The sequence below is a fragment of the Lepeophtheirus salmonis genome, chromosome 14 (genome assembly GCF_016086655.4).
Source record: "Lepeophtheirus salmonis chromosome 14, UVic_Lsal_1.4, whole genome shotgun sequence".
Classification (NCBI taxonomy): Eukaryota; Metazoa; Arthropoda; class Copepoda; order Siphonostomatoida; family Caligidae; genus Lepeophtheirus; species Lepeophtheirus salmonis.
In genome coordinates, this window is record NC_052144.2 from 25,953,655 (window position 1) to 26,079,761 (window position 126,107).

General features: G+C 29.6%; 1 protein-coding gene and 1 long non-coding RNA gene across 2 annotated transcripts; one reads left to right on the forward strand and one right to left on the reverse strand.

Annotated features, from left to right (window-relative positions):
- Nucleotides 1–2,649: 2,649 nt before the first annotated feature.
- On the reverse strand, nt 2,650–101,510 carry LOC121129548 (FMRFamide receptor). Its single transcript, XM_040725267.2, has 5 exons — nt 101,282–101,510; nt 28,101–28,392; nt 20,761–20,888; nt 9,137–9,405; nt 2,650–5,339 (listed from the first exon to the last, which is right to left on the reverse strand). Exons 2-5 carry the CDS (start codon nt 28,389–28,391, stop codon nt 4,672–4,674), a joined length of 1,356 nt encoding a protein of 451 aa, XP_040581201.1. The 5' UTR covers nt 28,392; nt 101,282–101,510; the 3' UTR covers nt 2,650–4,671.
- On the forward strand, nt 66,446–68,526 carry LOC121129549 (uncharacterized). The gene is made up of 2 exons (XR_005868447.2): nt 66,446–67,014; nt 67,987–68,526. It is a non-coding gene; the product is annotated as an uncharacterized lncRNA (long non-coding RNA).
- Nucleotides 101,511–126,107: the final 24,597 nt, after the last annotated feature.

Genomic DNA, 126,107 nt, shown 5'->3' on the forward strand with positions numbered 1-126,107 from the left:
TATTACATATATTTGATTATCTTGAAATCAATATTTTTATTCAATTTAATGGATAAAAAAAATAGAAAAAAGTATTATAATTAATCAACGTAAGGAAAGGATATCCTAATAATGAGTTCTAAGAGAATTGATAAAATACATTTCGCCAAACGAACATTTCGCCGAATGCCAATTTGCTGAATGGACATTTTGCCAATAGTCTACTCAGACTCACTGAGTATACCTTTTAATAAAACCGCTAGTATTATCATAAATGAGGAAAATTTATGAATAATTATTATTGGCCTATAACTGAGCTAGCAGGGGAGCGAATGATCCAAGCTCATTACTATAAAGAGGCCCACTTATTGGGTCATAATTTCAGTTAGGGTTTGAAGTTTAAAAAATAGCTTACAAAATTTTTATTTTAAATTTAAGTAAGTGAACTTCTTGTTTCAGGAAATTTAATCGCTTCTACATTTATAGTTATTGCATGTTCCTCTCTAAAACTGTTTTTTTAGAACAATGAATCCACTCTACTAATTCATATATATAGCCTGCCTGGATTTAAATTATGTATTGAAAGAGAAACAGGATAACATGCTACTGGAGGAAATTATACATTTCTTAAAGAGTCTTTCAGATACTCCATGTACGAACAGAAAGAGGTTTACTATAGCTTTGATGCAAAGTTTATCTGGAATCTTCATAGCTTTAAGGAGGATTTTTGAGCATATTTTGATCTCATCTATGACGGTTTTTAAAGGAGAGGATTAATGAATCAAGCTACATAGCTTTCAAGCTAATTTTAAGCTCTGTTTTTGGAATTAAGACAGGGCCATTTCTAGAGTATACACTTTATGGAATTGTATGACATAGTCATAATCGATTTTGATCATTTTTAGTCAGGGTGTTTATCTCAGCATGAAACTCTATGTCTGAATTTTTATAAATCTGGGTCGGGAGGGCTCGTTTGAGAGTCCTTCAAAGTTGAGTCCTTTTCAAGGTATCTTCGAACTTCAGTGAGACATAACTCCACTCTGATATACCTGATTTACGAAATGAGTGTTTCAAAATACTCACAAGATGTGTTGTGTTTAACTAGTACTTCCATTTAAAAAGTTATATCATTTTTATAACCCCGAATATAGCCTTCAAATATATAAATATTTGTGTCTGAAACAAATTTATTGTGATTATATCATTGCAGTTAGAGTTATTGATTGATATATATGAGATATTACAAAAATTTTCTTTTTTCTTTTTTTAATCAGAAGACTAGACATAGGGTAATATATCGGATTGAAATCAGAAAATTGATATATCTGGTAAAATATCCTATATCTGCATCATAACGGTCATCTTATAAGGATTAATAAACAGGGATTAAATTGATGAAACAGTAATATATAACTCAAATATTTTTTATTGAAATAAATTTGTCAGGATGAAGATCTGGTTCAAAACAATGCAAAACGGCAGAAAAATCTACAAGTATTTTAAATTTGTAATTAACTATGGAAATCAATGATAAAAGGGCCAGAAAAATCCACTATTTAATTGGCTAAATGATTACTATAGATACTACGCGATTTAACTTAGTGCAAAAACTGGGATTTTTTCCCTTTATCTTTAGAAAGTTCTTTATTGCATTTAATAATAGTAAAATAAAACTAATTAAATAGATAAAATAATGGAAATTTTTGTAATAAAAAAAACCAATATAGTATGTACATATTAGTTTAAAATTAATTTTTCCTTTTTATGACCTCATTATTCATGTTAAGAACACAAACTTTTATCAAATAGAAATCTTTGTACTTACTAATATGATATTTTTAAAGAATCAACAATTTGAAGGATATTATGGAAGAGAGAAATTGCTTTCCAAAGAATGAACTGGTGTAACTGGTGACGAATCATGGGTATACGTTTATGATATTGAAACTAAAGCCCAATCGTCCAAATAGTAGAGGAGAAAAACTTATAGCAAAAAATAGTCGAACATCCAAAATACTTCTAAATATTATGTCTGTCACAAACAAACTTAACATACTATATAGCTTTAAACAATAAATAAATGTTCTAATGTACTAACATAAAAATAAGAAATCTAGCATACCAAATATACGTTGCCTGCAAGATTTATAAAGCTAACTTATTGTTTGAACACTCTTCGTATATGAGCCAACCATGACTAAATTGACACTTGAGTACGTAGATGAACTCACTTTTTAAATAATTTTAATTTCAAATTATTTATAATCATAATTATGATTGACTGTGTTTTTTTTTTTTTTTTTGGTCATACCCTAATTAATAAAAAGTTAAATATTAAAAAAAGTAAATCATTTTGTTACTTGTTTGTGTAATTCCTTTCTAGATAAAAAAAATCCTAATCGGATCAAAAGATTGTATCAGAGTCTGAATCGGCGGAAATTTTGGTATCGGTACATCTCTACTCCAGAATTAAAAGTTATTATAATAATCGGTTTGTAAACTTTTTCGTAATCCTGCAAACAAACAGACAAACACAGCTTCCGTTCAACTTTATTGGCAGAAGTCATTAGGAAATGAGATTCGAACATAATATTTGACAGCATTATACATTCCGGGTACAAACTTTTATCCTAAGAATTTAAGTATAAATCCAATAATAACGAAATATTGTATGCTTAAAATTAACGGAATTATTTATTGAATAATTACAAACAGAAAAAACATTTAAATGTACTACGAAAAAGTTGTACAATGAAAGATATATGAATATTTTCTCACAACACAATGAACAGGACGAAAAGTTTTACTATAATAACTCATCATTCACAAAAAAAAAAAAAAATATACGTTACAAAATAATTACACAACGCTAAATTATATATTTGAATATTTAAAAAAAAATATTGATGTAAATTATTTATTCTTATAACACTGATCTAAAAAAAAAATATATATATATATATCTGGGACTGAATTTAAGAGTATTTTTAGACTAATATGATCTAATATTTTTTATATCACTCCACGTTTTTGCACTATAGGAATACCTATTTTCCATTTCTATGAATTTCAAGAAAAATGTATCCTTGTATTGAGGAGTGTAGCAAAAGACCCGGATTATTTAGTTTATTTTTAATTCAGTCTCCTAATAACTAAAAAAAATTATTTTCTTTGAACATCCATTATCTCTATATGATACGAAAATAAACAAAAAAAATAAAATTGTGTTTTAATATTGAAATTTACCTGGAATTAAGTTATTCATTGAAATTAATATAATAGATTGCTGAAACCTAGGAAAAGTGTTTCATTTTATGGTAAAAGGGAACTGTGTAAGTACTTCCATTGAGTTGGCCAATTCGACTATTGTACTTTTTTATGGAACTGTTAGCATAAGATTTAAGGGATGAGAAGCTTTTTATTCACACTTCCAAAATAAGCTTTAAATGTATTCTGTTACCCATATGAAATATGTAACTCTATACTAGTTGGCCATTCTGTAAAGCTTAAGGAACATTGTTCTAGAGAGTTTGCAATATTATGTTAACTGTTCAAGGGTGGTTAGTTGATGTTGAATTGAAAATTACTAACTTTATTTTCGGTCAGCAAAGAGGATCCAAAATACCCCTGTTTTTTAAGTTACTGGGAAAGTTGAGCATTGGGTGGAAAAGTAATGGCTTCAAGGACACACTTTGGCATCAGGAAATAAGAATACTATCAAGGATTCTCCAATAGATAGGAAAAACATTGTATTTTCTCTTTTCCAAATAAAACTTGCATTGATGAAGGGGTTTGTCAATGTTTTTGGTCCCAGTGGAGAATTCTTCAGTCATAAATTTTCAACTTTTCCTGGTCTCAATGTAGAAAAGAAAATGGTTTGAATCCAAATTTTATCACATAAATAAATGAGACAGCAGAAAGGGCTGAGTAGATAATTTTCTAGGGGAAAAAAAGTAGACAACAATGAAGAAATTGGGGAAGAGCTACTAATGATATCTTGAATTTAGAAGGAATACCTAGGTTCAATGTTTACATAGCCATTTGGACAATTTTGAGGAGAACCTTGAAGTTGGATATCAAAGAACAGCCAAGAAATAAAAAATCATATAGTTTATATTTCCTATTGAACTGCGGAAGAAAATTGTATATATGTAATTTTATATTTGATTTGTGTCACTACATTTGATTGTAATTCCTTGATTAAGAATTTACAAAATTTAGTAGAGAAAATTATGTACTTTTACATTGGAACCTTCAATGTGTAGGCTTATGAATAGTTTTCATATGAAATAGAAAAATGCCTCATCTCAAAATCCTGAGTTGATGGACAAAAACTGAGCTCCTATTCATAAACTAATAATTTGTGATAAAACCTTTTGCTAGAAATATCATTTTGACTCGTTTCATAAATCAAAGTCAACCAAGTGGGTGCTGAATTACATTTACAGTTGTAAGCAAGAGCATATATAATGAATATTTAATTTTACTTGAATTTGAACATTACTCAGAGTGCATAAAATTATTGGTTAAAAGACCATTATCAATATTTTTAAGAATTTGATTATTTCACTCATGTTATCCTCAACGGAGTAAAATACAATACAAAATCCAATCATTTTATTAATGAGTCTCCAGAGTGGGTATTTTTTCAAGATATTTTCATTCCAATACGAAGTATTAAACATTTGACAATTAGTCTCCTATGGTATTGTTTAAATCCGTTTTTCCATACATATTTCGATCATTCCTTTGTTTCTTCCTTCGAATTGTATCCAGCAGTGAATGAAATCGCCTTTTTTTTCTTTTCAATGCCTTAGCTTCAACCACAGAGCTTGTATTCTCAATATTGGACGCCTCTATCTCTGGTCCCCTTTGTCCCTCTTCCTCCAATTTGATAGCTGAAAGAGGAATGGAAACAAGAGGAGAATTTCTATTGATGAGAGGAAGAGAAGGAGGAACTTCCGCCCTGGAGGTTCCACTACGACAATAAGAACAAAATCTTGTAAGCACAGCTTTAAAGTGTTTCGAAGCAGAACAATAAATGAGAAAGTTGCCTGAGAAGCTAATCATTATCATGAGTGAGGAAAGAGACTCTGCGCACATTGTCCAAAGAGGTGGAACATACTCTCCCTTGTGCTGCATGCAGTCCAACGTATCTTTAATGAAGTGAAGTGCAAGAGCCGCAAGGAATACGCGGAGAGTGTGACAAATGACGTGCATAATGACGATTCCAATTAGGATTACAGCCAAATTAGTTTCACTGCTACTTAAACTGGTTCGTGGTTCTGAAGAGGAGGAATTGCCATGAGCCAGGCTATTTGATGCACGAATACGGCGGTGTAATTGAGTCTTTCGGATTCCTAAAATAACAAGGATAATTAGTGTTAGTGTTTGAAAGTATTTACAAAATATGATTTAAAGTTATATTTTAAATCCAAATATTTTTGACTGGACCACTACATTTTTAATGGGATTAATTAAAAAAAAAATCTGTTAAGGTTTTAAACCGTTCAGACACTATTTTTGACAATTATCAAATGTAGTTTAAAAATATACAAGTATCATCATTTTGGCTATTTTTAAATGGTGTCTACCGTTTCAAATTTTATTTACTATGAAAACTAACCTGTAATATTTGTATAATGTAGTGTTAATTTCTGAAATTTCCATTAAAAGTATATACATTATGTATCAAGTTTTCAGTAGTTTTTCTCCCTTTTTACACTTTGATTAAATTAATTTTGTTTTTCTTTGATTTAAAAAGAAGTAGTAGACATTTTATCCCTCGTATATTATACCAATAAAATGTCATCAATAGTTTCAAATTATATTGATAAAAAAATCTATTTTTTAAATAACCAATATCTGACCATCAATAATTGGATGAAGGTGAAACTCTACAAATTTATTTTTATAGTCTGTTTCCACAACAAAATGTATTAGTACAATAAAAATATTCTCTAAATTAGGTACTTAAATGGGTATTCATTGCGTATATACTAGGATTTATGTTTTAGAACATAAAAAAACATTTCCAAACTATGAAGTAAGGGATTCAAAATTTCCATATTATGAAGCAGGAACTATTAATAGAGAGCAGTTATAGAGAAAATTGAGCTTCCTTAGCATTTCGTTGTTGTAGTTTTTTGTTAACATTGAGTATAATTTACAACTTTGAAATTTTTTTAAAGAAGAATTATGTCTGAAAATACAATATTTTCTATCGTCTAGTTTAATTTATTTAAGTGACTTATTTTAAAAGTTCTGTGAATAAAATATAAATGCCAAAAAAGTTTTCATATGAGTATTGGTCCTGAACTAGGCCTTTTAGAAGAAACTATAAAAAAAAATAATTAATTATTTCCCATTAAAATGAACCATTAAAATTAACAAATAATGAAATTGAAGGCTTTATTTCTTTCATAACAAAACCCATAAAAGATGGTTTTAAAGGTAATTTAAATTGCATTTTCTCACAATTGGATCATGTCACATGAAACATTGATCAATATTTGAAATTAAATTACCGTTTTGCAGATAATTTTTATTTTTTTATGTAGGTTACTACTTTTTTATTAGTCGAAAGTAGGCTAAAACCAATTTATAGTGTAAATTTAGTCAATGACACAGATATGAGAGGGAACAAAAAATAATTATAGACTCGTGATCAACACGTCAAAGATTTGAAAATTATTTTTTTAGAAAATCTAAAATCTATTTCACTTTATTAGTATTTTTTGGTTCCAAAAAAATTGCTGTGGAGAAAATTGCCAGTGAAAAATTGCCATTCAGAAAATTGACATTGTGAAATTTCTAGTAGTTTACTAACAAACTCGGAATACCTCGGTCCAAAACTCATTTTGTGAAATGGCAGGGGCACCACATAGACAAAAAATGGACTCGAGTCCATGGGTATTCAAGACTACAGCAGGTACACCAAGCAAGTAAAAAACTACCGCCACCTCTTCATAAAACATTAAGGACACCTTCAAATACTTCAAAATGATCCTCCAGCTGTGTAAGCCTACGGTAGGGCCAGCATGTAGGTTAAAATCATCGGCACCGATTCACAAACATTTATGACCTCGCGAAATGCTTCAAAGTAAACTCTGGTATCCATGTCCATGGAATGATTTAGGCTACACCAAAGACACACTGCAGATTGAAAATCAACGCTGCTGCTTCACAAGGCATATATGCCCCTTCCAAAATAAACCTCTGACCCATGGGTTGATTAATACTACAACAAGGTCAATAAGCAGGTTATAAACCACCATCAATACTTCACAAAACAATTAAGCCCCTGCAAATACTTCAAAATAAACCCCTGGCCCATTTGTTGATTAATACTACGACAAGGCCACCAAACATGTTCAAAACCACCATCAATACTTCACGAAACATTTAGGTCTCCTCCAAATACTTCCAAATGAGTCCCAGGCCTACGGGTTCATAAAGGGTACGGCCAAAACACCAAGGGGTTAAGAACCATGGACCTGGGGTGCATTGTGAAGTTATTGGAGGGCCATAATTGCATTATAAAGCTGCTTTTGGAAAGGGTATATATATTTTATAAACTAGATGGGGTTGTTTTTAAGCTTTTTAGTGTATTTCCCGTAGCCATAATCAACCCCTAGTCCCGGGGTTTATTTTAAAGTATTCAGAGGGGTCTGAATGTTTTGTGAAGTGACAGCGGTGGTTTTTAACATGATTGGAGGCCCTGCCATTGAACAAAACAAGTTTTGGGCCGAGGTACTCTGATTTTGTTAGTAGATGATTGGTAATCTCCCCAATGTTAATTTCCCACTTTGACAATTTTCTCCTGAGCAATTTTCCCTATTGGTAATTTTCTCTAGGGCAATTTCCTGTGCATGGTATTTTTTTATAGATACAAATCCTTGTACTACTTATTATACAATTATAGATAAAATCTAACTATTCATTAAGATACTCTAATCTTTTTCGTAATGATAAAAAAAGAACAAAAAAACACAGACAAAAAAATTTATGTTTTTATAAACTGCAAAGTGCAAAACTCTTAGATAGAAGACACATAAAAAATAATAATTGAGAAAAACGGTTTTAAGAGAGCTTTATAAATAATTATATATATTTTCGTTTAAATATCCTACCACTAAACAAAAATTGATTTATTTGATCCATACATCGAAAATTGCTTGATTTTGAAAACAAAGAAACCTCTAAAAATTGAACTCGTGATTTTTTTTTTTTTTTTTTTTTTTTTTTTTTTTTTTTTACATATTTATCTAATAAGAGTTGTATAAATTATAACATAGAGCTTGTGCAAGACTTTTTGTAGTTTCAACGTGTAAACAGATTTCTTATTCATCTAAAGCTTTTATCAATATTAATTCATTCTTGAAAAGATTACAATTAAGTAAAAATTAGTAAGTACTGTATGTGCACATAAAAGACGAAAAGTAACAGAGAGAGTTTTCTAGGTAGTTATATGTGTAAATCTATGCTGAACTCAGAGTACAACTGAGGATCAAGATTTGCATAATTCTAATCTATATGTTCTTACTGGTACTAAGAATAGGCCCTGGGGAAAATGACCATGAAGGAAAATCGCACATAATTGGTTCAAACTTAATGATAAATAATATCACATTATAAATTCGCTAGATAGGATTGTTAAAAACCACATCCAATTCATCCAAGGAACCCCTCTAACACGACAAACTTGTTCAAATCCCTCGAGTTGGCTGGTGTTCCGTGGGTTGTGTGAAAACTATAATCCAATTTGAGTGCTTTTTTCAGATGATTTTTTTAAATAATTGTCCTCACTAAGCCTCTCTTTTAAATTTTGCTCATAAAAATTGAAAATTTCTATGATGTGTACCAGAAGATAAGATCTACCCGGTAAGAGTGTAGTAAAGTAAACTCCTTCACTTGTGTATTGAAAGTTTAGTTCGTATAGATATATTGATGTTTTTCTGGGTTGAATATTTATTTAATGCTTTTGGTCGAAATAAATCATCTCTATTATTTGCTGTATAATTTGAGATAAAAAAAACAAAATATCTTGATTTTTTTACATTACCATTTCCTCTCAATTCAATGAAGAAGCAAATAACAACTATCGAGTCTATAAACTCCTCCCCAACAAACGCAAAATGTAGTAATTTTTTTTTACCTAAAAATATAGACGTATTAAGAAAGATGAGTGCAGCCATTGGAAGGATCCCCGTTGTCAATGTAGGATGAAATATCTGACTAATTGTATAGTATAGCATAAATGTAGGATTGATCCGCATGTCTGAGACTTGAATTTCCGTTGAATTGTCTGTTGAATGTGCTTGATTTTCCATGAATTTGGGAATGTTTAAACATATTGAAACGATGCATACAGGAGTGACGTAGAGAGCTACACGCCTTGTACTTGTCATTGTAACATTCAAATTTCTGAAAAAGAAATGTGAAAAAGAATATGTTAGAAGTATTCATTTGTCTAGTTTTCAAGAGAGAGGGCCTTAGGACAAATATGGAGGGAAAAAATGTAATTAGTGACGGACAAAAATAAATTTTAATTAATAAATGTATAACATTTTTATTTAATTAGAGAGATTTCATAATGTATGTTTATGTAAAAAGATAATAATAATTATTATTTGATGAATAAAGTTTTTTCCAAGAAGTTGACTTGTCCTACTAAAGCTTTCCTACATAAATGCGTTGAACAATCCAATACTTTTGGGCATAAACCCCCCTATAAATAACCTAGCAACACCAATGCTAATTAGCCCCATGAACAAAACAACTGTTTTCAACATTATATACATGCTTAACCTTCCGTTAGTGAACTGGGATTTTATATGTACACCCCAAGATAAATGAAAATGGTTTTTATTCCTTGAAATCTACATTTTATGGCTAATAATTTTCAGTATGTTTCAGTATGTTCCTAAAACAATAAATATTCAACTCTTTATTTATTTTGATAACGCTTTGCTTATTTTTTATTTTATTTTATATTTAGCTATTTTCAATAGAGGCTTACTGAATTTAGTTAACTGTCCTAGAATCTTATTTTGTAGCTATTGATATATATAATACACGCAATCAAAGCAAAAACGGATGGCTCTTAGTTGATTCCTGAAATTCGCATAAAGTTATATATATCTTATGGAAATTTTTATAATAAATTAAAATTAATGTTCTTACTATAAAAAAATTAATACAAGAGTTTTACCATTTTAATTGATATTTACGAAAGCAAAATGCATATAATAGTTAAAACAAGGATACAAAATTGAAATGACGTCGTTATTATAACTAATGGTTGGACGATTCCAAAAAAATCCCTATTCCAATATTTTAAATATTAGTTAAAATACGCTATTTTGCTATACATTTCTAAGAATAACAACTGATAAAATAAATCGCCTTCGTTTATTTAATAAAAAATAATATTTACAAAAAATAGGTAAATGAAGACGATTTTTTTTGCCCGGCGAGCTTCTTCCATGGCGAATTTTCCCAGGGTGAGTAATCGTACTGTAAAGTTTCCAATGGTAAATTTTGCAAAGGCAAATTTTCCTAGATCTCTTTACAAAACATATCCCTCAATATCTACACCAATCGCATGTGTTTAGCCCTCTTTTTTTTCTTCTCGTTTAGTTTGTGTTCAATTTGTTTCTTTTCTGTTTTCGAGCATTTTTTATCATAAATTATTTTATTAGATAGTTTAATTCCCGTAATAAATGATAATACATCAGAATCGGAATCGAAAATTAAACATTACTTTCCCGATGACAATTACGGAAAAAACACCCGATTCTAAATTATCATTCCATCGATAATTACAAGAATGTCATAATTTATCATATTGTTAAATACGTGTCATTTTCGGGGTTTCTTTTCTTACTCAGTTCATTGGGGGTATAGGGGGTTCAAGTGCTTTATAAAAAAGATGTTCGCTATCGTAGGGTTTATATACTTTTTAATTGATCGACACATTCTCTCCAAATTATCCTTTCATTTTTGAACTATATAAATTGACACTACCTTTTACGATAACAAAAATAATGTCGATATTTTTTCGAGAGAAAAAAAGAAAAGGTGCTTGAGGGCTATTTAACGGATTTTCCAAAGCAAAAAATTAAACTTGCAAGAAAAATATTGTTTCCCAAAATGTCATAATTTTATAAAGTAAATATCAATTATTATTAATCAAAGAAAAACTAGTATTCTTCCATTTGGTGAATCCAGTTATATGATCAAACCTTGCGGATTGCACTGATTGCACGGATAGTAGTAGCTCCCAAAAATTTTAAATGTCACCCTTAAAATATGGTGTTAAACTATGTATGATCCCTACACCTCTCTTTGAGAGATGAATATAAAGTTTGGAGAGCATTTAATGCAAATAAATGACTTAAAGGCCATATCAACCCAAAAAAGCTCAACCCAGAGGCAAATAATATGAGTTATTTGACAATATTGATCTAATTAAGGATTTTCATTCCACATATATTGTAATATATAAGAAAAAATAAGAAATACAACAACAAAATAATTGTATATATTGTAAGATCAAAAATCAGCAATCGGTCTACTAATTGGAATCCCTTATATAGTATCAATTCTCTTTTTGGTGGTAAAATTACATAAAAATGAGACGCACAAATAAATTACATTACAGCCTGTGGATGTGTAAATAGATTTATAAGCGAATCAAGGTCTTATTGTGACGCATGTGTATTGAGCAAGACAGGTTTAATTTTTGACACAGCAAATTACAGATTATTCTCTGCGTTAAACTGCAAACTGTATTTATTTTAAATAAGGTTATATAGAAAAGGTCGTCTCACCTAAATAAGTTGATCCAAATGGAATAAATTAATCTAAAGCTGCTTTAACCAGTTGCAACAGGGGTTGCAGCCCTCCACTTTGGGAACCACTGCATTAGAGACCAGTGTTAATTTTTCTTTTATATATTTTTATGTCATTAAACAGGAAATCTATATTTTAAATTTTTTTTAAATCGCTTTTAATGGCAATAATTTTTCAACTATACGTACTTATTATTATTTAAAACTCATTTTTAAAAATGAATAAAATAAGTTTATAAAAAAATGGATGATAGTGATAAATGATTTATAGTATCGTTTTAAATATTTTGTTTTTGAAATTTTTGTAACTTGAAAAAATCCTATACATATGAATAAAAGTTAAAAGGGCTTTATAATTTAAGCAAAATTCAATTTTGCATTAAATAAAACACAGACCTTGAAAAATATATAATTTCCCCCCTTAATAAAGAGCTTTTGGAAATAAATGCGTTTATTCTTAATTTTAAGAACATAATACAGATTTAAAAGCATCTATAAATGGATGTAAATATGTTAGTGGAATTATTTTTTTGTTGAAATTTAATTCATATTTGGTGTAATTTGATCTTAAGCGTATTAATGATTAAAATAAATTTATATCAAAATAATATCTTTTATAATAAAGCTATATGGTAGATATATTGATGTAGTTAACAATTTATTTGTGCCATAAATCACTCGAGGTTGCAGCGTTGATGATTCAAAAATATTCCGGTGTAAGGAAATATATAAATTAAATGAGCTGTTTGAAACAATTATATTTTACATATAAAAAAAAGTATTTAAAATTGAGTCATTCATTGTTATTTTATACCCTATAAAGTTTGAATTTTGTTTGATATCAGTAAAAGATAAAATAATTCATAATCATAATTTATAAAGTAGTCCAAAACTCGTATTGTATATAGGTACCAAGAAATACATACAATGTTTATAGTTAGTCATCTGTTTTCAACCTAGAAAAATACCTTTTGTTGACATTTTTTAGACTTGAAATTTATTCACTTTTCCTAAATAGACCTCAAAATTAGAAAGAAACTAAAAAAATCGTTTTTATATAATTTCATTTTTACTAAATGAAATTACTTGTGTACAAAGATTTCTGAACGGTTATTATAATGATATTATATTAAAAATAATTTTATAAAATTATGAACCTATGTTGGAAACCCCAAAGGAATATTGATAATTATTCATGTAGAGATCAAATATAATTATTTTAGACAGAGAGTAACAGCAGGTTAGCTAAAAATACACACGATTTAAATCAATCTTTTAGCGACAATGATATTTGAAACATAATATGTATGTACATAAGCAAAATGATACCCAAAAGTAACTTGTAAAAAGATCCTTCAGGAAGATTTTGAGAATTTTACTAGTAAATTGTCCTATGACATTGTTTTAAATTCATCCTTTGGAGTAATTCATAGGACATATGCTTATTTTTCATTCTTATTACACCTCTGATCATCATCTTTTATGAGCACACACGAATGCTCAATCAGGTTTTGATTATAATTGAATCTATTTAGGAAAGCCTTTTTATTACTCAGGAAAGAAAATTCACTCTTCAGATTACCAATTACAAAAAAGCGGGCAACTTAAAAAATACTCACTATTTAAATGCTTTTTAGACGGATATACATAGAATCTTCTCACTATTTTTCACTTCTTCGGTATGATTTCCTTCTATTAATACGTAAGCGTTTTACCCATGTAAATATTTGCTTGCTATAAACTTGTTTTTAATTACTGAAAAAAGTCCTAATTAGAAACGACAAAGTTTTATGTCAAATAAAAACTTGGAATAGCATGCAGAGTTTTTTAATTATGATTAATTAAAAAAATTAGGTAGAGTGAAGTTTTGAAGAAAAATATTAACGCATGAAGTAGAAATATATAGGAATACAGATGCTTTACTCTTACTGATATGTATTATTTACATTTGTTGATTCTTTTTAATTTATTTTTGTATAAATTCTATATTATTTTCACATCCATGTTACTTTTCTGTATAAAAAGCAAAAGCTCTAAAATGTTTTATAAAATCAAATAGTATAAAAAAATACATATATGGTATATTACTTAAACTTTTTTAGCTTGATTTTTGATCTTGTTTATAAATAACTGAATCTTTTTGTCATATATAAAGTATTTTGATCATATTCCGAATTTTATTCTATATAACAGATTTTTGAAAACATGGTTAGATGTGGTTCCACTCCAAAGTTAAAATTTTAAAATACACTTTTAATTTATCTATTTCTACACATTTACTTGAGTTTGCATTTTCTTATACTTACTTTTTTAATTTGTGCATAACAGCAAAAATTATCTGTGATAATAAAAAAAAGCAAAAAACAAAACAAAAACTGTAAAATATATTTTTTCTAATTTAAATATCCTTCAATACATTTGAAGTACAATACAGTTTTAAAAATATTAAGTATAATATGACCACAACAAGAAGATGGAGAGGAAGGATGGCTCTGGAGAAATACATTGTTGCCTCCAACATCGTTATGGCGTCCCTGATCCGGTTCTCGGTGGATTAAAGACTCATGGCAACAATGTACATCGACATTTTCAATATCAACCTGCTTCCCTAGGCCAGGCAAATTTTCCCGAAGGCAATGTCATCTTTCAGTAAAATGGGGGCCTCGCTCAGACTCCAAAAATTACTCAGACCTTCTTAGCTAACAATATCGCTTTTTGGCACAAAAGAATGAGACCACCATACAGTCCGGATGTCAATCCCCTCGAATTTTCTTTCTGACTGCACATCAAAGGAGGGCCTGTAGCATCCGTCACCTGAACACTCAAGCCATAAAGGCCTCCGTCGACGAGGAGTGGGCTGGTATGGACAGGAACTTTATTTGCAATACTTGTCACTCTTTTCGCAAGAGGCTTGTCGCCCTCTGTGATACCAATTACAACAAAATAGAAAAAATAAATTTGGCATTGTCTTTGTATCAGAAAAAGATTAATAAAGAGTTTTTGAAAATATATAATTAAATAATGGTATGCAGGTTTTTTTCTTCCCAAGTGTGTAAGTTTCAAGTTTCCACCCTGTATATGGCTCTGATATTGAACTAAAGTGCAATTTTCAGCTTTGCAGAAACTGTAAATTCAACAGTTGTGCTTTAAGGAGATCTTTACAGGCAAAAAGTTTCTTAGTGGCACAAAGACTTTTGTGACGGAAGAATATTCTTTAAAGGAGATTGTGGAAAAAATCATACGACGAATGAAAACGTGACCGTTGCTAAGAAAATTAAACATTGACAATTATATTGCAGTAATAACGGATCTTTTTCGTTTCGTTAAAGAAGACTGCAAGTTTAGTGCAAGATGGGTTCCACGTTTTTTACAGCCAATTACAAAAAATTATCAAGATTATTAGACTTATTAGTATATTATAATAGTATTCAATATATTATAAATGAATTTGCAATGACATCTTCTTATCATAGTCTATATTCAATTGTACATTCTATATACATATATGCATAATAAAGATAACATGAAATACTTATTTCTAATACATAAGATCGTCTTGAATGGGATTTAGCATGTTTATTTACACGTATTACAAATGTAATACAACATATACTAATATTTCTTGAGGCAGATTGGTTCATTGTGCTTTTGCAAAGTTCAGCAGTTGGATATATCTAATGACGTAGTTAGCAAAATCCTATATAATGTTTTTACCTTTTTTCTCTCTCTGACTTTTATGAGAATTCATTGAGAGTTGCAATAGATATACTTAGAGTTGTAAAAAATATTTCCTGACGATTTGTAAAAAAAAAACAATCAAAATGTACGTGGTAACACAGACAATTTGCAAAATAATTAAGGGCACATTTTCTTTGGCCAGAAAGGCAAGTTGTCCTCCAACCACTTCGGGGCCTTTTTGGACGTTTGTGAAGGCCCACCATCCTGCTGGAACACCAAGTTCATGTCTGTGTAGTTAATCTGGACATATGGTGATAATGTAATCTCCGTTGGTTTCTTGCCAGTGTCCAAAAGTGATATTTTCTTGGCTTCTAAGACACTTAGGAAGATCTAGTTTTTTTGTTTATTTTTAATATTTGACCAGAAAATTTTACTGCATTCACAAAAAACTTGATTTATGTAGGAAAAGCAAAGTGTAAAGATTTTTTCGCCGAACCCGATAATACTCAAACAAATCATGAATGTTACTCTCCATCTTTTATCACAAAAAAACTTTATAAATAGACTTAACTTCCTCAAGAATGAAAGAGTGTTGATAACAGGGTTGGGATATTTTTTTGTTCAAATGACAACCACAAAATGTGTAGCGCTCATTTTAGGTTACATTTTTGATAAGTCTAAATATAACTACATGAAAAAACGAAAAATAAAGACATAGGACAAAGTTTAATTAACTCTTTTAAAGAAAAAATAAGCTCCATTTTGAAACTTCTTTCATACCACTTAGAGTGTGGAATTAAACTTTTTCAGATTATAATAAATCTCATTTTCCCTAAGTTGTCTATATCTCTTTCTCCCTCCAATTACAACGAATTAAGACATTACATGTGACAAAAAAGTCTGTCAGATAGATGATGATTGATCGTATGGAAATAATGGGGCCTATGTAATCGGAATGGGTTATTTTTTTACATTTCAAGTCGTAGAGATCAGCTGTAATTATGAAAAATAATAATATCGTAAGGCATTATCTTACAGAATGTTTCTAATTTTTAAATGAAAAAGGTATCCAACCTTTTTTCCTCTTTGAAACAAACTAAAAATGGCCTATAGCTATTCATATTACGTAACATTTATCCTCATTGCTGATTTCTAACAAACAAAGTAAATAAGCTTTCTTTTCCTGACCATTTACAATATTTTACTGTACACATCTCTCGTTCTGTATTAAAACATCACAAAAATAATATTATATTATTGCTACAAATACATCTACATATATTGTTACTTATCAATGTTATACATGTCGATATCACTGCTCAAACTTCCAAAAACTATTTAAATGTACCAAGACATCTGAAAATGAAATGCTTTCATGAATTACTTACAATTACAATTTCAAGAATCAAAAACTTTACACAAAACAACCTTTTAAATTATGAATATATATCAGTCATGTCGTTATCTTTATTGTACTACGCAACCTTTCTTCCAAAAAGAAACAGAAAAAAGGCCCGTAATTATGTGGTAGATAGCCAAATAAGTCAATCATACCAACTGCCACTTATATCTAATGTACTTCTAGACTATCACTGTCATATTATTTCTCAACCGTTTTTCAAATAAATTACATATTATTAAAATCTATATAGTATTTTATTCGATACTGTATTATAATATTGCTGAGTAATATTTGATTCAAAGAGTAGTTATGATTAGTTTACTTCCACGACAAAATAAGCAAAATTTCTACTTGGAAATAATAAAATGGCCAATATATATTATATAAACGACGAGGAATCAACAAGAAATTGTATTTCTGTTGTTTTGGAAACGGAGCATAATTATATAATAACTTATTACTTTGTGTATTTATCAAAAAGAATAAATAATGAAATAGCTGTGACGTATCAAGGGAATCGACAGCTGACAACAAAATACATATGGTATTTTTGTGTTAGCGAGGTGACTCCGTGCAGTATATCCTAAATGGCGAAATCAATATACAGAAAATAATTGCATTTTTGGTTTTTTAGCTAGTGAGATGACTGACATTGCAATGAGTCAACAAGAGAGGTGAACGGCTTTTTCCGCTTTTTTAAATATGTGCCACTTTAAACGAAGACTTTTTGCTGAATTGGCCATCTTCACTGGTTTGGTAAACAGAGGCTAATGCCGTTGAAGCGTTGTCTTCCACTCTACTATCTTGTTTTGTTTGTAGCAGTAATTTTAAAAAGGGTTTAAAAAATTTTAAAGCTGATATTATTATTAGTTCATTCTTGAGGAACGAACATTTAAGGTGAGAGTAACTAAGAGTGCGTTTGTTCAAAAAAATAATAATGAATAAACAAAAAACAGAGAGTAACTTAAGGATTTATTGAGAGTTTAGTGGCGTGTCTAGCCCCGTTAAAAAAGATTAAACAATGTAAACGTAAATTATTTTGTTAATTGTTTATAAACTTCATTTTTTTGCAAGACACTTGTCACCATTTTTGAGGAAAATAACGGCCAAATGGAATAAATTGATTTGACATTGGCTATGTATCAGAAAAAGATTAATATATATTTTTGTTAAATGTATAATTAAATAATGGAAGTCTATTTCCTTTTCTCTTTCCAAGTGGGGTTAGTTTTAAATTTCCAAACTGTAATTGCTTGCAATCATTTATTAAATTCTTCTTAGTGAAAAATATCAGTAAAAATAGTCAGGAACGTAGGACTGAAGTACTAAGATTATCGGTCCCTAGTACCGTTGAATGGTAAAAAAGAACTGAAAGAGTGGGGGTGAGACAGATTGGGCGATCAGTCCAAGGACTGATCCAATACTTATTGATAAGGAATTGGTATCGATACATTGTGTACATGACCGTTGTTTACTTATCTGTAGTTTGTTTACATACCCAGAATAGTGGCGCCACCTTACGTCATTGTTGTTTATAAGTATGTGGGTTGAATACTGTTTTGTTTAGTAAAACAATTTAGACATTTACTCAGCTTATTGAGATTGTATATACTAGAAAATTAATAAATTAGAGTTACTGAAGATGAAACTGGAGGAAAAGACTCGGCAAGGCTTAGAGATAATGAGAGGCAAAGGTCCATTTATGTTACTCCAAATCACAAAGTACCTTGATATCTTTTGGTCGGAAAACGATGGGATTAATAGTGAGATTTAAAAAAAGTTTGATCAACTATGAAGTGCCAAGAACTTGTGATTGGGAATGCAGGACTTGACTACATGACGAATTCATCAATTAGAATGAGTAAATTTTATGACAGAAGTTTTTAATAAAAACATTTTGTACGAGAGAGGAACGAACAATTCGATAATAACTGATGGCAGAAAACGATAAAAACATTTCTTCATGTTTATTGCGAGAAAGATCAAACTTCTAGGATTAATCCAATAGATGTGTTGAGAGAACAATATAGAGACATCCCAAAACTTTTATTTGAGTGTAAAACAATGAGTAATACAAATATTGGGCCACTTAATCATCTAGTTACATTACAAACTGTTGAACGACTACATCATTTAAATTTTGTAGCATTTAAGAAAAAAATGTTCCTTCCATACTGCACTAGTAAATCTCTGTTAAAATCCTAAAAATAGTTTTATAAATATAAGACATCGAGAAAATGGCCTTTTGTAAAATCATATTGACCCTTAATTAGTGAACTGGGATATTTTATATCCCTATATTTATACTCTAAATGCTTCTTATTTGTTCAAATCTACATTTTATTGCAGTATGCTCCCCAAACATTAAATCAGATTATGAATCATTCTTAATTTATGTAGATAATCTTCTATGAAGGACTTATTTGTATATTTAGCTATTACTAAACGAGGTTTAGTGTATTTGATGAACATTTTTACTTTGAAGTCGTTCTTTTCTTTTTCTTTTTGATTTCTTCAATTATTATTTATTTTTATTTTTTATTTTCTTCAATTTTGTGTTTTTATTATAAGAATAACAAAGTCAATCTCTGTAAAACACCAAACTCATATTAATAACATTATTTAAAAATAATGTATTTTGTGTTTTCTCAATATTTTATGTTGAATGAAGTATTTGAATAGTTTTAAATAATATTTACTAATGCAAAATGAATGGTATGGTTAAAAAAATTAAACAAAATTTAATTCAACCAATTATTATATTTGTTCAATTGATTATAATCTAATTAAATACTTTTTATTTTTTACCCAGTTCACTAATTACGTTATAAAAAGTTCATTAACTAAGGGATAACAACACGAGTTCGGGCTATAAACAATATGTAATTAATTATTCTTATACTAAAAACATTTGCTTAATTATATAAAATAAAAGCTACAATATTCGATTTTTGTTGCTGGAGTGAATAATATCCCAGTTAACTAACAGAAAGTTGAAAAAATGTGCATATAGTTTGAACTATTTTGCTTAAATCCTATTGCAATTAATAAACTATATTGATCTCCTCTCCTTGGATTAGTTGTGAGGAGTAGTATTGTATTTGTCTTTATTTATTCAGTCCAGTCCAATCTTAGAATTGGTCCTTGGGAATGGTACTCTCAGTACTAGAGTGACGTCATAAAGGACTGAACTTTATAAATTTTGGGACCAATATGCAGGACTGTAGTCTTCAGTTCTAAATTATGACTGACACAAAAGAAGTATGTAGTGCTGGAATCAAATCTAAAGAGAAGGGACATTTATATAAAAATGACCTATATTTTTGACACCCAAATAAAACAACTTTCCATTTGTGTGTGTGTGTGTTTTTTTTTATATTTATTTAAAGGAATTGTCAAGATAAGATTGGGCTAAGTGATTCCAATGCCTGCCATTGTTTGATGTAGAATAATAAGTCATATAAACAGGGGTGATATTATCTAGTGGTACACAATTTAGTTTTTTCAATCCGGAATGCCAATGTTTGTTCTACTCCTCACAGGAGACTCCAGTCTCTAGAGGCTTCCATCAAGAAGGAGTGGACCAAGATCTAGCCTGACTACATAGTCGAGGTCTGCAAGGAATTTAAAACTAGTATTGAGGCAGTTATTAGAGCTGAGTGCTCACATTTTAAATAAAAATCGTGCCAAGCACTATTTTCAGATGATTTTGTTAAAGAAATGGCGTCACATTTGAAAATTTCAAAATAATATAATTTGTACAAGAATAAGATCAAGCCAGTACGTCTATTGAATAAGAAATATATATATATAATTTATAATTACATTAGCGGATTTGGTACTTACCTATATAGAATTGGCTTACATACAGCCAAATATCTTTCCACCGTGATGGCCAATGTCATGTAAATGGATGCACAAAGTGTCACTGGGCTCATGGGATATAGAAAGTAGATGTACAGAAGAGAAAACACCTGGAAAAAGTCAAAAATTAAATTAATATAAATAATTAATGAATACCATATCATTGATTGTATGTCTTCAATTTATATAAATAATCATATTTTCACGAAACGATGAAGAATGTACTCATTAAGTAAATTAAAATGTTTTACATATTCAGAAGTAAGATAATCTATGTGTTGATTAGTAGACATCAGAACTTAACTATTTTATTTTTATAAGGATGAATCTTCCTGGATACTTCAGGAAAACTTCAATTTTTATCATTTTTTAATATCAGTCTCATTTAATTAGATTGGTTTTTGGATAGATGGAACTTTTAGTTCCTAAGTTAGTTTGATAGTTGAAAAGAGAAAATATGGGCTAGGAATCAACCCACAAAAACAATTCGTTAACTCTTCCATTTCTGAACAGAAGTTCAGTAATTTGAATGAATATTGTGTTTTGAAGTAGTATTATGTTTCACATATACGAAGATAGTCTGAAAATTTTCTAACCTAACAAAAATACAGGGCCGTCCATAGAAAACTGAACACTTAATAATTCAATTATAAATGAAGGATTGAATATAATTCATATTTCGATATTTTTTGAAGCATAAACAACTATTTACAAAGCAAAACAAACTTGAGCTCCCTAGCTTACGTACAAGTCCAGAAAATGGAACTTAAACGTGATGGGCAAATTTCCATTCGTGCACTTCAAGGAGTTCGGTCAATATTATCAGAAAAAGTCCAAAAACTTATTAGTATCTGGCACTGGTATTTAAATGTATTCGCAAGTTGGGCCATACAATAAGTCGGTTAAAAAGTAATTTCGTAACTAGGACACAGGCCTCTATTGTGTTCAAATTTGTACGACCAACCGCGTTGGTCATAGACAGGAACAGTTGGCAGTAACTTGGTGCCAGGTACGGAATGTAAGGTGGATCCATAATAACTTCCCATTATGCTCTCCTAGAGCTGGAGGTATGCCATCATAGATGTATGAGCCCTGACGTTTCCCTTATGATGCCTTGTTGCCTCCTATTCACTAATGCTGACCGCTTATTTTCGATTGCTAGCTTAAAACGGTCGAGTTGTTCACATTAGAGGACATAATTGAAAGGGGGAAATTGCTCAAACCACTGTTGTACAACAAGAACCAAAAGATTAGCGGCTCCGAATAAATAGAAAATGTTCTTGTTCGCTTTCGTTGCGTTTTTCCGTTTTTAGGTAGAAAAAATGTAAAAAAAAAGCGAATTTCTTCCTCTGTGATCCCCATACTTGACGTACAATAATTCAAGAATGAACTGGACAAGTGCAATAATGTCAAAAAGTGTTTGCATTATACACTCAGACCAATAGGAGCGCAAAATACGAAATTACTTTTTCCCCAACCTAATATATACCTTACCATTTTATTAGACAAATATTCTACCTACTAAAAAAAAAAGGAGAGGGAACTATAGATGCCTCTTGGCCTCTATAGTTCAGATGCCACTGGCCGTGGCTCAATTTTTTCATTATTGGACTTTTTTTAATACCAAAAATTGTTTAGAGCTAAACAGGAGTTAATTTGAATTCAACCAATCAACTTTAAGAACATTTTATAAGAGAAGTTATAAAAAAAAACAGTTGCCAAAAAAAGTATGGATAATAGATTATAGGGATATCACTGTAGAAATATTTTTTATTTTTCTTTAGCTATTCCCATCAATGGACACACTAAATTCTAAAGTAATAGTTACACAACATACAATTTCTTATTCTATATAGTCGAAAACAAATAGTTTTCATTATTTTTTTGCATTAGAACAAATATTATGTATACATATAAGTGCCCATAAGTTTTTTTTTGTCAAATATTTTCTCTTTTTCGAGGGGGGACAAAAAAAGTTTGTTGTGACTTTTAGAATGGTAGAGCTGGTTTCGAACAACTTTTTTTTCTGAATGATCATCTTCAACAGTCCATAAAAAATTGACACACATCCAAATAAAAAGAAAAAAGAATCCTTAATATGTCTGAAAAGCCTGCTTAATAGAAAAACATCGTATAGGTGTGTGTACCAATCTATTTTCCTTATTTAGATGTTTTATGACATGCATTTAATGTATTGGATAATAAAAAAACACTTTACAACATCCATATCACTTCTGACATTCATCCCTGTATGTAGTTCTTCGTCTTAGCCTCTTTCTTGAGACATGTCATATCAAATTATTTATAAAGAAATATAAATATATTTATTCGTTACTTTAAAATATGGGGTTTCACTCCACCATTATCCTATATATAAATAGAAAGCCCATTATTAATGGTCTAGGTTCGAATGATGTTTGAAGACACTGAATACAAGTGATGTGTGTGAATTATTAATTTCCTGTCCAAATTATTTATTTTAGAATATACTGATACAACCATTGGAACGGAAGTCCCATATATTCGGGACAAAGGGACTCAAAAATTAATAGTATGAAAGTGGACCTTATTCTCTTCTTCTACACTTCTATTTTCATCAAATAATCTTCTTGTTGATTACTGGATCTTGGGGTATAGCTCTTCCAAAGGATGGGAAAGGATATTTTTATTTGTTGACCAAACAATATTTCATTAGGTGATCTTACATAAGATTTCGGAGTTTTTCGAAATTCTAGAATTCCATATATAAATTCATCAAATCTATATTTCCCTCCACTTTTCACTAAGAAATTACTTATACACTTCATCAAACTCTCAGCGTACATATGATTTGGTGGATTATGGGGTGAAGAAGGTCCACACATTACTCTCTATACTTTCCAGAATGTCTGGAATTGAACCAAGGGTCTTAATCTGTTCTTATTTTTACTGAGATCCTAGTTTCAGAAAATATTGGAACTCTTTTGAATTCCTCGACGTAAGGATTCCAGATACCCATATACCAACAATTTTTTCCTCCCTACTAAAACAGATCTGCATACATCGTTTCTTCTGGTGAACTAAGTAATATTCTATACAATTTCTCATATAATAATCATTTCTTCAATATCTTACTTAATTTCTGACCAATACTCTCTTTTTGTCTTTTCTATACCTTGTTGTGAACTGTACAATCCTTGAATAACATGAACTTGTTTCCTTTTTGAAATTACCAGTGTATTACCATATAAAACGAGACAATTTTTTGTACTGAATATCTTGTAATATGATTGTTGTATTGAATCGTCCGCCAAATTATTTTCTCTATTCAACTTTTCAGCTTCCTTGGGATGAAACACCGGTCATTTTGATGACGCATCTGGTGGTTTATGGTATTTCCCCTTTTTCCACATCGTTTCAAATTGATACATTTATATTTTCAATTAAAATGTAATTTGTCTAGCGCTATCATGTATATGATGTAACTATAAGCGGTTACTTGTGCGTAAATACATTAAATAGAGTTAAGGATGCTAGTTATATATGTCATTTTTTTTACATTCAAACGTTAAATTATATTGTTTCAGCTATTGAGAGAAATCAAGAGCCACAATGAATGAATTTCCATTCTTCTTTGTGCTACTGACGTAATACATAACCCAATCCATTTATTATAGATGCATTTGTTTCATGTTTGGTTTGTAATCTTGGATCGGATCACTAGGATTGGTGATATATTAAAATGTCTTTAATTGCCTACAAAGGATTTTTGGTCCATACATTCTCTACTTTTGTCGATAAAAGTTCTCTCAGTGGATATAGCTACTTGACTCATTCTTGAATAGAATATGAATAAAATATTTTAATTTAGGTTGTGCAAATACAATTTGGGATGGATTTATTGTAATTTGGTTTACCCTACATCTTAATACAATTCTATGGACATTTTTAATATGTTATTCGAAAGTTTGTGTGATAAAGCGAGGAAGTTGTCTACAACACAATAAGTAATTGATAAACCTTCCATTGCCTCATTTCCACGAAAATAATTTGCGTCTTCCATTGTAATGAATCCCATCGGGGCTTTATTAAGGAAATATATATTCCACACTAGCTGTCATGAATCGAGTCATTTCTCTTGTATTTTTCCCCTGTTTCATGAGCCAATATCCTTGTTTTGCATCCAATGCTGTAAAAACTCAATGTTTGTTGAAGTATTTGATACTATGTCCCAAGGTAGTCTAATGGGATGTATATTCCTCTAAATTTGATCCTTCAATTTTTTTAGATCCATACATACTCTCACTTTTACATTAGGTTTGGATACAACTACAAGTGGATGGCGCCAATCTACTACTTTATCACAACTTTACAAATGGTTAATTCTTGCATTACGTATGACTAGTAATCTTCTGTAATGCTTATCTTCATTCGTAGCCCCTCCCTAATTTTCCATTCTTTCTTATCACAAAATAAAACATAACTGATAAGTCCCGGGATTAACCATAAAAACACTTTGTTTTTGTCCCAATTTGGTTTTATTCATCAATATAATCTCCATTCAGAGTAACGCCAGCGCCGCGTTTTTTGTTCTCGCTATTTCACTTTTTGATAATTCAAAACGATTATGTGTATTTTTTTATGTTTTCTATTGTTACCACTTCATTTGGACGTCAACTATGTTTTGCATCATTGGTGTCTCTAAGACAACGTTTGAAGTCAGCAAACCAACGTTTACTTGTTGTGTCTGCTGGAAGAGAGTACCCATTACATTTCTAAAGCTGAGATTGAACGGTATTTTTTCTCATCAAGTGTAAAGTTAAAAGACAAAATTATTTTTGATCCATTTTTTTATTTGAAGCAAAAGTAATGTCAAATAATCCACAATCTAAAAACAGATCGTCATTAAATTTTTATACTTATATTTTGAAGTAAATTTAATGGTAAAGTAATTCTTTACTTTCCAATAATATCTTCTCTTCTTCCTAGTTTTTCGCCATTTCCTTATTTAATCCAATCTTTCAACCAAACTCTAATCCTTCAACAGCAACATCTGCTCCAGTATTGAGAACTGTTATAATTATATTAACCATTTTTCTTTCACTAATTACAACTTCCTTCCTTTATATAATTTATTTCTAATTGAAGTAAATCGTTTATCATCTATTTTGAACTTGCAAACTCTTTTTCTTTAATACTGATTACACTTCTTCCATGATTGTTACCACTAGAGTATGAGTAATTAGCACTTTTTATTTTAATTCCTGTTGAGTTTGTTTATTATTCAAAGATCTAAAATGGTAAGATTAGAACTACATTCGAACCATACACTATTGTGTTATGTTTCTATAGTGATAATTAATCAAGAAGATTAATAAAAAACAAAAAAAAAATTTAAAGGAAGCACATTAATTTATATAATATAATATATAGGTATAGCCTATGAGTAATGCCTACTCAACATATTATCATTTTAAATTCTCTTAGAACCCCACAAAGTAGTATAAATCAGATCTACGATTTGAATTTCGATATATCAGTCCAAATCAGTCTGAAAAATTTCTTAAGACCAAAACAAAAAAATAGAAAATAGTTTCAAAACTAATCAATATATACTTTGATTGGTTCATATTTAAAATATAGATAGGATATTCTATGATTTAATAACATATTAAAAGCAAAAATCCATATCCATAAAGTGATAGAACTAATAGTTTAAGCAAATGTATAACGCTACACTGCTATCATTTCTATATTGAATTTGGTTTGTTTTTTTACAGAAATGTACACTGTAAAGCATAAAGTTGAGCTGAAACCGAATTTACTGATCCCTCAAAGATGTCTTGATACTAGACAGAAAAAATTGGGCCATTATAAGTGTAGTATTTAATAATCCAGCTCAATACATTCCTTATTTTTTGGCTCTATCTAAACATATATTTTTTTACATATTGAACTTAAACTTTAACTTCTCAATACTCAAATTCGGAAGAAAAAAAATCAATTTTAGTCTATAACACTTTTTAAAAATCCAAAAACCTAGATGCTGTGTTTTTGATTGATTTAACCTCGATCAATATAAAAATTATCTTTATAACCCCAAGTTTTTACTTTTGTTCCCTACATAAAGACACTTTTTATATGTACTTTCAATAAACCTTGATAGTTTATTGAAAACAGATAATAGTATTTTTGTAATCAACAAATCTTAACTAAATTAAAAAGAAGGCATAATTTTTTATTATCATGAAGTTGTAAGTATGTTTTTATTTTAAGACAAACTATGATTTTTATCATTGTGATCAAAAGTGAGGAATATACTAGACATGTTAGAAAAGGTTCTATTTTTTTGTACTTACTGGGTATTTTCATCGATTCCGAAAAAAATACCGAAATGATCAAAAAATATATTTTTTTTAAATATGCAAATATGTACATTACAACTATAATTTATGCTTTTTTCCGTTATTTTTTTTTTTTTTTTTTCAAGGCAAAGAATAACACTAAATCATGAAGAATTTGTAACTTTTTCTTTCCCTTCAAAAATACAGTTTAAAGACTATACAAGCAGAAATTTATGGCCATAAAGATCATTTTAATTTTTCTTGGCGTAATAACAATCAGAAACGCACTATTTCAATCGAAGGAAAAAAATAAAATTGATTTTTACGTATATACACTCGGATTTGAATTTGTTAATCAAGTTCAAAATCTATTTTCTTCTTCATAGAATAATTATATAATGATTTGGCTATATATTATCTAGTTTGTCAAAAACTTAAAAAAGTAGGTAATCTCTAAAAATATTCTACTTAAATCATGTTTTAGTAAGTGTATATTTGTAGTCCAAAGTATTTGTAAATTTCTTTGTGTTAATATTTGGGATACTAGTGCATTTACGAAGACAATATTTGAAAAATAAATCCTCTGCACTTTGGTCTTTTTCAATCGTTGATAATTTTATGGGGATATATTTTAATATATCTTTCTTTTTATTAGGGTATTCAAAAAGTATATCATCACTGAGTGTAGATTTAAAATAGATACAAGGTTATACATTTAAATAATTAATAGGAAGGAATTATTTTTAAATCTTGACCATAAGGAAATTCTTTATTTAATAGAATTTTTTTATACAATGTACCAACTCTATACTGAATTATTCATACAACATCTTTACAATATTTCCACAACAGTAAATATTTCTTTTTCTATGCTTTATTTATAAAAACTTTTGTATATATACATTATATATATATATTCTTTTGTATCATGTCCTTGAATATATGTATGAACGTAGTCACAAAAGTGGGCAAACAGTTTTAAAAATCAGACAACCTTACCTGATTTCCCACGAATATAGTAAATAAACGAAATGCATAAACCGGGATCGAAACAAGGATGAAGAGGAGATCAAAGATTGCAAGGGCAATAAGGAGCTGATTAAATGTGTGTTTCCGCATATCTTGCGTGGAAAGAACCACAATCGAAACAAGATTTGCCACGAGACCAATGATCCCAACCCCTGTAAAGAGAACCCCTTCGCACCACCATTGCCATGTGCTCCATACGTTGAAGTAATCTTCATCCATGGAGCCGCATCGCTCACTCACGTTGAAAAATGTATCATTCATGCTGTAAAATACATAATAAATTAATTTTATTATTGAGTTAGGTTATTTTTTTTATTCTTGAAAGGTTTATTTATATGATTTTTCTCTCAGAAAGGAATTACACTTCCTTTCTATTACTTGAGCAAATCTCATATTTTGATTAATTCATGGAATTATTTTCAATAATAAGTTATTTGCTATAACATATCTTTAAATATTTGCATTTTTGAAACATTATAATACCGATATAAATGTCCAAATGGGATTTTTGCTTGTACAAAAGTAGATATGCTCAGTAGGCCAGGATTTGTTTTTTTTCCCAACTATTTTCGAATTTTGATTACGGCTAGTTTGTAAAAGTTTAGGATTTGGTAAGACAATAACTTATGCATCATTTCATTTTCCTACGCTGTCTTCTTTAGGTAGCACATCCCGTTCAAAGTTTGAAGGAAAACAAAAGTTTTGTATTTCGTCAATAAAGATTAAAATACAACATTCATCTTTATTTTACATAAATTATCGATGATAGATATTGTTATAACTTATAAAAAAAGATTATTTGAGTGTTTAACTAAAGCTACCACCCTATGACTCGAAAAGAGAAAATAATATAACAAAATTGTGATCTTTCCTTTCTTAAAAAGTAAAAAAAATATACGCGCTCTACGCGGATCATCAAACTTTCCTAATTTTTTTTTTTTTTTTTTTTTTTTTCTCAATAAGACAGTTTGATACAAAATTATGCATATTTTTTATAGGTTTGATAAATTTGTATCAAAACTATTTCATGCAAAATAACCAGAAATGTATTTTAAGGCTATATATTTACTAAATAAAGAGTGTTTGTCTTTTTTAATAACTGCATTGAGATGTGCCACCGAAAGAAAACCTCGTTGTACAATGCGATTTTGCAAACATAATAATGTAGAGTGTTGCATTTTTTAGCTCCCCTTATTTTTGTTTTTTGTTTTGTTTTTGAAAAGTGACTATTCGTTTTCTAATTATTTTATTCCTGAGGAGTGAACTACCTTTTCTACTACATATAAACGATCATTGATAAATACAAAACTGGATTGAATGTTTGCCTCTGTTCATAACAGACGTAGACTGAGGATTTATTGCAGAGTTATACTTGTAAATATTTGTTAGACTCTGAGTAGAAATGTGGATTGACGTCAAATACATTTTTGCCAATGTAAATATTAAGCTGCTCTCATCCAAATCATTCTTTAAATTACCGTGTTAATTTCTGACTTTTTATTTATTAACTTTGGTCTAAATGCTACCGATTGGCACGAATAAGACTGTGATATATTCTATCTATTTAGAACTATTTATCTAATTATATGACCTTTTATTGTAAACCCTCCCAAGTGGGTTATTAATAAAATAGTGTACATAGAAACTCTACTTCATAAAAGAAATAAACAATTATTTACTAACATGCAATGCTTAAATAGAAAAGAATTACAGGATTGAGAGTATGTAGTTATAACTCTTTTCATGTAAAAAAAATAATGTTTGAATAGCTATATATTGAGGTGTATGAAATATGTCCTAGAAACCAGGAGCGGTATTTTCTAGTTTGGCAATATCAACAGGGTTTTATATTTGGAAAAGCATTTATAATAATAACTTAATTCTCAAGAAGGGAATGTATAAACTCATGACGTGTGTTTTTTTTTTGTCATGAAAAACTTAGGCTAACAAAGAGTGTTTTCCCGGAGTTAATAGTTAGGAGTAGAATTCAGAATTCATATTGGAGTAATTCCAGACTATATGTGTGGCGATAACATAAAAGAAAGTTGGAATTTTTTAGATGAAACAGAGAAAATTTCAATTTAAGTTTTTTACTTCAATGAAAAACCAAAGAGGAACTTTTAAAGAGTCAAATACAATAATAATCCACAGAAAAACGTTCCAATGAGTTATTAATATGAATGATAGTTGTTTAAATTTTTACATGGTCTTATTATATAAAAATTTAGTCAATTTGATTTTGCGGTATTTGAACTTTAAATGGAATTATTGATATCATCAATATAATCAATTTCAGTTGGTGATGCATGTTCTTAACTAGCTAATCTCTTTCTTCTTTTTGTTATTCTCACAACGTGAATATTTATACACTAGTGTTGGGTTTCGGTCTGGAAATCGTAGACGGTTTCATATAAAAATTTGGTTTATATCAGTCCAAAGGAAAAGTTCGGTCTAAATAGGCCCAAAGGAAAAATTCGGTCTACTTCTGTCTCAAAAGAATTAGTCTAGACCGTTTTTACAGATAAATTCTTTAAAACATGACATCATATGTTTTTTCAAGTACAATGACGTTATACGAAGTAAAGAAATAGCTTGGATTAATTTTGATCCGACCGTCTCTTATATGTATACAGTTTTTTTTCTCGAACTTATCGTATACTTTTTAGACATTTTTGAAAAAAATGAATGACAGTTTATCTAGAAAAAAAAATGGTCTCTCATAATATATTAGACCGAAAAAAATCGGTCCATAAATTGATACCAAAAATAAATCGGCCCATAAAGTTAGAGTGAATCAAAATCAGTCTACAAAGTGAGACAGAAAAAAATCGGTCCACGGTCTGAGACCGTGGTCTGTACCGAAAAATCTGTCAAAATTGGTATAGAAAAATCACGTAAGATCGAACCGAAAAAAAAAATTGGTGTTAGACCGAGTATTAGCACTATTATACACTCTTTTTTTTAAATAATTTCCACGTCATGAAGTCTCAGTATCTTTTATGTTCAGTGTTACCAAATAACCCATTTTTATGTGGTTCAGTTAACCTTAAAAACCACGGCTCCTACCACCTTTATTACTTTTTTGAAAAAATATAAATTATAGTACTCATATCAATGGATACGTTTATTATACTGTCGCAATATTGAGACAAAGTTTCCCAACTTGCGTTTATGCTATTGCCACACATATTTCCTTGCTAAATAGCATAATTTTTTAGTGTGTACATTTAAAGTTTCATTGAAAGAAAGAAAAAAAACATTTGTAATCTTTATCTTTCCAAAATAACATTCATTTATAAAGTTTAGCTTTATATTTATTTCAAGACTTATACTTACGATAAAGTATATGGGGAAGAGGGGATCAAACAAGTATTGTATAAACGTGAATCATGGCTCATCTGTACCTTTAGATACTAACACAATTACTTGTGTCTTCAACAATAAATACATAGCAATTTTTATCGTTCCATTTTGAGTTATATATTTATAATTAATAAGTCAGTTGATATTTATCATTTTTATTCTAATATTCTCAGAGTTCGGAGGTTTTGCCAAAGATAAAAGATTTGTTAAAATTATACACTTCCTTATAATTGCAGAACCTTCCGCTCCATTATTACTTCTTTCTCCGTTAACTTGGCTTTACGAATCGACCTTTTCAATTCTGTTGGGGATTACAGACTAGCACAGATCAAATCAGAAAACAACTAAACATGATCTCTTATAATCAGTCTCATAAAAAAATTCAAGATACAATTAAAAAACTAAAAAAAATGTGAGGAATATCATTAAAACGATTAGAATAACAATTATATATCAGAAACAAATATCTAATGACAAGTCGATACTGGGCGTTCAAAATAGGTTAAAATTTGGTGAGTAACTATCAACAGATGCTAGATAGATGTGACTAACTTTTATTTATGAATCCCGCCATCTTCATGTTGATGTCAGAAACTTTTCAGACCACCCTCGTTTATATATATATAAGGATACAAATTTTGCTACGATCCTTTTTAATTTCACCCAATTTTTTTGTGCGACAATAAAAAAATACTAAAAGTGTGCCAAATATTTAATCTCATCAATTAATAAAAAAAAATTACTTCCATGTCTAACTATAGCATAACATAAAATTTTCACTCTAATTAAGTTATTAAATATATATATGTGTGAGTACATAGATACATAAGTATAAATATATTTAAATTATTTTTTTTAATAATTAAATTTTAATATTAATTAATTTTCAGTTTGTGAGAGAGCAGAATCATAGCTTATTTCTATGCATATTTACTATTAAGTGATTATAACTATTCATAAGTTCTGTAAAAAAAATATTATATTTGTTTACTTAGGGTAAATAGGCAAAGTTTGAGAAAAAAAGAGAGGTCTATGGTAAGAACTAAGTGTTTCAATCTAATTATTCAAAACACAAGACAAAACGGCATGAACAATTAAAAAAAATAAGGAATCATACGAGAAATCCTTCATAATTTTTGTTTTCAAGGACTCTAAGACCATTATTTAATCAAGGCACCGAATATTCATATGTATAATTTTTATCATTTGAAGCATAAATAAAATAATACATATGGTGTTTTTTTTTTTTCAATCTACATCAGTTCTTTTGTAACTCTAGTAGCTTGTCATCAACACATCAGTTATCTTTAGAGGAAATTAAGCTGATTAGATTATTTCATCTCAATAGATCAAGGCACAGCTTTTTATCTTCTCTCAACTAGAAAAAAAATAGGAATAACTACATCAGAATGAGAAATAAAGCTTCTACACACTTACAACGGTTTGTGGAGCTATTTGGTTTATAAAATATCCAATCGTTAATCGCAGTCAATTTGATTTAGACAGTATGCCGTTTTTTTATACTATACCTATGTGAATGCATGAAATTGCGTCATTTGAAGTCCTTTAAGCGGTACATCTTTTTCTTAGCTACACTTCTTTGCTCATTGTACTTCTTTTTTTAAATGAGAACCCGATCTGTCAATAGTAGTTTTCCATCAAGCGTGTAAAATGTATTGACAGCTAAATGTTCCGTGCTATAATCGAACTTGTTGCTTCATTATGACATAATAGATGTATTTTTATGAGTTGACATAACAACATAAAAAATAATTTGGAACAATGAGTGAATAATTAATTTTCATTGTATTTATATATAATTAAAATATGTCAACAAAAATAACAAATTATAGTATCACATAGATGATTTGTTATATAAATAATTTCTTGAAATTTTTGCATCAAAGTTTTTATGAATAAAAATTAATTATCTTTTTTGTGTATGGATAAAATTTCATAAAAAATAAGAAATTGTTTTCCATAAAAATGTTTAAAAGTTCTTTTTGCATAGTCTTCCTATGTCCTTGTTATTAAGCAATGACAAATAATTTTGCACTCGATGTAGAAAAAAAAAAACTTTACTATTAAAATTTGCAATTTTTTTCAACAACTAATTGAAAAGATTATAAAGAAATGCAAACAAAGAAAGAAGAAAAAGTGACAATGTTTAACAAAGACACAAATATTTTAAGCTGATGTATGTATGTATATATATAAGTTGTTTTATAAGAAAAAACTATTTGTCAACACTTTTATTTACATTTTTAAAGATAAATAAAACAAAGTTTATGGGGAGATTTCAGTTTTCATGTAATACTGGTAGCTTGTCGTCAACACACCAGTTATCTTATTATGAAATAAGATTAGAGATTATTTCTTACAAGATTTAATTTTTTTATTACTTTTTTTTTAATTTACCATACAAAATCTGTCAAAACATGTTTACTTTTCCAAATCACTTTGATCTTAAATATACAGTCTATTTTAGAGATAATAAAAGAAAGTGAATGGAGCTTGGTACCTTCATTATTGATTTTCTTTTCTCTTCTAAAACCAGGCATACAGAAGCAAAAATAAAGCCGACAAGATCCCTCTTTGTTATATGACAGGATTATTTTAATTTGTCAATAAAGTATAGTGTTTTCTTAACAAATACATCAGCTTAAAAGAATAGTATCATTTTTTCGTCACTTTTCATTATTATTTTTTTTTTCATGTTTTTGTCTGACACAATTTTAAACTCTCATTGATAAACAAGCTTAGCCTATACATCACAAACATTACATTAAAATATATAGTTCTATTTGAAATGTTGGCTGAAATTTATATTGCATTTTTAGAGTTCCTTATTATTCTATATAATCTTTGCCAATTATTTTTAATGAAAAATAAGGATTTATGGTCTTTGTTGTCTTGTTAAAATATGACTGCTTTTTTTGAGAGGATTGATGTTTGACACCTGATATTAAAAGTTAAATATTACTAGAATAGGTTTATCTACCGTTGCTTGGCATATTAAAATTACTTCGGAACTCTTCTACTACTTTATATAAAACGCAACAAAATAAAGACCGTTAAATTTTTAGAATTATTTTACAACAAGTTCTTTGTACATTTAAAAAAAAAAGAAGGTTATAAGGCCAAGAGAAGAAGAAATATTCAAGTGTCGACTGTTGAACTGTTGTTTGCTCAACTGTCATGTTGTGGTTAAAATCCTTTGACTTATTTTTTCTTCTTCCCTAAACCTTATAATCTCATTTTTTTTAAAGTGTGCAAAAAGTACATACCAACATACAGTGAGAATAATTCTTAAGTCTTTATTTTTTGTTCTAAATGAAGTAGTCGTTTGTGAGTCATATCCTTGGTTTTCAGAAAAAGGTTATGTTAAGGCATCCATTAATTTTTTTATCAAAAATGTCTCTGGAGCCTTAAGAAGGCAAATAAAATTTTTTAGCAAAATCTATTTTTGTTTGGGGGTGATCCTTGGACACACACACTCAAACGTTCGCATAATATAATACATAAATTCAAGGCACGTCATCGATTGTATGAAACATTGCTCTAAGAACCTTTATATAGTAATGATATCTGGGTTGCATTATATAACGTACCGCCATTAAGGGATCTTGGCGTGAAAAATGATATTGGCAATGTACAAAGTAAGGCTGGGAAGTCAGAATCGGTGCCTTTTTATTAGATTTAGGAGTATGAAAAGTTGTACAGACTCCGATTACAAATATTATTATAATTTTTGTAAAAAAAAACTTATTTATAATCTTAAGCTTACTTTGAGTGTTCGTTTTTTTCTTCTTCTAAATCGTTATAAATTAAAGGTATTAAGTAATATTCATTTATGAACCTTGTAAGTTGACTCTTTTTTAAGATTCCTTCACAAGTTTCAAACGTGCTCTATAGTCTATACAATAACAATTCTCAAACATCTTCGAAATCCTTGTAAGTCAAATTATTATGTTGGGTAGAGCATAGCCACTATCCATGCTAGTTTATTGCTTAGTCTTGTGAATAGTCAACGTCATCAGAGCAAAGTATAACTGACCAGTGAGAAGTTAATGTTCCTCGGTTACGAGTGCATAAATTATGTTCAGAAACTTATGAATGTATAGACAATAGATAGACTCTGATCAAACTCATTTCTTGTTCATCTTCTTGAATATGATATATTACAAATATTTTATTGATACCTGCCACAATTATTTACAACATATAACTAATAACTACCTATAGCTATAAATTGAATCTAAATTTATATTTTCTAGACTCAAATGTCTCAATAGTACTTATATAGCCTATAAAATATATTATTAAGAAATTGTGGGTTGGGATCTGAGTTGGAGTCGCGGAGTCGAAGTCGTTGACATTTATAATACTGAAGGTGGAGTCGGGCATTTTATGTACCGACTCCATAGCCCTGTTACAAGGTACGTAGGCAGGTAGGAGGGAGGGATTCTTTTTGCCAATTACGAACATGGATGAAGGGGGAGCCGAAAATACCAAAAAATATCACTCCATACTTTATAGATACTAAGTAACGTCATCACAATTTTGATGTTGTCCATTTTGGGGTCCTAAACAATCCAGTTTTATAACCTTAGAGCACCTTCCTTCAATTATATTAAGGGATATAGTGAACAAATAAAAGGACTTTTACCACTCAATTGCTTTATTTTATTCTATATTTGACCCTAAATTGTATTAAAAATATGTTATTACATCGTTATACAATCTTATTTCCAATGTTATAGATACAAATTAAGTATTATAAAAAAGAAAATAAAGTAAGATAAAAATAAAATAAATTTTTCTCTAACTTATTTAACTTTTCTCCTCCTAGTCTCGAACTTGTTGCGTTTTTCCCACACATTCACAAATCTTAGCCCTTAACATAGAATATAATCACAACACACATAGACTAAATTTAATTACCAACAGAATAGATGCACGTATGAGTAATTACTTCATAATGGTAGCTCTGTAACCCACCTGTTACGCGACAGGAATTAGTTTAAGGGAGCTATTGTTGACATTTCTAACCCAACAATGTTGTCACATGGCTTACAATACCTTATATATATTGGTTGTTTTTGTTATCATAACAGTTTGTAAATGGTTATAATTTGGTAAAATTGGTTGAATTTAAAATTGGTTATATTATGAAGTAATAGTTCTTCTGTCTCACATGCCCTTCCCCAGTTGGCAACTCCACCATTCACGGTGGAGAATTCTACATAGGGTTAGAACCACTGTTCACAGATTATCCCCCTACTCGGAATTCCCGCCAAAAAGTTCATTTAATAGTTTCAAATTTTTTGAATCTGGCTATGATAATTAAAACTTAAATATTTAAAAAAAATTATTTTAATTGTTTAAATACCTATTTAAATTTTACAAATTTGAATATATTATCTTTTTTCGAAATAAATTGTATTCTTGATCCTTTTTTTTCTTACGTATGTTCAAATATTTTTTTAAAACGTGACCATTTAAAAAGATATTCAAAAAACTTCCTCTCTCAGCAAAAAAAAACAAACATCAATGATGGAAGAAATGATTCAGAAAATTAATGTCTAATTTTTAAAAATATTATTCAATCCAAGTTATATTCTCATTATTTGATAGTATGGTTCTAATATTTGACACAATATTGAAGAAACTTAAATCTATTTGATATAAACTATATATATAAAAAATGTTATTATGTACTATCTAATATTCGATAGTATATTAATCCATCCAATAAATTTGAATGTAAAACCTATAATTTACCTAAATATTTGTACAATATTGAGTTGTTTTTAGTATTAATGCTGAAAAAATATATAAAAGGAATTTCTGATTTTCTTGATTTTTCTCAAGGTTTTTTTTTTTTTTTTTTTTTTTGAGGACGTACTTGAAATATATTCACAAATCTAAGATTAACTTTAAATATGGGAATATATAGATTATGTATGCTATGAAATCAGCCCATTCTTCGAAAAGTAAACGTTAATAAAGGATTTCTTACAATTTTTTTCCCCTCAGAGAATGAACAACTCTTTCATTTTTAATCTATTTAAGAATGGAAGGTACTCTCATACAAAAATTGATAATCTATAATATATGTGGAGCGTTAACATAAAGAAAATATTGAACGAAAAATAAGAAAATCCATAGTTCATCAGGGGCGTCCGCATGGTGTGGGCTGGAGGGTTTCCCCCCCCCCTCCCCAAAAAAAGAAGGAATTTTTGATTTTTAATAGGACAAATGTAAAATTTTTCTACAAAAATTAAATATTTGATTTTTATTTTATTTAAACAAATAATCAATTAACTATTCATATGTACAAACATTTCCTAGACAACTCCCTTTTGAATCAAATATAGGCTTTTTATTCAAATTTGTCTGATAATTTAAGATAACTTATCATTTTAATTAAAGTTTAGAGTCGTTATTTGATTTAAGATACTTATATTGGCCCCAATATGGATTTTCAAATTAAATATATCAAATTTTTATTCTTTTAGTGTGACGATACATTTTTTGCTAATTTAAGAACAATTTGCATTGCCTTTAAAGGGGTAAAAAGAAAGGTTTGTATATGGAAATGGACGATAATTCGTCGTAAAATACAAATATTAAATCTAATATATACCAGTATTTTGGCGGTATCTGCTGTTACCAACATCGTTAGAAATTAAGGAAATTTTGACCCCACTTTGTATAAATATATTTTTTCTTCTTCAATATCCTTTCTACTAGTTGTAGTACAATTCATGCCTTATTAAAAAAGTTAACTTTTTTCCAATAGGTATTATTTTAATACTTTTATTAAACTGTTTTAAAGATAAATAATTGAAATAAAAATATCGATGGAAACCATTATAGGATGCTTAAAATAAGAACTGTCTCTTATATAACTTTCCATTTTTTAATAATCAAAGTTATTTATTAAAGAATAATACATGTATATAATATATAGATTAAAAGTACGAGAGTTGTTTAGAGTGAAATACAAAACTATTTATATTTCATATATTTGTTGTCTTATTTATTTAAATTCAAAATCAAGTTAAAATTTAAACTCTTCCAATGTGACTAATTATAACCTATGTTTTTACTATGATAAAACAGGAGTTATAATTGCTTGATAATGTAAGAGTCTTAGCTAAGAAGGATCTATAGGGGTTTCGCTTCGATTGGAAAATGAATAAGAAATACATTACATAAAAAGATACAAAATAAAAATGAAATTTAGTCAACGGAATACTAGGGTGACCAACAGCAAATTACTTTATTAATTTTAAGTTAATTCCTTATCAGTTTTGCGTCAATATCAGTTTTGCGTCAATAGGTAGAGATATGCCTTAATACCAGGATTTGCCTTACCGGTTCCCCGATCAAGGAATAAAGTTTGGCATTTTTCGAAAATCTCAGAAGATTTGAATATTTAGAAGGTGGAACATTGGCTATTCCAATGAACTCAGACCAAAAGGTTCTACCAGGGTTTCCCTGAATGCCTATATGTTTCATGAGAGTCCATAAATGAATATATGCAGCTTATTTCTTGATTATATCCGTTAATAAGAAGCTTAATGCGGAACCCTTCCACTATGGTCATTGAACACAGTGAAACTATAACATACGAATCCCCTAAAGTACATAAAGGCTACCTGTATGGAACAAATACTAAGATTAATTTGAAGAACTTTGGATTATCGTAAATTTACCGCCTATTTACAGATTTCAGAAGGATGTATTTTCTTTTACAAACCATGTAAAACTGTAGAAGCATGTATAATTCAGTCATCCATGCACTCACTGACTATTTGTATTTCTTAATATGAAGGTCTTGAAAACAGAATCAAGCTACTCATCAACTATTATTCTTTTGGATTATGTGTGACACTTTGATTTGGAATCCTAAATTTCTAAGGCATATATTATGTACTAAAGCGTTTTCCATTACTGTCTTCAAATAAAATAACAAAAATGATTCCCATTTAAATATTTTACCCCAGTCAATAAACTTTCCCTCATTGACACTTTTACCCTTTCCTTGTTTCACCACCCTCGAATATTGTATAGAAGGAGATGAGTCAGAAGAATCCTTTGATGCTTCATCGTCCGATGGTCTAAGGGGGTACTGAAGCAAACAATTGCAAAAATAGGTCCACTAAGGCCCCTGGAAGCATCTTTGATATAGAACCTATACATATTGGTGGGATATGGTATGTAAAAAGGTAACGGAGATTAAATTTGGAGGAGTGGAAGTTCAGAGGAGCTCAGAAGCAAAGGATGAAAAGAAGATAATTTGGAAGTGCAACCATGGATTTATTAACGGTGGAAGAAGGGGTCAACCCTAATTAAATAAATTATAAAAATGATTTAAGTACCTCTGAAAGGGCCACTTGTGAAGACAATACAGAGAAAACTAATACCCAATATGACGCCTATCCCGAATTTAATTAGAAGGACAGAAGAAACGATCCCGGTTGAAGGGGTTATACGAATATTGAATTGTGGAATGAAGTTAATCTAAACTCCATTGGAAAAAAATCAGGTTAAAGATATTATTGTGGAGACTTCAGTATGTGGCAACATTCATTTGAATGCTATTGGTAAAGGAGAAGGTGATACAAGAGATGCAATACGACTACATAAACCTACAAAACCTCTTGTAAATCCTGATGTTATTCTGTTACCACGGACAAGTTCAGGCTTTGTCTCAAAAAGAGCTTGTCCAAGTTCAAGCTCCTCCCTGCAAAATAATTATGTGCCTAATATAATCCAAAGGATTTAGTTTAACTTATTTTAATAGTTTATCATATTGATGTTGTTTAAAAGGCAAACCAAAATTGAAGATAAGATTTTTAAATTCAACCGATCTCTAGGTGTTAGGAAATCAATTTGGAAATTCCTTAAATTAATTTATGGAACACAAGGGGAGGAAAAATCAAATTTCTTGTAACGCTTTAATGAAAAGGGTAGTGCGTGAAAAACCTGAAATTATATGCCTTCAAGATGTTAAGGCTCCTACCTCAAAATCCTGTAGGTTGAAATGCCGCATTTTTATTCCATATAATTATCATTAATTTTTCACAGGCTCTAGTATGGATTGAGGAATACTTTCTCTAATTCAAAATCTAAATATATTAAAGAATTATCAAGGGTTGGTGATAGGCATAAAAAAAATTCCAACAAAAAGTGGGGGTTTCTATGTAATAAACTTATATGGGCCTAATATGAAATTTCTTACCTTGTTCCAATCTACTATAAATGCTTTATCCTCTAAAGATCATAGGAGATTTAAATGTTGACTCATAAAATAAGAATCGTCGGAAACCCAATCAAAATTTTGTATCTAAACTTATAATAGAACTGAGTTTGAATTACATAATTATAATTTTGAGCCAGAAGACTTCCTACATTGATATAACACTTGCCTTTTCCTCTATCTTTTCCAAAACTAAAAACACTTTTTACCAGCCTCGTCTTAATTCAGATCATAAGCTTATTTAATTTATTTTCCAATTTCATAAATCTAAAAAACGCTTTCAGTTCCCCAAATGGATCATTAAACTTCAAACACGTTTTATATATCAATTTAACCCTTCATTTAATTTTCAAACAAATTCCTCATCTTCTTTTTCATACAGTTAAATCTACTACCTTAGATTTAGTTTGTAAAGAAAGAAAGAGAGAAATGTCGTTTCATAAAGGTATTGAGGAAATACTTGGAAGAGGTGCCTTATTTGTACGACTTATTTCGATTCTCAGAAATTGCTATATTAGAATTTAAAGCAAACATCTACACGAAAGATTACACTTGTAAAAGATTAAAAAAACCTCTTTCCTAGAAATAACAAGGGAATTATCAATGATAGCAGTATTATATTTTAGACTCTCGGGAGATATTGAATCTTTTTCAGTTGCACTTCTAAAATACTGTTGGTGGTGAGAGAGTTAATTTTCCTCGTCCAAAATGAGGTAAGCATGCAATTTTTACTAAAAAAACTTAGAACTTTTTTTTATCAGAAATAACTTTAAAGATGGGAAAGCTTCGGGGCTTGATTGTATTAACAGCAAAATTTTCGCTCCGTGCATTTGTTGTTCCTTATCTGGTTGAGATAGGAAAGTCCATGGAAATATATGAACATCTTTCAAAGTTGTTGACGAAAGGTGGTATAGCCTTGATTTCCAAGAAAGATTCGCCTACGGATGTCAATAACTGGAGAACAATTATTGTTTTTAATGAAAGTTATAAAATTTTCTCTGGTATTCTTGTAGAAAAAATGGAACCAATGTCAAATTATAAGCTTGGTCTGGAACAGAAAGAATTCCTCAAGGGGAGGAGGATTTTCGACATATCAAGAAAAATTCAAACTGGAATTGATAGTGTACAAAATAATTGTAGCTTTGGTGAAATAATTCCAATTGACTTCTGCAAGGTCACTGACAGCATTTTATATGGATGTATTTTGAAAGGAATAAGTAAACTCATTCTCGAAAGATTTTCAATCCAATTAAAGCTCTTCTATTCAGTGGTACGTCAACTATTACATTAGGTGATTTGGAATGGGATTTAATAATTTAAAGAAAAGTTGTCAACAGGGTTTTCCTTCAGCTCCGCTACTTTTTGGTGCAGGGATTAAAGATCTTGGGGATACCATAAGAAAGAAGTTTGGAGGTTTTTGAAGTTGATTTTGGAACGTCAAAACATATTATTGCTATGTATGCTGACGATATCACTTTGATATTGGAGGCAAAGTCAGAAAAAAAAATTAAAAAGGAGGATTGAATTTTTAATTCTGCCTCTGGGTAAAGGGGATTTCTTTGAAAGACTTAAAATAGCTAATTGCTCTATCAAAAAGAGTGTTAATATTTTAAGAATTAAGTGGGAAAGTAAAGGAGGCTTGTATACAAACTGATTTAAATTTTTTTTATTATTTTTTCGATTCACAAATAGAATAAATTTAATCTTCAAAAAAGAATTGACCTGTTTACTTACTAAATTGTTCCTGCGACTCTTTATAAGACAACGTAAATTCCACAGTTAGCCGAGAAGATCATTGATGAAAAAAATTACTGGCTCAATAAACTTTTTCATCGAAGTTACATAGATTCCTTAAAAAGACCCAAAATTCGTTTAGGAGGAGGGTTGGGTTTGCTCTCTAGAATTTTTCAGAAAATTTATGGAAATATTCTAATTGACATTTCAAGAAACTTGGAGTCTGAGTGGCGATCATCTTTTTTGTCCCATCCTGTCTACAATCGGTTAATGCTAGAAACTGATTTCATTAATGAAAAAATGGATGAATTTTCTCACTCTTAGGCAGCATTTCAATGGGATCAGTTGGAAATGTGCACCAGTTATTTTATCCTCTTCAACTATTAACATTGTGCGTCAGAATTGAAGTAACAAGTTTTTTTTAAACATTATAGACCCAAAAAGTTGGAATTGACAGCACTATCTAAGATTATAATTACGTTTTGTGATCTTAAACATAATTCCTTTGTCAATAGTGGACAATTCTGTGGCACTTGAAAATGAATTTTCCCTCCAACTTTGAAGAACAGGAGGATAAAATCTACGGTAGATATTTAAATATTTTGAATTTACCTAAAACATGGAAGAAGAGGATTAAGAGTTCCATATTAAAATCAGGGATGGAAAACGATTTACCGGTCAATTTGAAATATCCTCGTTTTTTTAAATACTCCCTATAAGGACTTTGGCAAAATGTTCAACACAGTTATGCATGAATTTGTGAGTAGATTTTGAAAATAGCCAGAATTGCAGAAAAATTTATAACGCCTTAAATTTTATTTGGTCTCTCCATAAAAGTCCAAAGTGCTCTTACAAAAACAAAAACTATGGAGTTTGCCTTATCAAGATGTAAACGTATGATTGCAGAGAATTTGGTAGTAGTTGAGCCTATCAGAAACAAAAAATGATAACTATTCAGATTGCAGCCGCAGCCCGATATTCTGCCTTCTCCGTTCGGATTCCAAGGGTGTATTAGTCTTCATATAACTCTGCTGCGGACATATTACACTACTACCACTCCCTTGTCAGTTCTTGCACCGGGTTATGCACAATTTTAAGAAACTTAAAAGCTATTCTGGATCTCCGAAAAATTATTGTTTTATCCTTTAATTTAAATATTATGTAAATACTGCTGATTCTTTTTTATCAAATTTTTAATTAAAAAAAAGATTATCTTCCGAGACCCATTCCAGAGATAATAATTGATGCTCGGCTCATGGGTTATGCAGCATGTCCGCAGGGCATGATTAAAAGTAAGCATCCTTCGTCAATTCATGTACTACAATCAGGGACACCATCCAATGTAACTCAAATTGATATCTCAGCACATGGATTGGGTTGCGTGCCAACATTATTAACAAACGGTTTGGAACCCACCGTCAACTCATCTAATAATATCATCAGAAACGGCATTTACTATAGCTGCAGTTCAATATCCTGACCCACTGCCAACTCATATAATATCATCATGGACATCATTTATTGAAACCCCTGTTTATATCCCGGCCCACGGGGCTATAAGTGGATGTACATTTTCGATGAAATTACATATTCTTATTTATATCCAGTGAAAAGATTGGAATGATGTTTATCAAATTCATTAAAGAATAATAACCTGGAGTCTTTGATTTGAGCTCAATTCCAGTCTTGAGTCCAGGTTATTCAAGGTCACGTTATGCTAATCATTCATTTTTTGATATATAGTGAGTCAATATCAAAATAATTTTGAACAAAAACTAAGTGAAAAATATTTTTATTTTTACTTTATATGTATAGCCTAATATTTCGTAGACATATTTGAGTCCATTATAGGCTTTTTATTCAAATTTGAAGGATAATTTAGATATCCAAGAACTTTATTTATAGTTTAGAACCTTTATTCGATTAGAAATATTTCCTATGTGTAACTTTAGAAGTAAAAGTTGGTACTTCAACAATTTTCTATACTTTTTTTCAAAATGTTCCCTCTGACTAATTCCTTCAAAAGAGTGACGAACAGAAGCACAATTGGCCTTGATGAAGTCATACAAGAAGTTGTTCCACTCTTCCATGATCACCGTCTTCAGGGCATCGAATGCGGCTGAGAAGGCTTGTTTGTGCTGCCCTCCAAAACGCATCAAACAGCAAAGTCCAGGGGGTACCCATCGGGTGAGGACCAAAGTCAAAAGTCTGCCGGCAAGAAGGCAGCCATGTTTTCTCTGCATAAATGCTTAACATTCGTGGATGTGTGTGCCGGGGTGCCATCTTGGGTAAAACACATAGTAGTCTATGGGTAAAATGTTTTTCAACCATGGCAAGAAATGGTAGCTGATAACCTTGTAGTAGACTTCCGTGTTGACTTTCTCGTTAGTCTTGAAGAAGTACGGAGCCATCTTGCTGCTGTCGAATGCCATGTCACTGAGGACAATGACCTTAGATGGATGTTTGGAATGATCCCTCAACCTGATCTCATGATTTAGGGAAGAAACTGTCATTTCCCTCTTCAGAACAGCGTCCTCTGTGAAGATTTTCTTGTCGGAGATCGACTTGTGCACGGAGGAGATCGCACACTATTTTCCTTTTTGCTTGGAGATTTTTGAGTCTTCACCCTGTACTTTCATATGAAATTTATCAATTTATTGCTGATGAAAGTACAATTTGCAGCTCACCCAGTAATAAGAACAGTTTAATTAAAGAAATTGACATTAATTTGTTGAAAAATAAAAATGTAATCCGTACTATATCTTTAAAAAAATCATTTTAGCTTATTTTGATGTTGACTGGCCAGAATTCAAGTTTTTTTAATTTATTGAATAACCCATATAGTGTTTTATGAAATCTATGTTTAAATAGTAATAGGCAGCAAAAATAAAAATCTATGCATACGTCTCTAAAAATATACTTCAAACTTTTTAGGTACAAGAAAAAATATCCTGTACAATATTTCACAAATTTTATTTTAAATTTATGTAGTCTGCAGGGATTTATTCAGTACAGATATTTACTATATGTTGATATTAATGCTTTATGTAAAAAGAATATATATATATACCCGTATATATATTAGCTTGAACCTCTTTTGAAGGTTTTTTTATTATTATGGGCTTTATTTCACAAAAATATATATCAAACCTACATAACATAAAAAATAAAATGAGGGAATAAGAAAATAAAAATCATAAATAAACATTCCAGGTTACAACTCTCCTCCTTAATTATAGCATACAATCTCATTTGTATTCATTTGAAACATAAAACAATGAAAAATAGTTTTCATAAAAAAATATATAATATCGAGAGAGATAAAACAACCCCATTTTGCTTATAATCACTTTTTTAATTCAAAAATACACACACTATTCAGCCACTACTAAAACATTAGGTTCAAAAAACGTTCGTAATTATAATAACGAAATACTTTCTCATATAATTCATTCTTTACTTTTCCGGAATTAATCTATTATGGTATTTAGCTTATGATAATATCTAATCAACCTCGATTAAAATCAAGAAATTTCCCCCATGGATACTCTTGGAAAAAAGAGGCATATCTTGCTGCAGATGCTTTGATTTCCTGCCTAATTGTCCTAAATCGCAGTTCCTTGCCAAAAGTAAATCGACTTGCTATAAATGCTTTAAAACTTATTAATACATAATTGAGTTCAAGGCTTTCAGGGGTGGAATTGCTTTGCAAAGGAATCCTGAGCTAAATATGGGATTCTATTTGGCTTGAAGGCAAACCCATCCAGCCAAACAAGTCAGCATCCTGTTTTAATAATCACAACACATCTAATACCACTTTATCCTCCACGGAAGGATATAGGACTGTGATGTAGATATTCCCACACCACAATCCTTACAATGTGTACTGCATAAAATACACCCTTTTCAAACATTGAATTGGGCCCTAAATTTATTTTCTTCAGTTACAATTGTACAGGGTTGCCGAGATAAATCCGGACAAAATTTAAAAGTGGTTTTTCTAAAATTGTAGACTAGATAGAGATATAAGCAATACACCAACCATTATTTGTTTGAAATTTATGTATTATTTTATTCAATGTGACTGCCCTGAGCACCAATTACTTTCCTGGCCCTGAAGCTCTTGCAGGCATTCTCCACATCTGCAGCCGAGATCCTTCTTCATGGTTACATTCAGGCTGTCCAAAATGCTGAGGTGAATTGAGGATACCTCCCTCTCCAACTTCTTTTCCTCGAAGAAGTAATCCAACAAGATGATAATCGGGAGAATTTGAGGGCCATGTCTTGTCTCGTAAAAATTGATCCTGATTAGCTCTTGACTAATCTTGGATGTGTGGCAGGAGGCAGAGGTACATTTCCCATGTAATATTCTAGTAGTTTCATTGGTTTTCATGTCATGAATTGTTAGAATTTCTTTACATATACTTTGAGTTTCCAGGTGTATAGTGTTTTCATTCAATCCAATGAAAGCTTTCTTCTTTATATTTTTCCATATCACGAGTCAAACGTTGGATATACTCGTCATATTATTCTTTGTGAAATCCCAAGAGGGAGAGAATGCACATAATGTAGGATTCGATAGATCTGTTCAAAACATGATTTAGTTATAAACTGAGCTATTAGAAATCACTCGAATTCTGGGTTGCAGGAAAGATCAATTATAGCCTTTTTATATATATATCAGGAATACAAGCCCTAACCAAACAACGAATCAACCTTCATTAATTATTGAATTATTAAGTGTTCATATTTTAATGGACCACACGGTATAGATATATATATGTCTATAAACATAATTTCCACCATTGAATAAACTTGTTAAATACATTTAATTTTTTTATATTCTAGTCTGATTTTCCATTTTTCTCCCATCTCTACAAAATTTAGAACTATTTTCACCAATTACTATTTCAGATTATGAACTGAAAAATTATTGTAGTATTCCATTTTTTTATAATTATTATACATATAAACTTATATCTTTTTCTGATTTCCTATCCTTGCTTTCCTTGAATTTCTCTTCAATTAATAACAATTGTATACATATTTGTATATTTGTATGTAAACAAGTTTGGCTCTCAAAATGTTTTGTTTTTTTTCCACAAAGTTGGAAGGACATATTCTAAAAATGTTCCTTGTGGTATACGCAAATAATGAAATATTATGTTTAAGCCATATTTATCCATGTTTAAAGGTTGCATAGAGCCTTTGAAGTTTCTAAATTTCATAAATTTAGAAAAAGATCACATTTTTATCAAACAAAAAAATTATATTTTTACATAGCCTATTAAGTGTTTTTATGATATTTAATTTCAATCGAGAGATAATAATTTAATACATAATTACATTTTAAACTTCAAAGACTCCTAGGTAAAAAAATATTACAAGATCTCTTTTTCAAATTTAACTCTCTTAATGTCTAATTAGTAGAGGTAGGTAGGTCGAATTAAAGCTTTCATTAAAAATATCACCGACAAAATAGCATTTCCTTATTACTGATATATTTGACACAAAGTCCAGTCTAGTGTTTAAATAAAATTGTGTAATAGCGTTTTTATTAAATATTAAACAAAATGAATGACACATTCGGTAATTATTCTTATCTAAAACTAACCCCCAAAATATCTCTAATGTAAAATTATCTAATTTGTAGATTGTTATTTAATGTATAATTATGTTTATAGAGTTACCCACCCACCATTAATTATGTACATTATCTGTATACGAAGATAAACATATGTAGTGTGCATTTAAAGTGGTGCTTAATTAAGTTTTTTCAAATAACAATAAAGGATGGTAGATGTACATATACCTATTTAGGTATATTGAAAAGTATCATGCTATGAGCTGTTAAGAAAAGAAAAAGAGAGTATGAGTCTACATTTTTTTATGTTTTTGTTTGTTTATGTGGACTGAGTATATGCAATTTCTTTAAATTTTAACCTGTGTAAAATAATGTGTTGATGTTTTAGAAAAAAACTTTTGGCTTTGCTTGGATTTGCTGATATTAAGAAGCCATTAAGGAAAGCATAATCTCTATTATTATACATATACAGGGTGATAATTTTAAAAGCCGTTTTCACTTCTCTATATTTTTAGTTCCAGTAATTCTTATGGCAAACTTTTGATGTAATAGTTTGTAATTTAGCCATTTTCTATCGTTTTTACTCAATATATCTCCCTCCATTCTGATTGATGGCTTCAATATGGGGATGAACAGAAGCACAGCTGATCTTCATGACGTTCGAAAATAAGTTGCTCCACTCTTTCGTGATCACAGTCTTTAGGGCATTGACATTCCGGTGATAATTCTTGTTCATCTTGCCCTCCAAGACGCTTAAAATAGCAGAGTCTGGGGGGTTCCCGTCGGGTGAGGATGAACCCTAGAAGTCTGCCGGATAGAAGGCAGCATGTTCTTCCTGCAGAAATGCTGCACCTTCTTGGACATTTGTGCCAGGGGGCCGTCTTGGGATAATCTTGTAGATGACCATCCTTATTGTCTTTCATCTTGTTTGCCATTTTCCTCAAGGATTTTGTCGGGTTCTTCCAAATTTCCTCCTTGACTGTGGCCTCGAACTCAGCACACCTCTTCTTGCCATGGCCTTCACTTCCATGCTTCCTGAAAACCGTGCCAGAGTTGTTTGTTCCCTTCTTGGTGTTGAAGACAGTGTCCAAGAACACTCTGACAATAGCCGAGATTTCCTTGGAATAGACTTGTGCGCAGAGGAGATATCAAAAAAAAAAATAATAATAACACATCAACTTGTAGCTTTTTTTTCAGCCCTTTCGAATGGCGCCAAGTACAAAATTGTCAAATTACATCTATAATAAAAAACACCTGTATAATAATCATGAAATAAATTATTAGGATTTCTTTATATTAATAATTGTGTCATAAACTTCAAATATCATACCAACATGCTATGGATGAAAAAACTTGTTTAAAAGAAAAGTCCATCTTTTATTTTTGTCAAAAATTGCTAAATCAAAATTTGCAAAGAAAATAGCAAAAAAATGTTTTTCACTAATTTTTCAAAAAAAGTAGTTAATAGGATTTATATGTCTACGTAAGAACGTACACAAACCCACATAGATTTTTTTCCTACATGGAAAAGTAAAAAAAAAATATGTAGAATAATGTCGTCAAAAAATAATCCTCGATTATTGTGTCATTTATGCAAATATTAGAAAAATCATAAAATAAAATGTTGTTCTAATTGATGAAAATTGATGTTCGATGAAAAAAAATAATTAAAAAAATATTCAGAAAATGACAGATATTTCAAATAAACATTAATTTTAATGTGTGAAATTTATATGTAAAAAAATTAATAGACAAATTTCTAAGAACTATATTCCATAGGAAATCAATTTTTTTGTACCTAAAATAAAAACGAAACTGCAATTAATTAAATAAATTTTAATAACTTTGTTGTTCTTATAAATATTTTTTGAGACGCCAGTTACTTTTTGGTTTATAACTTAAGCCCTATTTAGTATTCTTGAGCTCCAAAAAACTGTTTATGTGTTATGAATATACAATAAGTCCCCCCCCCATGAGAACATGAGAATAAGCACTCTCGTCTTTGTCTAAAGAGACACCCATGCAATGTTTCTACCTCCTAGGCCCAAAGGTGTAGGAACCCATATAAAAGATGACACACACACAAACTGTAATATAATAGGTAGATTAATATAGCAAAGTTTTTTTTTCTGTATGTATATCAGAAACACATTTTGATCTAAGAAATAACAATGCATTCATATTAATGAAATATTGCAATCGAGGCATACCTATTAGACTGGTTTGATTTCCAACTTTTTTCCAATTTCGATTTTAGAATATATCCCCAATAGTTGAAAGCACATTTCACGGAAAATCTTCTGGCTGACTTGCAAGTGGACAATCAGTTTTGCCCCTTCTAAGGTGATGCTTTTTTTCTTTTGTTTTTTATTTCTTTTCAATTGTCGCAATTGACACTTTTAAAATTAACTGAGGCTCAGTTTGGAAATGAGAATATACATATATATTGCAGTTTCTTTGTGAGATCAACCAAACCTCAAACATAGGAACAAAGAAAAACTGTTAATTTCTTATATATGTGATAAATTTTTCTGTTTTAAAATCAGTTAGTTTATTCTATTTTTTAGTTTATTGAAGATATGAGGATAAAAATTCATATTTATATGAAATTTATTACATATTAGGTGCAAGTCATTAAATAAATAATTACCAAAATGATTTATTTTGCTATCTTTCTATTCGAATTTCACAAGTGAATGTAAGGAAATTAGTTTTTTCATGTATTTTTTTTTAAATTATTCATTGAAATACATTATAACAGATGCCTGTTATAAGCGAGACATAAAAAAATTAGTATGAATTTTTCCTATTTGCAGGATAAACTATCATTTTAGGAAAAAGTTTAGTAAATACAATATGTAGACTCTAATGGAAAATTATCATTTTTTCACAAACTTTGAACAAAATGTGCCACTTGAAGATTAATCCCCACGGAAACTTTTCCTCCCATTCATAATCAAAATTCGAAAAAAGTTGAAAATCAAACTGGTCTAATATCTATGGCATCGGATTGTATACAGGGTGCACTGTATATTGTGCTCCCTGGTGTAAATTTTCTTCTTCATATTTCTTATATAAGAAATGACAATGTAGAGGAATTGCTGTTTTTTATGGAATAAGAAAAATATGAAACTCATATTGCACGGGAACTTTTTTTGTGCTAAAACCCGTAAACGGAAGAAAATATTTTTAGATTATTTGGCGTAGATTATTTAAAATAATCTACGCCATTCAAGATACTTGTAAAATAATTGTAAAATGTAATCTGAATAAGGTATTTACTATAATTTTCAATCCCTTCATTTGAATACTGTAAAACTTAAATAATTGGAACTTAATCAATATTAATTCATCTCTTTTTTTTTATTGCAAGTTTGTATGTTAAGTAATGACGAAAAGTTTTTATCTAAATATCAAACCAATGACTGACTGGACACTCCTTGTTCCACATGTGTAAAATCATGCACTTATATTAAATGAATATATTAGCATAGTATGAATCAAATCATCAACACATACAAACATTATTGTTTACCTCACAATATTTGGTTTTTTATAATGTACTATCAGGAAATAAAAAAACTGCGATATAAGGGAATTATACTGCAAAGTACAGGGAATCAGAATAATTTCAAACACCGTGTTGTGCAAAATCTGCAGTGTTTGAAACCATGCTATTCATGGAGTCCCAGTAGTTGTATTAATCAAATATAGATGGTGTGTGCCTATAACAAGAGAACTATTTCTGTTTGTTTTTGTTATTCGTCTCTTATGTATGTATGATTATAATGCATTTGGATTTTCAGCATATATTAAAATTTATATAAAATATAATCACTAGTATGTTAAAATAAATTTTGTATGTTTTATTTATTAACGCACTTAGTACTCATCACTCAGTCATCAATCATCCCAACATTTTTTTTTTTTTTTTTTTTTTCAAAACTCATCACTATTAATCCATTCTAGAGAGAAAACGTTATATAAATTGATATAAGTTTGATTGTATTGAGTAGTTACGTGTGAGTGTGCTCATGAAAACGGAGAGTAACAACCAGGATTTCTTGGGGATTTATCTTCTATATTATTAAAACAAAAGTTGTCTTTTATCCAACGCTTAATTACTCAGGGCAAATCCGGGTACTCGTATATAATGAAGTAAAATAATAGCCGTAGGATAAAGTTATAATATATGAAAACATTTTTTTAGTCAAAGACATGAAAGGAATACTTAAGTATGTAGTTACTATTGATTTTTTAAATCAATTTAATTAAATTTCTTCACTCTCCCTAAAATTGTTTTCTTTTGGTTCGGGCTGACTTTGATGAGTTAAAATAAATTAAATTAATGTTTTTAGCGATTCATAATGCAAATTATTGATGAATCAAGAGGCTTATATCCTTCTTTGAAAAATCAATGTTCTCTCTAAAAAAAAATTAACCTCTGTAAAAACTGCTTATACGTTCAAAAAGTAGATTGTCAATCACTGAAATGTTTTATTTTCTAATATGTGATTATTTTTACAATTATATAAGTAATCTAAAAAAAATAATTGTAAATATAGAAAAATTTTCAATTGATATTTAGTGCCCAATGTAAATAGATTTATATTTAAACTCTTTATAATTTTTAACAGTTCATCAATATCGACTTTTACTTTTATCTTATTAACTATGTCATTTCAGTATAATACAAAACTACTAAAATGACTCATAAAACCTCAATTTAACTATATTTTACGTAATTTAACATGCTAACTAATTATTTTGGAAAAAATGAGAAGCTTTTTTCTAATCATTTAGCTTCTAAGTTTTTGACTCACAGTATTGTCTACATTTTTATTTTCAAAAACCGATTTAAAATAAATATAATTTAAAAACAGTTTTTTTGTAACAAGATGTAACCTATTTTATTTCTTTTAAAATATAGGGCTAAACATATTACTTTTATGAATGGTCATTATTTATATAATAATTATGTTATATAGACAGACATTTACAAAGAAAGACCAAATATTAAAAACTCATTGGGTGATAACTTAAAAATCCATCGTTATTTACTTGATTTCTCCATAAATTAATTAATAAGCAATATTAATATTATATTTAATAGCTATAGACAAATTAATTTTAATAAGTTTAGATAAAATTCAGGGAAATACGTCTTGAACTTTGTTCAGGCTGCATGAAAAAATATGTAGTCGTCTTAATGTTCACACAAAAAGTAATTTGCACATCTCGCTTGAATGAAATTTTTAGGTCCTCTGTAGATAACATAAAAGATAATACAAGCCAACAAAAATATTTTTTTATTTAAATATTGTATTATAGGAGTAATTTACAAGCTAATCACGAATATTTAATTGGTTTAATGGTATCAAATCTGGTTTATGATAATTTTGGATTTGAACTTTGAGTATTTTGAATATAAAAAAAAAAATAATAATAATCCTCATAAAAATGAGTTTATTTTTTGCTACACAAAATGTTGGGTTCAAATATAAATATGATAATGTTTTATATGAAATCATCCAATCCTGATCAAACATAATTTAAGGGTACAAAACACTATTGGTTTTGTTTTAAAAATTTAAAAAACACATAAATGTTTAAATTGTTTTTAAGCCACATAAACTTATTTGAAGCGTAAATAAATCTAGAAAATCTAGTTCAACTGTAATAATATTGATTTGATTTTTTTAAAAGAAGAAAACATTTTTCAAGGTTTATAGCTCCGTGATAATTAATTAAAAAAATATATATCTAAGTAGGAATTGGAAAATAAACTAGTTTTTAACTATTACTAGCAAAGGGCAACTCAGCGTTGCTCGGGCCATGGAGGGAGTAGGAAATCCCATTGACAATTGAGAATGTTATTCTTTCTTAATGTGTTTACCCCTTTTGTGTTGGCGATTGTTAGGGTATTCTTACAGGCATTAAAATATGCCACCTGTATATTTATAAGAATTAAAAAAATAAATTGTATTATGAACTTCAAATGACACCCCCCAATATATGCATGAAAAAGTTTGTTTAAATGTTAAGTCCATCTTTTATTTATGTCAAAGATTGCAAAATCCAAATTCACGATAAAAATTTGCAAAAACTGTTTTCCACTAATTTTGCAAGAAAAAGTGGAAATGTCATTTATTGGGATTGTAAAGAGGTACACAAAACCACTAATATTTCTTTCGTACTTGCAAAAACAAAAAGTTATGGAGAATAATATCGTCAAAAAAATAAACCTCAATCACTGAATTGTTTTTTCAAATATATTTGCATTAATATTTAGTCTTATGCCCAAAACGCATCCTTTTTTTTTTTTTTTTAAATAGAAAATTAACATTCTAAAGAAAAAAATATTTTAGTTAAACATCCATTTCTAGGTGTCAAATATATATGCAAACGAATTTCCAGACAAATTTCTACTAAGTTTATTTTATTTATGATATCCATTTTGCATCTGAAAAAAAAAAACCCAATTGCAATTCATATCTTTATTTGCACATAACTTTTTTGCTTTTGAATAAATTTAAAAAATGTCCTTATTCGTATAGTTGTTTTTTGAGCCGTCATTCACTTTATGGTTTAAAGCTCAATCCTATAAATAAAATTTAAAAAACCAATTTGTACCCTTTTTTAGCCTAACCAGGTTCTAAAGAGGAACTCATAAAAAGATTCAACCACTTGGGCACAACGGTCTTGGTGCCTTTAAAAGATACACAAACAAACTGTATTAAATATAAACAAATTATATGCTACGTATATCTAATGTATTTTTTCTCAATAAGAAATATGAGATTAAACTTGATTGGATATAACTACTTATTTCTAGTTGTGTTCCAGCAAATGAAATAACATGTTGATGAACAAAATACTCAATATCTCTCAGATATCATCATTCTTCTATAATCATTAGTATCTCCTAGACAATTAGTGCTTTCTAATTTGGGGTCAGCTTGAAAAGGGAATTACCAGCTACCCACGCATATTACTTACTACATCTTTAGGAGTCTGCATACTCATTTTGAAGTAGACAATGTTAATAACCTTTTCCCCTACCCAATCCATCAACTTTCACACATGAAAAATATGTTTTTTCTTATCAAGTATTTTTATGTACATATATAAAATAACTAATGATCCATCATTTAGTGAGGAGTTAACAAGTAGCTAATCAATATCTACGTGTATGTTTATTATAGATGTGTGGGTAATACACTCATTAATGTTTGATTTCCTCTTATTTGGATGTTTTCCTCCCAATTCCTTTTTTATAATGTTCTAACATTTCCTTTTAGCAGTAAGTTATTATTAGAATACTATATTTTATGATGATCAAAATTATGCTTTTAGAGTACCGGGTGGTCCATTGAAATCTACACAATTACGAATTCAATAATTAATAAAGGTTGAGATATTAAAATTAATTCATATTTCAATATATTAAAACATAAAGAATTTTAAAAAAACAAAAAACAAATCTGAGCTCTCTAGGTTGGGAACAAATTGAGAAAATGACATTTGAACATGATTTATGAACTTCCATTTGTCCACTCTAAGCAGTTGGGGGTCTCCAGTACCACCGTCCATACCGTCAGTAATACCAAAACGTGGGAGAGGAAGAAGGGCTCTGTAAAAAAGATCAAACTGAACCCAGAGTTAAACAAAGCTGCCCAGGACAGTCCCCTCAAGTCCATTAGTGGCCATGCAAAAGATATCGGGGCTTCACACCAGATTGATTCAGAGAGCTTAAAAAAAGTAGGTGGAAAGAGCCTTGTGAGGATACAGAGGGCACTTTTAGACTCGTTTGAATGAGTTTTGAATGGACTACACCTTGTAGTTGCATGTCATGGGGAAGGCCTGCAGTATTCGTCATCCAAACACCGAGGCCCTCAAAGTCACCGTCAGCCAGCATTGAAATGTTATGACAAAGAATATATCTGGAGCATGTGACAGAGCTTCTGCTACCCTGTGGAAACCATCATTGCCCTAAGAGCGGCTACATTAATGATTAGGACAGCTCAGACACACATCTATTGATATTTTAAATTTTGTTGAAATTCCATTGATAATTAATAAATAATTATATCTCTTTGAAGTTTAAAATTCAAAGTGTTCAGATTTTAATGAACCACCTGGTATGGACCATACCAAAAAGACATTATGAATAAATTGACAATCTAAAAAAAACTTTTCATATTTCAAAATACTCGTTTTTTTGTGATATTCTTAACCTCTGTGTACCGTAGTTAGTGAACTGGAATGAATTTTGCCTCAAATATTAAACGTATTCTATAACAAGGTACATAGTCGACATAGACTCAAAATAAATTATATAAATCTATAATATTATTCTAATTATTTAATACATATTTGATTAGAAGATATGCATTAAAATTTTAAAATTACTTGCTTATGGCTAGACGAGGAGAAAAAACACATTATTTTTTTAAATTGATCTTAGCAATATTACTAAATTAACTAAAATATGTTATTACGATAGTTAAAACATTATAATTTCATTTTGATAAAACATCTATTAAAATTAACTGCCAATTTTAGATACCAAAAAAGCAAATATAAATATATAGTATAACAGCTGATATTACATTATTAGAAACTAGTGATGGGATGATTCATTTGAATCGTAGAATCGGGTATTTTTTCTGGAATCGTCATTGGGAAAATAATGTTTAATTTGTGATTCCAATTCTTATTTATTACTATTTATGACTGGTATTTAGAAATCTATTACTTTTCCAATTTATGAAAAAAAAAAAAATAATAATTTTAAATTTAATTAAATTTTTTTCTGTAAATAAATATGTATTTTTTTTTTAAATTCTCCAAACAAATGAATATTTAAATTTTTTTTTCAAAAAATTTCTATTAAAAATTGAAATTTTGAAATTAGTTTCCAAAAAAAAAAATATTTTTTGCAATAACTGTAATTTTTTGGAGAATAGCCCTGGGTTTTTTTATTTCTTTTTCCAAAAATTTAGTTCTTTTTTAAATAGTTGTTAATTTTTGAAAATAATTTATTTATTAAGTTATATTTTTCAAAAATGTAATATTTTTTAAATTTACTTAAAAAAAAATTAAATTCTTGGATTATTTTTCCAAAAAAAATCCAAAAAACAAAGCCTAGTTTCCCTAAAATATAATCTTGTGGACGCTTTTGATAGCAAAATGGTATTGTTTAACTATTATTTAAATACCAGAATCGGTACCGAATTGGTATCGGGTATTGTTACTAAAATTGCACCGGAATCAGGATTTTTTATAAATCGTTCCATCACTAGTAGCAACGTGTATATTTTAAATTGAAAAAAGGAAAAGTAAAGAAACGACTTTAAAGCGAATAAATTAATCAAATTCACCAAACTTTTTTAAATGATTGCAGAATATACATTATTTAATTTTAATAAAAAAGTCACAACAGTAAAAACTAAATATTTTTATTTATTTGATTACTTATCTAGCTTTTTAGTCTCAGAATTGACTTTTTACATAGAATTCCCAATAAAATAAATAATTAATCATGTATTAGACTTAATTGAAACATATTTAAAATTCCACTTCTCATTGATTGTTGGTGTGTAATTTTTTTAAAGCACTGCAGTTTTTTAATATTTAATTTTTGATCTCAATATAAATAATTTATATATATTAATTTATAATTTTTTTTTATATAATGACGATGTACAATAAGAAATTTATGAATAAAGGAATATTGTATCATTAGCAATGTATGAAAACTTTTGATCGTTAGCGTTTATTTACTCTACATTAATTTGACGATTAACGTCAAAACTAAATTATCAAATTCATTATCTAATTGAGCTTAAAGTAGGTAAACCATCTAATTAGTTTTTATAATAGATATTATGTATAACAATTCTTGGGTTGGATGCAAAAAAATTCTATACGAATCTGAGCCATATGCATTGGTTGCATCAACTGCAAAAATAAAAATATGCAGTTCTTTCCTCAAACGGTTCCCGGCTCTAAACAAATACTCATTAAAAATTTTACGAATCTAGTCTGGTTCCCTAATTTGCCACCTGGATATTTGATTTCTTTCTTACCCTATTTTAAATTTTAAAAAATCTTCTGTAATACAAGGGATATTTAATAAGGGCTAATGAGAGGACCTTTTCTATTTTTAATATGTGAGTTAGGCAGTTACGAGGAGCGTCAAATAAACTCATTAAGGTAAATACTATATTTATTTGAATGATGACGTTCATTCTTTTTGATTGGTCAGTAAAAACTTACGATTAACTGACCGTTTCTTCTACATATTTTTGAAAAAGGATGCGCAAGCAACCTGCTAATCTTAGTTTAGCAGTTTACAAACCTTGGTTTCGAAACCACAATCCGTGGCATGACTAGTTCCAAACACTTTCCATCTCGACCTCATTCGCATATACAAAATGCCGTATTTGGAAGGATAATGATAAAATATTTAATAAACAAATACAATATATTAAGACATTTGTTTCCGTTTTTGCTACTTTATTGTATGTGTTGACAAAATTCCATTAAATGATTCAAAAATCATTTAAGATGTCATAATGTGTCACAAAAAATCCTTTAAAAAAAATAGTAATAGTTTATACGTATGTACATCTGGTATGTCAGTTCTCGGGTATTTTATTTAGATATTTTATTGTATCACAAATATTAGGCCTACATATCCAACCTTCAATAAACATATATTAGAATGGTTCATTCAATTTTTGTTTATCGTGTAGGGGGCGAGAAAAATGAAGAAGTAGAGAGTTATTAATTCATTTATATAAAATTGCTACATAAGAAATAAAAATGAAGAAATAAATGTTTTATTATAGAGAGAGAGAAAGAGAAAGAATGGTTTTAATTCAGATTGCTTTCTTTCTTTTATCTAAGCAGGTATACAACCCATCTACTTTATCTTACATAATTTTATCTTTACATAACAACATACTAACGTATATGTCTGAATCAAAAGACATAACTCATGTTTGTATTTAAGTTTAAACTTAAAAAAATACTCATAGCTCGAGTTTTGATGAAAATTTTTTACAAAAAGAGTTATAGGTATATGCCATAGAACATTTACCATAGTTTTTATTTAAAAATATTGCCTGTATACTCAAAGACGACAAAATTGAAGTCAAACAAATTCTTGTGATGGAAATGCTTGCCCGGCAAAAGACCCCAATGGAGAATGCAACGATCTCAAGATCAACGGGACAGCCGTGTAGTACATTAAAAAGCAATTTGAAACAGTTGCGAGAAAGTTTGGACAAGATCAGAAACTAATATTAAGAATAAAGACCATGATAATGCGTTTCAAGAACGGCCTTGCCAGAAATCCATTCAGGGCGATTTGTGGTATGGCTAAGAAGATGAATATGAACAAGATGTGGCTCCTTTGGATCATTTATGAGCAAAATCAAGAGCAAGGATGAAGAAACAATGGCCTCAAAGAAGAAACATTTGTCTAGAACCAAGTTTTATTTGAATGTGTTCAATAACATGTGACCTCCCAGGTTCCCCTATCTGAATCCTTTAGATGTTCCATATAGGCAAAGGTTGAAGGAAATGCCTACAACAACATTGACGTGTCTGTGATATCTTTGAAGTCCACCATCAAGGCTAGTTGGGCTGACTTGTCAAAAGACTACATCCATAAGGCTAGTGCGGTCTTCAGAAAGAGGGTGAAGGCCGTCATTGAGACTGATGAAGGTCATATTGAATAAAAATGTCGATTTGAGTTAAAATTTACTGGAAATAAACTAAATTTTATTCTTATTTTTTCAGAAACTAGCTTTTAATAAAGTTCGATAAACAGACTTTAGTGTAAACTTAAATGCTCGTATGACACATGGGGTATAAAGACATAATCTCTTAATGCATTTTGACGAATTATGAAAGAAATGTTTATAAATTAAAGTATTTTAGGAAGTTAGACAAACAATATTACTTTCTTTTTTCTTTTAATAAAACTTTGAATTATGTAAATAAATTTACTTTGAATGGATTAAAAATGTCAATTTGAAATATGACAAAAATACATATATATAATTATAAGCTATGCTATTCATTTAAAAAATTGCATATTATACTCCATAAAAAAAAATAGTTATCACGAAACTATAAATAAAATATCATTTAAATATATGTAAATAAATATCCTAATTAATATTAGCTCACATATTGGCATAATTATATAAAACGTAAAAACTCTGTATCAGCAGACAGATATAATTTTATAGGATATATAAGATGGTCGTTTGAAAATTCCTAATAAAGTCCGAGAGATGGCACTACTGGGGAGTATCGAGGTTACGTTTAGTTAGTAGTATCTCTTGGAAGAGCACACAACAAATTTCAGAGGACTGAAGACTGATGTCTGCTATTATTATTAATTATTTTTTTCAAATCTTAATTAATTACAAACTCAATGTCAATGGTGGATAGAGTAATGGAGAAAATTTAATCAAGATAATAATAAGATTTACAAACAATAAATTATTTCTTTTTTTTTTAAACTCAAAAATTCACAGCTATTCAAAAAAAAAAAAAAAAAAAGTTCATAAATCCCAAGCTGTGCTCAAAAAAATAAATATTTGGAAAAAAATTCTAAATTTAAATTTTTAAATAAATGTTTTTGAAAAACAATTTAAAATATTAATGTTTTTAGAGAAAAATTTGAAAAACTAATTTATTTTGGAAAAAAAATTAGGAAAATAAAATTTTTTGAAAAATATATTTGGTTATTTTTAAAATTTAATTTGAAAAGATAAATTAAATTCCAAATATTAAATTTTCTAGGAAAAGAAAAATTCCTTCATTTGGGGGCTATTTTTGAATTGTAAATTGAAAATTATTTTTCCGATGAGGAATTGATTCCGATTCCAGAAAAAAACACTCGATTCTCCGATTCCAAATAATCTTCCTATGATTGATATTAATTGGACATTATTTATGACGTCATTGCTATTAAAAGAAAGAAAAAGGCAAATAACAACGCATGCAATTAGTTCTTAATAATATCTGGAGTTGTATAAAGCTCATTCACTTAACCTCATGTAGGGGGAAGTGTATCTTTTTGATGGTTAAAAAGATAGTATGGCAAAACCGGTACTAGGAAAACTGGCATTGGGAAAATTGCCCGTGGAAGATTCCCAGGTCAAAAATTACATTGGAAGAAAATTGCCCGTACTTTGTTCAAACTTCATGATGAATAATAACACATTATAAATTTGCATAATATTAATTATGACAAATATCTAAACATGTTTGTTTGTCCTATCCCGCAAGGGAGTACCTTCAAGTTTGAGTAATATGATTGCAATGCAATTTAAGTACATTTTTTTAAATTCAATCCTATCTTCTTAGATTGCACAGAGTACTTGGAGGTACCCCTGGATCCTTAAAAACCAAAGCCAATACATCCAAGGAACCCCTCAATTACCCAGAAGTAGTTTAAGCCATCCGTTTGGAAATTAAAAACCGCATTTTTTTGTGTTTCTTATGGATGCTATGTTACATACAAATAACTTTATTTTATTTCAATAGTCATATCAATAATTGACTTTTCTTTAATGTTGTAATAGTTACACTCAATTTTGAATTACTTTTTTGTTTTTCATTTCGAAAGGTTAGAGTATGAACTGATTTCTGTTGGAAATAATGCATCTAATCCTGTGAGTAAATGGTAAATGAAATAAAAATTTTGATAATTATAATTTTGGTTAAACAAATAACTATATTTTATAAATTCCTAAGAAAATAACACAATAAATGTCTTTAAAAAAATTTTCAAGACCTTAAATAGATACAAATTATATGATAATTTTTTTAAGTATAAAATTTTATCGTCATATTTTCATGCTTATTAATTTCTTCATATTTTTGAAAAATATCACCTCGGTGGGCATATTTTCTCAACTGACAATTTTCCTCCATGGTAATTTTCCCCAGGGTAGTTTTCCGAGCACGGGCAAACCCGTATTGGCTTTGCACAATATTAATCACCTTTTATTTCATCAGCATCTGAGAATCTATGTGAGGCCAAGCAAGTGCTACAATTAATGTATCTTCCTTTCAGCACAACATTTTTTTTTAATGTAATTAAAAAGTTTTTACTTAAAAAACTTGCGTAGAGTGAGTGTTCCATCCTTAGAGGGCTACAAATATTATCCTCTACTTTTTTCTACATGTTAATTTTTTTTTACAAAAATGAAGTTTATGTAGAATATCTTATCCGTTAATGTTAGGGAACATCTTTTTGGTAAAGGATGTACAGTATATCTATAATATATGATTAAGAAAGAGACAATATCGCGTGGATGCATTATGATGAATTGATTAATAATATTAATATTTTATACTATCCGTCCCATTTTCATTTGATCACTGAGTATTATTAATTATTTGCTTTATATTTTAATAGCATCATTATTATAGTAGTAAAAAAAATACATCTGTCTGTAATAAATGTGAAAAGGTAATTTATGGCTTGGCTTGAAAAATGTTATCCGGACTCTGCTCTATAGTAAACAACCATCAAACGATGGTTTCCCGATTTAGTACGGACACTGATGATGCTAAACGCCCTGATCGGCCAAATGAGGTGGTTATTCCGGAAAACATACAAAACACCCTAAAAATCATCATGGGCAATCGCAAAGTGAAGTTGCAAGAGATAGCTGACACTCTAAAGTTATTAAAGGTAGTGTTTACACCATCATACAACAAACAATTCTTGGAACACTTAATAAAATCTTTTAAAATTATAGTTTGTGCAATAATATTAAATAATTTTTTTTTGAGATGAACAACGTAGAATCAGCCCTTGAAGGATACATAGTAATTATACTATTAGTGTTTAAAGCCAGATAAATTTATAATACTGAGTAAAGAAAAGAAAATGACACGCACACAATACTGTCTACTATAATATTAATATTGTTAATCCATTAATCATCCCTTCGATCCTCTCTCTTACTTATTTATATGATTAAGATTTACTTTATACATATTGAACATTCTTTTCCATACAGATATTATCTAACATTAACAGATAAAATGTTCCATAGAAACTTCATTTTTTGTAATTGACTTGTAGAAATAGGTATGTTAAAAGCAATCAATACCCGTAGAAATCCCAGTTTGAAACATTTGATCTACGCAAGCTTTTTTATTCCAAAAACTTTTTATTTCAGATAAAAAATGTTGTCTTTGTTGAAGATATATTGATTAAAGCACTTGACTTCCAACACCTTCTCTGATAATTATGAAATAAAAGGAGAGTAATATTATATTAAGTCAATTAAGTTTTTCCATTTGATTTTTAAACGTAAAAAATAATCTTTTCTCTACATGAGGCTAAGTGATTGAGACTTGGCACACTTTAGATATAAGTTGAAGTCATTAGCATTTTCCTTGATCCTCTATTGTCAAACTTCCTCGTGAAAACAATATTCCATTCAATTAAAAGTTTCGTAGCCCATAAGAAGGCCTCCGCCTAGCCATCTAAGAGCGCAAACAATGTTCAACACATGTATAATTTATAATTATACTTTATTTTTGCAGAATAGATCAATAAATTATGAAGTAATGTAAAGTTTCAAATTAAAATTAAGAGTGCATTTTTCAAATTAATAACCATTATGTCTATAAAAATAAGCCGATACTAAAAAAAAAGTTATATAATAAGGACAAAGCTTTTAAGACACAAAATATCATTCTTTTTTTTAGTTATATGTATTTTTGTAAATTAGGGTGCTTTGTTTTTCAATTTTTTAAAGTTGTCATATGGTAAGAAAATAACCTATTCAAAATTTCTTTTTTCTACAATGTCGTCTTTAGATAGCAGGTCTTGCTCAAAGTTTGAAAGGAGACAAAATCCTTTATTTGACCAATAAGGATTAAAATGCAGCATTAATCATTATTTAGCAAAAAATAATCATGATAAACATTATTCTAACCTATAAAAAAAAATATTAAAAATTTTCTTCTCAAGCTAAATTAAGGAACAAAAACAGAGAGTAACATAAGAAAATTCTATCTCTCTGAAAAAGTAAAAAAAGAAAGGATGTGCATTATACGCGGATTATCAAATTTTACTAACTTTTTTCTCTTTGTCAAATTTTTAAAATCGTTTTATAGGTTTAAAACATGTCTATCAAAATTATTATTATAAAATAACTAAAATTGTCTTCTGTGTATCTATTTTGACTAAGTAAAGAAAATTCTTGCCATTTTCATAATTTGGTCGAGATACGCGACCTTAAAATAATCAGATTAGGGCAATGCAATTTTGATTAGGTTATATTCATACTATATGACAACTTGCGCACATGCTGTAATCAAAATTCGAAAAAAGAAGAAAATCAAACTGCTCTAATGTACATGCCAAGTTGAAAATATTAATACGAATATATGTATGAGAGAGTGGGGACAGTTGCAAGACTTCTTGATTTTAACTGTATTATTCGGAGGAGCTGATTTAATTCAAACATGTTAGAATGGGATACAGTATACCTTTAATATTATTTAAATTTCAAATATTACATTTTTTGTAATTCACAGTCCACGCCCTGTAGACTGCCCTATATTTCTGTATATAATCTTCCGAAAAAGTTTTACCAAAATTGGTTTGTAACCTCTTTACAAATGGACAACCTAATGATGTTGACCTCTTAATGTTAATATATATATTCTTCCCAAAATGTTTTACCGAAATTATTTTGTAACTTTTTCCTTAGTCCTTCTTACAAACAAAGCGAAGCTAAAACATAATTTACCTTCAAACTTTTTGGCGGCAGTAATAAGAAGTTAGAATACAAAATTCAACTCCTTCTAAGACGTTCTTAAATTAATATTCTGATTTTTCAACATATATTGTTTCTATGGATCATTTTTTATGGATCCACTATAAGATGGCTACTATCACGCTTTTTACAAATAAATCCAGAGTCGAAGATTCAGAGAGACTGCGCATTTTGTAAGTGCAGTGTAGGGACTTCAATACATCTTTTATGGGATTTCCCGCTAATGGTTAACATTGTGCACATGACCATTGAATTTTTGAGGAAATACTACAATTAATAAATAAAGTTTGGGGATTGGCTAGTAATGTCACCACCTAAACATAGACTTCACTTCAAAATAGAATGCTTAATACCAAGGTATGCCGCAAGAAGTAAGAACTCTTGCATACCTACTAGTCTGGACATAATCCTTTTAAGATCTCACGAAGTGCTGGAGAGGTTTGTATAAATAGAAATGCAATTGTCTTATAGTTTTGTTTTTTTTAATTTAATTTATTTAGTAGATTTTCATTAGGATGTTATTATCTTTTTTAATTAACCCATACTGTTTTTTTTTTTTTAATATTGCAGAGCAAATGATTGTCACTATTGTAATATTAAATAATTAGTATTATTTTGTGATGAAGTTGCTATGTGTTTTTTGGAATATATAGATATATGAAATTATTGTACAGAGAATTAAATAATTATGTGAGAAAAGAGGAAAAAAATGCTTATATATTTTCAATTTTTGCAAATAACTTCAAATGTGAATTTCATCATTGATTTACAAAAAATATATACATATGGTGGTACTACAACAAATATGTACAAATATTTTCAAATTCAACTGTATGAAAAAACTTTACTGCAGTAAATGAAATCTCAGGTCATAATGATGTATGATCATTGTATAGAAGTATAAAGCTTTTAACTTTTATATATATATACTTTGTCCAGGTCAGTTTTATGTTATTTCCTTCAAATATAATGAATCTTTAAAAAGATTCATTTCGAGCAATATTTTGCAGTATTTTCCTTTTTCACAAAAATAAACTCTTTTAAAATTAATTGCAAGGAAAGAAGACTTCAACTGTAAGAAAAAACTATTAATATGGTAAATTAAAATTATTAATCATTCATTTTAAATATTTTCGATGAAAAATGTGTATGATTAATAATTGCATAGAAATACCTATATAATATAATATAATTTAATTTTTTTTGTTTTGTGTATTTAAAACAATCAATATTTAAAGGTTAAATGTTAATATAAAAAATTGCGTACATTTATATGAAAAACTATTACCCGTAACGATGTCCAATCAATAAAATATATAATTTTTCACAAATTATTATATGTCATGACAGTTTCTAATTATTTATTAAAGAAGTTGAGTAAGTTAGTAGCTACTTATATATATGCCTTTTTGCGCAGAGAGAGAGAATGAGCAAATTAATGTGTTCAATAAACGAACAAATAACGAACTACCTTTCAAATATTCATAATTAAAGAGAAAAATAAGTTATTTTGTATTATTGGTCTATCAATATATGTTAAAGATGCTAATATGATCGACAAAAAATATCAACTAAAAAATAGTGGAGAATATAAATCTTTCTCCCAATTTGAAAATAGTAAAACAGAGTGCAAAAAAATATTTTATAAATGTCTTTTGAGAACTTTCTAAAGTGATAAATAAATGATGTTTGCTAATCTTTATATAAGAAAGTTGTTTGAAAAGTTTCCAACCTCAACGGCAAAATGAGAGTACTTCTAAAAAAGCTAGTCACCAGAGTATAAGCCATTTTAGACGTGTAGTTGTTATTTAAAAGCAGTTTGAATGAGTTGACGATGAGTGTTTTAGTAAAAATGGACAAAATCAAGTATCAAGATGCAACTAATTATTTGTTGAGCAACATGGGAGAAACACCTAGTCACATCTGTTAAGTATCTGTTTATAGTTACTCACCAAAGTTTCAGCCGTTTTGGGCTTAAAATATTTAACGACAGCACGGTAACCAATTTTTTCCCTTTTCACAACTACACTCACATCAATTCAATCAAACAACGGTTACGAATTAACAACTGCGCGTACGTACAAAATGGCTGAAACTTTGGTAAGATTAGCTTTTATTTACATCTTCACGTTGAGGTCAGAAACTTTTCAGACCCCCCCACGAATATACTTGTTTCTTTAATAAATAGGGGGGGGTTACAATCAAATTCAATTTCAGTCCTACTTTTCAGATCTATGAGTATCTTTTAACCACTCTAGAAGAATAATTTTTAATTTCCTGCCAAAACCCCCTGACTTAAAAATTACTTTTTGACCAATGAATGTGTAATTTTTAAATCGATTTTCAATGTAATAAGAAGAACCTCGTGAATGCCGTGATCATTAAAGACTTTTTACACTTAAAGCAATAGTGTTATAACATTTTAAGTTTATAAAGTACAGCTTGAAGGTCACATAAAAGGTCAAAATCTTTTTAATTTTTATTTTAGCGAGTATACTAGGGAATATATCATATATTCCATATAGTATCAGAAACTAACAATAATTGTTTTTTCTTAAGTGCTTATAATAGGGGGTTTAAAGGGTTAAGCATCCGACAGGATGTGCTAAAATTTAATTAGCTAATTTTCATAATTGTATACCCTTATTATGAACAGAGATATTTTTGAACAACAAACGATAAAATAGTTCAATTCACATCAATCTCTTAAGAGCGCAATTTCTACATATCAAACAGATTCAATTAATTCCCATACATGCATTACTGAAGTACTTTTAGATAACTGAATAATATAATTTTTTTTTTACATACCCAAATTATATATCATGATTATATTAAGTAAAAGTTATTGCATGTTCAGCAATGCTGTCTGTGAGTACATGTATTATAGTAAAATATTACAGCATTAATATGTGAGTGACATGCATAGTCGTAAAACGGATATTTATTATACATATTTGTCTTTTATTTATGTAAATAAGTTACGTATTATGTAGGTGTACTGTGGATGCAATCCCCATAAAAATGGCAATATTGTGATTTATCTAATAATTCATTAATTTCTTATATTAGGTTGTTCCAAAGTGATTGAGACTTACACAGTAAGACAAGAAATTACATTCAAAAATTTAAAAAAAAAAGTACTCCATCATGTTACCTAGTCTCCTTTGGCTCGAACAACGTCGTAGCAATGGTTCTCCAACTTCCACAACTGCCTGGAGATCTCTTCTTCGCTCACTAACTTCACAACTCACTGAACGCCGCGTGTGACATCTTCATGGCTATCAAAATCGTAATCTCAGAGCAAGAGAAAACGGTCACAGAGATTGAGATCCGAGCTTTTGGGACTCTGTTTGATCGCTTCAACCTTTCTCCGCGTTAAAAACCGCTTCATCACTTTCTTATCTTTAATGACCCGAGAGTGGGGTACCAACACTCAATTTGGGTTTTTCTATACCAGGTCCTTGATTTAGTTGATGCTATTGGGTTCCCTTATTTTCCGGGTTTGTACTGATGAGACACCTTTATCGAACTTAAAAGTGCTATCCGGTATCTCAACAGCCCACCAAAGGATGGTTGCACGAATAGTGTGGTCGGTGTGGATATCAGGCACTATTTTGCTCAGTTTGTCGCGTATCAAAAAGTAAGGGCAAAAAAATGCGAGTCTCCATGTTCAGCGTCGAATGGAAAAACATGTCTAAATGGGATATGTAGGGATTCTATATTTAGTCTTTGTATAGTTCTGCAATGGTTTTCTATCATAAAATTTATGAAAAAATTGATGCTGGTGGAATTTTGTTGCTAACTCTTCTCCTTTCCCTACAAACAAATTTCTGTCAATCATTTCAGACCGACATAATATGTATATTTGATTTGAATATTAAAAAAAAATAAAAAAAAATAAATAATGTTAATGCTTCTTTTTATATAACTTTTAGATAAAACCGATTGATTGGAACAAAACTTGAATAATTTTATATATTTATTTTTTATTCTACATAGAAACAACGTACTTAAAATAATTTCTAAGGATAAGAGCAACTTTTAATGTTACAACAAAAGTTAGTTTAAAAAATATTTTAAATCCATTGGGAATTTATCAAATTTTTTACTGTTTAATATTTAAATCATATTTCTGTCATAAGTTTTTCTTATGAAATATATTGTTTAAACAAGCTTTAAAAAAGAAGAAAATCCATTCAAAGAGTAAAATACTTTTGGTGCTTCCCCTAAACATATTTTCTCATTAAGTAGACGATACTCTACTATTAATACACAATTGTATAAAAAAATTTTACGTATTCAAAGGTATGTAAAAAAACAACAACTAAGTTTGACTAATATTTTTTAATACTAAAGATCCATCTCTTTACTCAATTCTTCATCAAATGTCAACATTTAGGATGTAATAAAAATATGTCTACAATATTTTTGATGAAAAAATATCCCATCAATCAATATACTTATTTTTTACTACAATGAATCTCATAAATATGTATATCATTCTTACGATGAGTATATCCATTTACTCTTAAAATATATCATTAATTCTACAGGAAAACCTTTCAAAAAAGAAAAATTTGTTTATCTTGGTTTCCATTTGCTCTTTATTATATATTCCTTTATCATCTTGGTGAGGTTCCTCCTTCATGTACTCCTTGATTGTGCCTCTCTCTTGGCGTCCATTGTGGTTAACAAAACTTTTATTTTATTCAAAGCTGTTTGTTTCGAACCTGTTTCGAGGCAACTAGAGTTTAAACATACTACATCCCAACCTTATAGATAACTATTTTGTATTAAGTAAATTTAACAGGATTTTCCGTCGACTCTGTATATTATCAAAAAAGAAATCAAGTTTTCAATTTGCTTATAATTCGTATAATCACACATTATTTGACTCCATTAAATTGGAGTGCGGGACAATTAATAATATTTTAAATGAACTGATTTTTTAATGAAGTGTTTTTCTCATCAAACCTTGCAATAATTGAAATCAGTTATTTTTTGTACCATTCTATTCTACAAAATATGATTTGCCATATTTTTTTTTTAATATTGTGTGATGTTTTTTTAATGTCCTTACACATGTCTGACTACTTACATAAATATGTAACAATATGGGATAATTTAACCTATAAAATTATATATGTATATAATGAATGTATACATACTTATAAATAATTAAATGGGATATTTTGATAAATCTTTTTCTTAGACTCTTAGCTTTCTTATTTACGAACAGGAAATATAATACTTTTGTTGACAAATAGGTTAAATAATTAATGTTTTTTTGTAAAGTAATATTTTTTATTATCAGAAAAACTCACACAATAGCATGTAATTTGAATCCTATTGCTACTTGACTTACTTTTTTGGTTAGAAGTAGGGAAAAATAACAAATATATCATGTGAAACATGAACACATTTGGAATTATCTAAAGCTTTTTTTCAATAAGTGTTGACGTATTAAGGTAGTATTTATAATTGAAATAAATGGGTAAAAATATTTTTTGTACATAATAACTCTGAGGTCATTATATTCATTCAAAATGCTATTTAACACATCAAAAGAGTAATATTATGAGTTTCCGGGGGGTCCATTGAAATCTGAACTCTTGCTAATTCAATAATTATTGAAAGTTGAGTAATTAAAATTATTTCATATTTTGATATATTAAAGCATAGACAATTAGTTACAAAACAAAAGAAATATGAGATCTCTGGCCTACGCACAAGTCAAGAAAAGGATATATGAACCTGATTGACGAATTTATATTCGTGCTCTCCAAGCAGTTGGACGACTCCAGCACCACAGTCTACACCGTGAGCAAGCCCAAAAAGTTGGAAAGGAAGTAGGTCTCTGTAAAAAAAAAAAAAAAAAAGGCTAAATTGACTCGGAGAAGATAAAGAAAATCCCCTCAAGTCCATGAGGGCCCATCCAACAGATCTCAGAGTTTCACAACAGATTGTCCAGAGAGCTATAAAAAATTTATGTGGAAAAAGGCTTGTGAGGGTCAAGATGACACTTTTGACGCCAGCAATGAAGAAAACCTATCTTCCACGTTGCAAGACTCTTTTGAAAGAGTGTTTTGAGTTCTTTCTAACACCTTTGGACCCCATAAAACCCTGATGCAAACAATCTCGACTACAACTTTTGGATACAGGTTGAGGGGAACGCCCGCAGTGTCCGTCATCCAAACACTGAGGCCCTTTAAGCCATTGTAAGTCAGAGCTGGGACGCCATGACAGATGACTACATCCGCAGTAGGTGTCAGGCCTTCTGCAGCCACTTGGCAGCCATCATTGCCGCTAAGGGCAGCTACATTATTGATTAAGAGATCTCAGACACAGATTTATTTATAGTATTAATTTTGTTGATATTCTATTGTTCACTAATCAATTATACCTTGTTGAAGTTTAAAATTCAAAGCGTTCCTATTTTATTGGACAACTCTGTATATTAAACAGTCTTTACGAGACACATTTCTTCATTGACAATGTCACAAAGTATTTAAATTAAAGACCAATTTAGATGTTAATAGAGTAGATGAAATTAAAATACGTTAGCCTTGGAACTAACATTAATGATAGTTGTATACGTATAGAACAGTAGTGAAGATAATTGTAGTTATTTTAATTTTTACTTTATTGTAGACTCATTCTTTCTTTTGTAGCTACACAATATTGTTATTATCTAGTGTGAGCTAGAGATAGGACAGATTGTGGACATGTGTACGGTATAAGTGTACTTATTCGAAAAGATCCAATATCTTAAACGTACCCGAACCTTTAAGGATAGTAAAAAAGATCGGAGAGGTTTTCCGTATCTTAATAGCTAAAAATGTTACTTAATAATCTATGTTAGTCATTTAAAAAAATATCAATTTATATCGAACGTTCACTATATTTATCTTGATTACTGATAAGAGCGACATCTACATACATAAATAGCTGAATCATGGGATTATTCCACACATCCTTACCTTTATTAAATCACGCAACCTTACCCCTAAAAGAAACCGGAGAAAGGATAAACCATTAGTCAATTTTTTCCAACTATGGGACTATTGTTCAATGATTGTTAAGAATTGTTCACAGTTTAAAAATGTACACTGTATTAGGTTGTCAACTGACTAAGTTTCTTCTTCTTTTCCTCCAATCAGTTTTTTAAACATTGATTGGTTGGATACGAATAAGTTCTAATTATGTTGGGAACAGTTATTTATAATTTTGAAGAAGAAGGACATGACTCAACCAACACAATTCAACAAAAAAAATTATAGGATCAGTAATATTAAATCAATTTCGTCCCCATTGGAGACTTCTTCAGAAATAATAATATTACAAAATTCTTAAATTACCAAGCTTTTACAAAAAATATAAACATTAAAATTTGAAAAGAAGAATAGGTATTTTAAAAAAATATATACTAGTACAGTAATATATTAATAATAATAAAATATGGAAATATTGTATGTGTACAGGATTGTAACTTCACATAAATTCGAAAAAAGGGATCTGTTTTAAAGTAAATTTAATAAACAATCATTTTCATGTTTATTCATTCCAGTGGGTGTTTTGGTCTGAAATTGATTAGTCCACCATTTTCTCAACCCAAAAGCATTGGACTTTATAGACCGAACTTGAACTAGCACCTCTACTTTTTTATCAGATTTATAATGTACTCTCGAATTTAAGTGTTCTCTAGTTGCTTCCAAACATATTTCATGTGATCATTTATCCGATTTTTTAATTTTCTTTAGGTTTGGTCGACATTTTACTTTGAGTATTCGTACAACCGATCACATTAACCAAATGCATGGAATTGCCTTTAATCACCTGAGACAGTTCCTAAGTAATATGATAATTAATTAATATTGAATAATAATTTCTTAGTTGGAAGAATTGCTATACAACCAATTGATTTTGGGTTTTTTAATGAGTCTTGTCAGAGAATTGGTTATGAGATAAAATAAAGGTAATGGTGAATCCAATGTTGTCATTATAATAATTACTCATAATTATGTTATTTTACTAATAACATCGGGTTATTCATTGTTTCAGCATCACCAATTATTAAAAATATAACCATAATCATAAGGTCCGAAATAGGGTATAATAGTTATAAACTAGAGACAAGTATCCATCTAATCTTAGTTTTGGATATGGATTTGAATGTCCGGATACCCAAAATTTACTCAAATATTTGTGTCTAAAGATCCGTACCCATCCGGATCCTATAAAATGTAGATCCGTCCTATGTTTAGTATGAACTGAGCGTGTATGTCAGTATTATTTAATGTAGTGGAAAACATGTATATGTAAGTCTAGACTAGAGGTAAAAAACTCCGGCCCACAAGTGAATTTTGACCGGCCCGCCATTTTATCATGTACAATCATCTAAATATAGGCATACTAATCCACCATGACTCTGTAACGATAGCTGTTTGGTCCCTAATTTCCAAAAGGATGCAAACCCCTGATTTAGACTATCTGGTATGGTTGACTTCATAGTCAACACCAATTATGTTTGATAATTATGATACATATTTAAAGTTTATAATGTGGGATGAAGATATTTTAATGCTAATAGTTTGTTTACAAAACAATCCAGAGTGGCGCCATCTCAAAGCACATCAATACAACAATATAAATTTATAAATTAGGTTGGGGAAAAAGTCATTTCGTATTTTACGCCTTTTTTTTTTTTAACTAAGTTTATTTTGTTTATTATTAATAGCATCTGATCATTTTTAAGCCCCTAAAAAGAGACTATCGACCCCATTTTTATAACAGCAGGAACAAAAGCGAAAGGACGTCAGTACATGTTTAAAAAAAAGAATGAACAAACTATTTTGAAGTTATATCCAACTTTATAAACAAGTCTATATACTAAAAACTTCTCATATTTTTTACAGAATTGTCAACTTCTAATCAATATTATTAATTACTGTAGTTTTTTTGTTTTTTTTCGTTAGTCTGTATAAATCCTAAAATAAGTTTAAGTTATAAACACGTACGTAAAATTTACCAAATGCCTCGGAAAAAGTAGTCAAACATTGAAATCCCACACTGGGAGCTATGATAAAAAAAGCCAATGCGATTTTTGGCACAGTGATACCCTTATAAATTTAAAATATGTTGCAAAAGTTTCATGTCCATAAGAGTTGGGTATTTTTTTTTTCTCATTCTTGATCAAGTACTTGCTAGTGTTCTTCAGACTTTTTTTTAAATCAAAATTAAGCTCATACGAAATTCAAATTTTCCACTTTTGACTTCATTTTTAAAAACCTCGCACTTCAAAATGGTTAAGTACAAAATTTAAAGGGGTTTTAGCTCTTGTGGATCAAAAAATATACACGAAAAAGTAGTGTTTGGTAATTAAACATTAAAGCAAGATTGAAAATTTTGGTCTGAGATGAGTATCTATATCTGAAAAACGACTCAGAATTATGTCTTAAAATTTGGAACACTTAATATACTCATAAATTTGAGCTTGTATGCCCAAAAAAATCCAAATTTGAGAGGGTTGGATGACATTTTTTTTATTTTTTTTGGTAGATTTGACATGGAATGCCTCTATTTCTATCTCTGTTGAGATATTTTCCTGTGTTTAAAGTCAAAGTTAGTTTTTATTTTAAATTTCAAATTGTGTTCAATTTGAAAGTTTTAAAAAGTTTATATCTACAATTTTTTTTATAAAAAAGAATAATACAATATCAAATAAAAGAAAGAAAAAAAGGTAGGGGAAGACAAGGACTTTATTTTTTGTTGAAACAAATACCTAAATTTACTTTTAAAATATGTATAATTTATAGCCTCATACGTATAAGATAAAGTAAAAAAATATATTTAAAAAAAAAAAAAAAAAAAACCAGTCAAAAATCATTAGAAAGTTTATTTTGATCAAATAGGTAAGTATCAATTTCTGTAGCAATTCAGGCATTTTTTATATGATATTTTGAATAATATAAAATAAATACCTTTTCTCCACTTATAAAACAAAATTGAATTCAACGAAAACTCTCTTTGTAATTTTTTGTAGTGTTTATATACACAAATAATTTTTTTTTTAAAGTTTGTAAATTCTTACATCTACTTTTGCATCGCAGTTTTTTTCAGAAAAACATATTTTCAGCCATTTCAAACCTTATTCTTTTTTAACAGTAAAAACATTTCGCTGTAAAAGTTATTGGTGATCCTATATAAAGGAAAAAAGAGCTCAAATTTCCTCAGAATCCTTTCAAGTAGTTTAAAATACATAGTTTTAAACATTTATATTTAACCTTCCTTCAAATTTATGTACTTTTTCCAAAGCAGTTATTGAACTAGGGTAAATTGTTATACCTACAACCAAGTAAATTTTATTTTAAGATGTACAGTTTCTATATCTACATGATTACACTATTTAAATTAGTAAATAATTTTTAACTATTGCCTTCATTTCAAAGTGCCTTGGTATAAATTTCCGCTTCTCTTCAGAAAATCTTAGTTTTCTTCTGAAATGTTCTTCTTTAGTACATAAATAATTCTTGAACATTGAGGACACATAAAAAAAAAATAAAGATCAAAATTTGTGATATTGACATATATGACATACTTAAGCTTGAACCACGGAGTGTGGTTAAAGACAAATAATATTAATGTTGTATATATTAGAAGAAAATGGTGTGAATCATCATTATCAATGATTAAAAATGTTTTAAAGAGAAGAGACATAAGATTAATTGAAGGACAAGCATGTAATAGTTTTCAAAATCCATTATTAACTCCTACTGAAAAATGGGTTGATTACCGTGACAATAGTGATTCCCTAGAAGTGTCAGCTTTTACGTAGTGATGCACTTTGCTAATTTTGAAGAGAAGAAAAAGAAACAACTTTACACACCTTAAATGAATGTTTCTATGATACACTGACAGCAGGACTTGGAGTACTTTTTGGAAGACCATTAGAAATGGAGGATTTTTTTCTCCTCACATCAAAAATTAAGTGAAACAGCATGCAATGGTCCTAAAACTGCAGTATTGTTTGTATACAATCAAAGCAAAGAAAATGGAAATTCGTAAATCTATTTTATACATAGCAAGAAATGATTTATATATTTTAATGAGGTAGGTTTTGGTTTGTTTTGCTTTTTTTTTTTTTCTAATTTTATTATTGTGAATAATTTATCTGATTTCATTAGATCTTTTTATATTTTAGAGAGTTTAATTGTTGATATATTGTTATTGTTTGAGTACCAAAACAAATTGATGCTGGTTAAAAAAATAAATATTATAATCGCTCAACTGTTTATCATGTAATTAGAAAAAAAAATTAATTCTTGTACTTATAAATAACAATGGAAATGCTTAAAATATTAGTTTAGTTCCAATTTTCATTACTTTCAAATGATTAAGTACTCATCATATTGAGGTTGAGCATGGTATATAAAATAACAATTTATATTACATTTGAAGCCATACTCATGTATCACATTAAAAATAAATAAGTAAGATAATAAATTGATTAAACCTAGATTATAAATTGCACATTTGCAATTATAGAAATAATTGTCAATGAAAGACAATGACAAATAATCAATGAAAGACAATGACAAATAATCAAGTGATACTATTCTGACTGTACATTTTAGAAGGATACTTTCTAAACATTCTTGGTGATAAAATGGGTTTAAATAGAATCACAAACAGTTTGATATAGTTTGGGATAGCCACAAGGGAAATGAATGATGGAGTATTAGTTGAAATTCAGTCATCATTTTTGGATCAGGAATATATATAAAAAAGTGATCAAAAAGCATTTATATTATTTAATTTTTTTTTGGAAAATTTTGTGGGGTTTTGCAAATAATTGTATGACGTATGATTTATATAGTAATTCTACAAACCACACTTTCTCCTTGGTAAGTTACCTATAACTAACATCAAAATAAAAACTTTTATCCATATTAGTATCTATGATAAATATTTAAAAACTACAACATCAAGAATTGATTGCGAGCATATATAGCAATATAATTCTAAAAATCTATATGGTTAATTTTTGCAACGGCACAAACGTGTATTAAATTTTATGTAAAATGATTTTAACATATTTTAGTTTTTACTCAACTCATCGAATGTCCATTGATATGCTTTTGTAGTAAGATTTTTGTTGTCTCCGCCATGATGAATAAGTTTTTTCCATTTGTGTATGGAAAAATACAAATCATTCAACCAAAATATAACTGTTTTTTTAAGAGATGGGATTTTCCATTTGAATTTAAATAAATAAACGTATATGTAATAACAACAAAGATTATTTATTCATATTTTTGTTTCACTTGAGTCAAAGACGTAGGTACTTCACTTATCATCAAGTAGAACAAATAGATTTGAATGAGTAAAAGAAAGGTATATAAGATACTATATTTATACTATTAAGGAAAGTTATTAACAAAATAAGTTGGATGTAAATACATGTTCCAAAGAGAAAGCTTGAAATATATATTTCATTTAAGAAACTTTAATGTGATGGGTATGTATTTAAACAAACTACAAAGAAGAATCGATGGATTGACGTCTTTTTTATTTGTTCTCTGTTTGAATTTGTTATGTGAGTAGATTAATTTTTATCGGCTTTATAAAACAAAAGAAAAGTAATACCCTGTAAAAATGTCAAAAACTTTACATACATAAAGATTCCATCAAATCTGTACCTTAGATATACAGGGTGGCCCCTAAATACAGAAAAATGAATAAATGTATGTAATTATTATATTAAAAGTATTAGTTAACTAAAATTTTACATGAATACTACGGACTAAATAAATTAATCAAAATGGTGACTTTTTGCCAAAATTATAGCCTTAAGTATGTTTGTCAAGGCATCGCAGCAGGTAAGGACCATCCTAATGTCTCATTTATCGAATTAGGGAGGCATTGAGTGTATACAAGTTTGGATGAGGTTTCTTGCAGTCTCTGTCCTCCAAAATGGACAGGATAATTCAGGTTCAAATCCGGACGGATTGGAGTCTAAAAGCTAGGGAGATGAGTCTTGCGCCACCTTTGCGTCTTATTGAACGTTAAAGAAGGAACACTATGGGGAACGGTTTAAGTCTCTTCTTTGAAGTGCAAATTAGCCCATGGAAGAATACCTTTCTCAAGGATGGTGTTAATGTACTTTATGCTCTTAATTTTGTCCTCAGAGGGTACAAAGACATATGGGGGGGGGATTAACCGATCTTCTTACAGCTACAGAGACCATCAAAGACTGTGGTTTTTGCGTTCAATAGATTCTACGTGGTGTATCAGATCCTTTTACAGACGAAACTTGATTATTTGAGAGTTCCAGTTAGCCTCAACAAAAAAAATAATGTTGGGAGCTATGCTTGACTTCAACAAAATAATGAGTCTCTTGTTGCGGTTGACTCTATTTTCTTTGGTTTCGACCAAAAGGAGTTGTCTCTTCAGATGACGGTAAGGGAATATTTTAAGGTCCTTCTTGAGAAGTTTGTTCATTGTTGTGTAGCCCATCATCAGCTTCATAGCCATTTTATATTGGCTCCTCTTTGGATTTCTTCTTCGTATTCTGTGCTGTTTGTGGTAAACCCCCTCAAGGACAATGTTTGACACTATTGGTCTCCTTGAATGTTATGTTAATCTTCTTGGCCTTTAAAGCTTTAAAGATCTCTGTTTTTCTCTTCCCCAAGTATGGCAACAGCATCATGTTTGCCTTCATACATGTAAATGGAAGATCACAAAAATATGTTCTTTACAAACTTTGTTAGCCTTTGATTATTTATTTACTACATAAATTTATACAATGATATGTCGGAACCTGTACGAGTAATATAAGCTGAAACATTTTTTTAGTATTTAGGGTTCATCCTGCATTACATATACAAAAAAAAACCATAATAGAATTTGGATCTTTTTATCATATTACTCAGACAGTTGTATATGTATTTACTATTTCATTACCATCATTACTTGGTAATGAGACATTGTTTTACAGAATATTGTTGTTATTACATTGTACAAAATATTATTGTGTATATATTCTCTTAGTAAAATAAGTATATGCTATCAATGTACATTACCTTTTTGATAATATAACAGAATATATTTTTTGATGGATCAGTTATTATTATATTTCCAAATTTCTCCTCTCTGATTAGAATGTATGCAGTTTTTTATCATAATTGGGAGAAATTTATCATATAAGTCAAGTAAAGTAAATGAAAATTTGAAGCATTTATTTATTTTTCCGTACATAAAATGTTTTTTTACAATTTCAAGTTGGCAATGTATAAACAGTGTTAATGTTATCTTGTGGTAACATAATATTTATTTCAATTTTTCAAGAGTAAAAATTAAACAAGAAGTTTTTGTGAGGACATTTATTTTATCATCTGCCTAAACCCCTTCCAGACCTTGACTATGTATTCAGACTCAGGCTTGGTCCACTCCCTCATGATGGAAGCCTTTACACTGGATACTCCTGTGCGCAGCAGCCCACCCCCCTCCTGCGTAGTGTAGTCCAAGGAATTCGCGTCAAGAGAGGAGGGAGTCCACATGTTAATACCTCAAAGGTCCGGAAAGTTGTCTCTCGGGAAGGAATGGGTCTTATTGGCCCCATGATATGAAGCTCCGTCTTGAGTGAAAACAAATTTTCCTCGAATTTTAACTTCCCAAAGTTGTACTTTCTCATCCAGAAGTTCGATGTAAGTATCTGTGCATTATACCGCTCCTTCCTCTCCACAAAAATGGGAGAGCAGACTCCAAACGCCCAAGACCATGGTTCCTTCTGGATTTTCTATTCTGAAGACATGTAGCACTGAAGCTGAGACATTGGCTGGATGTTCAGTTGTAACTGAAGTTTATCGAGAAAACTGTTTGGAACCATCAAAAATCAGATAATTTCAACTATGTTAATTTCATTGTAAAAATAAAGCGAAAAAAACCTAAGAAACTCTTTTCTCGGCCTGTTCTATAAAAATATGACACCTTTGTCTTATGTCGATAACCTTAATTTATTAAACTTTTATTCTAATTTATAGCATGACATTATCAATCGTATAAATTTTACTCTAAGTCCATTTTTCCCCAATTCCCGTCTACATTCATAGATAATTTAAATTGTTATTTTATTGATTAAATAAGTTTTATTGGAGGTGTACAACAGATAGAACGCAATTTATAATCAACAATGTACTGTTAATTTAGTAAAATCTCCTTCGATTTATTTAGTAAGTCTCTAACCTACCTATAAATAAATGTTAAATATACTCTCCCTTTCATAACATCAAAAACAATATTTTATCTTAATAGAAGTAAGATTATTTGCGCTATGAAGACGGCAGTAATTGCCTTGTACCTAAAATTAATGATTTTTTAAATTAAAAAAATTTGAAATTTTATTCCAAAAAATTAATTTTTTTGTGAATAACTATGGATATTTGAATTTTTAACCACAAAATTAATTTTTCCTAATAACAATAGATTTTTTAAATTGTTTTCAATTTTTTTTTTTTTTGAAAAGCTGCAGATTTTTGAAATTTTTAAAAAAATTGAACAATCAAAATTTATTTTCTAAGAATTTTTTATTTGAATTTTTTACTCTAGAATTTGAATTGAATTTTTTTCTCTAAACGTATTTTATTTCAAATTAAACTAATGTAATTTTTTTAAATAAAAGTAGATTTTTTAATTTTTTTCTGAAAACATTTTATATTTAATTTTTGATTTTCTAAATATTTAATATTTGAAATTTCTTTTTAAATATTTAAATATTTTTTTTGAAATTTCTTTTTAAATATTTAATTTTTGAAATTTCATTTTTGAAAGTTTTTATAAAATTTAATTCTTTGTAAATAAAAGTAGATTTTTTAATTTTTTTAGGAAAAAATTTTTAATTTCTTTTTTTTTTCTAAATATTTAATTTTTGAAATTTTTTATAAAATTTTTTTTTTTTTTTAATATCTGTGGACTTTTGATTTTTTTTTTCGAAAAATGAAAAAACTTTAAGGCTTGATAATAGTTGTATTTTGAATATGTTATCTTATATCTATATAAACAAATTATTTTGATAAATCGTTGTGAAAACGCAGGAATTTGCATTTAAAGAACATAAAAATTATCAGTCAGTTATAGAAAAAAAACTAAAAAGATTTTATTTTATAGGACATACATAAACTAAACTCATATATTAAATGTAGACCCCAGACTATAGTTCATATTCCTATGTAAAACCAACTCACAAATTATAATATGATGCCCATAATTGACTGAACATAGTTAATTAAATAATGGGATATTTATATATAGGAGTGAAATAATAAATTAGGAAATTTTCTTTTTCTTCATTTCTTTGACATATCTTAATGTAAAAATGATTTTTTTTTTTTGTATTTACATTTTTATTCTTAAGAAAATTGAATATGAATTGGATTTTCTCTTCTAATGGTATTATGCAGTAATTGATATTTGATTAATAAAAAATTATATCAAATTATAATCAAACAAAATATATGACTTAAAAATAATTAATGGAAAAGTTCTTAAAAATAATTTACATAGATACAATGTATTTCCAAAAAATATATTATAAAATTACTAATGAATTAAAGTAATTGTTCCTTTAATAAGTTTTTTAATAACATTTTTAAAACTTGTTTTAGAAACATCTCTTATAAATTCCATCTATTTTTTTAAATTATTTTGTAAGTGGAATTTTGATAAAAATGTATTATTAACTACAACTTCATCGATATTTGCAATATTGATTTTCCATTTTATTCCTTCATGAATAAACTTATACTTTTTTAATGATCCTTTAATTGGTAAAATGGTTTAGCACTGATTTAGTATAAATAAATCTGATAATATTTCAATTACTCAATCTGACCTAGGAAAAGTCTTATAAGTCCATATATATCTTGTATTTGTTAGCTTGCCCGTTTTTTTGTTTTTGTTTTTTTAGTTGGTGATCTGAATAATGAATTTTCTTTTCCTCCGTAGTTGTCACTATTATTTAATTCCTGAGTTGTGAACTACCTTTCCTTAACAGATTCAATTATATTTAAAACTTGATTGAAAATTCATGTGTGCTCCTAAAAGATGGAGCGTAACCCTGAGGATTTGTTGCGGAGTTAGGATTGTAAGTCCTTGTTGGACTTCGAGTAGAATTAAGGAGTAATTCTTGTCAATGTCCTTGCTTATGTCGTTCTCTCCCACCTCCCTCGTCACAACTGATTGTTACAAGGGCTGGCACCAGCTATCATAGCGTCCTAGTGCAGGCTGACAGTGGCTTTGTAGACCTCGGTGTTTGAATGACGGACACCTCAAACCTTCTTCTCGACCTGCACCCAAAAAGTGTCGTCCACCATTATAAGACTCTTTCCACTCAATTTTTTGAAAGGTCTTTGGACATTTTGTTGTGAAACGAGAAGATCTCTTGCTTACACCTTAACAGACTTGAGGGGACTGGCCTGATCTATTTTCTTAACTCCTCCTCCAACTTCCTTTTTTGTCAGAAACCTTCTTCTACGTTTTGGACTTGCTCACGGCGTAGACGGTGGTCCTGGATACCCCAGACTGCTTGGAGTGTGCGAATGGAAATTCGTCAATCACGTTCAAGCGTCATTTTCTCGACTTCTAAGCTAAATAACTAAAGTGTGATTTGTTTTGTAACTAATTGTTTATGCTTTGAAATACCAAAATATAATTTAATTTCAATCACTAAACCATCATTGACTACTACATCAGTAAGTGTTCAGATATCAATGGACCATCCGGCAGATCTCGATTTAAACATTTAAAAGTTTAATTTGTGTTCCTTTTACCTATATATCACTTCAAATTCTAAAAAAAAAACAGGCCAGATTAATTTTATATAATTACGTTCATTATTTTTATTTCAATTTTATAAAAGTTTTTAGGTTGTGTATTTTATTACTAAGAAAAGTTTTTTCCCTAGTAATTTATTACGTTCGCATATTATTACTTATTTATTTTTTTAACAAAATTTCTGTTATCAATTGTTTTTCATCAAAGTGAGTAATAACTTTAAAATATACCGGGTTTAAAACTTTTCGTTTGCCAAATTTATTGAACTTCCATGAATAAAATATATTTCTTTTAATCTTACAAACGAAAAATAAATACATAGAATTATATATGATCATTGGCATGAAAGGAAAAAATAATATTAAAAAGTACATAAAAAAATACGATTATAAAACTTCAAGTATCTATCAATTCTCTACAATTATTAAACAGTGTAAAATATAGAGAGAAATAACAGATTAAAGATTAAAAGGAAAAAAAAATGATCATGTTGATGTTATCCTGAGAGTCAACTTTCCGTACATTTGGGACATAAACATGTGCAAGGGATTTAGGAATCGTATTGAGGTAATTATCAGAGCTGTGGGCTCAAATATTGAATAACAGTTGTGCCAATCACTATTTTTATATGATTTTGTTAGATAAATGTACGCACAAAACCCCTTCTTTAAATTTTACTCTTGACAAATTGAAAAAAAAAAAAAGAGAACCACAAAACGAGATCAACCCTGTAGGGTTTAAAAATTAATTAGATTTAAGTAATTTATCTATATTGGCCTTTAAAAAAAAAATTGTCAATTTCTTCTTCTTTTATTTTGACGATCAATTTTGCTACTTAAAGTGCAATTTGCACTCATCCAAATGTTTTATTTGAATAATATGCTGTTAGGAATTGACGATAATTCATTGAAGAATGCTACTTTAATCCACTTTCAATTTTAAGTAAAATCAATTTTGCTTGATTTTTGCTGACATGCCACTTATTAGTGGAATAACACTAGTTAAATTTCCACTCTTTTACTTTTTATTTTTTTCTAGACCTAAATAAATTCACGTAAAATATACATTATGTGTATATTAAAAGCAAGACTTAAAATAATTCAACAATTCTTCAACAAATAAAATTATTTATAAGTTGACTATTTAAAAAACTATAACCAAATAAAAAAGAAAGTTCCATACACGAATTTAAATACTCCTCTTCTTTATATATATATATATTAGTGATGGGACGATTAAAAAAAATCCCCTTGCTGATTCTTATTCTTTAAAATTTGACATAATAGTTAAAAAAATACCATTTTGATATGAGGGACGTGCATTATATATATATATATTTTAAGGGTTTTTGGTTTTTGGTAAGGGTTTGGTCTTGGTTTTTGGAATTTTAACGAAAAACAAATCGAAAATTAATTTATTTTTTTTTTGAAATATTCTTAAACATAAAATTTGATATTTAAAAATATTTTAAAAGTCCACACTAACATTTACAAAAAATCTCAAAAAACCATGGTTATTCTCAAAAAATACTTTTTTTGGGAAATATATTTTATTTTTCATAACTTAGAAAAGTAATAAAAAAGTTAATACCAGTAATAAACAATATAAATAATAATCTGCCAAATTAAACATAATTTTCCCGATGCTGATTCCAAAAAAAAAAAAAAAACGATTCTGATTAATCGAGCCATTACTAATATTTATCTTTTTACTTTTATTGAATTAAGAACCCCTTAAGCCATGAATTCTGAACCTTATTTTAGTTATGTATCACTGTTAAAATATATATCCATGTTCCCACTAAAAGCACAAATGATTTTTAGTTTAAGTGATAAGAGCCTCCACAGTATTATTTTTTGGAGGGGCCATAAATAAAAATTCTCCATAAATATTCTCTAAATATTTTTTTTGAAAAAAATTTCAAAAAACCTTAGCCTTTAAAAAAATTTAATTTGTTGCAATTTATTTTCCAAAAATCCAAATTTATTCTCAAAAAATTAGGTTTTTTTTAAAAAAAAGTATTCAAAATACAGAGCTGTTCAGAGAAAATTTCAAATATTAAATTGTCTAGTAAAAAACAAATTCTTTATTTTGGTAGGGCTTCAGGCCATCCTGCTTACACCCTGTGGACATCCCTGAGTTATGTACCTCTTGTAAAATATACTTTCAAAATCTCAAATACCCCAAGGAGTACTTGAGGGTACTTGAAAACCACTGCCTTAATCCAATAAAATAACTTACAAATTAGTTTGGCATTAAAATATATTGACCGTAGAAAATCCTAAAATATATCATCTTAAATAACCATTTGATAAATAAATGTGCATCTACTTCAAACTGAACTATTTAAAAAAAATATATATATACTTATTTTTTCTTAATTTATTTATTTCGATTTTGTGATAAATTATAAACAAAGTACTTTTCACAGTGTTCCCAAAAGTTTTATATATCATCGGGTGGGTGATGACAGACAAAATTGACAAAAATATTTTATATATTTGTTATTCTTTCACAAAGTCATAAATCACATAAAGAAATAAAGCTTTTATTTTTAAGAGAATATCGACTCTATTATTAATATTATTTATTGATTTTTTATATAGTATATATTTTCCATCTGTACAAAAAAAAATTTACTCAGTTACTAAATTGGGATATTTTACACCCCTAGATGTATAAAAATACTTCTTTTTTCATTCTCAAAACTTTTCAGTATGCTTTTAAAATGTGAAATCAGGTAATATCCAATTCTATATTAATCTCAACGACAGCTTGACTTCGAGGTATTACTCTATTTGACAATTCCAAAAGAGGTTTATTGAATTCAATTAATAGTTTTTCCATATGATTTATTGGACCCTTCTAGTTATATGTAATGACGGAGGCGTAAAAAGGTAGCTACAAAATTATAATGTTGTAGCCATTTTTTTATATAATAAATGCAACCTCATAAAAAACTAATTTGATTCACAAAATTATCCTAAACTGATTTATATTTATGCAGTCCTTCCCTTCAACATGCACCCAAAAAGTATAGTCGAGGGGGTTGGTATCTGGGCTTTAGGGGGTGGGCAAAAAGTGTCAAAAAAGAGTTCAAAAGAACTCAAGAGTCTCATTCTAAACTAATACAAAAGAGTCTTACGACGTAGGTGATGGGTGTCTTTCATTTCTGGTGTAAAAGTGTCACATTCAAAAAGCTCTATCTAACCACTTTTTTGACAGTTATCTTATCAGTATGTTTTCAAACTGGTTTGAAACTCCAAACTTGAGGGGATGCCTGGGCTGTTTTCTTTCAGTCCTGTGGATCCAGTTTGACCATTTTAGCAGAGACCTTCTTCCTCTCCTACGTTTTGGACTTATTAATGGCATGAAAGGGGATCCTTGAGACGCCCAACTGCTTTGATTGCGTGAATAGAAAGTCATTGATGACGTTCAAGTGTCATTTTCTCGACTTGTACGTAAGATGGAGAGCTCTAGTTTATTTTGTTTTATATCTATTTATTTAGTATTTAATATTTCGAAATAGGACTTAATTTCAATCACTCAATCTTGATTAATAATTGAATTAGAGGTAAGATTTCAATGGGCCACCCAGTATATCTATTGAAATCAAAGCATATTTTTAAGTGCTTTATGGATAAAATAGTTAAAAAAGGATATAGCAATTTAAAGTAGAATTTGACCATCAAAGCAAGTTATTTTTCGGTTATTGGAAGGAACGCTGCATTAAAGTAATCGATCAAAGTATTAGCTTTGGTGATGGAGATCAAAAAACTTAAATTATAAATACTGCCAAAATGGGAATTTGTGACAATTTCCGAAGAATCTGAGGATGGAAATATCGTTGAATTATTTATATGGATTCCCAATCAGCTCTCAGTTGTTCTAGTCTCCTCTTTGAATAATATTTGCAATCTAATCTACTACGTGGGTCCTCAATCCTTCCCTGCTAGTATTCCTAACTCCTTTTCACATGACATTTGTCTGAAACTATTGTGCGTCTATGAAGAAAAAAATTAAAAAGTTGCAGAAGATTCATCAAGACGTCGCCTTTCAAATCTTAATCGATTTAAAATTCATTAATCATATCATGATTTCTGGAGATTCATTTGAATAGACAGAGAAATACAATGACATTCTAAATTCAGTTTAAAATCATATCGATCCCTTCGACCTAGACGTTTTTTCAGAACATATAAGCAATCGAGTCAAAGGTCAAGCGTAGCTTATCAGTGCCTATTCGGTGGTATCATTCCCTCAAACAGGTTACATATTTTGAATTCCCTCAAATCTGTACAAACAAATCTGACCTCCAGTAAAGATCAAAAAAAGTCACACAATCTCCTAAACATAGCCCAGAATTCAAAGACGTGGTTTCCTTTACTTTCTATACCAACAGACGGAATCAGTCAGAATATTCCACGGGCTTCTCTTACAAGACTTGTTCCGGATTTGAACAGAAAGAAATTCAAATCTTTCGAGTAGAGGATTTTTGAGTGTTGTGAGCTCTAGTTGGTTTGGTTCTAAATGATTAGAACTGAGTATTTTCAATTATTGGTTGATTTTTAATATTATGGGGAGAAAATAAAGTAAGTTTCTAGTATTTGCTTGAAGCGTTGTCAAGTAACAACTTGGCTTTAAAATAAACAAAACGCTTCGCGTGTGGGATATAGTTTTTGTTGAATTATTATACAGGAAATATTTTTCAATTTTCTCTATCAATAAAATGTTATTAAAAAAGTCATTATATCATTATAATATTCATAGTAATAACTTGAATTACCCAAAACGAGGAATGTTGTGTGTGTAAATATATCTATTCCAAAAACAATAAATTGAAACAATGACTTTATTCATCATAAATCTATAATCTAAATTGAAAAATCCGTAGAATTGGAATTTAGTTAATAAGAATCCCTTAAAATACACATTGTAAAAAATTTTAAGCTTCATCATTACTCATTGGAAATTTATTTCTTCAAAAACAGTTCAATTGTAGTTTTCAATTATTAGCTATTTTGAAAAATGATGTCAAATCAGTCACAGTAGAGTAATATAATTTAAAAAAATATACTGTTTCAGATCCTAAATCCGTCTTATTCAGAGTGACGTAACTCAAGAGACACGTTTTTGTTTTGTTTTTTAGTAGGTTCGTTTCCCCGTTGCTTCTTAAAAAGTTAAAAAGCTTTGTACTTTGACTTCAATAATACTTTTTATATAAGATGGATTAACTATAATACTATAATGCTTACTTTCATAATTAATATTTGTAACTAAAGGAAACTGGGGGGAAAAAGTTTCTAACTCATTTATAAAATAGAAATTACTTGAGTTTGATATAATATTATCAAATATTACCATGGTGTCACTTATGCCATTTTTTTGTACAAAAATTTTAATGAAGCCCAACGAAAAAGGCTTAGAAGGAACTTAACTTTTCTCAATAGCCTTGTCCTAGCACTCAACTCGCTTGTTAAAAGCTGCCTCCAAGTCATCCAAGGTGATGGTGTTGCAGACCACCTCCAACTTAAACTTGACATATTATGAGATATGAAGGTCCCAAGAATATGTTCGTCTACGCCAGATAAGGTGAATAAGGGGCTGATCAATAAATCAGATGGACTTGAAAGATAGATATATTTAGGTTTTTCATAATTTGGAGCAGATATTGGCATCTTGGCAAAAATAAAACTAACTAGCTTGACAAAAAGCATGATATTGCAAAAAAAAAAAAAAGGAAGTTGGATAAACAAAAATCGAATCTAAATCTCACAAAATTTCAAGTAAGAAATTCCTCTCTTCTCCTCAAAACACTCTCAGTTGACTTTAATAAATACTATTTTGTATTTATACTATTCCCTTGTAAACTTATATTAAGTCCTAAAGTGACACATACTATTTTTTACGCATCATAAATGTACCAGTATTATTGAAAAAAATGGTCAATGTATGTTAGTCATTAGTATTAGTAATACCTATCAAAACGGGTTAAAAGTACTTTTAAAAACTAAAGGCGGGTACATTTTTATTTAAGTTAATGTACTTATACACTATATTTCTTCAATATACATTAAATGTATATAAGCCCAATTAATGTGTTGTTACTTTCCTATTTAATAAGAACATCATTATTACATCTGTCATCAAGTTCGTCTGAATAAAACCCTTTATTAAGGCAATCATTAAAGTTGAGTTTTTTTAAACAGTGAGCAGTTCTATAATAATAATTCTATTCAAAGCTACACCTTTACAGATATAAGGTCAATTTTTGGTGGAGCAGCGGCAAAGTAGACCTCGTTTTACCCTATGGACCCTTCCATATTATCCGTATCGCTTTTTAGATTTTTTGAGTATGATTTCATAGTTTTTCCTTGACTCTTTGCCTATTACTCCATCAAAAATCGACCTAAAGACTCAGCGACAAAGCGACACGGACAATTTAGTAGGGTTCATAGGGGAAGCAGGGGTAGTTCAACTTTGACTGTAGCTCCAACAAAAGTTGAACTAATAAGTATCAAAAATTTCATTTTTGTAGCAAAATTGTGTAAACTTTTAATTTTAACACGTTTAATCGGTTTTAATATATACTTTTTAGGATTATTGTAAGACTTAATGAACCTTCTACTGTAAGAAAAGTACATCTTAAGGTAGGATTAAATTTTCTGAGTATGTATGAATGAATTACTCAAGCAGACTTATTGTCTATTACATTTGCAAATATTTAAATTTTGATATTGGATCTATTAAATGTTCAATAATATAATTTATGCATGCAAAAAATATACATATCAAGATTTTCCCGTATATAAATGAGGTTTGTTGGGGAATAAGGATTTATTTAATACCAGTACTGCCTTTTATTATCGTATAATATAAAATTATTACTCTTAGTAAAAGTTATACATTTAAAATAAGAATATTTAAATTTTAAAAATATCGTATATGTACAAAGAAAAAAATTAACAAAATAACCATAAAGAAAAGAAAATATTTACACACAAAAAAAGGATTTAATAAAAATTCTTTGAGGTAGGCCTCACTTTCCTGGCGAAAGCAAAAAGGTATAGGTATCATTCCAAAGACTAGCCGATCTATTACAAAAATAACTCTTTAAAATATCTATATTTGATTTCGGGAGGTACAGTGTGTTGTGAACAGAGAGTTCTCGTTTAATGGAAGAGGTATCCTTTATTTAGGAACCAAGATGGGGGATATAGGGTAATCTTTTTGTTTAACACTCGGTAGAGCGTAATAACATCCTTAACAGCAGATATATGATATAGAATGATGAGGCCAAGTATTTTGCATTAGTAACTGTTGTTATCTCCTAATGAAGGAAAACACGATGCAAACTTAGCTTGTCTCTTGTCTAATGACTTAATCAGGTAATTTCTGAAAGGATTCCAGATCTCATGTTTCGAACAGACTCAAATAGTATTTACAATATACAAAACACTTGCAAATTATATACATATAAATGGTGAAGTAAAAAGTTCTGAGCATTTTTTTCGCTTTACCTGTTTAGACAATAAAATAGTTAGGATTATCCAATTTATATGGTTCCAAACGATTTTCTGGTTAATCTTCCGTTCTTATAAATGGACTAAGTGCTCAACGATTCCCATTATTTTATTGACATTTTCGACCATCATATTACCAGAACGGAATCATTAAAAAAAATACAAAGAATGGTTGCTTTATTTTTTGGATTCGATACTGTATTGGGCCCATAAACAAAACATTTATTTTTTTGTGCCCGCTTGATTGCCTTTTCACCTCGGTCGTAGTAATATTGAAGAATCTATCGAATTTTCACTTGTTTTACTTCAATTTTGGAACGCTGTAACACACAACTGCCTTCACCAAATACTCAACTGTACATTAACTTTCACAACATAATATTTTTGAGTAATTAATTTTTTTATCAAGGAAAAATATATATATCACAAGTAGGAATTTTATAAAGGTTAAGTACTTTAATATGGTCACATATCCTTTTTAAAACTACTTTATATAACTGCATGTATTTTTGAGGGAAAATAATTTATACAATACCTATATTTCGTTCATTATACGTTTTCTCTATATATAGATTACCTATAATACTATTTATTTGCGCTTTTGTTGCATTCTTTGATATATCTAATACGTGCCATTTTGCATTTATTTATCATGATAAAGAAATGGAGTAACACACGTTTACTTTGAGTGGTGATATCAGTAATTTATTTTTTGATTTGTTTTTTAAAACCCTTTGTTCCATATACTTATTTATGATCAAGCCTTGTTAGCATTTATGTAGAAAGTAAGGCAAATAATAATTTGGGGCATAAACATATCATAAGTATATATTGTTTTATCAAAAAGTTATTATTTTCTATTTTTTAAACAATATAAAAAAAACCATGGATGTCATGAAATGACAAATCTTGTATGAAAAAGGTTTCCCATAATTTTTTCAATATGTCAAATATATTAATTTATCTTTAACTTTTATTATATTACTTCTGGGATAAGAACTTCTAGACATCTTCCAGTCCTGATCTCAATCCCCTTGACTTCAGTGTGTGAAGCGTCTTAGAGAGCAAAGTTGGGAAGAAATATCACAGAAATATACAAGAGGTCAAGGCCAGCATCAAAAACCAATGTGCCAACATGTCTCCCGATTATATTGTGGCAACCTACTCCAAGTTCCGACCACGTGTGGAGGCTGTGATAGAGGCTGGATGCCGCTATATTGAGTTTTTCTTCCCAACATTGATTTCTAAAAGTTTTTTCAATCAAATTTATCATTATACTTTTCTAATAAAAAGTTATTAAAGTTTTTATTTTGCTTCTTCATCGCGGAAAATTTCCATGTGGCACTCTGTACATTTACTTTCTTAACCAATACATCAATAAAAACTTACTAGTGTTGTCAATTTACATCTATAAAATAAGAAGTAGGAGTATTTTTTACTTTCTAGGAACTGTAATCCGATTTAAACCATGTTCTATATCAAATCACCAACGAGAATCCAACTTCATAATGCCCTTTTTGTAAAAAACCTTTTCCCCATTGTCGAAAAAATCAGACAACCAAACTTCAGAACTTTCTATTGAGGCCAAATTTGTATCCCCAAGTGAGTTGGTCATAGACAGGAACAGGGCGTTGTAACTTGGTACAAGGTCCGGACTGAAGAGGGGATACACAAGAAATTTCCATCTAAGCACCCAAACCTTTTGGCGTGTCATCAAATTTGTATGCATACTGGGCATGTCTTTATGATATTTTGTGGTCTCATATACACAAATGATAGCTGCTTCTGTTTGATTGCTAGTTTCAAATGGTGGAGTTGTTCACATTGGAACGTAGAACTAAGCAGGGGAAAAAGAAAAGAGTATTGGCTTCTATTATATCGCAAATTTTCTTGGTCGCTTTCGACGCTGTTTCCCTTTGAGGTAGTAAAAATGTTAAATATGGCGAATTTCTTCCTTTGACACCTCCATACTCGAAGCACGATAATTCACGATTGAAACGGGCGAGGACAATACTGCAAAAAAAGTGTTTGTTGTATACAATTACACCTTTAGAAAGCTTTATCGTAGGATCCAATGAGACCAATAATGAACAAGATATATTTGGTTAAAAAAAGAAGGCGGATAATACAAAGTTACCTTTTCCCAACCAATTATAATAAATAATCCTTAGATAATATTCTGAAGTATAACATGATGATTACTAAATATTTATTTTTGATACAACATCTTGGTTCTCATAAGAGAAGAGAAAAGACCGAAGAAGGACAGATGATATGATCCAGTTTTTTTATTCCAAGGTACAAAATAAATTCTTAATCGTCGAACTCTGGCTTTAAGAAACAACACCAGTAAAGATGCTATATTTTATTCGTTTCCTCTCACTCAATCTTATTATCTCCCCTCAACCAAGCTAGTCCACACAGCCTCCTTTAGAGGAGCACGAAGAAAACTCCTTGTGGGATAAACATTGTTATATTTTGCCCTGGATAGTAAACATTGTAGTTTTTTAATCATTTGGATGTCAATCGCTCGAGATCGCTAGGTCCCCCAAAACCATATGCAAGTTCTTGGTTGGGAGGACCCCTACCCAATTTATGACTCCACACCTTGGCTAATTTCTTGTAGTATATACTTCAGAGAGCTTCAGTCTTTCAAATTATGCGATACTATTTTTCTTCCTAAAATACTTTCTCTACAGATCGCGTCTACCCGTCCTTGTATGGCCCCTCTGCGAAAAAGACTTCATGCGAGATTTGATATTTTTAATACATTGGAAGATTGGATCTTGAAGAGGGTTTCGAAAGGTATGTGCTATTTCTGTCTCTCTTCGATCCCCTGACATTTGTCTATGTGGTCTTGCCAAGGAAAGTTGTCCCCAATAGTTGATGGCTCAACTTGGAAGGGATCTCCGTCGGTGCTCCTTTTTGGATTGAATGAGTAAGGGGGTTGATGATTCTTCAGCATCAGCAAAAGAGGATAACTCCCCCTATCATTTACAGATCTCACCCCACTGTCACTATCCCCCTAATCTCCATTCCCCCCCACTTTTTCATGTAGATAATTATTTTGATAATTTTATTTTCTTCGATCGTGGCCCCTAAGCCTATAGCTATTCCGTATGCTCTTTACGTTTTAGTTAGAACGCTATTCATTTATCTCATCAGCGATACTTTTTACCTTCTACTTCAAGCATCGCCCACTTCCAGACGTCTTAAATTATTTATTTAAGTAAAATACAAAAGAAAAAAATATGTATTCTTCAATCAAAGTCCAACAATTTCATTAACATCATGTTATTCTGTCACTAATAGAAAGGGACTTGTATAATTATATCTTACCCAGTATTAACTTATGTCCTTTGTTAAAATGTCCCAATAAAATCATCTATTGAAACAACCATTTTAGTTATTTTTTATATCGATCAAATGCATGTATTCTCATCTTAAAAGATGGAGAAAAAAGAATGAAATAAGCCCTTCAAAATTTGGTAGTTATTCACCGTTATAATCTTCTCGAGGATGAAAACATAAGTATTTTTATGTTGTGACGACAAAAGTTAAATGTTTATAGATAAATACTGTCTCATGGTAGAAACTTTTTGATAGACGTGTCTGCTGTATTTAATTTTTGTTTACAGTTTGTTTTTTTGTCTGCAGGTTAGATTGCCCTTATTTTTAAACAATAAGCATTGGCTGGTCTAAATATTTTCTTTTTAATTTATCCTACGCTAATATATAGTGAAAAAAAAATTTCAGGCACACACGACTTTTCAATGCCTTTTTTAAAATGAATCTCAAATGAGTTTTTAAAGTAACATACCATATATTAGTATAAAAGTTATTTCATCTTATATTTTTAGTCATATAATTTTTAAAGACTTATAAGAAGGATTGAAGTTACTTTTTTCAGCAAGGCTGATTTTTTTGTTAGATAACTTGTTTAAACCTACTCAACATGGAAAAAAATAGAATAAAAACGGAATAGTTTTCTCAAATATTTGGGGAAAACACGGAGTCCACCTTGGAATCCGTACTCAAAAATATGACATAACAATTGTTCGAACTCTGGGAATCAGTGCAACGTTCGTTGGCAAGATTAGGAGGGAATTTGAGGCATATAAAGTTGATTTTGGGCAACAGCAATGCAGGATGAGGTCAAAGATCAAAGTGGCTATATCCAAACGTTGGAATTTGTGATCAGAGTCCAGCAAATTGTCATTTAGAATCCAGTAAAGTCTATCAGGCCAATTGCTTTATCAGATGACCTTTCATAGTTGCTGATCTGGCTCTGCATCCACGAAAAACTTTTTTGCTGCTCATACAAGATAAGAAAGATCCATATCTTGACAAAAAAAAAACAAGAAATAGCGCTTAAATCAAAAGCTCCTCAACCACCTCGAACACCCACTTCATCGAGACATGCTCTGGTTCTTGTCTGAAGGAAAACTTTTTCAAGAAAGAGAGAGTTAAAAACCTAGAACAACCGGTGGTTGGCTTTATGCACTAAAAATGTGCCTGTCGTTATGCATACGAAGTTCCAAACCCACTTCATGGTGATTGGGGAGGTTAGCTCCGAAGGCCACGTCATAGATCCTCATGTGATCCCCCAAGGTCTCATTGTAAACACTGATGCTAGCTTAGACGTCCTAGAGAGTAAGGGGAAGCTCTGGATCGGCATATTTACCAATGGGAGGCCTTAATGTGGATGTAAGACCATTTTGATGACTTCATCTTCCTGGACTTTTGGCTTCCAAACTCGCCAGATCTGAATCTGATTGTTGTTGTTTTTTTGTGCTTGGGATCGAAAGACAAACCAAAAAACAAGTAGATAAATCGCTAACAACGTAGTATAATTGTTGGCTAATTTTCACTGATACAAGTTTTCCTGATAGGAATATATCTTGGAGTCCAATTTTATTGCAGGCAATCCTCCGCACATCGCAATTACATAAATATTTATAAGACGTTCAAATTTCAACTTTTACGATCGGTTTCCAGTACCATTAACAAACTTTACAGAATATACATATATAACATAATATGTAGATTTCCAACAAACAAAAAATGTTTGTTGATGAAAACGGATTATTCGAGGAAGAAAGTGGTGGTTTTTCCTATATATATATATATCAAATAAGTACAAACATATATTGTAGGAAAAATACGATAATATGCATGTAAGCTGTGCTACTGATAAACAAAAAAAAAGTATAATTAAGCTTAACAATAAAGAGGTAGAAACTGTAAATACATGGAGTCTGTTAATTAATTTGATAAAAAACACGGCTTTGAATATTCATGCTAACATACATACACATCAGATGGAAGAAATAAAATAGAAAATTCAATTATTTTTATATTCTTACACTGCAATGTAGGTAATCAGATGTATGCAGTTGCAGTTGAACTACCGGTGCTAAGTACTTTCCCTTTGATATATATGAGATGAGATTTATATGTACGTCCGTATTGTATACTTTTGGTTAAAATTGATGTTTCCTTTCATTTTTTTTAATCAAAATATGTAATGTGTATTTCTATAAAAAGTATAATGGTTGTTTTATGTTGGATGAATGATGGATTTATGCCTCAAAATTGCCGTGCATACATACTATCAAAGTCACACTATAGAATGACTTTGGACAAGGAACAAAATAGGTAAAAACATGAGCATACGAAAATAAATAAACAGGACAACTATTGGAACGGAAAAAGTAATAATCGTTTCTCGGTTATATATTACTCGCAGTAAAACCAAGCATTGCACAGAGTTATCAGCAATGTTTAAGATCCATAGTAGAATGGGCATGTTGAAAAAAAAGGGAACCGAAAATAAAAAGGGTAACCCTAATAATTTGAGGAATGTTTTGGAGGAGAGAAGGAATAAAACTCAACACGTTTCATTAGATCAGTTACAATCAGCTATGACAAGAGATGAAGGAAAAAAAGAATATAAACAAGGACATTTACTAGAATTACTCCAATGTCAATCCCCAATTCCCCGCTCAATCCAACAACAACTTACAATTATAGGTCCGCAACAAATCCTCAGGTTTACGCTCCGTATTTTATGAGTACACACGAACATCCAAACAGTTTGTGAATATAATTGAATCTATTTAGGAAAGGATGTTCATTACTCAGGAATTAAATAATAATGACAACTGCTAAGGAAAATAAAATTACTTTTTTATTTACAAATTGACGGGCCAGCTAAAAAAACACACCGGATTTTCATCATTGGCTATTAGGCTATTGGGATGACTGATGAGTACTTCCGTCTAAAGCAGCGCTCATTAATAAAAAATCAATTTTAATATATGAGCTCTTATATTTAATTCAAATCTGAACATATACTACGCACATGATTTGTGAATATATTTATAAGAGACGAATCACAAAAATAAACAAGAGCAGTACTCTTGCTATACGCACACGCCTGTAATATTTCATTTATATGACTACATTATTATTTCTTGTATCAAAAATATTTGTATGACTTACATCAGGGAGTACTATATACAGTGCACCCTGTATACACGTTGGATGCTATATGAATTATATAGTATAAAAATAAATAACATAAATATTGTGGGCGGTGTATATGATCCTTACGCACACACCTACAATATTTCATTAATACGACCACATTGTTATTCCTTGGATCAAAATATGTTGATTATATACATCATGGAGCACTATGTACACTGAACCCGATGTCTCATTTTTTTTATATATACAGAAAAACTTTGATTTATTAATATAGATTAACTAATAAGCATAATATGATTTAAAAGCATAATCCAATTATTATTTCAACGAAAAAGGATCGTTTTACGGTAATAAACAATAAATATTTTTATTTAAAATTGTAAAGGGAACATCAGATTCAACCAAAAAAAACAAAAAAACCATGGATTTTTGTTGATATATATTAAAATATTAAAACATAATATCCCTGAGGCAGAATGGCTTTAAGGTGAAATAATTTGAAATAAAATATCAGCAGGCAAAATAGTAAAAGGTGAAAGTACAGGACACCAGAACTATCATAGAGCCATTTTTTTCTCTTTTTTAATTCCAAACATCAACTTCTTAGTGATGCAAGGAAGTTGGTGGAGATAGTTGTTCTGAAATGTCAAAGCTACAAATAAGAGGAAATGGAGACAAAGGTATAAATGAAAGAGTGCAAACCAAACTTCAAAATACAAGAACACATAGTTTTTCATCGTATATAATGGGAGATGATAATGGAGAAGGAATAAAAAAAGGAGAATTGTCAAAATATTTTACCTTGCCAGAAATGTTTTCGAATAATAACAACTAAGGTTATAAAATACTATATTTCCTTTCAACCATAATTTATTACAAGACTTAACAAAACTTAGTACAACTCCAAGACCCAATGAAACTACCTAATAAAATTGAACTAAGAATTTGTGAAGGAAAACAAATCAAAGAAATTAAGAAGATTACAAAACTTATTACAGCTGACAGATTGGAAAACGATTTAGTGCAGATGCATCTTCAAGAAATACTGTGAGAAAGTTGGCCCTGTGACCAAAGTGTATCAGATTCCACTTGCATTTAAGCAAATCCAACAGGTTGATGAATTGAAAAGACTAGCACTTTTATATTTCCAAGGTAAGAAGATGTTAGATTTGAAGACATTAATTCAAGGAAAAATCAAGAAGTTCAATAATAAACCTAATAGAAAACGGTGTTTTGAAGATAATCGATAATTATGTTTAGAAAATACAAGGATTTTAGATTATTGCAGATAAGTGTATTCGGGAGGACGAAGGAATTTGGAGGGGAAGAAAGGAAAAGGGAACAAGGATAATCGGACTGGATTTTCAATTTTGCCCAAAGACAGGAATATGGATAAGAATGGAAGTCTATTAAAAATTTATCACAGAATTGTCAAAGAATGCACTAGAACATTCTATGTATTTATAGTATTACATGTCTCTAGGATCACAAAATCGATTAAACTAAGCTTACTTGTTATAATTAGTGTAGCAAGTGTATCTCTCAGTGGGATAAACACATTTTAGGAAGTGTAAAGAATGGAAAATGGAAACGCAGAGTATGCTGAAAGGAAATTTTGGGATGGAAGTTTTGCGTGTGAATTGCAGAAATTATAACTATGGCTTATTCGACGTAATAAAGTTAGTCTCTAAAAAATATATTGAAAATATATATAGCCCAAAAAAGGATTACTCGTAATTTTATATAGAGAACCATGAAACTTTGATAGGTGTGGATGAGGAAGTTATAACAATTGGTGATTTGAACATGTTCTTCCACAAATAAAAAGAGACTCTAACCTATATAAGGGAATTCTGCCTACTGTTCAGAAAGACAATATTGAATGTTATGAATGAAAGTACTCAAGTTGAGTTGGACTTAGCAAAAAAATTCGGAATGTGTCTTTTGGAAGAAAAACTTTATAATACAACAGAGAAGAAACTGGTGGAAAAAAGTTGTATTTTTGATATATTAGACTTTGAACGTCTTAGTGAAGATAAAATGAAAGGGGGCAAATCTCCTGGAATGAGTGGAATAAATTCCTGTTTCTTTAAGAAACTCCCAGTAGAGAGTAAAAAATTGGGATACTTGATAACTGAGAGAATAGTTGAAGAAACGGAGAAATGTTGTCAATACTAAAATTGGGAATAATTACTTTTTTACTTAAGCTTAGCAAAGCCAGAAAAGATTTATTAAACTATTGTCCAATCCCTTTACTTGAAGTGTTATACAAGATTATCAGTGGTACTTTAGCATAAATAATGATTCCAAAACTTAAGGAAATTATAATTTTAAGAGCAAATGGGATTTATGGAAAATAGATGAATTGTCAACCTCATTCTCAACACGAATACTATTATTCAAGAGCCACGTGAAAATGAAATTCAAGGGCCAATAATTGGAATTGATTTTTAGAAAATTGTTTTATAGTCTAAGCCTCAAGTTAATTCTAAAGCAAGTAGATACAGGTGTACTAGAGGTGTTAAGTTGTAGATTGTGATAGTATTCTAAGGAAATTTAAGGCCAGACTAGTGCTTTACCAGACAACCATTGATCACTCTATTTATTCGACTTGGCTCTTTATCAGCGTCAACGCTCATAAAAAAATTGAAGCAGTAGTTTTTTAGGAGTACCAATTGGAGGAAAATTTGTATGCAAATGCCAACTATATTTTCGTATGAAGTGAAGGGGAAGAGGAACTCTGGAATCAGATAAAGAGAGGACTACTCCTCTATGAATTTTCAATGAAAATCAACAGTTTTACTAAACTAAAGATTTGCCGACAAAATTCCTTTTTTTTTAACGTGGTAACGGCGTTAGAATCATTGTTAATTAAAGTGATTAATTGTGGGTGAGACTTTGGATATATCGATTCGGTACTCCAAAAGGCAAAGTATCAATATAAAAAAGTTAAAACCATCGGTTATACCATATTTGGGAAATCTCTTTTGGTGGAACTTCCAAGTAAATTCAAAACTCATTTACCAGATTACTGTAGATTGGCACATTTCCAAAAAAGTTTTAAAAAACATAACAAACCTAAAAAGCCTCATTTTTCCTTAAGAAGTTGGAAAAAATAAGGTCTATCAAAGTTTTTGTATATTAAATAAATTATACTCAAAATGCACGCAAAATTTCTTATAAGAATTATTAATAAACACTAACCATGGATAGTGGAATGGAGAAAAGACAAAGATTTCTTCGTAGTTCTATATGCATTCAAAAAACTATTAGATATGGATCTTATAAAGAATAAGAGACAGTAGCTATTGTCCAGAAACTTAACAAAGAAGTCTTATGTACTTTTCACGAAGGTTAATAGAAATACAAGGTTATACCATAACGCGTGTACGACTGAGGTTTGACTTCCACCACGCTTTTAATACTAACGTCATAGTAGATAAGTGGTTGGGTGTTTTGTCCAAATTTGTTTTTCTTGCGAAGCAATATGTACTACGATATATTAAGTTGAAAAATCTAGCAATACTGACGTCATAGACTATGAGTAGTTGTGTGTTTTGTCAAAATCTGCCTGTTTTGCCCAGAAGTATGTACAATACATCAGATTGAAAATTCTAGCAAGGCCGATTACATGATGGTCTGACCTTGTATTTCTATTAACCTTGCTTTTAACGAAATACCCAATCATCTTGGGGACAAGAAATCAAGAAGGATGACTAATAGAAACAAGTTGAGGGAACTGCAGACTCTGACCAGCAGGAATCTTTTAGTGATGGGAAATTACATACGAAGAGGTTTTGGATTGGACGATGAACTATCGAAGATATCTTACAGGACTGTTAACTCTAATTGGGGAGTTTGCTTGAGTCTCCCAGATATGTCCTATAATATTGGTCAATAGTGGAGATATGTATATACTAATAAAGACTATACATAGATCAACTAAAGGTCTGCATTTCTTTAGAGAAAATAATATTCAATTCCATATCAATGGGAAACCTCTTTATTTTGACATCAACAAATCATAAACGTCTACATAAGTTTAGAGAGTGTGAAATATAGAAGAAAACTTATATTAGTCGTTATGTTGATAAATTATAAAATGGACTTTAAAAAACAACAACTATTAGTTAAGGTAGGCTACATTGATCAAATATACCAGGAAAATGTTTTTTTTTTAGTATGATGCTATTATAAGTAAGGGTTTGAGATTTTTTGGAAACTCCTCATTTAAAATTCAATACTTTAGAAGATGCAGTTTTTTAAATCTAAGCCAATCTAAGTCTGTGTTTCATATTGAATATATTGAATTTTACAAATAAAAAATATGAGATTTATGCAAAGCTATTATTTGGGGTAATAATTCAAGAACGGTATAAAAATATGTAGTAGCTCGCAATTGGAATATTTTTGTGTTAGAATTGCCATATTATAAAAATATCTGTGCACCTTAAAAATATTTTATGATAATTTTTACTTAATATTATCTTCAAAATATATATTGAAAAGATCCCACATACCTGTTGCTTATATGTTTGTCAATATTTCGATTTTTCCGCTCTTCCGTGTGAATCTCAGCTCACTTCCTTATTTATGGTTTCTTAATTGTCACTATAGTGATTGTATGTTGTAATGTTAATTTTAATTTTTGACAGAAAAAAATAACTAGTTATCGATGTAATTTATCATAACTCTAGAAGACATTGAAAGAGATGGTTTGTAACATGGATTGAGGTTCTAACAGTGTATATTTTTAAATTTTCTTGTAAAAAGTAGGGAGAAAAAGTAGAATGTAAAGGAAAAAAAGCAAGCACGCTCACTTCACAGAGAACTCTGCTCCCTCCCCCAATGTTGGTAGTTATATTATCCTTTTATATAAGAGATGTTAGTTCAAACATTGGTAATCCATGGAGTTATGTTACTCATTCCTATGCACTATGGGCCATCGAATAATCGGTGAGCTTATTAGTTTTTAGAGAAATAAGAAATCGGCCGAAGATTATTGTTAATATCTTATTTTTATTTAAAAAGGGATACAATCAGTAAAAATATAAAAAGCGATCAACATTATTTCCTAAATAATGAAATTTAAAGTGTTTGACTAAATTTTTTAATGTTCCTTTAATTGGTGAGATAAAATATGAATTACAAAACTATATGGATGATTACTATCTACCTAACCACTGAAGCTCAGATAGTCATTCATTGTTTATTACCGTTGGGATACTCAAGACTTTTAAAAAATGCTATTAATTATATGATTGTGACTCGTATAAAGTAAAGGAATCAGTTCCAGAAGAGTAGAAAGTCTTCGGGAGTGCTTATTCCTTCCTCAAATCACAAGGCAGATAAGTATCTACTTCATTGTCGTCATATGGGATTCAAGATGCCAAATTTTAATCCGAAACAGCAAGTGTATTTCCTTAATTATAGTAGTGTAGGATATTATAATTCATCTAGGAGGTATAAAATAATCTATGTAACTGGATACATTTCTGGATCATTAGCGCCACAAGTTTTCCTAATTTCATACTACAATGTCAAAATATATGATTATATCTACGATATTTTTATAAATGATGAAACATGTTGAGGTTTTTGAGGAAGAGTTATCAGCATAAGCCTACGGAGATATATCATATTCTATGACTATTCATCTATTATAGCCATATAGAGTTATTGGGATTTCCCGGTGGGCCAGGGGGATGGCTTCCCTCACCAAAAATTAAATAAGCCTGTCAATGACTTCTCCTGAGCCCTTTTCCTTACCCCATTCAGTCCAAACCTTACTTTCATCCTTAGGCCAAGACTCCAAAACCTTTTAAAACGTAACGTTCATTTGACAACTCTTTTCGTCGTTTACTTTACTGTTTATTGCATTATTGACTCGGCATAACCCTCATATCGATACATTTTATGAATCGGAACGTATTGACTGATAATCTCCTAATTATATAAATTCGACATTTCAACTTTTTCATATAGTATATAATTAAAGCTTAAGGAAAAAAAAATCCACTGCTCAACGCTATCAGATTATGGTATTTGTGAGCTCCTTAATTTGAAGTATTGTATTATCAAAGTTAGTGTTTCTGAAATTTTCATCTAAATAATGGACACTGTTACTGGTCAATTTAATTGCTTGCTCCAACTTCATATAGTTATTAAGAAACTTACAATGACATTGCTTCATCAATATTTCAAGAAAAGTTAGTTTCAATTCAGAATCCAACTACTGTGAAATCTGGATGTAATAAACGATCGGAACAATAGGATAGAGTCCAATTAAACGAAGCGTATTGTCATTTTAAAAACGTTAATATTATATTAATGTAACTATAAACCTACTATTTATATAGTCTGTTCTAAATAGTTTCTAACTATTTGATTTTAAACCACAATACCTAACCAACTAAGAATATTTGTTTTTAATATAATGATGATTATATTTTATACTTTTATAATACAATTTTTAAAAACTGAAATATATTGCTAAAATTTCTTGTTGGTTGGGTTAGATAGTTATTCTATAATAGAGATTTTTTTTAATAATTGAATTTTTAGTATTATTATATGAAAAAATACATAAATTACTACTTTTAATATCTTAATTAAATTTTTATTATACCTCCATGGTTTTTAGTTATGAATAAAAATTGAGTTTCATTTTCCACCCAAATAACTAGAATTATTTTTGGAACGCAATTCAAATCTTACTTTCCCTTCAATTCAGATAAAAATTAAACATTGTCATTGTCTAAAAAAATTCAGAGATTTAAGTTTATTCATTTTTTTCTTCCTTTACAAGAAGATTTAGATGTGATTCTTGTTTTTTGCTCAATCATGGAAGCATTATGAAGGTTTATTAACAAAACTTCATCTTCCTTCAGGGAATGGTGTTTCATATGTTTGTCCAAGCAAATATTTTCTGTGCGAAAATGTTCGTCATTGAAATGAAGGGAATCAATAAGCTTTTTTTTAATATCAACTAATTTTCCATCTTAAAATATTACAAAAAAATGATGGGTGAGGTCTTTTAAGAGGTATTTTAAAAAATGTATTTGTAAAATATAATTTTTAAATCAATTTTTAAAAGCAGGAAGAAATTTGTTTCCATGTTCAAAGTTAAATAAAAATTCATTGCAGGTATTATGTCTCTTGAATTTTAATGTCGTTTTTTCAAGTAAATTTAGTTTTTTAAGTACAATTCGATTCTATATTTGAGTGTAAATCTATATATTACAAAATTAAGAAAAGTATCAAAATAAAATCAATAAGCTTTTAATTTTGAGGTAAGATAGATTTTCATTCTTTTTAAAAGCTCTTCATTTTTGAAATCAATGAAAAGAAGCTTTTTTATGATTCTCTTTAACATTTTTTTCAGCAACTTTTCTAATTTTACAAAATGGAACGACCCATTTATATTTTTTAACATAAATATACAGTTATAAAATTTAGTACAAAGTGAATTTCAAAGATTTATACTGATACTTATATATAGTGTAATTTATATTGTATAAAAATATTTACATTAATTTTTTAAATCAAAAAATATTTCAAAATAAGACTTTTAGCTCACTCCCTGTTTAAAAATTCAAATACAACTATTCATTTATGTCATTATTGAATGCATTATGAAGGACTACTAAAGAGCTTAAATATTTTTCCTTTATTATTAGTAGTAGAAAAAGGTGAGCTTTTGAGGTTTTGTTGACTTTTAAAATTTCCACTCATCCACCTATCTAGTAATTCATGGATAAAGTTGCACTGAGTAAATATAATAAACATTATGGTATTACATTTACTCCATCTGACCTAGAAATTTTCTTTAAAATCCATCTACATAAAGTATAGTTCTTTCTTTAGGAACAACCAAGTCGGTATTTTACGCACATTGAGTTCAAGAGAATAATTTTTCCTGAGCGTGTTGTCCACTAAGCTACGTTGTTCCATTAGAGTATTAAATTTTAGAGTACTATGTAATCGTCTGAACATGCAGAATATTACTGATATTTTATTTTTTCTAAAAAACGAGATCCAATTTGTTTCCATATATAAAAAAATAAACATTATTTTTCAAATAAGGAGATTAAAAGTGTTTTATTACTTAATCATTCATAATCCAAACCGAGAGTTATTTTACTCTTAATTAATCTAAATCCCCCTACAATTCATAAATCTAAGATTTTATCCCTCTGTTAATGAACTGTGATATTATACACACCGAGATCAATAAAATTACAACTCATTTCCTGGTATATTTTTTACCCACTTCCCTAACAGCGTTGAGAGAGACTGTTAACAGATATTTTGATGATTTTTTGAAAATCAATGAGAATTTATTATCATAGAACTAATAACTTGCATAAATCTCACATATATGACAATCTTGTCGGAGGATCTGCTTTGCTATGTTGTTGAAGAAAATTTTATGATTACAACTTATAATAATATTTTTTAGGTAAATTTGAAAAAAAAAAAAAAAGATTTAGTTAACATAAAACAAAATTAATACCATTTATAAGAGAGTGGATCAGTAAATTCTAAAAATTTGCTTATTTCCATCTAGCCAGAAACCCATTCCCGAAGTTTTCCAACATTTTCCCCCCTCATTAATTTTTATATCCTTGGCAGTCAAATCAATGCTTACATAAGAGTTTGACTTGACGATTTCCGTTAGTTTATCCACATTTTTAAGCATTGGTCTTCCATAGTATGGCTCGTCTTTGACATAAAAATTACCGGAACAGTAAACTACAGTAGACTAAAACAAAATTGTACGTGATTGGCCGTTACAATATCAAGGATAAACACATTCTCAGCCATTTGGCTTGGATTTTTGTCTTGTTTAAAAAAAAAGAAAGAGTGAAATATGCCATATTTTCTATTTGCTAATGTCCTTCTTTGACGTTCGCACAAACAACACTGTGTCACAAAAAGCACAAAACTCTCTAAACAGTTTTTTAGTACAAATTACTATCCTTTAAACTCTCTTTCGGGTAAAAAAAATTGCATTTGTAGAACGCGAAAAACAGATTCCTATAGTCCTCTATTAAAAAAGTAATGATATTTTTTTTTATAAAAATACAAACACTCTTTAAAAATTTTCAAAGTAAATGTACATTTATAAATAAATGGTTTTTCTTTTTATTGTTGCTCAAGGAGAATTCCTTTCTATTAGACTTAATTATAAAACAAATCCCGATAATGAAACTTTATTATTCTCTAGAGTCCAATGAAGTTATTCGATGATTAATGTTTCACGCACATTATATCCATTTACCATAAAATAAAGTTTTGTGTAAACACGGACCAATAAAAAGAAAGAAACAATGGTCTTATGAGCCATGGATTACATAAATCATAGAATTGTATATCCCTTTAATGTTTTATTTATAAAAGTATGCTCATCATGAAATATATTATCAATGCTTCTAAATAATTTAAATCCGTGGCAAACATCCAACCTGGCATTTGATCTTTCAAAAAGGGATAATCATGAATGTGAATCATTAATGATTAATAAATTATTTATGAATCCTAATCAAGTGTATTATTTATTTATAGCGGCAATGTTTTTGGCAAAATGTTCTATTATAATCAATGAACTTATTTCTATATTAAAGATTTTTTATTTTAGAGAAAACTAAATCAGTGAAAAGAAAGCAATTGATAATGATATCAAGAAAAACATTTAATATTTTAAGTAGATTAATAAATTTGGGAGGGTAGGGGACAATTAATTTGAAAAGGAACCAAACCCAACTAATGCATCAGTACATTTTGGGTTCAATGATTGGCTTTCTAAATTCTAAATACAAGGTGCACAAGCTATTTGTCCCACAAAATGAGGTTTTTTTCTAACCGTGTTTTTCTCTCTATCTACGTATCCCATAACAAAAAATAAAACCCAATTCTGAAGGCCTGAAAGTTTCTGATTTATTTTATTTAATAAAATCACCTCCAAACTCAATTATGTACAGTCTCTGTACTATGCCAAAAGAACGATAAGACACCTGGTCCCATGGCAAATCCAGGAACTATTTATTGATCCGACTGATAAATTGGTCTGATAAATCCTAAAAAATCAATCTCCTTTTTACAAAACTGGTTTTTACCTATATTTAAGCTAAGACTTTTTTTAACTGTTTAAGCACTTCAACGATTAAATTATGGTGCTCCTTCTCTGTTTTTGAAAACAACAAGATGTCGTCTATTTATGTAAATTAAGCATCCCAACACTCTGTCAATCCTTCATTGAAATGAGCTAGTTGCATTCTTCAGTTCAAACGGCAGAAGAATAATATTCCATATTTTCTTTGTCTTCAAGTAACATTGGAATTAGATGGCAAGCTGTCAACAAGTCAAGCTTACTTAAATAACAAGATTTATTAGGCAAGTGATTGAAACCTTGTATGAGGCATGAGATATTTGTCGGACTTTGTAACGTTGTTAAGTAACCTGTAATCACCGAATAATCGCCAATCGCTATTTTGTTTTTAACTAAGTGTATTGGAGAGGACCAACAAGATTTTGATTCTTCTGTTATTCCCTCATACAGTAATTTCTGTATCTCACATTTGATTATTTCTATTTTTTCTACGGTAAATCTTCGTGATCGAGTAAGCAATGACATGCCGCTCGTTTCTATAGTATGGTGTACACTGTGTAAGATATGGGCTTTAACGGAATTATCGTGCAACGCAGGAAAATTGTAAAGTATTTTGACAACTTTTGAACATGAAGGAATCTCGTTTATATAATTGATCGCACTACTAATTTTAATCATTTCTTTATTTGCAACATCAACCACAATTTCGTATTTTTAAGGAATCCGAAACTAATAACTCCAAAACTCGTATCCTTTTCAATAAAATTCCAAAGGTACTGGGCCCATTCAAGGTAATTAAACCTTTTGAGTTGAGTAGCAAAAAAATTTCAATATTTCTTTGTTTGCAGCCAATAACCTAACACCTGACTCGCGTAAGGATAAAAATAGAAAATTAGAAAATCAATGACCGTTCTTCTCCTCTATCTATCAAAAAAGTTATGAATCTTTCAATATTATTTTTAGTATCAGTAATATGATTTTGAATGTTTTTGAATAATTGATTAATTTTGTTATATAAATAGAAAATAAAGTTAGAATATATATTTTTGGAGCCTTAACATTTAATATTAATATTTTTACACTAGGCGTCAGGTATTCCCAAAGCAAAATTATTTTTTGGCACTATCATATAAAAATACAAAGAAAACATGAGGAGACAAACAACGTTAGGAATTAATTCCATATATATAATTCAATAGACAAAGGGTTTTTTGTTTATCCTAAATAGTTTTAAAATAATTTATGCCTGTGATGTATGTACGTTCCGCTAAGAAAAACAATGATAAAAACGCATTTATTTCAAAAACAGAGACAGGTACAGACTTTAAACATAAAAAGTCATAGACAAAAAAAAGTGATTCAAAATTTTGAGTTCCGTACGTAAGGCTCTGTTTAGTTCTGATTAGACCCGATTCCTGGGCTTTGGAGGGTAAGTTTTATTTTTGCAGATTAAGTTTTTTTAAGGTATGGGTTTTCGATTCGAAAATGCACCAAAAAAAATAAAAATAAAAAGAATTATTCTACGAAAAGAAAAAGAGAGAACGTATATTAAATACGAATAAAAAAGGAAATTGGGAAGATGAGTGAGTTAATCATGCTATGTATCTCCAATCTTCTTTATGGTTGAAGAAGGAACATGGAAATTAACAATGCCAATGACAATAAATAAATCACAGGGTCAAACATTTGAAAAAATTACCAATCAATATTTTCCCATGGTGAATTATACATATGTTTCATTTTCAAGAGTGTCAAAAGGGAGTGTAGGTTTGATTACATTCACATCAAATAGACAGAAACAACAAAAGATGATGTTTACAATGAGGTTTTACAATAGAAATTTACCTATTCTATAATTATAGTTTGTAATAAATCGTTTTAGTTTAGAATTTTAACATAAAGTAGTTAAATATAATTAAGATAGAATGTTCTTGCTAGTTATTATAAATATTATTAGGTGTGTATTTTTTTAGCAATAAAAAGTGTCTACTCGGAATACTTCGTCACACACCAAGGACTTTTTTTTTATTTGATTGATTTATTCGAGAGAGTGTACCTTCTCCTCCTCTAACTGATTAATATTTAAATTGTTCAACTCACACGCGTTCTCTTCTGTCTCTGCACATTGAATAAAGCCTTCATAGGGCATCCTCTCAAAACTTTGATTAAGGTGCTGGCAAGATGATAATGGAAGGCGTTCACTAAGCATGTACTTGATCAATGTCTCTTTAAAATCCGTTTTATCAAATCCCAACTTCGAAATTCTATTTAACTCACTCCTATATTATCATTGCTTTTAATTAATTTTACAAAATCACTAATCAATGGTTTTTAGAGCCAAACCACTGTGTTAAATGTAAAGATTTTAATTCTTTATAAAGAGTGTGAGATTCAAGGTACATATTCAATGAAAAGTCACGGATCTTATGTAAAATATCTTCGTATCTGTGTTGAGGAGATTGTTATATTATATTATTTCATGTCTTAATTATGCTAGCTCAAATTGAGCCTCCGCACGAAGAAAATATCCTGAAACTTGGTAATTTGACCGAAACATAGTTTATGCCTGGGCTATCCTTTTTAATTACGTTAGTACACTAGATTATTTCTATCGGGGTCACTATTGCAGAATCCAATTTTGGATTAAACTTAAACTCTGATTTATACATTTTATTTGTTGAAGTATGTGTTTATTGTAAGAAATTAAATAAAGAGCTGACAGGCATACTAATGATAATAAAGAAAACAAAAAGAAAAAAATAGACACCAAAACATGATCTCAACTAGTATGTACAAATTATTCTATTTACAGGCACCACATTCCTGGTTACAGAACATCTCACTGAGTCCCAAAGTTTGAGAATTGTTATGTTGTCGCTCCCGCCGTGGCTGCCAATGAGGCCTCAATTTCCAAATATTTAGGACAACGAAGTCATTAGTTGATTCCATTTTTTTTTTTTTCAACTGGTGCAAGATTGAAGAAGCTATGTAAGAAACAAATAACAGCTGTCTAAGGGCCAGGTTTGGCAAAGACAACGAGCCAATGTGGCGGAATAGATAGCTTGTAGACCCTGTATGTCTGCACTGTAACTATTGGTTAATCGATATCCCTTTTACCCCAACAATTATAATATATTTTACCATTTTTCTAATATACGAAACATCTGGTTAGATTAGAATAGAGTACAATTATGTACATACTCAATGTTCTTTTATTACACGTCAAGTATCTATTGGAATACTAATTTTACAAAGGATACGTAGAAAAAAGAAAGCTGGGGAAGATAACCATATAGGTATAAGTCTATCAGATAAGTCTTTTACACCTGTTAAACGATCGTTTGTGCAGAATTATTATGTACTTACCTTAAAACATGATTGATAGGATTGAATTGTAATAAACTGTTTATTACCATAGTACCTATAGGAGTGTATTGTTTTCCTTTTGGATATAATATAACTTTGATTATAACCCAAAAATTATCCATGGAAAATTTTGTGTTCAGCATATTATACATTTAAATTCCTTTGCTAAAGATGGTAACCTTTCTACACACTTCCTACAATTTCTTAAATTTCCATATTTATTATCGGCCCGTAAACCATTTGTCTGGTTTTTCTCTTTCTCCGTTCTATTCCTTTATGTGAATAATGAAGCTTTTTCAAAATATATATCCGTTAACCTTTTGGAATTATCAAATGATTTTTATCAGTGCTCAATTTAGGTATGTTTTTCATGTAAGGTTTCACTCCATCTCCAACTACATTATTTTCAATTGTATGAACTAGCTCACTATGCTCTTGATCTCTTACGAATATTTTCTTCTAATGAATCTATTATACTCTTTTCTTCTTCTGATTGACTCTCATTCTAATAATTACAATCCGTAACTCTGCGGTATCAAACTTCTTGTTCAAGATTTTCAAAAAGATCTGGAGATGACACAGGTGCCCTTGATAATGCTCTTGATCTTTTCTTTTCCTCATTCTGCCCTAAATTAATACATGGACAACATAACTTTATACAAGATCAATCTTGCATTTTCTACCATATCTATAGTGTAACTATTTAAAATAGGAATTAGAGGTTTATGCTCTATGCTTTTATCCGTAAATGTAGGTAATCCAGTACTTTGACTCACAGTAGAATTGAGGAGTAATTATTGCTAATGTCCTCTTTTATTTCCTTTACCCTTTCCTCCATAGGCACATATGTTTTCAGCTGATCTAATGAAACGTCAAGACAGCTAAGCCACACTCCTCCAAAATATTTTTTAAATTGTATGGGAGTCCTTGGTGATTTTCGGTTTCTTTTTCTTTGTCATGTCCAAAACACACACGATTTACATCGCTATTTGGATATTATAATTTTCAAAAGGAAGAGGGAAAGAGCTTCATCATAATTCAAAAGACTACAGATGTTATTTGTATGGTGGTATTGTACGCTGCACAAACTACCTTAAAGAAACCAAGTACAATATGTTATTTAGAGGAGGAACTACTGCAAATACCATATAAGAGAGTTGCTCAACGTAAAAATGAAAATTTATTATTTTTAAGAAGTGTTATTTTAAATATTTCCCATCACAAAAAATATATCAATACTTTTATGTATATTATATATACACTATTGGGTCTACTCATGATTGCTGGGGGTTATTTTTGAAACAATAAAAAAAGTTTTACAATGCCTTCATTTGAAAAATGTGATATTTTTTATATTTATGAATATCCAGCCAAGTTTAAGTTTAAACCTTTAATTGAAAATTTAAAATATTTAAAGGAAACGCAAAAAATTTGAAATACTTTTAAAAAATATATCATTTCTTCTTCCGTCTTAAGTTATGATATATAAACCCTTTTTACTGTCAGCTAATCATCCAACATAAATTATAACTTTTCATCATTTTGAGCTTTTTTTAAACACAGACGCTTGTTGTTTGTAATGTTATTGTGAGATCAAGTAGTCAAACAGCTCTGTAGACCTCTTCAAATGTGACTTTTTTCATCAAACATATCCAAACTGATATTATTCCCATTCTTCAAGATGTAACTTAACTAAATATACCAACTGTTTTTAATTTAAAACAAGGATATGTAAGGCACAATAGCCATTTGGCTTACTGTTGAAGTTTTTCTTATAAAATGATGCAAAACTTGGGATTTTTTTTTCAATGTAGCTTCCCAGAGGTTCATGCCATACCATGGAAATGGATATTAAATGGGAGCTAATAAAATTTCCTTTAATATAATTGTAGAAAATCAATATTTATCAACATTTTACTGGAGTACACTGTGACAACACCAAAATACTCACCAAAACCAAGTACAATAAGCTTACACTTTCCACATTCAGCTTTTAACAGTAAAGAGATTTATAGCACTGTAAATTGGTGGCCACTCTCTTACAACCAGACTACAGCCATGAATAAGTACTCTCCATAACTAGTACTAAAGTTATATAAATGGTTGGAAGAAAAATTTGCCAGATAACGTCACATTACACAGGTATGGAACACATATAAGGTACGTTCTTTGTCAAACTCACACAGTGAAAAGTTTTACGGTACTTGTCCTTGATGCTCTACAATATGAAAAAGTGAAATTTCTTGCTGTACTCTTGGTAGAATGTTCTATTAGAATCCAACTGTGCAATACTACATTGGAGCTGATAAAAACATAGTTACGCACAATCAACATTGTACCTATAGTACTTGGTACCACAATGAGCAACAGAGTCATTAATATGGATACAGCTGAGCTGGTTGAAAAAAAACATAAGAAAAATGTGTCAATTGTTGTTATCACATATCAGAAGCAATAATTGGAGGTGAATGGCAAGATGTTTATGCAAAGTTAATACTCCTGACAATCCAATGCTCAATAATTTCAAATAAAATGTGGGAAAAATTGGATAATGGCTGCCCGAAAGTACCCGACTAAGTTGAAAAAGACTTGAAATAGAAGATGACAAGCACAACTGCAACGTATTCAATTTTCTTGATAAAGCAAGTCCATGAACATGTTAGAAAGCTTGAGTGAAGCTGTGTATGATCCTGCTTGGGGTATAAAAATCCGTTGGATGACCAGGAATGTTTACTAGATTTAATTTTTTCGAAAGACATTATTATCAAACTGGAGAAAATGAAAAAGTTTCTGCTTTTATTCTACGCCGGTCACTTGGTGAACAGTATATCTGAAGCTGATCATAGCTATACATGACCTCCATCTAATTAAGACAAGGGCACAGAACAAGCAGCATGCCTCTGAACTGACAATCTCTTTTCTCAAGAACAACCCCTACTTGTATGTGAACAAGACACTGGTGCCCTTCATCTTATTGAGATCAGATGACAGCATGAATTAAGAGAAGCTCGAAATCAAGATATCAGAAATAGAGAGACCTGAGAGTTACAGGAGAGCCAAGCAAATGTTGGCTATCATCAACGCAGGTATGGTCTGTAAAGAGTGCCACTTTCACTTTAATTGTCTTCGGGGGGAATGTGAAAAACTCACAACTCTTGCTAACAACTTTGATGATAATGACAGCTACTATTTAATAGGTAAATAAATGAAGTGACTTTGCAACTCGAATCTAACTAAATCTGGAGCATAGAAATTGTTAACTAAAATTGTAGAATACCATAAAAACAAATTCTATAGTTTCAAAAAGACATATTCAACAAGTGACAATATGTACAATGTAGAGGGTAGTTCATGAAAATCTGCAGTACCTTTAACTGCATCCAGATCAATAAGGGAAGCAAGTAGAGGAATAAATTTAAAATTTAAAAGTTCTAATAATACAAAATGAAAAAAAAACAAAAAACATTGAATCAATCATTCGCTCAATACAGATACTTTGTTAGTGTACTTCATGATGGAGGCATACAAGGAGTCCATACTGTTGTGTGAATTGGTCGATAAATTCCTCTCTTACTCTCGCTAAAAGAATTTATACGTGGAATTCATATAGGGGAGTCAGAGGATCAGGTGCGTGTGTGTGGGGGGGGGTCAAAATAACAACTTCTCTTCTTTAAACAAGTTTTGGATCTTGCAGGGCCTTGTATGAGTGGGCCAAGTCTGGTTGAAACAGGAACTCAAAAGCATTGGCCTCAGAACCCATCCAATCCCCTCCACCCGGTCAGACACGAGTTCACAGTACCTATCGGTGCCATCCTTCTCCTTTGGCTTAAGAAATATGGGAGCATGACACGCCCGTTGCTCCTAAATGACTCCAAATTTCATGATAATGGCTGGAAGCTTGGTTTTTAAGGCGTGTGTGACATTAGATAACGTGAGGGGCCTTATTTTCATAAGTTTGAAAGAGATAATTCCTTATTTAGATGAATAAAATGCAACAGAAAGATATCCTGTAATACCAAAGTAAAAACTTTTCTCATTACGGCACATTGTAATGTACATAGATAATATTCTGTGATCCTGTCAAAGAAGATTCCACCCCATAAGGTACGGAAGGTTTGACATCCTGAAATAACTTATGTCACTTAGAACAATGATATCTTTTGTCAGCCTTAACTGGATTAAATCCCTCAGAAATACCAGTTTTAAACAGTCATTGATCCTGTCGACAGATGGGAGAATGATAGTTTGGCTTGTGTATTGTAACAGAAGACATTCTTTGCTAATTCAGGAGATACATGCTATATAGCTACAACGTTGTCGATGGAAGAGTCGCTAGCAGTGTCGAAGCTGGGCTGTGCAGCGAACATGAAGAAGCTAATAGTTGTAATTTATACCATCTTGCACAAATACCGTCTACAAACAACTTTGTTATCCACACATCCGACACTGATTGTCTAGTAATTAACCTAGGCTGATGTTCTTCATTAGATAAGTCGAACAAACCAACAACACTCGGTGATATCTTAGCATAACTCAGATGCATGCATCACTTGGTGATACATTCTGCAAATCACTACCTGTCGATCATGCCTTCACGGGTTGTGAATATACATTCTCATTCAATGGAAAGGGGGAAATAAAACCACTGAAGCTCCCCCAGTAAAAGTTTTTAGCCAGTTGGACTTGCATCTGAAATCAACACATCCCCTATTGCCTATTGTTGAAAATGTTATATGAGATATGTACACCAATAAGAAAATGGCATCTGAAAATGAAGTGCGGTTCCAGGTGTTTTTGAACACGTACAAATCAAAGAAAGCTGCGGAAGGGATCACCTGTGTGCAGAAGTTGAATGACAGTTCTTTACCACCATGTTCAAGATCACACTCCACAAGTCACTCATTTAGTTTCAAGACGGTGGCTTACTGCATCTATATCAAAATTAGTGATAATCAAGGTTAATAGAAATACAAGGTTATACCATGTCGCATGTACGACTGATGTTTGACTTCCACTACGCTTTTAATATTGACGTTATAGTTGATGAGATGTTGCGTGTTTTGCCAAAATCTGTTTTTCTTGCCCAGCAGTCGTTACGATACATTAAATTCAAAATTCTAGCAATAGTGACGTCATAGACTATGAGTGGTTGTGTGTTTTGTCAAAATCTGCCTGTTTTGCCCAGCAGTTTGTACAATACATCAAATTGAAAATTCTAGCAAGCCCGATCACATGATGGTCTAACCTTGTATTTCTGTTAAAATTGGGGCTTATGTAGTTTGGACTATGTAGAGTACTGCTAGTTAGGTAATAAAGAAAATTAAGTCAATTTCATACACATAACAATATTATATTTATTATCTTTAATATCAATAACTAATAATTAATCTCAGGGGATCTTCCATTTGTAAAATATTGCAGAATATTTTTTCTATTAGTACATAAAATTACTTCAAATCATTAAAGGTATCAATAATGGATTTTATTATAAAAAGTGATGTTTTGGTATTGTTTCAAATTCTTAGATTGCATTCTAGAGTTTAAATAAAGTATAAAAAAATGTTGAATTACAGAAATAATAACCATGATTAGTATTCTTTCGAAATAAATAATAATTTACATTATTGAAATAACCGTTTAATATGATATTCCAGTCTAATGGTTTTTTTGGTTTTCTTATAATTCTTATAAATCAAATGAAAACAATTCATCATCAACATCCGTACAACTAGATAAAATAAATCTTTGGCATTTCTTACTCATAATATAGGCCAAAAATATAATAATTCCATTTTTATGTGTTCTTATGTTGTCTTATTTGTAAAAAAAAATCTTAGGAAAAAACTATTCCCTTGAAACTTATATTTTAAAAAATATCTACTTTGTTTTAATAATATAAAAAGGAAAAATCTACTTAAATATGAAATCCTATGAATATTAAAAAAAATTAAACATATCTGTTTTTCATCTTTTCTTTTTGTTATATTTATGTACCATTATAAATAAGAGCTTTTAATATATGAAATAATTCATCAATTGATTAAACAATAAGATCAATCTAATAGTTGCTATTCAGCGTTATCACTGGCATCCTTGATATTAAAGTGTGGTATGTTAGTTGATATTTGGGTTTCAGATTTCTCTGAAAATATCAAGATCCTTTTAGTGAATAATAAGTACTTTTTTGTATGTTTGAGAAAAATATAAAACTTTAAGCCAGTCTTACTGATAAATTCTCAATTTTCTTTCTTTTCAGTTGACCAAGGACAATGTAAAGGGATATTTGAGTAAGATACATTTCAATAAATATAAAATTATTTAACTTATTTGTATGTTTCGATTAATAAAATTTTGTCGTTGTTTATTAAAAACAACGAATAATATATGTACTCTGTTATTAATCTCCATTGTGTGTACACTTAAAAGGAAAGAAAAATTGTCTTCGTTTCTAATCAAACACAAGTTCAATTAGACAAATGATAAATTTTTATTATTAGACACTAGAGGACATTTTATAAGCTTAGCCGAAAGTTATGAATCTGTCAAATGATAGATATTTGTCAATCTTTTGTGACATAACACAATTGATAAACACTAATTAATTTAAATCCAACCGACAATTAACAATTAAAATGAATAATGACAATAGAGAAGGGTTATGATCAAGCAAAGAATTTGAGTAAATCTTATTCAGTTATGGCAAAGAAAGGTAAATTAATTGGTACTTATTAACGTGTCAAATGCATTTAATTTTACTGCAGATATACTATGTAAGGAAAATTAACGAAGCTGCAATGTGTGTAGCGTAAAATCCCTTCTTCTTTCATCAAGTTTGTCAGTCATACGTCATTCTATGATAGTGAGGGATTTTCGAAGGAATGCAAAGATTTAATTTATTAATAATTGTAATTGTCCTCCATATTCAATATTATAAATCTTACGTCTCCTTTTATTTTTTAATGCCTACAATAGTTTGACTAAAAATAACTAAATAAATGCTGGGTTAGATTTTCATACATAGAGTATAAAATCTCGGGTGTAGTTGTCATACAATCTCTGCTTGTGTAAGACCGAAAGAATATACATATAACTATATATATAGGATCGATATTTAGTGGAGCATCTGGCAAAGCGGACCATGCCTCTATTGTTTCTATTATTTTTCGTTGAGTTTTTAAGGGATAGTTTTTTAAAGAGAAAGGGCAAATATGCAAAGATAAAGAAAGTTAAGTTTAATTGCCGTATCACTTGTTTGGCTAACAGATTTTGAATTATGGTAAAACTTAAAGAAGAATAATAAAAAATAACAAAATATTGGTCCAACTACTATTTGTTGCAAGTTGCAAGAATCAGGTCTTTGATGTTTTTAGTTTTCAACGTACGTACTACAAGATCCGTCAAGCAAAACTTAGGAATATGTGATACAAAATATCAACATTCTACTTTTGGATTAAATATTATTTTGTCTTTTTATTATCCTGTAAGAGAGAAACATATACTTTCATCCAGAAGACTGAGGGATTGGGGTTTTCATTAGAATGATTTCAGGATTATAGGGGTTTCACAGGAGACCGATCTAACATCAATTATAATAAGACCTTAAGTATCCCTTTCAATGAGAGCAACATTTTTCAAATTCATCTGTTGGAAGTATGTTCTTCTAGGACTGTTTGCATCACTAACAAATAGTGAAAACTTAATCCAACCACTCTCAGAATTTGATGATGACCATTCCATCACTCTTAAATGCCTGAGAGACAGGCAAATAGGAGGAGTTGTGTTGCTTTATTAATCTTTTTTTTTCTTCAGATAAAAATCAGAGCAAGAACTTACATTACTCTCCTTCTCTTTAGTTGTGGAAATATCACAAGGTGATTTTGATGCAATGTCTTCCTGTGATGTTATATCATCCTTTTCGTTAAAATAAGTTTTTTGTTCGTTAATCTTATCAATCTCTCCCACTTGCTGGTATAGTAACCTTCTAAAAATGGAACTATTTTTGCCAAGCTGGATGACGAGAGCTTCGGCAATACTAAGAAGAGGATGTCCACAAGGTGGAATCCTCTCCAAACTTGCCTGAAATCTTTCTTTCAAGAAGTAATTGATCTTATAGAAAGACTAATCTATAAGATTGCATATCCAGATGACCTGACACTATGTTTTAGGGGGGCTGATCGTCATCAACACAATTGATGCAAGGAGTTATCGATAAGCTCTCACGATTGGCTCAAGGCAGCAAAACTATTTTTAGTGGTAACAAAACCAAGTGTATGTAATTTACTAAAAGAAGAAAAGGTTACAATTTTACTCTTTACATACCTTTAAATATCTTGGCCTCGTCATAGATGATTAATTAAAGTGGAATAAATATGTCATGGCATAGGGGTCGATAAGTTTCTTTGCCTTGAATGCATTCATGGGCCTGGACTGGGGACTCATCCCACTCAAGTCTACATAGGTCTATGTTAGATGTGTAGTTAATTATGGAGTGATTACTTTCTCAGTAAAACTCTAATTTAGCAAGTTAATGAAAACAGAACTTTACAAAATACAAAGACTAGATCCTTTAGGAATCACAAATGAGAGGCAATAATTGGAGGTGCGTGGCAGGCTTTTTCGGGAAAATTTAATACTTTTGAAAATCCAATAATCAACAATTAGAATAAAATGTGAGAGAAGTTAAGGATTCCCCAACAGTTTTCGGCCAATTTAAGAAATACTTGAAATAGAAGATGACACGGACAATTGCAACATAAGTATATCCTTCAGAAAACCAGTCCATAGGCACATTACAGAAAGGTGGCCGAACTGTGTATTATTCAGTTTGGTGAGGAAAATCCTATTGGTATTCATTGGGACAAGCCAGGTGCCATTCAACACGGCAGTGTTGGCCAGAAACATTTACTGCATTAAAATGCGCATGTCTTCCAAGGAACTAAAATACAGCAAGGTATTTTCATTATATTTCAACAAATATGATATACTCATGGTTGAATTATTTTTTAAAATATTTAAAAATTGCATGTATGAGTTAAATTTACACTTTAAAAAAAAACAAAATTAAAATCGGCCAACCGGTTAGTGAGATATTACCTTTTTGATAGATATTATTTTTTTGGAAGTATAAGTTTAACTGCTTACATGCCATTTTTAAATATTTTTTCACATAATTCAACCATGGATTTATTACATATGTTGAAATATAATTCAAAATACCCGATATTAATATTAAATTCGCATGGTTGAATTAATGTTCAAGGAAGTGAAGAACATAAATGCATTCTTTTAGCGGAATATGGAACTCTTGAAGAAATCAAAAAACAATTTTTTTCAAAATTTTGTGCAATCCTTCATCCTCAAATTGGGCCCCAAAGATATGCCTCTCGAAACATAAAAACATTGAAAATCATTGTTTTTCATTATTTTACACTAACTATACCATCAAATTCAAGCTCCTCACCCCGAAAAACATATAATTTGATACCAAAATCAACCTTCTATCAAAAGTATAACCTCTAAAATCAGTGATTAAAGTTTTTCAAAATTTGAGCGCCACTTAGTGGTTAATATTTTAAAAAGGGCCATATCTTGCTTTGCCTTATTTTAAAATTATTTTTTTAGGTGATCATATTTAATGATACTCTATGCAACAGTGTAGTTAAAATAAATTTTCATTGTAGTGGGTATAAAATTGTTTGAAAATTTGTTGAAATATAATGGAACTACCCAGCAAGGATACTATCTTCCATCTTCAAGTTCACAGAATTACTCTACACCGGCCACTTGGTGAGCACTACATCTGCTGCTGATGCATATATTCATTACCTCTGTTCTCAAGAGAATGAACAACCACTGTTGGTATCTGACCAAGAAACTGGTACCATTCATCTTGTTCAGTTCACATGACAGCATGAATTAATATGGATAGGAGAAGCTCAGTCAAAGTATTAGATACAGAAAGACTTGTGCATTACAGATACAAGATGCATTTATTTTTGGTAGTTGATCGTAATTGTTTTATTGAACTTCATAATAGTAAGGCCCTTAAACTTATTTTTAAGTTTTTGTATAGAATTTAAGAATAAATAGATATGATAATATGGTTTATAAAAAAATTGTTTTATATAATTATATTTAAACATTAACGATGAATGATGCCAAATGGAGTTGTTTTCAAAAATATAATTAAAAATTTAAAAAAATAAATTGATTTCATTTATAAGCCCCAAAAGACTGTATCTTTAAAATATCGATTTTTTTCAACAGTGTTTTAATAATTCACCCAATAAAGGGTTAAAAAAACCTTTGGGATGGAGAGAAACCTCTGTAAAATAACCCTTAAAGTATCTTCCATCCAAGTAGTATTTCATCATTAGAGACGTCGATAATAGAGCACATACAGGAGTAAATTGCCACTCAAACCAAATATGAAATATTGTACTCCAAAAACAATTTAAAGAGCCATTATTGGTTGTAGAAATTAGTTTTTGATCTTTTACATCGATGAGCATTCCATAAGTCCTAACAAAATTCATAGCAATAATTGATTTTTCTTAAGTTTCAACCCAAGCTCAAAATTTGACTGACGTTCCCTCCCTAGCTTGAATCAAGACACACATTAAGGGCGTTGGTTCACTTTCACAGTTCATTGAATTAACAGATTTCGTAATATTATACGAATCATAAGGCACATTCTTGATCCTTACAAGTTTAGTTGTGATCTCCTGGTCGAGATAATTCCGTGATTGATTATTGTACTCCTAGAACGAGCATTTCTCTTCTTGATAAACATGATATAAACTTTTCCCTGCTGTGCGTATAAGTCTCTAGAGGACAATAATTCATGACATCTTAACTAGAAAATAAAAATCATGATAAAATAGGGAGATACCACCAAAAGTCAATTAAGGTGAGCGTTGACCTTGATCAGGCTTTCTCAGGGTTTCATCAATGATATTATTTAATTCTAAGTAAGTCGAACATTTTCTAAGAGAGAGCTTATAGTTTCCGGGACACATTAAATATAACTTAAAAGTACAACTTAGTATGAATAATGATAATGTATAGATCGAAGAGTAGTATGAAATTTATTAAGAAGTATTCAGAATTCTGCGAGAATTAAAGAGATGGATGAAGAAACCAGAATATAGTCTAATTGTCCTTTTATTCGACTATAATACAGTTTATATGATATAAAGTCATTTCCTGAGTGATTTGATTGAAATGTAGTGTACAAATAAATAATTGGCAATCAATTTTATTTAAATATAATTGGATGATGAAGCAACTTTTCATAATCAATTAATATTTAAGATATACTTTGTTTGAAGGGTTATACATCATACGGATTTCTAATGTTCAACCATTTATAAATATTTGGCCTACATAATTGCTGAGCAAGGATCATAACAGTTATCCTGCCTTGAACAATATAGAGTTGCATAATGAAGATATTCTTATATACAATTCCTTCACAGATCATGAGGGATCCAATCATAGCAGAAGTAGTCGAGTCTGGACTTGAAAATAAAAAAAAAGATTTAATTCTATGAGTTTGCGGGGATTTTAGATATTTTTTAAGCAGTTGCCCATGGCTTTAATGTGTATGGTACCACTTAAGATATTTTTTCTGCATTTTTCAATAGATTTGAAAATAACTAAATCTCATTATGGTTATAAAAGACAACAAATGTGTTTGTTCACTTCTTCCAGAGTGAACTACATCTGAAGAATTTCCTTTGGCATTAATGTATAGTCAATACGAGATACATTAATAGATCGGTTAAGACCTTCATCTGGTATTTGAAAAAATAACTTAATCATAAATAACTTTTCAAACGCAAACAATTATGATCTAAAATAATTACTCTAGTAAAGTCTAATTTTTTAACATCTTCAGGAAGGACAGTACAATGTTGTTGTTTTTTTGTTGTTTTTTTTTCATTTCTACAAGCTCAGGCCTAAAATACATTATCAACTATTGCTGTTTTTTATTTTTCTAATTATTATCTTTGATTGATTACGTTGAGAATTGCGGAGTTATCATTAATAAATATCATGATTGCAAATTTGGGAGTTAACGCCTCTCTATCAAATCGAGGAAGAATTCAAATCCAATATATTTCACCAATTTCTAAGAATCAACATCAGGATTGTATACAAAAAAAAAACAAAGAAGGCTTTCTTCACGAGTTAATCATTTTGATTTTTCCACCAAATGGCCACAGGGAACTTATTTAAGCCTCGTCACTCATAAAAAGGATTGAACATATTAATTTTTACATCGTTTTCTTTTCTCAGCCTAGCATCTGACGTTTCTTCGAGGGGGGATGATGGCATGGTGTAACACTAGCAATTGTAATATATCTACATATTAGATAAAACCTTCAAATTAATTTACTTTTCGGGGATATGCGTGATTTAAACATTTAATATTACAATGTGAGTTTATAAATTCATTAAATAAACAGTATAAATTTTTTGTTGACAACAAGTTTTCATACAAATATTTATTCAATAGGGCATCAGCGTATTTTACTTTCATTAGCTTAATATTGAATAGCACTCATATTATAAGGCAGCTACTTCTTTTGTGTTTTTAATGATTTGATCTATTTTAAATGTGAGTAACACATTGATTATTCTACATTTTGTACATTTATCAATAAATCAATATAGTATAGCAATTCCTAGGATTTCTTCAAAATCTGATAGACAATTTATTCCTCGCTCTGGATTTCATCTAAAGCCACCGATGGTAAGGAGTATCTTCATAAAGACGTGCTTTTGTTATCCTAATTTCCCCCAATGCTGTACTACTCGAGTTTTTCTTCTTCTTTTATATTGAAGTAAGAAGTAGGGTGAATTTAAGGCAGAGACTTACTGAGATTTGAGCTCCGACTTCTCTGAGAATAGAGACGTAGAGTCACATAAAATCTGTCAATCATTTATGAAGATTACAATAATATGTCCTACCTTATTGACAATATGGATTTTATTACTTTAGATTCCTAGCCATATTGGTAGTGGAAGGTTCACTCCTTGAATAACCTCAAATACCTTATAGATATTTAAGAAGAATACTATAAACGATAAAAGTGAATATTTTATTAGGAGAAACATTTTTTTATAATAGAAAAACACATATGTTTGATAATATACTTATGCTAGAAAATGAAAAAATATATATATATACTTGCACATACTTGAATTTACATTTGAAAATCATTCACATGTATTGTTATTCATACACTTTAAGTACTTCACTCTCATTTTACGCTTTTTTCATCTATATTTATATAAGAATGAGATATAGTTCTTACTTTTGAAAATGAGTCAGAGTGAACAAATTTTTTATTTTAACACTTAAGCAATTTAATAGAATAAAATTCTTTTAGGTTATTGAATTTTCTACTCAAATTCTATCCTTCTCTCATATAATTTCACAAGCCTGAAGTTCAACTTAAATTCCGTAACACATTTTTTTTTTTAAATATCATAACTAATTGTAGTAGCGCTTGAAGTAATGAGTATAAATTTTTAATTAGTTTTTTCGTATTTGAGAATATTTCAAAAAAAAAAATTAAAAATTCAATATTTTGACTTTTTTATAGGTTTAAAAGTAGAAAAAAAATCAGTAATAAACATAAAAACGAAATTTTTTAGTTCTATAAGTGGAAACGTGATCTCTGCTTCTCTCCAGAGTAAGGACTTACCAGTTTATATACAAGAGTTCAGAGCAATAAAATACAAATATAAAAACAAGTAGATCATGTATAGAGATTCAGTGTATATAAATCCTTCATAATCGGAATAGTTAATTATGAGGATCGCATAGCGAATAAAAGTATACAATTATATAAAGAACTAATTATTAGGGCTGGGCATACGAGTGAGCAGTTGCTTATGAGGCTATGATTTTTGAGGATAGAACCTGACCTATTTCTGCTCAATATTACATATTAGGGGGCATCACGGGACCCCAAAATTGAGCTGTCACGCATTCTGACCTTTCAAAATTTACGAATGGCAAATAAAAATTCGTTTTACAAAAAAAAAAGAAAAAACGGAGAAAAAAATTACACCCCGCTTTTTGTCCAGAAAGGTTTCTTTAGGAAGTTAAAAAAAAGATTTATGGAATAAACTTTTTTTTTCTTTTTTATAAAAAAGCTTTATGTGCTTAAAAAAATGATATTACACGTTATGTAATTTTTTGCTAAAGTTAAATTCCTTACATCCACAGCGGGATAAACGTTGCTCGCTTCCGGATATAGTACGAAAATAGACGAAAAAGATAAAAATTACATATGAAAAACCGGTTTTGTGTACGCCCATACTCACACAGTTACATATGCTTTGAAAACAACCCAACAAATGGCAAACATACCAAATAATCAGTAGCTACGTAACAATCCTCTCAGTATGTATCTAAATCAAAGTAATGATTAATAATTTTTTTGTTCATGTTTTTTTTATCACAAATAAAAAGTTTATTATAATAACCTTAATAAATTAAAACCTGTTCAACCCCATGCCAATAAACTAACCTACTCCCAACTTGCCTAAAGAAAAGATGGCTTAATTCATCCACCAACTATATACCCAATTTAAAATTACTTTACCTCCAAATAAATTAGTATCCTGCGTAATATCCAATGCTTCAATAGAAGACTCATAAGTTTTTAATTGAATTGCAGCTATCCAAGACGAATTAACTGGCTATTGTAACTCCCTTCATGTTATTACCTAAAAAATTATTAAACAGATTGAATTTTCATAAGTGCTCAGACATGGCGAATTAACTGGTTAATACAATCTTCCCCTCACTTCTTATTTTTAATAGTAGAAAGAGCTAGAAGAAAACAAAAACTGTTGCTAGGCAGAAAAACGGAGGAAGAAGATAGATTTGTTTCTTTTTGCATATCTACTAACATTGAGATCTCTCTCTGACAATATGTTTTTGGTTGAGATATAAAAAACTAATGATTACCAGTGGCAATAGATTACTAGTAAATTGATAAATTTAAGTATTACTAGAGTAGGTCTGTTTGACGCTGCCTGGATCATTGAGAAAATAAAATTAAATAAGAACTGTTCTGCTTCATATTTAAAAAAACGTAATTTTTTCAGAATTATTCTCATATTTGTTTTATGAGTATGAGTATACTTATACATATATAGCACTCTTTTTTCAGGCCATGAGGAAGTAGTTGCTTTACTCTGGGTCAGACGGCAAACTCGCAGTCGCGTCTCTGAGCATCAAGGAAACTTCCAAATATGGCAAAACACGGGGGGTGTTTTGCAGTACTTTGCCTGTAAAACCTGAGAGGAGGGTTTTACAGGAGAAGTACTGGGCCAAAATACAGTTTAAACTCTATCGCCACCATGTTTATAGACAACAAGGAACACTTCTTATACGCTATAATACGCTACAGCCAACACGTTATGCAAGTGAACTTCTGGGGCCAAGTTAAGCTAAATTTCTCAACCGCCGTTTCACTGATTATCAAAGAACCCGTTAATATCCAAATACACCCCAGTCCTCAGGTTGTACAGGTGAAATGGTAAAAAAATGCAATTTTAAGGCCACCATGACCCCTAAGACCAAATAAATGTCTCTAGAACCGTTTCCTGCATGAAAATTTTCAGGAAAATCCATTAATTAGTTTGGTCGTGATTGAGGTAAACATACACACTCACACAAACATTTACATATAATATAAAGTATTATAACCTATATTGGAGATAGTAAAATAAATAAGCATGAATAAATTAAAAAAATTAAATTGCATGAAATGAAATAAAAGTCCAACTATATTCGCGTCAATTTAAACTCGTCGAGAGCCCGCACTGCTATTCTTGGTGAAGGT

Bases quoted from the DNA above. Each gene is read 5' to 3' on its own strand.
- LOC121129548 (XM_040725267.2), bottom strand. From the start codon at position 28,391: ATGAATGATACATTTTTCAACGTGAGTGAGCGATGCGGCTCCATGGAT. The intron at 20,889-28,100 runs GTAAGGTTGTCT...GACTTTTTCCAG, and splicing joins CTATATTCGTGGGAAATCAG to GTGTTTTCTCTTCTGTACAT. The intron at 9,406-20,760 runs GTAAGTACCAAA...TTTCTTTTTCAG, and splicing joins TGTAAGCCAATTCTATATAG to AAATTTGAATGTTACAATGA.